We start from the raw sequence: 144,179 nt of genomic DNA, 5'->3' as shown, positions 1-144,179 counted from the left end.
CTAGGTTACTAGTAATAGTGATGAAAGGTTGCTAGTGATGGGGGCTACAAACCGACCACAGGAGTTAGATGATGCTGTACTCAGAAGATTTCCTAAAAGAGTTTACGTCACAATGCCAACCCTAGAGGTAAGAGGATAGACTGTAAATACATACATGATTGTCTAGACTAGTAAATGTACTTTGAATATGTAAGATGCTTGAATTGTGTTGAATTTACAGAGGTTGCCAAGTAAATGGTGGTCTGAATGAGATTTGAATGAATAGAACCTAGTGAAATGTCAAAGAAAAACATCCAAAGCACTCAAGATGTAACTGAAGTATGTATAGTGTATAGGTAGTGAAACATTGTAACTTGTATCAATCATAAAATGAAGTTCACAGCAAACTGTTTGGTATGTCCAATAGGCTCGGAAGAAACTATTATCGCAACTTTTAGCAAACCATGGCAATCCATTGAATGAGAGAGAATTGAATCAATTGGCAAGAATGACAGAAAACTATTCTGGGAGTGATTTAACAGCTCTTGCAAAGGATGCAGCATTAGGACCTATCAGAGGTAGGCATTATAGCATCTATTGACCACATGGTGTAGATGAAGAGGGACATAGAACTGACCATTTTACCAATGATAAAAACTGGTTCTCTGAAAGCAAATCAATTATTTTAAGAGATAGTTGAGAGGTCTATCAATAGCTTATAAATTGATGATTATTGAGGAGGATTGTAAAATTCCTGTACTTCATCCCACTACATAAACAACTTTTTGAAGTATTTTGAAGTCAGATTTGATAAGTTTTATTTAAAGTTATCCTAATGTTAATGTATTGTGTCTTTGTTATGTATAGATCTTGCTCCATCACAAGTCAGGTCAATGGAAGCACATCAGGTTAGTATACATACATTCAACATTCATAATCTTTTCTGCCTGAATGTTAGTTTTGTTGATTTAGGTTTAACAATGGAAAGTGGTCCGACATACTGACTGGTACAATTTAGGTCCAAATAAAACCATGTCCATGCCATAAAGATTATATTTTATTACTTATAATGATAACATCTTATATCTTTTTGTTTCATGCACTTTTAGGATAAAACATATTGACTTAGCTTGAAGTGAAAGTTTGATTGTGCCACATTCCATATTTGGATATATATTGTGCTTAGATTATAAACAGATGGTTATCTTGGTTTAGCAGTTATCTTATCGTGGTTGTGATCTACTTCTAGGAGTGATAATTACTAACATTGATTTGAAAATTAACTTATAGCATGGGATGGGGGGGGGGGGTGTCAGAATTTTAACCATGCTTGTGGCTTGTATCAAATCTGTGATTCCAATTGATTATGTAGTCAACCAGTTGTTATCCCAACTACTGTAACATGTGAATCATTGCTTGTATTTAAATAGCAATCCCAAATGACTCTACATCCGACCAGTTTTCATCCCAACTCTTGTAAATCTTGAGTCACTTCTATTTTCTATGGGATTTCACATTCAGCACAAGCAATTTAATCAGTATCAAACTGATTTCTTTGAATTTTTTCAGGTCAGAGACATTCAACTCAGAGATTTTGAAGATTCTTTACGGAGAATTCGTCGCAGTGTCCCATCGCACACACTTAATGCGTATGATGATTGGAATCAGCAATATGGTGATATGGGTGTCTAATCTTAATAAGCCTTGTTTCTGCCACAAACAAAGAGCACAGCTAATGCACGCTACAAAATAAGTTATTTCATTGTGATTAAAAAATCAATTTTATAGTTTGTGATTTAATAGCTTAAATTTTTTGAATAGTTCAGGAGTTGTGAATGATATGACTGTATTTAGTTTTTTGAAATTTGAGGCCGCAATATGTTTGAAATGGAAGCATAAGTTCTGACTTGCTGTGAACGGTCACAATGACCTGGCATATTGGAATGAATGTAAACCTACATTGCTGTTGTTAGGACCATCCTTTATTTTTCAGTTTGAAGGCTACAACTTTTATGTTGTTTAACAGTGTTCCCCAGGTATTTTACTAAGTGCCCCCCCCCTCCCCCCCCCCCAATATTATGGTACAAGGTATGGAAATATATGCAAATTTTACCAGGTTTCCCCCTCTGTTACCAGAGTTCCTGATGTGAACCCTCAGCAAAAAAAACGTAAAAAGTTTGACTCTTGTATTTTGTATTTATTCATGACAAATGATAGAGAAATTACATTGGATGATTTTTATTTATTAACATATTTTTGAAATGTAAGTTACTGATATATGACAGTATCTTGAATCGTTAAAATGAGTTTGTATCTAAATAGTTGACAATCCATGACATGTGATAAAATTCCGGTTAATGCCAATGGTATGAAAAATGTCATATTATGCAAATAAGTCAAGGAAGTTTCCATATTTATTATGATATGCTAATGAGGCATAGGTCTCAAGGTAGTAACCTTTTGATATGCTAATTTATTGTACCATATCAAGTCCACACAGCTGTTGATATGCAAATGATGCATAAGACATGAATGGTGATACCTTTTGGTATGTTGATTAGTAATACCATATTAGGGTCACACAGCTGTTGGTATGCAAATGAGGAATATGATATATTGTTTCCTGGCTTAACTTTTGCAAGATGTCACCAAAAGAAAGTATTGTAATTTTTTTTTTTTTTTTTTTTTTTTTTTTAAATCTTTGATGAAATAGTTAATTAAGCCTATCTCAGCCATATTCAGTGCCTATGAAAGTGTTTCATTTTGGAGCTTTTGGAAAGTTAAGGAGAATCATTTGTCGTTTGAATGTTTTTTTCAAATTCTGATTTTGGTGTTTGTTGCACTACTTAGCATAGATAGTTTATGTACAAAATTTAACCAACCATGTTTTCAGTACAAGTTCCAGCATTGTTCCAGACAAGTATTAACTAGGAGAAACTAACTATTTATATCATATTTGTCTGTCTTGTAATGTTGTAAATTTTTTTTCAAGTTTTTTTGCAATCTTTAATTCTGGTAAAATCCATGGTCATCCGCAATTCAGTCATGATAGAATATGTACTGCGTTGAGGGCGCTTGCTTTAATAAAGAGCGCCCCCAACGTTCGTCTTTCTGGGTAGGATATGTAGTACTCATGCACCACCCCATGTTGAATGTTGTATCTATGGCAACAATCAATCTCTCAGGTGTAAAAAAATGACATATCTCAAGTAATCTCTTTTTTTTCAATAAAAGATGTTGGTAAATATAGGTAACACACAAGTACAAATGTTCAACTTTTCTGTACCAGAAGCAAATGTTATTGGTGGATTAAAGTGACAATTCGTATTTATTTGCAGAACTTCTGTATCTGTTATGTTGTGATGTGTGGAAGTAGATGAAGTGAAACATCAAATAGAAATAAACGTGACATTTCCCCCAAGTCGTATTGATGTGGGGGGTAAAATTTTTAAAAGGCCTATGTTTCAATCCCAGGTCATCACATTAGTGTTAGCTTTATAATAAGGATTACATTGAATCATTCTTTTGTTCTGAACCAATATAAGACTGCAAACAATTGGTTTTCACATCAAGCTTTTAATCCTAATCTGAAGTGGGCCTTTAGGTTATTTTGATAACACACAAAAGTATGATGTATTCAAACTGTTGAAACACTCCTTAAGAGAATGATTCATTTCACACCCAACATTCAATAAAACACACAGAACTACAGTATTCAGGCACAGCCTTAATATGATATTTAATAGGGATATTGATAACTTAGCAAGAAGTAACATTTATTATAAAAGTGTAAAACATCTCTGTCATTTCCCCTGCTACACCCTACCTATCAATACAGACACAGATATGTCTTTCCCCTGCTACACTCCATCTATCATCAACACAGACACAGCTGTCTTTCCCCTGCTACACCCCACCTTGTTTTGTCAACAGACAAAGAGTTGTCTATCCCCTCCAAAATCCCACCTTCTGTTATCGACACAGACACACAGTGTCATTACAAATTACTCCAGAGGGCCACAAAATGATATGCTAATAAGATGCAATAGCCGCCACCTTAACTTTAGGTCAAAATTAATAAATTTGTAATATATAAGCAGTGTATACATTTTGACATTGTACCAACTATTGGTGCCTGGATGTATTCACCCCCGTAATAACCCACTAATGTAATCAAGTATATCAAAATTGACAATAACATATCACTTTGATACGTAATTAAAAATGAAGATTTAGAGCTCAATTTGCCAATGCATATTATCTAAACACTTAAAGTACAGAGTTCACACCTGTGTCATCCGCAATGGCAAGAAACTGTGTCACATATTCATGTAATTTAATAAGGGTGAATTTATTCTAAGAATGCTGCAGCTAATCCTTATACCAGTCTGTGTATTTACTTGTCTACAAAGGGACAAGCAAGTTAATTAGATATGCAGCAGGATAATTAAACAAAGAACAAAAGGGAAGGATGGTTTCCTACACAAACACTGACACACCTTTCCATTCTTTCTTTTACATTGGAATTTATATATGAAGAAACACCTTAAAGAAAAACCCAAGATTTTGAAGGAAAATCAACATTATGCCATAGTAAGTAATATGACACTGTAAGAGGGTGAACATATCTTTAACGAATAGTTTTTACATGTTTTCTCAGTGCCAATGATAATATGACACCATTACCTTTCAAAAACTATATGGGGGGGGGGGGGTACTTTTACAACGCATTGTATGGCTAAAACAATTAGAGAGAATAGTATGGATTTTTATTGACTAAAATCATCACAAAATAAATGTTTGTCTATATCTACCATCCTGAATATAAACCAAAAAATACTCCCCCATATAAAGAGTACTTGAATTGAAAAATATGTTACCATAAAATTGAAAAATACAACATTACCATAAATTTGTCAATCTTTTGTAATATAACAAGACTCAATAATACAGAAAATGATTGCATAGACAAAAAGTAAACAATAAACAATACTTATATCGTAGAATACCAAAGCAGTACAAAATACATTAAAATATTAACATTGAAAACGTTTAGAATTTGAATCTTACATAAGGTTCATTTGGGTTTTTTTTACAAAATATTTGTCGTTTTAATTTACATTGTGTTCCCAACTTTTTGCGAATTCTTCAGTACGTGTAGGGTTACTTACGACAGTACAATGCAACGAATAGATCTCATAGTCATGACAACGTGTATGGCCATATTGTTGAAATTTTAACTAGACTGTCAAATAGGTTACAGTCACGCCTACGAAAAACAAATGGATGTTGTGATATTTCATTAGCTAAAGTCCACACACCAGTTACCTAAGCCTAGGAATTCGTGTCTTCATTGTAGAGAATACATTTTTACATACATTCCCTTCAAAAATACTAAAATACAGCACCTCAAAAGAAAAAAAATAACCAAATACTAATAGAATTAATCTAAGTCAATACTGTATATCTGCATAACAATAACTTGAAGTACAAGATGTTATGTTTGTATTGTTTACTCTCCCTTTTCGGAATCCCATACTGCAGTAGGAATGGGATTTTCTTTCACTTTTATATTTGGATATCATTATTTGAAAGCGGTTATTTGAGAGTGTACAAATAAATATTATCAAGACAGGTTTCTGGTACATGTCCCTTTTTCAAATATTTTTCCAGTGTGTAGTAATTTGGAGAAAAAAAATCGTAATCTGATTTTAGTACGATGCCGTGTTATCAATTGTTTTTTTTTTAATTTAGGTTTCTTTTTTCCTGCTTAAATCTTTCATCAAATGTTTTGTAAAATCGATCGTAGCTATTATCAAAATGTACAAATAACATTGAAATACTCAGAATACGCTCAGAAATATAACCGCATCAATTGAAAAAAACCAAAACATTAGACATAAACACACCAGATACCCGAAGCACAATTTTACGATGCAGTATATAGTCAATTTATATCCCAAAAAGGAGTTTTATACGTTTAGTAATAGAACCTTCTTTGATGGAACATAAGATGCAAATTTTACTGGTGTTAAAAACTTTCTTATCTGTTTCATTTCACATTTTTGTATCTATAGAAAAAAATACTTTTGGTAAGACCTTCAAACGACGTCCGACAATGTTACATTTGAGGGAGATAGTCAGGTGCAAATAGTCATACCAGTAATATCTAAGATGTTGTACAGCGATGATGGTAGCAGTAGTTAATTGATTTCCGATACATAGCGGAGAGAAATCAGGGATGTTCTCGGAGATGTGTGAGAGAGAGAGAGAGAGAGAGAGAGAGAGAGAGAGAGAGAGAGAGAGAGAGAGAGAGAGAGAGAGAGAGAGAGAGAGGGGGGACAATCGGAGATAAGACAGAGACAGAGACAAAGACAGAGGAAGGGATAGATCGATATATTGAATAGTCAGAGAGAGAAATGTAAAGTTAGGACGAAAAGAGAAAGAGGCAGAGTAGATAGTCATGCAGAGAGAGATATGTTATGAGGGAGAAGGTAGAGTGAGGGGGACAGTACATGTACATGTAGAGAGAAAGTGGACGAAGACAGAAGAGGAGAGAGAGAGAGAGAGAGAGAGAGAGAGAGAGAGAGAGAGAGAGAGAGAGAGAGAGAGAGAGAGAGAGAGAGAGGGAGGGAGGGAGGGAGGGAGGGAGAGAGAGAGAGAGAGAGAGAGAGAGAGAGAGAGAGAGAGAGAGAGAGAGAGGGAGGGAGGGAGGGAGGGAGGGAGGGAGGGAGGGAGGGAGAGAGAGAGAGAGAGAGAGAGAGAGAGAGAGAGAGAGAGAGAGAGAGAGAGAGAGAGAGAGAGAGAGAGAGAGAGAGAGAGAGAGAGAGAGAGAGAGAGAGAGAGAGAGAGAGAGAGAGAGAGAGAGAGTCAGTAGATAGTAGATGCCTAGCGGATAGAATGAAATGTGTATGGGTGTATACCCTCTCGAATGGAAAAATGAAAAATATTTCCAAAGCGCATCATATTGACTATTAAACAGACTATGCCACGATAAGCTTATATACTAACGTGATGGTAAATATTGAATACAAGAAAAGTCAAGTCGTATCATTGTTGCACAATGAAGGTAAAGGTACAGGTAATTTAGTTTGTTGAAATTGAGATGAACGTTTAGTCCCCTATATATATAGTCATTGCGACATCAAAATAACAACACAATGTAAAGTAAATTATAATATTTCATCTGTATGACCATTTAAAAACTAATAATATCAATAAGTTAATTTGATACGTTTGAGATATTGCAACCCGCCTTAAAATGGGTAAAACAAAAATTTCTTCTAAGCACCACTGATGGCGCAATTCAAATCCTTACATATATCTTACTGATTGTTAAATTTTGGCGGATACATTGCATAGCATTACACAAAAATTCGAGATTAATTGATCGAGAGCTGACTTGTATATAATTATTGTTCCTCAGTCCGTCACCTGGTTTTCGATGAAATCGAGTTCCCGAGCCATTTGACAGGCAGCGCATGGTCCACAGCAAGTAGAGTAAAAGACGTCCTTGAAGACATCACCCTGGTAGAAGGAAAATGTCAGGAATGTGTTTTTAAAACGGTATGAAAGACAATTAAGTCATCCACACATGTATATGTATACACGCACACACGTATGCACAGATACAGGCAGGCTCACACAGACACTCAGACACAGACACACCTCCCTGCCTGTCTGCATGCATCTATGTGTGCATGCATGCATGCATGCATGCATGCATCCATCCATGTATGCATTATTCACATACATACATACATACGTACATACATGTACATACATATACATACATACATACATACATACATACATACATACATACATACATACATACATACATGTACATACATACATACATACATACATACATACATACATACATACATACATACATACATACATACATTCATACATACATTTTGTACATACATTTTGTACATACATACATACATACATACATACATACATACATACATACATACATACATACATACATACATACATGCATACACATATATTATACAAATTTAATTTCATCAACAAATTATTGTGACGTGAATTTATAGGAACTAGAAATTCGAAACGTGTTGTCATAGTTACCGTCATCGTCATGTAACGGAGCGTACATAAATAGACACTAGGAGGATAAGCTAACATCATAAATATCGTGTCAAACGATTTATTAATATTCATAATTACCTCTATTTTATGCTTTAACCTCATCTTAGTTCGAAGTCCTGTAAGTCCACATGGCCACCAGAAGCCAGCACAGAATGGTTCGTTTAACCGTCCCGACACCTCACATAGGAAACATGGTAAGAAACAACAACCACACAAACCTGTAAGAGACAAGACGAAAAATCTTGAACAGAATAGAACAGAACAAATTAAAACAGACGACACAAATGACAAATAAAAGAGCCATCTTTAAGCACTGAATAGAATCGTTTCTGACGTGGATTACTTTCTGTCGTCAAAACGCCATGGATGTCATGAGCGTATTAAAGAACGAGTCACTGGTTCGAGAAATTGCAGTCTCCATGACGACGGAATAGTTGTGCCCTTAAGCTTGCAGAAGAAGTGATGCGACAAAGGGAGTTTTACCATACATACATACGATGATTGGAATAAGAAATTTTCTATATATGGAAGTTATAGAATGCCATTACTAGTAATTTAGTCAATGTTAAGGTTATCTGTAATTTAACTCGTTGGTAGTTTTATATTCGCCGTAAAACATACATTCCTACGACTGTCAGGGTGACAAAAGGGGGATTTAAATACACCCATATTTAGTCTGGTTTATCATCACTGCAACCTTTGCATATCGACATAAACAATTGGATCCGGATTTGATCATTTGAATTCGAATTTTTTCCAATGCAATATTCCGAGAGTGATGTTGTCTGTCACTGTAAATTTTTTTTTTTAGATGAGAGTCCTATTATGAATTATGATTAATTAAAATCCAGCGTTCATTGTGTGACAGATACACCCAGGGGTAATGAGTCATCATTGGCATCAAGTCTCCTTTCTCAACACACAGCAACCAATTTGAACTATCATTTGTATGAAACTATCATAAATGCTCACAACTTCTGGGCTCCCCCGCACAATGCCAGATGTCCGTCGTCCACTCCCGTGGGTGCTTATGTGGCTGTGGAATAGATAGGAGGGAAAAAACATCACAAAATAAGCATCATCAGTAAGATAGGGTGTACATTATCTGACAACATCGATGACATCACAAACAGTGATATGAAGCAAGCTATGGTGGAATGATGACAACATAAATGCGTCTTACAAAACTTGGCCGCAGCGAGCTAGACTGAACAAAAAACAACAACATAATATTACTATGAGATTTTGGTGGCTAAATAATAACGCTGAAAGAAATCAAAAAGAAAGGTTATCACGAAGATTTCACTTTCGCATTATGGACGATCGCAAAATTTGAAATAGACACAGTAGTATTAGTCCTCAAAGGTAGGGATAAATTGAAGAACCGTTATTTGTCCAAATTGTGTAATATAATAGTGGTTCTGTGAAACGAACGCAAAACAGGAGCTCCTAGAATATGTGCTTGCTCGAACAATTTCTGTTCTTTTTAAAGTTGTGATCATCGACACAATTTTCTTCCTTCAAAAAACACCCAGATGTCAGTTTTTATAGTATCGTTGTCATTTTTACGGAGCTGAGGCGTCTTCAATTTGGAACTACACCGACCGTACGTCAAGACGATCGCACAGTTAATGAAATAATGTCCGATTTTACAGAGTCGCTTACTGAACAGAATTCGCCAATGTGGTACGTGAGTTCTAAATTTCAAATAAAAACTAAGCACTCCTGCGACACACAAAAGTCACACAACTGACCAACAAACCTAAGCAAGACAAATGCAAAAGTTAGAACTACTTATATAGAGGTCTAAGTCACTGATACACCAAAACAATTCTATTGTTAGAACACATGTTAATCTAAAATATCTACCAATACTCCGAAAATGTTAAAATGATAAAAGTTTTAAATTACTGACCACCGCTTTCAGGTTACTGTAGTCTCAATGTCTCGCCACGAATCAAGTATTAAAACCATACAATCTTCAAATCATCATCATGCAAATATACCAACAGCAACGAATCTACGTCGACATGCAATTATGGACCTAAAGGGTGCATGGAGGTGAAACCATACACACAGACTGAAAACACTAGTATCATGCAAATGACATCGTCTCAGCGAATCAATGAAAAAAAGGCAAAGGAAAGAAATTGGAACAGGGTGATGATTTATATTCACGAATAAAACAAGTCAACCACTAAAGGTACAAACGAGCTATACATTTTCATGATCATTATGTTAAATGATAGTAGATGATAACTGACTGAACGAAATTGACAACTACTAACGTGCAAGTAAAGTCAAACCAATTTGAATACAAATGTCAAAAATTATAAATGAAATGAAAAGTACAAATGGTGCTTGTTAATAAACACAACATCAACACTAAGCTATCTTTACTGGTGTCTGTATTGCATTAATTTGTCACATGTCATAATCATCATCATCATCATCATCAAACAAAACAAAACCTACACATTCTAATTTTCTTTCCTTTGCATTTTTCTTCCCGTTTGCAAGTTTGCCAAATTTTCTTGAGTCACCTTCAAACTTCAGCAGCAGCTGGAATTGGTTAAAAAAAGAAACGAAAAAGGAAACGCCATCACCGTTCAAATGCATTTAGTGACTTGATTGTGAGTGTGTGATTCGTACCTATTTACAACACACGGAACTGACAATAATTTATGCATGACGTCATTTTATGTATAACAAATGACGGCAGGTCTTGTAAATAAGTATGAATAAATAAATAAATACAGGCGAGTGTGGATGTTTATGATTGATCCTTTCACCTGCCCTTTTAAGTCGAGAATTACAAGCACGTACGTAGAGTGCGCCACAACAACGATAGAAGACAGACAGACCGTTAACTACAGCCAGCATACACGTGATCAACCATGTTTATCTACACTAGTTATGTGGTAATGTGGATTCATAGAATTAAGATTAGATGCCACATATGTGAAGTTTGCCACAGCACTATGACAGCTAAACAGCAAAGACACCTCCAAAATGCTACCGACAACCTTTATACAACAAATCTGAGTCCACAGAAATGAAATTAAAAGCGAAAATGTGAGAAGTGATTTGTGATGTATTTTACAGAAATTTACGTAATACACAAGTCATCATACACAAAACATCGTGCTGATCATAAAAGCAGTTGCATATACACAAAACCATGCGATGCATGTCATGACAGTGAAGAGAGTGTCAGATGGAAATATTGATGAAGGAATATACAAAATGAATTGAATGAGTATATATGATATAGACATGTGATATTTCAGCATTATTAGAATTCTAGTCATTAATGTTGTCATGAAAAGAATAACTACAGCTTAGTATGATATAAGTTGTAATTTGTCTTCATACAGTAAAACATTCAAATAACATAAAATATAGGCCTACGAATGTTCCACAGTAATCCCATCATACTGGCGAACTCTCCGTTTCTTTTAATTTTCACACAGGTATCCCACTTTACCTTACCTTACAGTCTGTTTCAGTACTCAGACATATTTTGTTTTCTGGAGAGCAGTACGAGTTCTCGTTCTTCCTGTCATTTTTCATTCATAGCATCGTTCTAAATCCCCTACAGAGTCACGCCATTTCAGATCCGTGACTTTATTAAGAATTCAACATGCATAGGTATGGCGTATAAGGAATTACACAATACTGGTGAATGACCACTAAACCCGATAACTGATTTTTATGTATTCTCAAATACAAAGTATGAATTTGGTCAATGGAATGTATATTGTATTCACGTCACCAACGCCACTTATATATCAAATATATCGAATACAGACAGTTCCTTTATTTATTTCTTTTGAACACTCATTACGATTTCTATGCGGCTTCAATTATTTTGATATTCAAATAGTGACCGTGTCTTTCCTCATACGCTTTTATGTCATTTTGTTAAATCGAATTTTAAACATATTAGCCGCTGGTGCAAAATATCTAACGTCGTTTCTTCCTTGTTTTGTACACTCTGCGGAGTACAGAATTCAATCCGTTGTATCGATAAACACATTTAAGTGATTTCTTCTTAAAAATTTAAGAAATCCATCATTCTTAATAATTGGATCTGATTTTTTTCAAATTAAGCTACAATTATAATAACAGATTTGAAAAAAATCAGAGTTGCGGCCCTATATCGCAATAACCTTTGGTTTTTAGCATGCATTACGATGGGTATTACGACTGGAAATTGAAAATGTGATTCCAATTTCCGATGAACCGCCAATATTGCTTAGTGGTGAATTTTCTCCTTGCAGTAGAATCCAATTTCGTCTTATAGCACAAAAAACTTGGATTCAACGTAACGTAGACATATCGAGTCAGAATTGGGTACGTGTGGAACTAACCTCTGCTTCACTGCCTCCCGGACTTTCCGGAATAGGGCTCTGGCTTGCTCGTCTAGGCTGTTCCGTCGTCGGACTAGGTTTGTCCTTGTAGGGCTCCATTTTGGTGAATTGATTGGACGACATCTAGTAAACACTCCGATTCTTTACAGCTACACTAATGACTATGTTGAAACTGCTACGCGATCTGCAGGAAACATAATGCAACGCAATGTGAATATTGAATCTAGCAAATGGAAAGAGTCGGGCATTACACATTGCCATAGAGGGGTATCAGCTATGTAACACATCGTCATCGCATGGATAATGGAGTTTGGATAGGATGTTCTCCTGAGAATTATTCACACCTTGAATGCATAAATCACCATAAATACTAAATTCATATGTCACATCATAGACCCTCCACCAAGTGGAGGGTCTATGGTCACATTTATAAATTTAGACCCATTTCTTAACGATTAAATTGTTCTACATTCCTACCACAAACAAGCGTTATGTTCAGGCCGAGTAAAAATACTGAAAAGGGTGTTCTAATAGTTGAACAAGCGATATAATTGGTTGAACATTTACCTTTCTTCAGGATTTGTGTCTGTCTGTCTGTCTGTCTGTCTGTCTGTCTGTCTGTCTGTCTGTCTGTCTGTCTGTCTGTCTGTCTGTCTGTCTGTCTGTCTGTCTGTCTATATATATATATATATATATATATATATATATATATATATATATATATATATATATATATATATATATAGATGTGTGTGTGTGTGTATTTCATTTATACATTATTTGGGTTAAGTTTCGTCTGTATATAGGTATGTATTTGGTGTGTTTATTACATATTTCTGTAAATAGATGCTAATAATGCACTTAATAGGTATTAGTTAAGAAATAATAATTCCATTTTTAAAAATAAAATGATTATTTTGTAGGTACTGATTACAAATTGTGGCGATGTTTGGACAGGATGGATAAATACATCGTTGTTCAAGTTCAAATAATTATAAAATGTTAATTAATTAGGTATGTGGTGATTATCAAATCAATATAGTTTCTTTTTGTATTTTACTTGCCATCTGTGTTTCACCAACTTGATATTGATTGTTAGCAGATAACCAACACAAGATTTTCTAACAATTGAGCCGTCTAATCTTGTCCAGAAATATATGCACAATAATCACTGGCTTTTAAAATCATTCGCATTATTTGGATAGTGCATTGCTAATATATGTATATGGTATTTCACTATCTACGGTATCAGTTATTTGTGCTGTCCTAGGTGGGGGCAATAAACAAAGTACATGCACTGAGAATATGATAGAGAAGGCAAACACGGAAGTCGTGATATAGACAAATTAAGTGAACCGAGTCCTCTCCTTCATCAGAATTTAATCAGATGGTGTATGATTTCTACCTCCTTCGATCTTGAAATATACTGAAGTAGGCACTGAAGGCGTTTGCATGATGAACTCAACTCAACCATGTCTATTCTGTCGGCTATTTACATCAAATGGAAAATGTGATGTCGACTTTAATATATTTCAGTATCGATCTGAACGTCAGCTGTGTAGGTGAGATAGGAAGTACAACTGAAGTCCATCCTATCCAGACATTAAGCCTAACGATGGACGAAAAACTGATGAAGTGTAATCGTATCGTACATTGTCAGTCCACCTCTTGGCCTTCACAGGCAATTGAATATACATCCATCATGTAAATTGAGTGCATTGAACTGGGTTTGTAATAGCCTGATATTGAATATGTAATGTCTGTTTCACGGTTGTGTAAAATCTCCGAAAAGGACATGACATAATTATTAATTAGGAGGACATAATCACACAATGTTTTATTCGTCTCCACACTCATCGTTATTGTCAGTTACTATAGTATCATACAGAGTATTGTTGTACGGTGTACATTGACATACGACAGAGTGATAGAACTCCTGAAGAGAATTCAAAAATGAAGATCTGTAGAGGGAGATACAAGTACGCTAAAAGTGGACAGCAGCCATTCGTCTGCAAATACAATTTCTAGTCATGAAGAACCTAGTTTTGACTTTTTGACTCATAGATTTGTTTTTGGTGGTGAATAGGGTATGCTTGGATAATATATGAACAATTCATTGTAAGATACATGTATATTATTGACAATATATGGTCAGTGTCTGATGTAAGAATGTATATTCCTTGTTGTGGATTAATTGTTTAAGAATCACACGGTGAATTAGTAAGAATTACTGTTTTTTCTTTGTCAATTCTCCATTCCCTCCCTCCTCCCTCCCTCCCTCCCTCCACCCGATCTCTCCCTTCCTTTACATTCTCTCCCCCTCCCTCTATCCATCCATCCATTCGTCAACGATGGTGATGGCATTGTCTTCATCCTAGTGTACCCTGAAGGAAACACTAATTATAAAAATGACCTTAGGATTTTAGATCTACGAAGTAAAATCTACCCTTCCTGACTACGTCGAGATCACAGAGATAGAATTCGAAGGAGACAGCTTCATCATAGCATAAACAGATACAAAATATCTAATAAAAAAATCAATATGACATGACTGTCCAACTTCACACTTGGGATGTTCTGTTTACCTTTAGCTCCACCACGTCATCAAAATATTGCTAGACATTGTTGAAGTACTAGTAAACATACATCGAAATAAAACAGTATGTCAATATGAGGGTAGCTGATCGAGGAATCATAAATTAATATGTTAGCATCTAAATATAGCAAGTTTTACAAGCACGATGGCATCATGTATGTTCGAAGGCCTGTATGTGACAGCTTAGCCTTGTTCAGTTTGATAAATATTCAGTATGCATCTTAACATTCGTATATGGAACGACCGCGTATTATTTTGAATTATTTATGAGTTCAAATATTATGCAACGAGATATAAGATATATGTACAATAACGAATGGGTTCGACTAAAGAGACACATATTATTTAGTATATTTTAATTTTGGATATAGAACTGGTGGCCAATTATTCCCCGCTGTTACGCTAACACGACAAACATATAAAAAACAAAATAGTGCACGAGTGATTGATAGAACAGCTATTAGCGTTATATTAGTTCATTATATATTTCTAGGACGCCGCCGTCGACGCCCCATCCAGTACGTTATACAAGCACGACGTCCGGATCCATTATACTATTAGCATGATTAGTGATTGCAAAGTTTAAATGACTAAAAGCGACTAGAAATCAGTATTTGTTCGTTTCATTTACAGATCAACCCAAGAGTTAGTGACGTCATTAGTTTGATCCGTTTAAATATTTCTATGGCAATTTCCACTGATAATTGGTTAGAACATTGATTGGTTATTACTGTAGCTGTTTGACACGACAGCTCGTCGATTCTCGCTGTCGTCATCGAAAATGGATTACAGGTTACGAAAGGATTGACATTTGATGGAGCAAGACTCTCGTTTGAAATTGCTAAGCTTGTTCGTGCTATGTCCATCTCTTATATGATGATTTCTGTGTTCACGCGGCAAACATTGGATATCACTGTGAATGACGTGAATTCATCATGCGAGATCGACGGTGAGATAGCTAAAAAGCTCGCAATCTTGCACAGACCATCACCGCCAAGCTCTTAGGCAGTAAAGAGACTTAAATATACTACTAGTACTATAGTACATGACTCAGATAAGGTTGAAACACCATCTAGTGGATCAATTCATAATTTGTCATAGCGACTATATCATGTATTGCTGCACATCACGGTTACGAATGCTCTGCTTTCACAACGGACAATTTACAAATTACAGTAACGTCAAAATCCAAGTTATTTACCAACAACCACGTTAAAGTCAATACAACAAGACGTAAGCAACACGATGACACTCCAAATATTAACATACAAATGAAAGCAAGGAGTTGGCAATTTGCCAGGTTAATATTAATACATTGAGGCCCCGTACTAGTGCGAGTGTTTCAGCTACCCTGTTTGCTATTTTTTCTTAAAATGGACATTCTCTGTATCAATTGTCTAACTAAGCCAGGTCATTTTCAATATAATAATTGAGAGAATATGATTTAGACCGTGGCCACCGTTTAAAAATTAGCACCACGTGATAACCATACAACGACTCGGAACAATAGGTGTTACATCTCCAGTTGTGAGGTATTAATATTGCGTATTTTATCTAATTATATCGATTTGATGAGTTTCATAATTGATTTTCTTTAAAAACAAATACAAGATGGTCACTGACAACTCATCATCCCGTGTGCTTCAAACATTGATTTGAAAATTACTAGTACAAGTACAATACCAATGTAAACTCATACTTTCAACTGAAACGTTATGATGTTATGACGGCCGCAATGACGGCTGCAAATGAGGCGTGGCGTGTTATACTTTAAACGGAGCAGGTGGTACTTTCATGTCGGATGAACCAAAGTCATTTTCATTTCACCGTATACTGGTAGAATATTCACTGACCAAATAACAATCAATCAATCAATCAATCAATCAATCGCCTTTGTGTGTTTGTGTTTGTATTTATCGTTATTGTATTGCTGGCACTATGCAAAATGACTGTTTAATTCACAATTACTGCAAACTGCATACGCTGACCACGAGTATTTATAATAATAGCTAACCTCGACTGTTAGATTTGAACTCCTCTTAATTGACGTATATTTCGATAAAGTAGTTCCGTACTGTGTCTTATTTGTAGATTGCCTCCCAGTAGTGTAATTTAGATACACGCGGTGTGTGTACATTAACCTTTGAAATGGGCATGAAATTTGATAACATAATGTATAAATATTGGATCAAGTCATTGTCAACAACAGTGAAAAAAAAATGAAATTAAACATGTCACACAATAATAATATTACATCTATATTCGGTTGAACTGTCAAATTTAGGTTGCGTTTGTTATATTAACAACGTTGAATATTAAATGCTAGTTACATTAGAAATAAAAAAATATTACGACACAGACAGAGAAAAACATACTTAGACTAAAAAATTAGATTAAAATTGCAAAATTTGACAAGATTCTTCAAACAGTATTCGAAATAAACATTTGATATAATCCAACAATATGTGCATATATAGTGACCCCTTTATTCATAGTCCCATTGTCTATGTGTAATTTGAACGTTCATTAATGTTTCATTATTTACACCGGATTCACACTTTCGGTTAGGTAAAAGAATAATATTGTCCCGCACACACAGTCGCCATTCATCATCCAGGACATCCTTACATGGACGACCCATCCGTGTCGAAATTTAGACTTTCATATCAGACCTTCAACGCATCCCGGTGACGATAAATGTACTCAGGTCGCTGATATTTCTTTTCAAACATCAAATATATAAGTACAAGTTAATGTCAGGACAAAGTGGGGGAATTAATATAAACGTACCTCTTTGTCGCAGGTGAACCATTTGCCTCCAACTGTGCGGGCTATCCTGATGTAACTGATAATGAGAGAGACGCCTGGCCAACATCTGATGGTTGATTAATATTCATGACATAGCCGAGGTGAATACATGAGTAGTACGAGTTTATTCGATCGATGTAGCGACAGTGTAGATGAGTCCATTAATCTGTGTCAATACTCTTATCAGACAGTGATACTTCAACATTTTTGAGAGCCACAGAAAATATCCTGGCCAATGTGATAGCGTGATATTCAATGCTAAGAGAAACAGTTAACAAGTGTATTGTAGATATTATTTTTTACGATCAGAATTAATAATGCAATAGATGATATAAACGTGGCGAGAGAGCGGTACCCACATAGACGCCACCAACGACAGAAATCACATTCTGACCAGTATATGCAGTTGTGCGAAGCTTGAGACTAGCCGGTGGTACGAAAATATTGATATTATTTCCTTCTATTGGTTTGAAGCGCCGATTGTCAGGAACTACATGACACTAGGAAAGTGCGATCGAATGGTTAATTTGTCTCCGATGACATATAAGCAATTTTTGCAAATATTATACGTAGGCCAAATTATGTATGCACTTACTTTGATGTTAGGTATTATGCCGAGTAAACATATCTTGATATACGCTGATTCAGAAGATGATCGAGAGCTAAGCTGATGGCATTCCTGGAATCAATTTAGACGTAAGGGATCGGTCATTTTCGTCGGCATGGGGGGAGGGCGATGGATTGGTGGTGGTTGTGGTGGTGGTTGTGGTGGTGGTGGTGGTGGTGGTGGTGGTGGGGGTTACCTGTTTTTGAAATTGGCAGTTTCCTCTTTTGAAAATTGTGGATAGGGGGGCCATTGTGTTTTGGATTGTGATGGAGGAAAAAACCCATTTCTTCAATGGCATACAACTTTGTCTGAACTGTGGTATTTGTTCTTGTCCCATGTTTTTTGCATAAATTCTTTAATATTACTTCACGTAAGAGTTCAAACATAACTCTGCATAAAAATATACATGTATTACCTAGCTACCACACTAGTTACAGAACATATGTCATGTAAATACTTGGCTGTTTCACAATCACAACTTATATTGCACTTTGGGACAAAAGTGAACTTGAAGGTTTCGTAATGGCAATCTTCATAGATAGTTTATAAAAGAAGTTAATCTAAACTGTTCTACTCTTCTGTATGAAGGGATTAATACACTTTCTATCTCGACACTACATATCACCACATCTCATCAGGTTCCAGTTTCTATTAACTAAAGTTCTCTAAACATACATGTTTGTGTACCAGTGACTTTACTCTATCTGTAATAGTAATGCCACTATACCAATGTTACGGGCCCATTTTTATGTGACATGGGAAACTCACATTAACGTTAGCTTTTCGAAGCTGTGAAATATTACCTCAAAGGCTATGAATAACCTAAAAATTGCCAAAAAACCTTCCAGATCTGCTAGGAGAGAACTCCTAGGACTCCCTCATCCCCAGAGGTCACTCGTGCATTCTACTAACAATCAGATGAACCAATCTTTTTACTATCATAATGGTATTAAATTCTTCTTAAACATGTTCATCCTACGCTAGTTTTAGATTTATATTGTCTTTTAAATGTGTGAAATTTTTGCCAAGATAGCCTCGGACTTAGTCTAAAAATTGACAAGAAACTCCAAATCTCCCCTACCAATGATACTACCATTAGCGTACGTATAGAGAATAGTTCCTGATACTTGATGGTGCTGTTTTGTAAAGCTTGGAGGTTATTGCCAGAAAGGGTCTGAATAATCTAAAAATTGGCTTAAGCGTAAAAATCTCTTAGAACCCCCCCCCCCCCACAAGAGGTGGACATATCCAAGTTTCAAGCTCTCCCCCTTCCTCTTACTGTCAAGATGCTGTTAAACTTTTCAAAATATTTCAACCCAATGTAGCTGCTAATTACATGTTGGTGCTTTCTTGTAAAGCTTGGAAATTATCGCCTGGAAGTGTCTGAATAGCCTAAAAATTGACTTTAACAGTAAAAAACTCAATGACTTCAAGGGAAAACCCTAGGACCCCCATGAAAGGTGTATATCCCATCTCAAGCTTATTAAACTTCTTTTTGAATATATTTAATCTGTGTAGTCAATAATTTTATGATAGTGCTATCCCGGGATAAGTATTTGCGAGACAGTCAAACAGTCCATGCTGAGTCACGATCAAAATATACCTGTCACGTGAGTATGATATATGGGGGGGGGGGGTCATCGTGTTTTGGAAAAATACATCGCCCCCGCCCCCCAGCTGGAGAAACAGACCTGTCCCTAATGTGGTAGGCTTGCTCAGCCTTGAAGATTAATGTGAAAACAATGTGCTGAGACAAACAACAGATGCTAATGATGTCATGTCATTATATCAAAATAGGAGCTTACGACATTTCGAACGTAAGACTTGCGAGTAGTCAGTCTCAGACCACTAAATATTCTGCTTATGTTGCACAATTTCACCAAAAGAAAAACTGCTTTTCCCAGTTACGGACGAGGGCGTAAAAGATTGTACAGACTACTGGGGAAAAACATTTATACAAAATTTGTCTATACGATTCAATGCGTGAATGGTGATTTAAGTGTTTCATTTGACTGCTAAATTGGTACGCTGCCAAAAAAAGTAGAAAAGTTTGCTTACTCATCAACTGATGGCTTGAGTTTCAGCATGTTGAACTATACACAGATAAACCAACACTCACAGACAAACAGACAAACGCATACTTACGCATACAAACGCATAGACACATTTACTTGTCCGTCACACTCTCTCCCTCACTCTCTCTCTCTCTCTCTCTCTCTCTCTCTCTCTCTCTCTCTCTCTCTCTCTCTCTCTCTGTCTCTGTCTCTGTCTCTCTCTCTCTATAACTAACAACACATATGATATAAAACATGCTTGCTAAATCGAGAATGCTTCTAGAAAAAGATAGCTGTATTACACTACAGCGACTGGATATCAATATAATAATGCAATCCATTGACAATTGTTATCCCGATCAATGTCTGAAATATTGTTATATGTTTATTTGTATGATGACAAGTGATAGTGTCAGCTTGCTGTGACATGATGTATTATACTCTGACAGCTTTGGCATCATCGTTATCATGCGCAGACAGACAGATTAACCATTTGATGATAAGTTATATCAACACAGCTTTATTTTTACGTAGAAACAAAACACATGGCTATGAAACTATATCATGAGTTTAAATTTATGGTAGAGTTTGCTAATGCCATGAGCATCAATGCAAACTACGAAATTACCATTCGTCCATTTATGGTGTAAGTTTATATGAGTTAGAGGAATTACCACAAGACCGACTTTCTATATTATATGTGTTTTTATTAAATCAAATCATGAATCTTGAATTACGCTCGTCAAAAAAGTAAAAAAAAGGAATATAATATATTATAATCCTCGACAAAAAAAAGACAAACAAATGGGCGGTCATCATACCTTGACCTACCTCAGCATCATGTAATTACATACATATGACGAACGAAAAACAAACCATTATGAATTTTTCCATCATTATTACACATTGCTTGATTTTGCCTCTAAACGTGCCGCAATACGAAATACGCCATCTTATTTACCCGTAGGAAGGCATAATGATTAATATCCTACGCGAAATGTTGCGACAAATATGACTATGCTGTAACCAAACTATTTTGAGATATTAGATATTGTGGTTTGTGTATACAACCCGGTCCGTACTATCACTCGCGAGAGTTCGCGACAGATACAATTGACAGTGTTGTGTTTCGATCATCTGGACCTACATTCCCCGATTTGGAGGAACACCACTCGATGACACACACAGTCTTCGTGAGACTCATCCTCGATTACATCAAATCTGTCAGAGAATATCGGGGGTTCTGAGATATAAAACATTGCTACATATATATGCACCACAACACGTTTCCATCTCTGATAACGTCACAATCTTGAACCGTTAAATTCAAATACTGACTTCAAGTCCATTGAGATTACAGAAGACTCTCGCAAAGATCTAAAATACTCCCATGGTACTGTCCTTCCCTATATCTAAACTATACAATTCATGTGAAATCTAAAGAGATCTCGTGGTACTTCTGTATTTAAGCGTAAAACTCTCGTGAGACCTAAAGACTCTCATGGTACTTCTCTGTATCCAAATCGTCTAACTCTCGTGAGATCTGACAGGCGACGCACGGACCACAACACAAGGAACACACCACATCTGTGATGATACTTCCCTAAAAAAATAAAAGAATGTGTTGCATAGAAATGCATAGTTGATCTGTAAGCTTATAGCTTGCAATCATATTTGTCAAATCAAATAGGAAATAATAAGCTTGTAGCACAATTTGAATAACGTGGATGAATATAAATTTTACGACATTTGATATACAGTATATGTTGTTGTTCAATAGGTGCAGTATGGTTGACAACTACATAGACATAGTAACCACGAATCTGACATTGAAATGGAAAATAATAGAGGTCTAGAGGTCTAGAGAGAGGTCTAGAGAGAGGTCTAGAGAGGTCTAGAGAGGTCTAGAGAGAGAGAGAGAGAGAGAGAGAGAGAGAGAGAGAGAGAGAGAGAGAGAGAGAGAGAGAGAGAGAGAGAGAGAGAGAGAGAGAGAGAGAGAGAGAGAGAGAGAGAGAGAGAGAGAGCGAGCTGTTACTGATCGTTACTCACTTCAATATTATGTTCGTATCTTAACTTAGTTCTCATAGAAGAGAGACCACACGGCCAGCAGCATCCAAGTGCTGGCGCCTCATTCATTCTTTGTGCAATCTCACATTGAAAACATGGAAAGAAGAAACAGCCACACAAACCTGAAACACAAATGAGATTATAAGGCGTCGGGAGAAAGTCTGGAGATCTACTGCTACGAACTAACCATAACTTCCAAAACAGCTTACACCTCATCTCAATGCATCTCAACAGTGGTTCCATCATAACGAGTTATAGTGACTCATTGACTCAATACATTATATTCCTTTTTCTTTAAAAAGTTTTACATTTCAAAGATGTTTCATGTCAAGTCCCACAATTTACAACATTCTTCACAGAGTCGCGGCCTTGTGAATCTCTAAGTTTTGCAAAGTACAAAAATCTAAATGATATCAAGAACATTTATACTTACAGCTTCTCATGTCACTAACACAGTTGAAGAGGTCATTACTCCACCATTGCTGTTGTTTGGTCTGAAGACAACCACATATTCAAAGTCAGTGCTTATTCAAAGATTATTCTTGTATTGTAAACCGTTCACGAAAAGAAATGAGTATCAGTTCTACATCCTGAATGAGTAAGCTTATATCCCGTTATATGAGAATGAAAGTTGTCCACTAAAAAATATTTTACTGATTTGTAGTTCTTCGATTAGTTATCTCAGATTTTAATGGAAAAGGTACGAAGTTTATGTGATGAATGCAAACTATTTAGCGACTTGAACTTGGCTTACCTCTCCTTCTAGGTTAGTTTGTCTTCCATATTTGGGTTGTTCAGTGACGGCGCTTTTCTCCATGGTATACAAACTATACCAGAACAGGAATTTTTGGAAGAGGAGAGATAAAATACTTTTAATATGAAAAGAAAACAACACTAACAATTTCTATACTCGACTTGGTATCTAAACTCACGATTTAACTTTGAGAATATGGTTTTATTTATCAGTAATATAACTAAGTGGACAGCTGCCCTTAGTGCTGACATCGAGGATGGCAGGAAACGTAGCTTGGGCATTTCTTTAATATATCACCAAGCATTAAAATCTGTCAGGATCAATTGAATCGTAAGCTATTCGACACGATGATTAAGATGCCGGGGAATGGTCAACGTGAACTACCCCAATGGGAGATTATTTTATAATTTTAGCTAGAAGAAATGGGTTAGGCTGTTTAGTTTCTTACTTTTGGGAGCAAAGAAGAACATATGCTATCCTTTTGTTAAGGAATACAACTTTTTGGAAAAACGTTATGTATCCTCCCCCCCCCCACACACATCAAAAACGTGATTATTTACTTTAATATGGATTATTACAGGTTTCCTATTTACCTCTAAGGGGGCCTTCAGTAATTACAAGAGGGAGGGCCGGGGGAATGGGGGCCACTTTTTACAAATCGGTCCTCGGGAGAGGGCCATATTTTAGAAAATGGAAATTAGGCGAGGGTCACGTTCTACTTTGACTCATTTTTTATGTAACTTTTCATTATTTTGTGATTTTGGCATGATCCCACCCACTGCCACCAGTTCCAAATCCTACTACTACCACTTCGTACCACTACCATCATAAAATAATATCATAACATATCAGTGAAATGCACTGAATTGACTGTTACTTGTGGTGTCAGGAAAGGAGCGGGTACAGCCTTTATCTAAGTGTGCGTCACAGCTATCCGTCTTAATCATTTACTCTCATTATGCCCAATTCTTTAGATTACCATGATTTACAACCAGTTATGTTAATATTGAATAATCGAAAGTACTGACATCCAGGTTAACCTCGATGCATAACATAAACGAAACCAAGTAATTCCATATGTTGTTTGTTGTATGCGGCCAACCATTATAAATCGACGTAGGGTAATTTTCAGTTTACAATTTACAGTAATATGTCATCTTACCCGACAATTGGAAATATATTATATACCAATATAAAATTTTAAATCGAAATATAGTAAAAACATATTCATCAAAAACTTTCACTTGATAAACAAATGCTAACTTAGATGTCATAAAGACTAATACAGTATATCTAAGTGGGCATGTGGAATGAATAACTTAGACAACAAAGACCATTATACGAAATCAAATGTGTTACACCATATCTCGCTGTGGTCTGAAGCTGATTGTCGGAACTCTGTGAATTACTGATGTATCATAGGATGCATTAATTTAATCAGTCGTCAAGATAGAATGGAGGAATTTAACGCTCTAAGGAGAATTTGTAAACTTTAACGATTCTACTTTTAGTTGTGTCATATCAGTTGTTAACACCATACATTAAAATCTACTCTCTACAATTTGTTGATGACTTACAGATGACTAAACTCTGAGATAGTCCTTGTGTATCTCAATGTCTATGACCATGCCCTTCTTGTTTTTCACTGAGGCTGAGATTATTCAAAACGCATGAACCTGAGCCTGCTTCGGGTTTATAGCGAGTAAAATATGTATACACTGTATTTTAAATTACAAGGGATCTCCAATCCAATGCGCAGTCACAGCTGAGCCAGAGAAGGCATTCCGCTGTATTAGAGGAATGTTGTCGCAAAGAGGGCTAGTGGTTTTACGATAAGTGTTGTACTGTGTCGCAAAGATGTCATGTGGTTTTACGACAGTGCCACTATTCTGAAACCAAGCTGTGAATGAGCAATAAAATCGTGGATTTGATACACTCTTGTTCAAATAGCTGTATTAAAGCTTCTGGTTTTTGAATGGAAAAGACGTAAATATAGTGAATAGACGAAAATAAAGTACGCAATGGATCGATACTATCACATCTTTCAGTCACCACTACATCAGTTATTGCGAATGAAATTGTCGCTTAATAATCTGAGATATTATAAGGAAACTCTTCTTTTCTAAAATCGCTATCACGGAGACGTTATTGATACGTAGAGAATAGTTTACTGGTAAAACATTAAGAGAAGTTGCAGTTACGTATCTAGTGTGAAAACCAATGATTTTATCAGCGACATTGTTTTGTTAAGGTAATATACCCATCGTTAAAATTCATCGGGTCGTATCCTATTTGTAATGTAGTCAGGACGGCATACGTTTAGGATGATGACAACTTTATCGATGATTTATGATTTTCCCTGATTTTGAAATCGTATATTGTACGACGAGAAACTAAAATCTTGATTTATATGTCGTGTTTTATCCTCGTCGTCGGGACCACACCGAATGAACCATTCAAACATAGTTTGATCTCCTGAACGTTTCACGTCAGATATATACTACATTTTTTGTAATTATGTACAATAAAGACAGGTTCACACCAAAGAACAAACTCGACATATCTATCAAAGTACACATGAATACACTACGCGGTGAATGAAACTAAAGACTAAGGGCGCTGGAATCCAATCTACTGTTTACAATCAATCACTATGATTGCAGAATCTATGCCAAGTACGATGTTGTGCCGTGAAATGTTTGAAGCTTTACAACCATCGAGTCGTCTTGTAATCTAAAACCTTCTAGGTATACAGAACTATATAATATTATGACGCTCGGACACTGATGATACCCGTGGTTTATTTGACTTTGTTTCACATTAAACACAATTTTCTCAAGCCAGAGCACATTTTTCCGTTGACACAAGAGAGACCTCAGGCTGTTGTTTTACGACAATGCAAAATAAGAAGTCGTAAATCCAAGAATCCAATGATCGTGGTATCAAAATGACTGCTGATAAATTAGACCAGATATTCTATATCACATTTTTAACATGTTTAAAGTCCATATATCAACCGAGTGAAATCTCACCATTGATTACATGTAGCCCAAATGATCTGTGTAAGGATTGAAGTCAGTTATATGGATCGTCTACTATATGTACAATGTACATAAATCAAACATTTGTCGACAATTAGGCAGACTTGGGTCATCAGTGAAAGGCGAATGAAATATAATATAGTGAATTCTCATCAAGTCGTTCATCGCTGATCATGAGCTGCATACAAATATTTACATTTTTGGTCAATATTCGTTGCTACTCCAAATCAAATACGTGCATTAATTATAATAAGTTGAGATTTTTTCATTATATATATATATTTGTGACATTTGATTTTGACGATGCAGACAAATAGATAACTATGAATGTTTCGGACTTTGCGCAAGTATTATAGAAATATCATTGTCTATAATTACATCCCATTCAGAGAATCTTCCAACAAGTTCACTAAATCTCAAAGTACAGAAAGTCAATGTCTGTACAGACATGTAATCTGTCTAGTTCGAAATAGTAAATTTTGAAGCTCAAAGCATCGTCTAAGCCTTAATGATCCACCCTTGTGTGTTTTTCTGCGATTGGAACAAACACGTAAAAGGTGTACACGATACAGTTTGAAAACTGAATATTGAATGTTACTCCCCAGACTCAAAAAGTAGCCACAGGGTTCGACAAATAAAACAAGAACGTTAACAAAACACCATAATCGTACACCGCAAGAAGTAAAAATGTTCGCATGATGGTTTGATGGAGGAATGCCATTTAGATGTGCTTTACAATATGGTAAATTCATCTGGTCGTTGTGGAGTAGTAAACTGACATATCTTTGCATTGTTTACATTCCAGGGGAGCAATACCGAAATGCTGACAAAACTACAACAAACCAAGTCTGTGATATAGAAGTCGTCGTTGAGAACACAGAAGCACTTTCTAAAGCCAACATTGCATGCTAGCTAGAATGTCCACAAAACAAGCACCCACTTTTACAGCTCGACTCAAATGGAAATACATGCACATGTATATAAATTCATGCTCCTGAACTGAACTGGTGATAATCAAGATGAAATGTGTGAACCTATGTTTTCATATAGGAAAATTATGCGCCACCCTTACCTCAATCCCTAGCTGGAAATGTGTGATTGCGTTTACAGAAATGGCCCACCTATGTTTCTCAACATTTACACTCGTCTGGTGGGTGGAAATTTAATTTGCATACTGATCGAGGATGATGGCCATCGGCTAAATGACGTCAAAATGGTGTCACTGGTTTGATGTGATGTAAGTATTAGTCTGTCGCAAACAAAGACGAAGAAAATGATCTTGGTGGAGGGGAAACTTGAAAATTAGAGTGATATACCGAACCATTGAGCTGAGTGTCATCACATCTCAATGTAGTACTGCCTGAGAAGTGCTGATCCGGGTGACTGTTTCAGTGTCGAAGTTTCCTACGAAATGAAATGTTACCAGCCATACACCGGGGATGCAATCGAATGAATGATTTGTGGGAAAAGAATATTTTTTTATTTGCTGTTGTTTTATGTAAGAGTGTTGTGTTTGTACAGCCATGAACGATGAAATGCATAATTCATTACTCGTTTTAATATCAAGATTTGTTTGTGTGCATTCATTGTAGAAGGTTCAACAGCCGTCAAATGGTTCTGAGGGTATGTTGATTTTAGATCTTTATTCAACATTGTTCAAAGTGTATATGCCTGTTTTCTACATCAATTCAATTGTCAACACGTGATGTGATGTCGTTACCAGATTTGTGAAGACCCGCATGTGTTGTAGTTGAATGTTACTACGTTTTGGACACTTTTTTTGAGGTCATAGTTCGGTACTAGATGAACACAGATGTGATGCCAATGGATACACTCACATAAAATAAAAGAGTAAAAATATCAAACAGATTAAATGTTGACACAAAATATAAATTTTGCAAAAATGCTACCACGTTTTAGCAAAACCTACAATTGTATCTCTATCTAGACTGTAAGATACGTCGTGTCCGTTCCGCCCTCACCGGCCTCCTGATAGAGGTTGACCTATGCGTTAGGGCGACCGTCACGGCGTACCTTACAGACTAATCTTGATCAAATGCTGATACATGTAGAAATCTAAAAAATCATCGACTGGAAAAAAATTAGTCACCAAGGTTTGGTATTGTATGTGTGTTAGCGTAAAACGAAGCAGTAACTAAAAATTACTAACTTAGGAAGTTTTTACAATAAAAGAATTTCAGCTATGAATTACATTTTATTAAAAGTTATAAATGTTGGGAAATGATAAAAATAACACCATCTTCCAGACAACGAAATAGTGCTAACTGCAATGTTTTCTAAGTCTCAGAATGTGAAACGCTAGTCATAAGCATCTTCCAGAAATAAGTGCACCCATCACGGAAATGACTGATATAAAAATATGCCGATATATATTACATCATATCTTCATTAATCTTTTCGTGTCTTAAAAATACACCTCGGTCTCCTGTACCAACACCTTTCTCAGACAGTGAAATGGTGGCATGTGTAGGTTCATTCACCCAGGATTCAGTTTGTCGATATACGCCGTCCACTACCGGTCCAGGTGTGTCTTTTGGCCTTAAATATCAAAATTAGGTAACAAAGACTTCGGTCAGTTATTCAACGTATTTTAATTAAACTAAGGTAGAATTTGAATTTCAACACATACAATGCATCGCTGATCACATCTCGTGCAATTCAAATGCATGGCATTGATAAGCCATGACTCTGGGGTGGAATGTTTTAAGAAGGTTGACAAACGTGGGCAAAATACCTCGTAAAACAACATTGGCAAATACAGAGAGGTACAAACAACCGATAACAATCAAAAACAGAAGAGCCAATCATCAAGTTCACAACTTTCTGACATTAAATGTAAATTCCGATTATATCAGAACTAATTGCAGTGGTCAAATTCGATGGTGACTTTCGAGCAGTGTATACATACCTCAAACACACGAGCAGTAACTTGGGGTCTACCACTTTCTTCCTCTCAGATGGACTGATACATCGAACTATTTCACTGATCACAATACCCAGGATTAAGGTGACAAGCCAAGTCATACACACATACCAAGCAAAGGAAATCTAAATGACGACAAAGTAGTTTACTGCCATCAATTATTATGTTGTAGATAAGCCGCTGTCATAATGTCAATGAGTCTTAGATAGTATTTTCTTCATCCAGTACTTTGCTGCAATGTTTGTTTTCATAATTGTACTAAAATGGACAATTACAATTGCCCTCATAAAGCAAGATCTAATCCCGGTTGGGTACTTCTCTGTACAATGTGTTCGCCACTATATGAATATACCATGACTACTCCAGGGGATACATACAGAATTTATTGCATACGGTCAAGGTCAAGAAAGTGGATTTACCTTGTAGACAGGTAGTGGATAAATACTGCCGTCCTTGATAAGTATTGCACCAATTTCGACCCACAGACCAAATCCTGTGCCCACAATGACCCCAATAAAGGTACCCCTAGACGAAATTCACAGTAAATCACAATTTTAATTGTTTGTTGACAATCAGTCAGTTCACTAAAATATGGTGACCCATACTCAACAAAACACAAATGTTCAACAAAAAAACCCTTAATTTTCGACACAAAATCGTACATAAAATGTATCACAATCAACACATTTCGAGCAAATGTCAAGTCATGTAACTAAACATGGTTTGCAATATGCGTGAACACATCGGTACACAGAAATCTATTCTATGCCGCAATTTTAATATATGAATATCAAAATATTAATATCGATAATATGAATATCAAGATAAGAAGGAACAAACTATTGAAATTAGGTATGGAATACAAAATAGTACGAGATTATGATAAAAAATATTCCACGAACGAAGTTTCACATGAATAAAGGTTTTTAGAAATACATACCAAGTATTTGCCCTGGGGTATGCCATGCCAAGAGTAAAAGCACCGAGGAGAGGGCCACTAGTAATTCCAGTCAGTGCACTCATAATTACAACAAAAGTACCAAAGTGAGGAACACCAAACCCAAGTCCTGTACTAATAAGGCCAAACACAAATGCTGTAAGAAATAGAAGTTACATTGATTGAATAAGGTCTATGTGTCAGTAATGATGTCCGTTTTGATGTTAGCCCATTGAAATGTGGCAATACTTTGATTACATCGGATACTTGCAATACAAGACTCTTTATTACTTTGTTGAGTGAAAACTAGTAAAACAATTGGTGTTAATTCAGAACTTGACTTTGGGAACTTACTTAGTATTTTTGTCAAAATGGTGTCACTTTCATCATTTTCCTCCAGTGTTCTTCCGGTTGACTTTGATCGCCAGCGTCGCCATGGTATTATGATATCTCTCAAAACTACAGCAACCAATGCATTTAAGCCAGACGAAATAGAGCTGGCGAGAAAAAAAGGGGAAAGGGCCTACAGATGACAAAAGATAATTTCCCCCTTCATAGGTTTAGTGGCTATGTTCAAATAACGATATTTGTTCGCTGTTTATCGCATATTAAATTTCAAATGAAGGTGCATTTTGGCTCTCACACCGCAAAAAGAAAGTTCGCTTTCAGAAGATCTTTATACTGTATAGCCTGCAATATGGCGTTCATGCCACACTATCAACTATGATTCACAACACGCAGCGACGCGACGTGTATATCGAGGTTGGAGTGCGCCACCAGCGATAATTATTTTAGATCGTACAAAGTGATACGCACGATACATATAGTAAACACATGGTAATATAAGTAACCAGCAGTTACTGTAGTAGTATAGCTGATGTGAATGATAACTGGTTTGTCTAGCTTACCTTAGCGCTCCTGCAAAGAGACAAGATACAAAAAGTCCCTGCAAACCCGGAATATGGCCAAGTTTGTCACTGACAAAATATACCAATATCTGAAGTTTGGAAAAGAAAAATGGATTATCATAACCTATGTTAGGAGGCAGGTAAGCGGCTTGGTCTTCCCAACCTCTGACCACTTTAGTGGTCTGAACTCCAACCATTGTTTGACGGTGAATTCACTACTTGTCTGATTTCATAGTATCACCCACAGTGACCCATCCACTGTAAAAAAGAAACCCAAACATACTAATGATGCACAGGCTAATGTTCGAAAGTTTATGAATTTCAAAGAGTTGTACTTTATTTATGAAGCAAACAGTATCTAGTCATTACAGAAACTATTTGAAGATGCGATTCCTTAGCAACATTAATAAATTGATTACCTACATCGGGAGGCATGATCAATAATTAATAACGAGCAACGTTATTATGCAAATTCAGAGACTAGTAACTGTACCTGATCAGGTCTAGCGAATTGAGGTGCGTAATGTGGTTGCCTAGATCCACCAAGCATCAAGGTCATATCTATAAAAAAAAATGAAATTTACATTAGGAATAAAAATTCCTACGAGTGAAACATCAAATGACATACTACACTTTTTGTCATATAACCTTAGCATTTGGGTGTTTGAGACACACACAATTCTTGTTCGAAACACACACAATCCTTGTTCGAAACACACACAATCCTGGTCAAAAGACCTTAGCATTTGCCGTTTTGTGCAACAATTTACTCTAAAACAGGACACATCAAAAGATGCGTCAGTTCCAGGCGACAAAACAAACACTCCAGTCGAAACCACACCAACTTGTGTCTGCATCAACTCTCATTGACGGAACCCTTGATGTCTTCTGTTTTAGAGTAAATTGTTGCAGAAAACAACCAAATGCTAAGGTCTTATGACCAGAATTGAGGTGTTCGAAACACACTGAATCCTGGTCATAAGAGTTTAGCATTTGGGCATTTTCTGCAACAATTTACTCTAAAACAGCACATATCAAAGGGCCGTCAACACGGATTGACAGTTCGGGTAGTCTACAGGACGGGTGTTTTCGGTGACCACCACCCCGTACAATTCTGACTCTCCGACGCGTCGCGACGCCCCGGCAGTGGCAGTCGTTCGATCATGGATTGGTGGGTACCCCGGCTTGTTAGCGAAATTTCATATGTACCCTTTTTCCAGTTAATATTTCAATGAAAAAGAACCCCCCCCTTTTTTTTTATATAGTGAATCTGGGAGAAAATCACTTCAAAAACCACAGAGAGAGAGAGAGAGAGAGAGAGAGAGAGAGAGAGAGAGAGAGAGAGAGAGAGAGAGAGAGAGAGAGAGAGAGAGAGAGAGAGAGAGAGAGAGAGAGAGAGAGAGAGAGAGAGAGAGAGAGAAATGGGGCATCGTACCCATATTCTCGGAGGGTGATCTGATAAAGGATCCCCTTTTTACGATTCCATGGACCTAGATGGCCGAAGAGATGCGAAACATCCATTGGACCGCGACCAAGAAAATTGTGATATTGCGATTCTGAAGAGTCACTTTCACGGTAGTCATGCTCGCAGACGGTGTACGCGTTTCGCTCAAGGGACGATTTACTCCGTATGCAAGCAGGACTGCTATCACGGCAGAGTCGAGTACCATCTAATTTGGATGAAGAATTATTTAAGTTTGAGCGTATCATACACCACTTTTTAAAATTTGATGTAGACACTGGACGTACGTACTCTACGAAAAGACACAGCGAGAGAGGGGTGAAAAAGGAGACACGAGAAACATCAGTGGAAAGCGGGATGGTCACCGAAAACACTGGACACCGCGTAGTAGACGTCTACTGACTGCTCGAGCGCTCTCTTCAACGTTGAAAGCGGAGTTAATGTCAACAATTTACTCTGTTCGACAGACCAGAAGTTAGTGTGTCTTAGACACCACACGAAATTGTAACAGTGTGTAAAGCAGGATGCTTTGAAGAAGTCACCTCCGACTAACGCATCTTTTGATGTGTTCTGTGTTAGAGTAAATTGTAGCATAAAACGTCAAATGCTAAGGTCTTATGACCAGGATTCAGTGTGTCTCAAACACGGATTGTGTGTGTCTCAAACAAGAATTGTGTGTGTCTCAAACACCCAAATGCTAAGGTTATATGACAAAAAGTGTACTATGTTTTTCAACACTGTTCAGAACCATTCCATCACATATACATCGTCTTATCAAACCTACTATATGAAAGTGAGAATGAGACTAAACGTTGTCGCACAATACACACAAACCAACCAACCAACCAACCAACCAACCAACCAACCAACCAACAAACAAACAAACAAACAAACAAACAAACAACCAAACGAGCAAGCAAGCGAGCAAACATTCTTTAGAAATATGATAGAAACTTTGAATGTAAACTTTATAAGGAAAGAAATACCCTTGCCCGGGCCGAAAAATAAAGTGTTGAAATCACCATACTTTAAATAGCATGGCTAAAGCTTGCATCTGACCCATCCATACACATAACAACAAACTAACTAACGGTTACTAACAAAGACTATTTGATGAAAATTAAACATCGAAACAAACTCAGACAAGATTCTGTTGAATATGTCTGATATAATGTTGTTTGTTAAAATCAAATACTTCTCATTTCATAAATTGTTCATGGAACTGAACTACCGAACTTAATTGTAAACTTACTTGGTGGAAATGTTGCATTGATTGCCGGTACAAGGGGCATCATACCATCTGTAAATTACGGAAAATCGTTAATTATGGTATAATTACGGCATCTTAACGTGAAATGCGCCTCGGAAATAAACTGTTTATCAAGAAAAACTCAGGAGTCACCTTAAAAGTGTTTTGAAAATATAGAGATTAATGTTATCAAAATTAAACCATTTTAGAATCCAATATGGCCACCAAATACAGTGAGTTTACTCAATGGGAAAATAAAATAAAGTTTGTCAATTTCATTGAAAACAAGACGGTGAACCCCAAAATGTATTTATTATTTCAAACGGACCAGAAGCGAGCTTCCACATGGTGAAGTTTGGATAGATTTTAAGAACTTTGCTTTTTTGGTGAAATTCTACCTTAAATATTTTGACTGTTATAAGAAGAGCAAAATTAAATCATCAGAGAGGCTTACTTTGTTACAGTAAATCCTTTCTTTAAAAAATTAACACCAAAGTAGACAAATATCACATGATTTGTCGCACATAGTTTCAATTCAAGTTAACCGTCGTTTTCCGGAAATCGAACTAGTAGAGAGTTTCTAGATCAAACTTACTATCGTAGTAGGCAAATAGAACCAGTCCAATAAGGAAGAAGAGCGAAAATATCACGACCTTGTATGGTATTGTCAACAGCAATGTCCTAAACAGAGAGAAACCGTCAGTTAACAGTGACGTACCTGGAATCGATTTTGATGACTCTTTTCAACAGTGTCAGAGCTGTGTCAGAGCTGTGTAACACAGTTGTTCTCATATACTTGTGAGAGTGCAGAAATTGTAAAGAAAGTATGACATATGAGTCTGAACACTGACAGGCTTATTGAATCATTGAAAAGTTTCGTTCCATGATGATATGAGAATTGCAATACGTATAGGTAAATTAGATTGTATATCATTCATAATCAACGAGTAATATATTTATAAGCTTTAAGAAAAAACACCAACCGAAGGAATATATTCCATTTGAATACATGATATGGTATTCCTTTGCAGACGGGTAACAAACGTGCAATCATTCTAACAATGTGGAGGTTGTGTCTTGGCGAAAAGTCAAACTTATAAAAAAAAAAAAACTTGCCCCTGTGCCTGTTTGAGAGATTTAGCCGCCAAAATCCGCTGTACAGATCCCTGGTCCACTGTAGTCGCCATTGAATACACTGTTTGACCAATTACCACGGACCAGAATGATAAACGAAGCGTTGGGTCGGGATCAAACCTGTCAAATTAAATTTACAAAGTGTTTCGACCTTAAAATATTAGAACTACTACAGACAAAACGTGTACGAGATTAAATTAGTCTCTTCACAAACCTCCAATCTAACGTTACTAGTACTGTGTGGTATGGAAACTTAAAGGGCATTTTTACAGTACATTTTTTGATTATCCAGAATTGGTTTCTTGAAAATACTGATGTGATAGCCTGTCTGAAAATGTATGTTTTGAAAAAAAATTGTGAAAGTTAAAATCCACTGAATTACACAAGGTATCTATATACACAGTGCACACTCACTTGTGAGCTAATATTCCATTCCGGGATGATCATAATACAAAATAGTGACGGTATTAGATACTTACGAATATTAAAAAAAACGTCATAGATATTTACGACTATGACGGTATTTTTTGAATATTCGTAAATGCCTAATAGTGGACAGTGACACGGTGAAATGTACCATATTACGTGTAGCGCATGCTCAGGTTAGTACATACTATATGTAAATTGATGTGACGTCAGCTGTTATACACACTTACTCGAAGACATCAAGTTTTCCATGTCTTTTGTTATATTCCCATACTTGTGACATACCACCAGCTTCAATGGTACCAAGGACCAAAACAGCCACAACGGAGATTACCATCACAATACATTGAAACACATCGGACCATATGACAGCTCGCATTCCACCCTAGAAGTGGAAAAAATGTTCAATGTTTTCAGGAAGATAGATTATCACCTATCTACTTGCAAACGTTTATGTGAAAATTTGTGTTACAGAAACTTTTTTCTTTAAATATTCTGTGTCAGGATATAGAGATTAATGAATTCGAAGTTGGTGCCGACGACCTTTGACCTCAACAACCGTGTGGTTTGCGGTGATAACTTGTTGTATTTTTTTTTAATACATCAAGGTACTAAAAGATCTTAAAGGTATGAATTGTGCTGCAGTGAAAATAGATCTAGAGTTCATGTTATCTTGCCTGACAGCCTGTAGTGTTTGAATATGAATTTCTCTCATTTAATTAGAATTGGTAATGTCGAGCTTGTATATGTGTCTTGTAACCGTAAGGGGCGGGCTTCGATATCACCACACACCCACTCAGTTGATGTAGGAGTTGAAATGGATGAATCATTCCTTGACAAGTAAACATGGCATATACGTAGGATATGGTATGTTGATAGTACTTACCATGGTAGTGTAGAACGTGCACACTGTCCCGACTATGATGATAGTGATCCAGTAATCTATACCTTGAACTTGACATTGGAAGAAAAGAATAAATATGTCAAACCTGCAGATAGTCGGTTCTACATTCTACATTTTCACAAACCAATCTCTATTTCACATCGTTATGATTTCTTTCATTTCACGTGTGGGGGATAAATCAATACAATAATTGTGTCAACTTGGTATGGACCCTCGCCTCAATTTTAAAAAAAAATTCATACCGAGCAAACTAAATTGTGTGGTTCTGATCACAGAACAGATGAGTCGGCATTGAACTTTTTAGATTTCTATTTTTGCGGGGAGGGCTGATGACATGAGCTTATTATTTTCTTTTAGTTGTTCTATCAAACTTTGCGATTTTTGCAACATTTTTTAAATACACTTCTCAAAAATAAATATATGTAATACATTTTATAGTCGGGAGGAAAAATACACTGGATATGATCATGTATTTTATTGTTACTGGGTCAAGCCTTTATAATATTGCAAATAAACCATTAGCCATACCCTGGAATGCAATGGCTGGTCCGATCATCGTTGTACCCATATATAAAGTGATCAACACGATGAACAGTAAAGCCGCGGTGATTCGTAGGATGAAGTGGAATCGTAAACTCATGTACTGTGAAGGAGAAGAAACGATAACTTGATTATTGGGTCGGAATCTTGTGACAGGACGCACTGTTACAGTATTAGCAAAATTTCCTACAAATATACATTACTGTCATGAGTTCATTTCACGTTCAATTCACCCAAAAAGTTTTGTTATTGGATTTTGAAAATCGAGAATACAAAGTTTCAATTAATATGACTGAAAAGCAGTGTATGCATTTTAGTCAGCCGAATTCTATTTATCAGAACTGCATGTTTTGTCGTTTTAGATATTTGTACAGCTTAACTTCCAAAGTCGATCACTAAGTAATGCGAACGTCAGCGGCAAGCTTAGAAATGAATTCTTATATGCACAACGAGCTGTGACGATACACAGGTGAATTGAAGGACAAGGTCGTGTTATTCATTGTAACAGTAACAGTGGTATGTAAAGAGTTTGATTTACTCATAGAGAGTGATTTACTCACCTCATAAACACTAATTATTTCTAGCCCACGAATTACAGGGATAAAAGTCCATACCATAATAGATACACCGATAACAATTCCTATCAGACCAAGTGCAAACTGCATACCAAAGATGTAAACCTCCGTTGGAAATCCCAACACAGCTATTGCCGATACGAATGACACAAAGTATGATGTGGCTATGGGTACACACCCCATGCTACGATCCGCCACTAAATATCTACAAAGCGATAAAAGGAACAATATTCAAGGATTTTGAGAGTGTAAAATGCTGTGTTCAATTTAGTTTGCTAATCCTCCGCTCAAAAAATTTATCTGTTATATCGTAACTACGGTATGCCCCATCCACTTATTTTCTCTCATACACATGTACACACTCATACAAATGTAACACATACTACAATTTACCACGTGGGCTATATTTTTGCCTCACTACTATATTTTTACCACATGGCTACATGGGCTATTACCTCACTTCAATATTTTACCACATGGCTACATGGGCTATGTTTTTACCTCACCACAATATTTTTACCACATGGCTACATGGGCTATATTATTACCTCACTACTATATTTTTACCGCATGGCTACGGTTTTACTTCTCCACTGTATTACCCCTTGGCTATGTTTTAAACCTCACTACTGGGGTTTTTACCTCACGGCTAGTTTACATTCAGTGTATATGATACTGGCGTCGAAAACGCACAATAGAAAATACGTGCGCAAGAAAACAATGAAACTATAAAAAAAAAACAATGCTACGAAAATATGAAAATATACTAGAATAAATAAAGACTAATATACAAATTCTTTTTCCTGGAAGTATTTTTAAAGGTGGTAAAAAAGTAGAACACTGTAGAACCAACTATAGTATGGTGATACTATTACTATAAAACGTTAATATCTGAAATACTAGAATTGCATGAGTAACTTTGAAACGAAAATCTCTTGTGCACAGTTGACTTTTTCATTTCGTTTCGCTTTTTTGTTTCTCATGCTGAATTATACGTATACTAAATTCAGGTACACTTACTGAGCTGTTGTCTTCTGACCACCTTTATGTATGCCATGATATATCCCAGTCAATGCAGAGATGACCAGCATAGCAGCAAACAAGACCCAGTCAACTACCCCAAACGTCAATTCCCTACCATTCGAAGACATGTTGTACACCTTCTAGTTCACACTGTTTACCTGGCCAACTATAAAAATGCGACCGCTGCTGATGGAATGTGAATGGAATGCACTTGTTTTATCGGCATTTAGAAATCAATATATAAGTGAGATTTACTGTACCACCGAATTATGTTACTGGGTCAACGCTTTTAATCAGAGAAATACAACTATGATTCGGTGAAAAGTAAACAAACAAATAAACAATAAATCACCAGTTGCACCCCTGTATATTCAGTGCAGTGTAATGCTTAGATTTTAGGTGCAAGTGTTCAGTATGTGCACGTGTAAACGATAAGCATTGTTATGTGAACTAAAATCGTAGTGCGGTCTCGACGTTACATTTCGATGATACTTGTGTCTTGTTCAATATTTGTCAATTGCTGTGCGTTCCATTGAAATGTTAATCTTCTCAAGATGTAGGCGACAGCATAGAAAGATCATATATAGAATTTTCACCAGGTGATAAACACAGACACACAGACACACAGACACACGCGTTGTGGCAACAAAGTCTTAACTATATGTACTTATAGCTCAGTGTAATTACAACCACTTTAGACGCTATGTCACCACTTTAGTTAATTATAAACAAGAAATCCACCAACGGGCGGGCAAATACTTTACTTTTTCCACCAGGACTCAATCCTCATACGTACCCACCAATAGTTGATGTATAAAAGTCCTGTTTTATCGCTTGAGATATTCGATGGTATTTTACGTGTCTCATGTCGCAGCAGAATAAAAAAAAACCGTGTTCATATTAAAACTTACCCTTAGAACTTGAATCTACACTGCTGAGATTCGTATCCGCAACTATTACATACGAGTAAGTGCCAATATAACAAACCTTGCTTCTAAATTTACAACCTGTATAGTGGAGCTAAGTTGCAGAGGTCATTAAATGTGCTATATATAGCTGGTCCTGGGTTATTATCCTCAAAGAAATGTAAATCTGAGGTTCGCAAACAGGGCATGAATTCGATCATCTATCAGCCTTGTTAACATCAAGAAAGGCGTGATCAACAAGTCGTTGTCTGCAGTACAATCGATGTCCTCCATCTTGTACCTTATATAAGTTGTTGACTGGGTTCATATTCAAGTGTTCCTGTAATAACAAAGTCCACTATCGATACTTTCATTTTTACATGTTAAAGTTGTTGGGGTTTCTTCATCCATGAAATGACTATATTTAGAGGTGTCACACGGAAAAAAAACGCTGGAAGTAAACGTGGTGCTTAGTTCGTTTGGAAAGACATTTACGGGTCAAAATTAGTGAATGCTTGATCGGTTTTAGCATGGGCTGTCTGTGGTTTTAGTCAGGTCGATTGAAAGGTCATACACGGACATGCAAATCATTGATAAGTTGTTGACATAAAGTTTGGGTGAATTATCCTCGCCACGTTGTAAAATATTATACAGCTTGTGGTTTCTAGATTAGTTAGAAATGTTGACCAAAAACACACAGAAAAACAAAGTCTATGTCAAATATTTTTGTTATATTAAAGCCGTGTATAACATACATTTGTTGTCTGTACGGCCTGACTAGAAACATTCGTTTGTACAAAAATCATTTATCAAACACCCGACATTTTCTATAAAGTATGAACATTTCTAATATGACTGTTCCAACGTCATTACAGTACCATAAAGAAGTCTTCAATTACTGCCAAATCTTTGTTAAAATTATACAATCAAGGATTGTACGAACTTTGATTGTACAATTCGTAAAGAAATACCTGATATTGTGTTAGCTATCGCCACTGTGACGTAATAAAATGATCACGTGGGAATACCTGTTCGGTCAACCAATTGGATGGCGCATTCATTCATTCATTCATTGAAGTGTAATGGTCACGTGAGAATGATGCACAGTGATTAGGAGGAATGGGGCTTTATAATATCCTCACACAAAGTTACATGTTCACATCACCATGCTAAATGTGTCACTGTCGTTTGATAACCGCCGATTATAGTGAGAAAATCCATGTATACCTGTAACGTCAACATCCATATGACAGATATTGAGACGATTATTGAACTTTATATTTTTATTCTCAAATGTATACATGTAATGTTTTTATTACAATTAATTAGAATTGTCTAAAAATCTAAAGAAAGTGTGAGCGCCCTATAACCCTCATATCAACATAATATAGTCGTGTTTCCTCTCAATAAACGGTAACGTTGAGAGTTGTTAGTTTTCTTGACCCAGTTCTTATGATACGTTACCGTACTTGTATGCTCCCCAGGGAGTTGAGGAAGTGTAAAGGGTCGTTGGGCCGCTATAGATCCGTGCCAGGGGTAATAATTGTAAAGCTCTTTGAGCATGGAGTGGGAAAGCGCTATATAAGAAACCAACATTATTATTATAATTATTATTACTCTATTCAGGTCCTGTATCGTGAATTTCTAAGTTTTTGCTGACAGTTCTTTTCTCTCACTTGTCAAATAAAACACATACAGTGTTACAGTGCAATCGAGGCTACCTTTATGAGCATGAAGTTACAGTTGGGCTTCGACCACCATCAAACGAAAAACGTCTGGTTTGGCCGATTAGACTATCAGCAAAACACTACTGGAAAGACCCCCCCCCCCCCCCCGGTTGATACCAATAATATATATTAAACTAAACCTTTGTTTGCCGTTCGGTCATCACTTAATGATTTGGCGAATCAATGATACTAGCAAGGTTTAATTCGAATCGGCAACAACAATTAAAAAAATTTATGTTTATATGAAATATTTGTAGTACTGATATTTAAAATATGATACTGTAAAATCTATCCCTAGAATGATATGGCGTTTCAAAACATTCAATATAAAAGCGTTAAAACCGAGAATGTAGAAATAGTTATTTGCAAATTAACATTGGACTATCGAATCATTATAACATATTATTTACAGTCCAGGAATACCGAGGTACATGTAGCGTCAACAACACCAATTTCAGAAGATGACATATCACTTGATGAGTTTTCAATCGTCCAATGTCGACTGTCGACATTTCAAATATTCGTCTCTATTAATATTCATCTCAGTCATGATAACTTCTCTTTCGTGTGTATCCTGCCCTTCATTCGGCGAATACGAGTATTTTGGCCTACGGAATAAGCAGACAGTGTTTAGACGACTGATTATTGAGACAAACACAACGAGACAGCGAAGTATCTATTCTACCAAAATCAAAGTGACCGTAAATACTTCTAATAGAGGGCGCACTGATCACGAAAATGGCCGGTCAGAAATTATTGGCGTGACATTACATTACTTTTCCTCCTTGTCTGTGCTTTTAGTCACTTCCTCTAAGCATATGACGTTATTCAATTGGTGAAAAAGTTCTAGGCTCTGAAATATATATAATACGACGCCTAAATTATGAATGCTTCGAAAAAAAATATAAATAGAGTGTACGGTAAATAAGTTCTTGTTCTTCCTAAGTAAAAAGCAGTTCTGTAATCCAGTTATTGATATGTTCAGCGAGTTTGCAATCATCAATTCTCTCACCTTAGGCAGCGTATCAGTAGTTTTGGGTCGACTTTGTGGCCTCTTTCTGAGGGCGCTATACACCTCCGAATCTCACTAATCAGGATGCCCAGCACGACTGTTATAAACCAATTCATAAAAGGGTACCACATGAACGACATCTACGAGAACAAACATTAATGTGATTGTATTATTGAAAATAAACTTTCATACGGGTTTTACTCGAAGTTTCTAAAGATATAAATTAGTCGAAAGAAAAAGCTAATAGATAATCTATGCAAAGGGCACTCAGGCTTAGTTATGTTTAAGAAAACAAACAAATAAAAACAAACAAAAAATAGATGAATAAATAAACAAACCAGCAAACAACAAATAAATAATACATATACTAACAAGCATCAACAAGAGAGTAATTACAAATCATTATCAACTACAAGAATTACTATATGTTTTCATATATGCGAAATGAACACAATTGTACTTACTCGGTTTGCGACGGTGTGTTTGTTAATGCTTGTCAGTATGTATGTATGTATGTATGTATGTATTTATTTATTTATTTATTTATTTATTTATTTATTTATTTATTTATTTATTTATTCATTCGTTTGCTGGTTTATTTATTTATTTATTTGTTTGTTTGTTTGCTTTCGTAAAACATAATTAACTAAGCCTGGGTGCCCTGTGATCTATGTAGCAAATGACTTGTTTTGAAAAATAATGTTTTTAAACCGAGTTTCCAGTCGATCGCGATTTTCAGTTATTGTTGAGTTGGTGAGCTCAGCTTATTTCGTGAATTGAGTGATTGAGAAATAACTACTATAATGATGAATAAAACCCACCTTGTAAAATGGTAGAGGTGTTACAAGTCCATATCTAGTCAATGTAGCTCCAAGGGCGACCCATATACCCCAACCAGTTCCAATCATGACTGCTATGAAGACACCCCTGGAGTATAGAAAAGGAAATTCAAACGCTTTGACTTGACATTTATGCTAAACGTGTCAAACATGTAGATATTCTCTAAAGTCTGTGTGATCTTTTATAATGACACAAATTGACAAAAATGTCATCACATTTAAGTACAGAGAAGTGACGTTGTGGGATTTTAGCCAATCAGATATTCAAAGTTTCCAATGGTATGGTACATTCATATCTTATCAATCAATCAGAAATACAAACATAATATAGAGAACTAACCATGTGTTGGCCCTTGGATAGCACATGCCAAGAGTGAAAGCACCAAGAACTGGGGCAGCAAATACGCCTTGTACAGCAGTCGTTATCACGATGAAAGTACCCATATAGGGTACACCTAAACCAAGGGCAGTGAAAACAATCCCGAACATCACAGCTAATGGAAAGAGAAAAAAATCGTGAATTAGGTAACAAAATCAAGCACAAGTTCCCCAACATACCATTTCACCTACGTGTGACTTTAATATAGGTGAAACGGGTTTTTAAAATGCAGTTGACCCACAAAGTCACGGTCAAACATAAAAACACTAGCAGAAAAGTCATATCTGATAATTGGTCATATCATATGTATGGCGCCTTTGGACGCCATCATAACATACCTTGTTGTATTGTTTATTGTATTTTATTGTTTGCGTTATTATTATATGATAATATGGTATCAAGTAATATAAACCTACTTAGTCCTTTCGATATGGTAGTATCTCTTGCGTCATTATGCACCACAGGCCGGTAATTCCGTTTGGAGCGCCACTGTCGCCATGGTAATATCATGTCTTTCAAGATGACGGCAACTAAACCATTTAGGCCAGAGGAGATGGAGCTGCGAAAACATGAGTCAGTGATGTACGTTTATCAATGTGCAGGACACGTCAAACAGGACAAACACATTATTAGATAGAAAATATTAAAGAAGTAAGTGTGGTGCTAAAAAAAGAGACCCGCTTTAATTATAACACATACCATATCATTGTTGTCTAACGTGATATATATATATTCTAATAATTGGCCTATTACTTATAAAAGACAGTTTTGTTCGGATTTGAATATGTCACCATCACAAAACTATACTAGTTGTAACTGGAGTTTAAGACAAACACAATTTATTCACTGAAAGTTGTTAAAATACCAATAATTAGACATTGTACATGTAAATCAGTGGTTGATATTATCATAAGCTGTACAAACACAGGTTGAAATCATGACGGTAGTTGAGGGCGCTGATTTTTGGATGCGGACCCAAAAACGATTTGATTCGATTTTTGTGTATATACAGCTACAAAGAATACGTTTACCCACAGGTGATGCAATGCTGTTCTCGGTGTACGATATTATGAGTAAGTTATTGTACCTAACAAAATATTTGATTAAAAAAAAACCTTTCCGTTACAGCTTTAAGTAGAAAACAATTCTTCATATAAAAACAAAAAATGACAAAGAAAAAACGGGCGTTCAGACCGCACACATGTAATCATATTTAATAATAATAAAAATATTTCTAATGCGCCTAATCTCTGTAAGCAAAGCTCTATATCAGCGCAGATGTGAGGGGGTTATACACACTGCCCGGATACATGGCAAATGGAGAGGTTTGACCTTACTGATGTCTTGAGAGAGTGATGGAAGGATGTCAATGATTGTAATGGTTGATTGAAAGGAAGATTGTTCCAAGATGTTGCACAAATGTCAGAGAAATATCTCTCACCAGTAAAACGAGATGCAATTATGATAATGATCGTACCTCAAAGCTCCAGCAAACAAACAGGATATGAATAAACCTTGCAGACCTGGTATCTGTCCCAATCTTGAACTCACAAAGTAGATAAGAATCTGTATGTTGAGTTGTTAGTGCATGAATTCAAGATTTGGATTAAAAGTTAAACATGATATGCAATGTACTACTTGTTCATCAATGTAGTAACCACAAACATATCTGATCATACGTCGACGTAGTAACCACAAACATATCTGATCATAATATATACGTCGACGTAGTAACCACAAAAACATCTGAACATACATCGACGTAGTAACCACAAACACATCTGATCATACATCGACGTAATATTAAACCACAAACACATCTGATCATACATCGACGTAGTATTAAACCACAAACACATCTGATCATACATCGACGTAGTAACCAAAAACACATCTGATCATACATGACAAAACAAAAGAAGGAAGAATTGCATGTATATTTTTCATCATATCAAGTATCTATTTTATGTCTCCATATTTCGACCAAGACGTAGGTTTTGAGCTGGCAATGGGTTTTGGGTTTTGAGCTGGCAACGATGGAAGCGCTAGCTCGTTGGAGGGCGCTAGAGTCAAGACTGCATATGTCAAATTGTATAGGTTTTAAGATATATTATATGTTTTATAATATAATATAATATAATATAATATAATATAATATAATATAATATAATATAATACAATATAATATCATATCATATCATATCTATCATAACATTACTCTTCACTGAAACAAAAACGATAAAGAGAACTTTTGAGAACTAGAAATATTTCTAATTATAGGATAATTTCCACCGAAACGGACGCTTCTAGACTCAGTCCTTGTCTAATACTTATCAAATAGTTTCGACTGTGATGTCCGAGAAAAGAACTGATCATCATATAAGACCACTTTACCTGATCTGGAGTGCTGTAATTGGGCTCGTAATTAGGTTCTCTCCAGTCTTGTGAAGGCATGGTTACATCTGTGAATGATTAGAAGAAAGGTAGTTAACTTTCACCTAGAGACACTGTGCCATATATCTCAGTTCTGTATCAGGCATTTATCTTTATTTTTATTCCCTATCAGTTATGTCCTTCTTAATACAGAAGATCGGTACTTTTTTCGTATAACTGTAGATTTTCTAGAGTCTGATGTGACCATAGTAGCGATGAAAGGATTGATTGATTTTGGTAAACTTTTGTTATTTGGAGAAGCACTGCTAGTGTTACTATCCAGAAATATCATATTTTTACATATAATTTTGGCATATTTTACCAAATTAACATATAATTTACCTTTGTGCTATTTACTTACAGACAGGCTCTAACAACAGCGTGATCTACCAATATGTTGAGTTATCTACTAACCCTGTATTAATTATAAGTGTTTTGATTAGACACCATACTATTTGATTAATACTTGTAAACAAGATAACTTGTTGATTGGCGAATTCAGATTAATACCTAATTTTTCAATAGCATGATCAACACTTGTCTTACACGTGGAACATTTACATATGGCATGATCTTAAATCTCAATCTTAAATATTCTGGTAGAAAGTTCACCATGTCTTCTAGAAAAATGAATCTACATGAGACATCATTTATTTATAGCAAATTATTTAGAATAATGACATCACTATAATTTCAAGGTGACAACTAGAACTTATATGTTAGGGACATAGAGAAATAAAGCTACTTTAGATTTACAACGTAACTGTTGGTGTGCAGTGTCTCTGTAAGTGACTATACCTGTGTGGCTAATTCCTAACTTAGACAAGCTCGTTAGATCCTGGTACCCTAGAAAGATAGTTAGAGTGGAGAATCGTTTACGTTCTGTCGATCTATCTAATTAGGCACCGAAACATAAAATTAGGCAATTATTAAATAAATAGTGGTGGTTTATATCATATATAATGTTTATCATATCATATCATATCATATCATATCATATCATATCATATCATATCATATCATATCATATCATATCATATCATATCATATCATATATCATATCATATCGTATCATATCATATATCATATCATATCGTATCATATCATACCATATCATATCATATATCATATCATATGATATCATCGGATTTCAATGTAATTTGATGTAATAAGTTGTTAGTTGCTTACTGTAAAGTGGAGAAAAGGTGCTGTTGATTGCAGGCAACAATGGCATCAAGTTGTCTACATGGGAAAGAATACACGAATAAATAAGCATGAATACATGAAAACAATGAATAAATGAAATGAAAAGCTAAATGAATAAATAATTATACATTTTTTTAAAAATTATAACGATCACACTGTAAACCTAAGTTTAAGAGTCAATGTTTTCCTTGCTGCGTTTTTCACTCGAATTCATGATGAGTGTTTCTGTCATAGTGGTTGAAGTGAATGATCTATACTTACTATCATAGTAGGCATACAATGAGAGACCGGTCAAGAACAGCAAAGCTATAAATACCTCCAATATGCATAACGATAACATTATAGTCCTTCAAAGAAAATTGTAGAATTTATTTGTAAAAAAAATACATCTGATGTACAGTTGCTAGTCTCCACAAAAAGAACAAATTACCATCCCACTGCAATTACTGAATTTTGAATTTTGAATTTAAAATTTAGAATTTTTGGATTTAAAATGGAAATGGATTATATTATAAATGTGACAAATGCTGTAAGCCACTACCCGTTTTGTGATGTCCCTACAATTGAAAGTTGACTTTGTAATCTTAGTTGATATGCCGAAACTTATGTACGGTCCTTGCATATATCTGTATGTATGTATGTATGTATGTATGTATGTATGTATGTATGTATGTATGTATGTATGTATGTATGTATGTATGTATGTATGTATGTATGTATGTATGTATGTATGTATGTATGTATGTATGTGTGTGTGTGTGTGTGTGCGTGTGTGTGTGTGTGTGTGTGTGTGTGTGTATGTATGTATGTATGTATGTATGTATAAAAGGGATGAACGACCATTGAAATGGAAATAACAGACAGACGTGCTCAGAAACAGACAAGCCGAGACAGACACATAACAAAAATACACACACACACATATATGATGTATTTAAAGTATCATAAGATAATCACGCATACACACGTACACACAAACACACACATATTATGTATTCATTCATATAAATCTCACTGGACGAAATTAAGGAAGAAAAGTATAAGTATATATATATATATATATATATATATATATATATATATATATATATATATATATATATATATATATATATATATATATATATATATATATATATACAATGATCTATTTCGATCTATTTGTATGTATCATAAATTAATCCCAATTACCCTTGGGCTTGACGTATAGATTTTGCCGCTAGTACTCGCTGGGCCGAGCCCTGGTTAACCGATAATGTCAAAGAAAATATCGTCTGACCAATGATTATGCTCCAGACCGTTATTCGGATGGTTGGGTCAGGACTCACCCTGTGTGTTGAATAATAGACACAAAGTGTAATGAGAGATGTGGACAGTTAGACAAGTCATATATATATACCTTCTTGAGAAAGGTGGATTCTTGAGTAAGTTGAATATATATATATATATATATATATATATATATATAGAAAGTCAGTGGTAAGATTTGTCCGTGGTACAGTGCTCGATACGTCTGCACGCAGAGCGGAGTATATGTTGAGGGTAGAAGAAAATCAAGTCGGGTTTTTCGTCTCTACAAGCCTGTTTCGTGAGTAAATCACTCGTCAGGAGATGTTGATGTACATATATATATATATATATATATATATATATATATATATATATATATATATATATATATATATATATATATATATATATATATATATATATATATATATATATATACTTGGACCAGAACATAAAACACATCAAGTTAATTTTGTTATCAATATTAAAAAGTAATATATTCACCGCCTTTGTATAAACCTATTTAATACCTTCTTTTCTTCCGATAAAATGGTGTCTGTAGTTTCGGAAAAGCCATTTACAGCATGTGGGAGATTGCACGACCGGTTGATAGCGGTAGTCATGCGATATCTCACCCTGTGAATCAAGACAGTATACGCACTGAATGGGGTCAAATATTCGGTCATTTGAGGAAAACTTGCTATATGAGACTAATAGTGGAATAACATATAAACACCGAATTGATATCTTCCATTAATTTCTCCCTACCTTAGTTTGGCCATAGTTTGATATCCTTGTAGTGGTATATTGATCGTAGTGGAATCAAAACACTCTGACAGATGATAATCGTGATTGACACAATTCAGTCGACAAAGCCATAAGAGGAATCCAACTTACTCAAGAAGGTTAAGTCTTCCATTGATCTTGTTGTGTTCATACACTGCAGTGGCACCCCCGGCGTCTACAGTGGCCATTGCCATCACTACAATAACTGACGTCATCATAACTATGGATTGGAACACATCGGACCATACAACTGCTTTAAGTCCACCCTGTGTGATAAAATCAAAGAAGAGCCTGGATCACAAACGAATTTTTTAGTAGAATAACATAATCATTCATATACATCAAAGAGAAAGAATGTCTCGCTGGCCACAGTAAATAACCAGTAAATGTTCATAAAATGTTCAGCTAAGCTTGGGGATCAAGTTTTTGAACAAATGATTGATATAACAATACTGCAGTGCACTACATTCAAGCAAGCCTCATTGAAATCGGCCAGTCCTCTCTTTTATATTTTTAAATAAATATGAAGTAAATAAATAAACAAATAGACAGACACACACAGACAGACAGACATGTAAATAGCTAGATATATAAATAGACAGATATATATATATATATATATATATATATATATATATATATATATATATATATATAGATAGATAGATAGATATAGATATATAGATAGATAGGTAGATAGATAGAGATAAATAAATACTGATGACGTTACTCTGCGGGTCAAACTTGTGCAAGGCAAAGATATAGTACCACAAGTCTTCAGAAAGTCAAGATAACATATCGCCTCGTATGAAATTTTTTCATTCAGTTTGGTGAATGAAATGGAGAGACTCATGCTGAACTCACCAACGTAGTGTAAAATGTACAAATTGATCCCGTTACCACTATCGTTATCCAATAATCCACGTTCTGTACTGAAAGTTAAGTTGGAGTAAAGAAATATCGGAATATCATAATCAAAGCCACTATCGGTGACATTGCACATACATATATGGACAGACGGAAAAGCAAGCAAACACACACACACACACACACACACACACACACACATACACACACACACACACACACACACATATATATATATATATATTCTTTTTCTTGAAAAATATTTTTTTATTTGAAACGTCGGATTACATCTATTTATTTGGACTGTCTGACAAGTTCCTTATGCAATTATATATGTATATATATATATATATATATATATATATATATATATATATATATATATATATATATATGTGTGCGTGTGTGTATACAGACACGCAAACCCACACGCACGCGCGAGCACATACACACACACACACACACACATACACACACACACACACACACACACGCACGCACACACACATATAGTATATATCCCATGTACCCTATCTGACTATCGTATTGACATATTAGTTCCCAAGCAGACTTTCAGTCTGTACAAATGAACCAGAGATTTGGTGTAGACCTCTAAGATACAAGTAGTTCACAGCTTGCCTACCTGCTTGGAAAGCCAGTGCTGGTCCAACCAGTGTAGTCGCCATGTAGAAATTTATTGAAATGGTGAAAAGGATGGCACTGGCTATCCGTAGAGAATAATGAAATCGGAGATCAATATACTGTTGGAATTCAAAATTAAAAAGAAATGTTTGTTTTTTGAAATTCACACATGATAATATGTATTTGTGTTGACTTCAATGGTGGTAAGGGTTACTATATGGTAAAATTATCCATATTGTATGGTCAGTAAATACGTGATCATGACGTCATTCACTGAAGTCATCTATTTATCTCATTTCCTTTAAAGCTGCACTGGCTTTAAGGCAAACATAAAAAAAATGTTTGTTTCCGATAACACGACTTCAGAAAATAGGGTAGGTTGGTCGGAATTTTATTTTATTTTACTTTAAATTTTAAAAATTACTTGGACCCCAAGATAAGATATTCTTCGGTTACAATTCTTCGGTGAGAGTTTGATGAAGGGTAAAAGAAGTAAATGAAGACAAGTACAGTAAAGTAGACAAACTGTACTGTAACAGTCTAAAAAGACCTGGAATACGATTTTAAAAAAAATGACTACAGATGACACAAAGGCATGGAGGTGTACATGGAAATAGAATTAAATTGTCACTTCTTGTGTACACGGCTAAATGAATAAATAAATAAATAAATAAATAAATAAATAAATAAATAAATAAATAATATGTATGTATGTATGTATGTATGTATGTATGTATGTATGTGTGTGTGTGTGTGTGTATGTATGTATGTATGTATGTATGTATGTATGTATGTATGTATGTATGTATGTACGTACGTACGTACGCACGCCTGTCTGTCTGTCTGTCTGTCTGTGTGTGTGTGTGTGTGTGTGTGTATGTATGTATGTATGTATGTATGTATGTATGTATGTATGTATGTATGTATGTATGTATGTATGTATGTATGTATGTATGTATGTATGTATGTCTCTCTGTCTGCCTGCCTGTCTGTCTGTCTGTTTTGTATGTTTCTAGTACTTACCTCGTAAATACTGACGATGTCAAGTCCCCGGATAACTGGAGCAAACACGTATGCCGATATTCCATACCCCAGTACACAGGACACTAAAATCCATGAAAACATAATGCCATGTACAAATATCTCACTTGGAAATCCCAACACAGCTATAGAAGATACGAAGGTCACAAAATACGATATGGCAAGTGGTACACATCCTAGTTTGCGATTCGCAACAAGATATCTAGAGAGAGAGAGAGAGAGAGAGAGAGAGAGAGAGAGAGAGAGAGAGAGAGAGAGAGAGAGAGAGAGAGAGAGAGAGAGAGAGAGAGAGAGAGAGAGAGAGAGAGAGAGAGAGAGAGAGAGAGGGGGGGGGAGGAGGGGGAGGAGAGAGAGAGAGAGAGAGAGAGAGAGAGAGAGAGAGAGAGAGAGAGAGAGAGAGAGAGAGAGAGAGAGAGAGAGAGAGAGAGAGAGAGAAAGTATTATTATTAGTTCACAAAAAATGCAGTTGGAGTGAAACGAGATAACGTTGAAAATGTAGTTGTTATTGAGGAGGATAGTGGTGATCAACAGGAAAAGAAATGCCATAATAACATTCTTACCCGGCATTGTTACCTATCGCTACATGATCTGTCAGCATTTGATAGTGTATAAAGAATCGTCCAACGCCATTTCCGAACGCAGTTATTGCTACAATTGTAAAACATTCGACTCTCCTTTATCTTGGTATAAGATCTTGTAAATGCTAGGCCCTATAACTTATCAAAATCAATGAATCAAAAGAGGTCGCACTCGCCTTACTTTGATTGACATACGATTCTGTGATACTCACTGTGATGTTGTCTTTTGTCCTCCCTTCACAATGGCATAGTACACTCCAGTGGCGGCAGACACTGCTAGCATACCAATAAATATAGCCCAGTCTGCTACACTGAATGGTGTTACTTCGTTTTTTGACATTTTCGCTTCAAACTAAAAACAAAAACGAACAATAAATCAGTCAATGAAGAAATGAATAAATAAAAAAGAAAGCTTAACTTAGAAATTAATTAATCGTGATTTCGAGAATTAGCTAGCACCTCACAGGTTTGGTTATTTCCAGTGTTGTTTGTAGTTGTTCAATTACTACTACCACGACGAGGTTTGTATGCCGAACTTGTCATCGCTCTTTGCTGTATACATAGTTCATTTGATTTCATGTCAATGGATACAGAAATACAAATATTCAATCGCGACATGTTTATTTGTAAGGTAATTTACTCACCTTTAATATGGATACTTATACATTCAAAGAGGCATCTATGGATATGCGGGATTACATCTAGTAGTTATTGTTATGGTCAGATTCGAATCGACTGTTCATCTGAGGTCACCTTCACTGAAGTCCCAGAATGCAAAACTGCGGGTTTGCATAATAAATTTAGACCTTCACAAACTTTCTAGCACGGAGGCGTCATTTCGAAGGAAAGAAAACACAAGTTACATTTACAGGCGTCGCCATTGAGATCCGCCCGACAGTTGTGTAAGTTACCTCACTGACTAGTTACCAAAACAACAAATTTGTTGAGCGTCTTCTATTGGCAACAAATGAAAATTTACTAGAACGCGTTGATGTTTTGGTAGCTAATCAGTGAGGTAACTTGTAAGGAGGACGTAGATAAAACATGTATACATAAATGTATATCATGATACGCCAAAAAACCCGTCTTCGTAGTTACCTTCTGTAATCTTTATTTTCGTAAAATGGTGTTGTGTCTTCCAGACAACCAAACTCTGCGCTATTGTGCAATCGAGTGTGAATACCTGCCTAGATCTGTACCCTGCCCTGTTTCACCTAATATCCAACAATGCTCTTTATGTATCTCTCTATTCAACATATAACAACCGAAACATAGACAGTTCGTGTTTTACTACATTTTCTGCCTGCCGTATTGACATTTCTACATATGATAAAGTGCAAGTAAAGGTGTACATGGTGGCGGTAAGGATAGAAAAAGAGTTGACGATACTTTGGAAGTGAGTGCAAGTAATGAAAGCTAAATGTCGAGTATTTGACCTATCCGTATGACCTGGTTTTCAGCCCAGTCATGCGTATAAACTTATATGCAAATTATAAGAATAGTGAAAGGTTTTAGCAGAGACACTTGGCACCAAGGGTGATATTACATGTAAATCATGCAAGATACATGACGCGTTTAAAACATATTTGAGACGATTCCTTATGACATAATTCAAATTATCGTGACAGAGGAGACGTGTCTTGTTACATAACCGACCGTTCTAAGCAACAACTCAAGTACTTGACAAATCCTAACGAAAAACGAAGGGAAGTCATGACACCCGTGGCAACAGCGGCCAGCACAACAACATGTACAGTGCACAGACCCTGTTACCCCTTGGGTTTCTGTTCACGCGACATTGACATGTGTTTTTTTCGAGCTACTTGCCCTAAATGGCTAACATACGAATTGCAATACATTGTATGGCGAAGTCCACCTGGTACTGACCACTTACTATATTGCAACGTCACCACTGATTGGACATACCGATCCATTGTTATGTTGATCATGATTCATTTCGACCAATCAGTATACTCTATTTTTCTAATTATCAAATGTGGCAATTTTCGCTAATGTTGACATGATACATAAATACAGACCATGGAATGAAATATAACAATAAATTATCACAACCATGTTGACATATATTACCCTAGAGGTGGATGTGTCATCAGTACTTTCCGTCTATCCATACGTTTTGACACTCATCCAAAACGCTCTGGGACCAATTCAACAAAATTTTGAAAACCATCTAGTGTTTGTCTTGTCAAACAAATAACGAGAGTATCTGAATATTCAAATTTATTCAAATCTAGCCTCGTCATCATTACTACTTACCCTATGATTCGTCGAAACTAGCAAATCACACAGGTGTGTATCAAAATTGTACCAATGACAATGTCTTCCACTGGATAGGCAGGTTTTCATGAGGTATATAAGAGAATTCGTTTCAGCTCTTCTTCATTTTATTTTAGTTCTTCGTTATCCTTGGTTTCTTTATATATTTTATTTCGCCGGGAAGTCATTTGCAGGTTCTGTACTTGAATAGTATCCATTAGCATGCTTTCGACCACGGCTGTCTTCACGGTAGTGGCGGCATGGTTTCTGGTCGCGGATTGCCAGGAAGCCACGCCAAATACCGACAGATTGCTCAGCAAACTGATGAACCTCACAAGTGATATCAATATTATCCATACAAGTATGAGACGTCTGAACGATACACTGACTGGCAATTTCAACGAAGATCTATATTTCGTCATTCCGAAACTGAAGGGAACTCGGCAAGAATTATCAGACATTGACACTACATTAAACCTTTTGACAAAAGTACCCAGTCTAACGACTGTGAACGAAGTATTACAGAAAACGAGGGATTTCGCTGGCCAGGTAAGAGTTTTCTGTCTTTCAAGACGTTTATTACTCCACCGTACAGGGTGCAACTTATGGCGACTGCAAACTTAAGCAGTAAAGAATGCATTAGTGGAATTGAAAAAAACCCAACAGAATGTATAAAAAAAACCCACCTGTTAAAGCTCCACGTCACCTGCATGTTTGAAAAATGTCGGTCCTTGAGGTTTTTTTTCACACCAGCTTGAATTTCGTCCTATATTCCTCGCACGTGGCGAGTTCCCAATTTTACACAATTGTCGCTGTATCCATTTGTACTTTTTCTGCATCAGTTTTGCGGTGGTTGCCTTTATCAATTCGAGCATCACAGTGTTACAGTAGCTCAACAATAAAACGGTAAACGTATTGCTCACCGAATATAATGTGAGAAATTGAAAGTGTGGATACTTGATATTTTTTTCCATTTGCGTTGCTGACACTCGTTCATGTTCCCATTTTCTTGCAGTTGCGAACAGTTGAAACCAACAAAGAATTTGAACTAGAGTCTTGGGCGAAGGGTCTTACTATCATCGATTCTATTGTGAAAGAATTACAGCAGGTTGAAAATAGTTTATTTGGAGGTATGTGTAACTTTACGACATCTTCCACTTTTTTAAATGGCGGCCATTTCGCTATGTTTGTTTCAGAGTTTGTTTCAAAGTTGATGACTCGCTCCCTGACGTACAGAAGATCCCGAGGCCAGACAAATCTCACCACTAGTGTAGGTGGTTTTGTGAAAACATTTTTGGCTTCAAAATACATGACTTGATAAAGTATTTCGTGCTCTTTTCTTACAGATCTTAGAATTTTAAAGGAAACGAAAGCGAAGGGAGAAAAGGCAAATCTTCTAGAAACTGTAGCCTTGGATACAACAGCAGTCATAGGACACGCCCCTTTACCCATTGATGTAACAGTTATCAATCATTTGAGAGACCAGCTACTCCTCGCCAAGGATGCTGAAGGTTAGTCGCAATTTTTACCCACCATAGTATTTGTAATTGTCTGAACTCAAAAGTGTAGCTAATAAAAGATTAGCATTGCTGTCATTCTTTTAGTATGTAAACATAGGTGTTGTAAAGTGACGAGAATGGACTATTTTTACCGTCCGTAAGTCCTTACGGACATAACAAGTAATGTTCTAGTTTAATTTAATTTATGTTTAAATTGAACGTGTCGTATAACATTTATTATTGTAGCTTTTGATTTTAATGAATCGTTTTTCATAAGTAATATTTTCTGTATAATTAAGCCCGATGTCTAGCATTAGCTGCAATTGTACATTATTTGAAACCGTTTTTGCTATAGACATGTAAAGAACTACTCGTATCGTACAACCATTACAGTAGTTGAATCACTTGTAGATAAAGCGCGTGTGAAGCTGTACACCTCAGATGGTAAAATACATCCAATCAAATTGATTTTTGTAACCGGACCCTAAAATCAATTCCCAACGCAATCAGGATTTCAACCTATTGCTGTACTACTTATGGATAAAAATAGACTTGTAATTAGTGTGTACAAATGTCAAATTATTGGTATTTAACAATTTTCACTGAAAATATAGGTCTGATCGAATTCGGCTCCTGCTAAGCTACTGTGGGTTTAAGAATGCGTGGTTGAAATTTCATAGTTTCGTACTGATAACGAAACGCATAGGTCCCGTATCCTCGAAATCACAGCAAACGTTACAATTATTGCAGCCAGGCAGATTGCAACAGCAATTATTTTTAGTGCATCTTGGTCACAATTTTACGCTGAACACAAGTCAAGAGTCCAGGAAAATCTAAGTGGTAGAACATGGGTAGAGTTTTTTCAATAATTAGCTAATTAGCATATTCACGAAATACGATATTGAGAGGGATAACACTTGTACACCTGTCTTTCATCAGGATTATATATTAACACAACATGGTAGTCAAATATGACTATGAGTAAATATCGTGAATAACATGAATATTATGAACAGCATATATTTATAATAAGAATTAAATACTTTGTTATATTACATATTTTGAAGGAAATTAATCTAACTATTTTCACCACCAAACCATTCCTATGTCAAGTAAAAATTGCCAATGGTGAATTAATTGAGCTATATTGATAACATATACATATGGTATACATCTTTTTCATGGACAAGTAATGTCTTTGGATAGGGTCTTGCTGTGAGAAACTACACGAGTACTATTTCTACCTTCTTGAACCTGATCAACTTGGTTTTCAGATTTATTTAATTTTTCCATTCTCTAACGTATTAGATGTTGCATAAAGCCAGAAATTCCCGTTAGTGTTATATTGCATGGCACAATGGTTTTACCTTTTATACTACGCTCTTTAAAAACAATTTGATAAGAGAATCAGCTACTTGTAGAGTAAAGTGTAGCTTTTTGATTAGGATGTGTTTGTAACATTAAGTAGACATTTGAATCTTAAATCTGTGGATTCACCAATTTCGTAAATATTGTGACCCGAGTTCTGTTTCTATGACTACAAAAGATGTGCAGTCTTGGAACTGATACAACTAGCAAAGGTGTATATCAATGTGTTGCATATTTCCAGCCTTAGAAAACGTTCAATTTAATATATGAAATACGTTAAAAATCATTTACTGTGTAGAATCCTCAACAGAAGTTAAATTCCATCAATCGAAAGCGCAATATAAAATATCAGATTTCCGATATTTTGAGAGTCGTGGTCTTATTCCCTAATGAAGATGACAGTCAGTCGTCAAAATATCAGAAGTCTCTGACATTCTATTTCACTGTTGATTGATGAAATTAAAGTTTGATGAAATGTAAGGGGAACGTTTGGACATGGGTTCACAAAGCCACACGTATCTATAGGAAATGTCGTGATTTGACTTTGAAGAGCCAAGTTAATTAAGGTAACGATAGGTTAAAATAAAATCTCATTTTTCTGGGATAAAAAAGTACTGTTATTCCTACTGCACATGCAAGGTTACATCCTCGTTAATGAGGACAGTTAGGTTGACATCTTTGCGTTACTTTACAGACTTTCTTATATAACAATATTATTTAAATAAGGAAAGACCTGCAGGACCCCTAATTCTTAGGGGAGGGGTGTTAAAAGAACTATTTCAGTCCACATTTATATATCATTTTTTTCATTGAATATAAAATTGGCAGTGGTAACAAAATGTGAATATCTTATATCTATAATTGAAATAATTAACAAATTTGTCCTTTTATTTGTAATTTATTCCATATTCCCCACTTCGACACATAACGTAGGACTGGGTGTATATAAACTTATTCCACATATCGTCCATGTGTGACTTGCTGTATTATATCATTAATTATACCAATCAAACGTTAATGACCATTTTCATATTACAACAAAGTTCCTAGATGCTCTCAATACCTGCCAATAAACATCTTGAAACTTAGTTCATGGCTATGTGCTACACGTTATTTACATTAATTAACATATTTGCTAAAATATTGAGCTCATTTACGTTACATAGGATGGTTTCATGATCACAAGATGGTATTAGAGTAATTATCCATCCTCAGAGCTATCCATAGACATTACACTAATATTTCACGAATAAGCTGATTAGCTAATTACTAGAAACTCATTTTAGCCATGTTCCACCACTTACATTTTCCTATACTTTGGACGTGTTCGTCAACATAAAAATTAAAATTCTAAACAAGACGCACTAAAAAATAATTTGTTGCAATTAGTTCAAGCTTAAACCTGGCGGTGGGAAGCATGCAGCAGCATGTTAAAACAGTGCTTTAGACGTCCATTGGGATCATATGGTTTCCAATACTTGTGAACGCTTAAAAGATGAAAACAATGCACTTGTAACTGACTTATTTAGGCTGTGTAACATTCTACGAGTTGTAACAAATTGCATTTTGATATAGTTTGAGGTACTCTTCTGCAAAGAAAAAAAAAACTCGCCTGTAGAATATATATCGAGTCACCAAGTCTTTTTTTTTACATTTTAAATTTAGGACGAAACAATCTAGATATACCGGCTGGATTGATCCTCTACACTCGCCTGACAGCAAATATCCTGAACACAATACACTGTTCGACATCAGGATATGAAAGAGACAGATCAAAGAGAGACACCACACACAAAATATATAAGCTTACCGAAAGGGGCAGGTGTTCAGATTGTTTCAGAGCTGTAGCAAAGACTGGATTTTGTCGTCTTCTTAATAAGGGTAGAAATTGTGAGGAGATCAGGTCTCTTTGTCAACAGGTTAATTGTGATGTAGAAGACGCATTGCTTGAGATATTGGAAGATGTGAACAACAACCGAATTGGTTCTGGAGCTTTATCGAACACTGACATTGATAACGAAGGAACGAATAACAATGGTGGGCAACGGTTAACCACAGAGAGCACTAGACTATCGGAAGAATTAGATCTGGTGGGTAGGGGCATATGTTCCGATTGTTTCAGAGCTGTAGCAAAGACTAGTTTTTGTCGTCGTCTTAATAAGGGTAGAAATTGTGAGGAGACCAGGTCTCTTTGTCAACAGGTTAATTGTGATGTAGAAGACGCATTGCTTGAGATACTGGAAGATGTGAACACCAATCGAATCGGTTCTGGAGCTTTATCGAACACCGACATTGATAACGATGAAGGAACGAATAACAATGGTGGGCAACGGTTAACCACAGAGAGCACTAGACTATCAGAAGAATTATATCTTGCGGGTAGGGGCATATGTTCCGATTGTTTCAGAGCTGTAGCAAAGACTAGTTTTTGTCGTCGTCTTAATAAGGGTAGAAATTGTGAGGAGATCAGGTCTCTTTGTCAACAGGTTAATTGTGATGTAGAAGACGCATTGCTTGAGATATTGGAAGATGTGAACAACAATCGACTTGGTTCTGGAGCTTTATCGAACACCGATATTGATAACGAAGGAACGAATAACAACGGTGGGCAACGGTTAACCACAGAGAGTTCTAGACTATCAGAAGAATTATATCTTGCGGGTAGGGGCATATGTTCCGATTGTTTCAGAGCTGTAGCAAAGACTAGTTTTTGTCGTCGTTTTAATAAGGGTAGAAATTGTGAGGAGATCAGGTCTCTTTGTCAACAGGTTAATTGTAATGTAGAAGACGCATTGCTTGAGATACTGGAAGATGTGAACAACAATCGAATTGGTTCTGGAGCTTTATCGAACACCGATATTGATAACGATGAAGGAACGAATAACAACGGTGGACAACGGTTAACCACAGAGAGCACTAGACTATCAGAAGAATTATATCTTGCGGGTAGGGGCATATGTTCCGATTGTTTCAGAGCTGTAGCAAAGACTAGTTTTTGTCGTCGTCTTAATAAGGGTAGAAATTGTGAGGAGATCAGGTCTCTTTGTCAACAGGTTAATTGTAATGTAGAAGACGCATTGCTTGAGATACTGGAAGATGTGAACAACAATCGAATTGGTTCTGGAGCTTTATCGAACACCGATATTGATAACGATGAAGGAACGAATAACAACGGTGGACAACGGTTAACCACAGAGAGCACTAGACTATCGGAAGCATTGGAACTTGCGGGTAGGAGCAGATCAGCAGAAAATGGCGAAGATCTCCTGAAAAGAAGGCACTTGCTGGCATCAAGAATAGCCCGGCTAAGGTTTGTGATTGCATAACTGGACGTTTGTCGTATGTAAAAAGATTATGGAACTTGATAAAGAATGTCGTGCTGGGAAATGGCTCCGAGCGATTTTCTTTTTATGCAGACATACACATAATCACGTATCATTAGACTGGGGTTTTGGGATTGGGACTGTTTAGTAAGAGGGCTATGTTCCATGCTGTATATCACATTGCTGTGGAAGTGGCCAGGCTTTCCCCAGTCTATTCCCAAGCTATCTCGGAGTCACCCAGGCAGGGCAAACGTAGCACCTGCTGGTTCCGCGCGAGTAATCCTCCCCGACTGATAGTCATTACTAGGTTCTGGAACTCCTGCTTAATTGGTGAAATGGGTTTGTACTAATTGTGTGCTTGTGCCTTCATATATGTATTACATTCTTTATTTTATCGTGACTGCAAATGTCAAAACCTTGAACAACCAGAACTCTACACCTTTTTAGTCATTGCAAGTTTGGTGCCAATTGTACATAAATTTCATCTTCTGAAATACAATTTATCTTGGTGCTTGCACGTTTCCTTGTGAACCTTGGCAAGTTTGCTTCGCTTTGTAAAATTTGTTTATATTGAACACATGTTCAATGTCACATTTACAATTCACTCTTTTAAGATATTTCGTTGGTTTAAAAATTGCGTGTTAAGTCGGAATCGAAAATTTCAAATTTCGACCTTTACATTGTCGCTCTAGAATTGGTCTTATAGAAACTTTTGCAAGTGATTGGTCAATCAAGTTTGAAGTCTTGGACAAACTATTTTGTCGCACGAGTGCCTAAAGTACTCAACGGAGGAATGCCAATGCCCTTTTTTCAATTTGTTTTTCGGTCGGAAAATTGAATGTCTGCTGAACAGAAGTTTAGGTTTAGGAACCGAGATTTCGCCAGCGTTTTTATCGCCCATCGTCGCCCATAACATAGTAACTAGTTCGAGCCGTATCGTGTGTATAGTTTCGGTTACGGTTTGTTTTTGTATAGAACTGTATAACCCCATGTACTTAATTTCGCTTTATCCTATCTATCCAAAGGTACCATCTTGGACGACAGAAAAGAACGACTGTAAAATGTTACTCGGCAGCTTCATATCTCGAGCCCAATGACGGTATGCCAAGCGAAGTAGCGGCTGATATCAAAGATAGTCTTGAACTCCTTGACGAACCACCTCTCGTGCACTTCCCAGAAATCCCAGAGACAAACAAACTTGCCAGCTCGCACATCTTACCTTTATCTCTCCTCAAGCTACAGAAGAACTTCAATAATTGGTGGATCACTTTACATGAAAACTTGCATTTCGAAAAATTGCATGAATGGTATGTAGTCTGTTAGACACAGCATTTTTTTGTTAAGCTTGCAACTTTACTTTTTAAAGAAAAAAAACCCCTGACATGCCTTCTTTGCATTTCAAGTCTTCAACAAAGGTTGTTAGTATTTGATCACATGAAGATTGCAAAAGTCTTGTAGTTAATGTTAGGCCGCCTAAACCTGTATAGCAAGGCAAACCACAGGGGCTTGAAATTGGCCATATTTGTTTACAAATAGTTGTTTGTTTATTGTTTACGTTCTTTCTTTACAAAAAATAGTTTTTGTTTGTTTACTTTTTTTTGCTCTTTTCCCTACAAGGTGCCATGTAATAAAGTGATGATTTGACTAGTCTTTTCCCATGGTGAGTGGGGACGAGGGGTCACCAGTTGAGGGAGCTCAGTATAACTAACTCCCAGGCTAAATAATTAAGGTCGTCAGTCATCGTATAGTAAAAGATGGTTTATAAAACCAACAAAAGAACAAGTTTAAATCGATTTAGCAAAAAAACACACCAGATCTTCAAATCATCACTTTATTACATGGCACCTTGTAGGTAAAAGATATTTTTAAAAGAGCAAAAAAAAGTAAACAAATAAAAACTAATTTGTAAAGAAAGATCGTAAACAATAAACAAAAACAACTATTTGTGAACAAATATGGCCAATTTCAAGCCCCAGTAGGCAAACACGCAATGTCAGGAGACTGCACCCTCAACTGTGGGGTAAAATCAATATGCGAGCTGGATGGATGAATTAGTCTTAACTATTCGAACTACTTTTATAAAATGCAAGATTTGACTTAGAGCTGCGCTAGTATTTTCTCAAATTGGTACAATACTACTTGCTTGCACATTTCATGCTGGTGTACTTTAACAGGCAAGCTTTGTTTCTTTTCAGATTTTGTTACAATGAAAAAAGGACTAGGAAACACAAACGCTGAACTGATTCACAATGAACCAAAAGCAGATAAAAGGTCTGCTTTAAAAACATGCATTCGTCTTCCTGGCTAATTTAGGGTATTATGTATAATTTTCTGATTTATATATATATGTAATTTATATATAATTTATATTGAATATTTATTTCCCCTTTCATTTAAAGATTCACCCTTTTTCATTTGTATTTGAGTTAATCAGATGTAATTTTCAAGAGTTCGAATTAGGATTCAAAATTTTGTTTGTCATGGATGGTAAAATGTCGGCAGAAACGTAACAGTATTAAATGGTCAGTATTTTTCACTGATTATGAGCGTCGTACGTTCATGTTTTGTAGTCAAATGTATAAATGAGCAAAGTACTTGTCCATGTTGACAGACAAAATTTTGAATCCTACTTGTAAATTTTCTGTTGTATTAAAGTTAATTTCTAGGGTATGCCTTTTGCAGCTTTCAATTATTTCAATGACCCGCTCCCCCGAAATGAATTATTCGGAGTTAACTTTTGACAGTCTTCCAGATATGACTACTAGTACTAGTAGGTTCGTTAACACTGATCTGTAAATGACTTGTCATATACTGAAACTTGGTAATAACCACAGTGACTGTACTTGGTCTGCTCCTGCCAAACGCATTGAAAGATGGCAAATTGCTAGAGTATATATGCATTAGGTCTGCAGTGTTGCAAACTGTTCGCCTGGAAGCTGCAGCGCATGTACAAGTTTGTTCAATTCGGCGTACGGGGCGAGATGGATTGTTCAACGCAAGATAAAAAACTAAATTTTAATTTAGTTGGACCTCGCCTCCTTCAACTTCTAACGTAATCGGCCAAAATTGATAATTATTTCAGCCAGTACAAGCAATTTCAGATCAGTTGTGCTATGAATACAAAGCCAGTATGTACTGATAAAATGTTTTTATTGACACTTGAATGTATTGCCATGCATACACTATAGCGAAAATTCTTCCATTTCTCGATTTGAAATTATTTAATGAAGTATTTATATTTTGGGGGTATAAACAGATTGAATCAAAAGTAACATCGTTTTTGTCGGTTGAGAACAAAAATGGTTTCACACACTCCCATCCCAAACTAAAAAAATTGCATTTTTATCCTAGATCACTAGTGATCTTGCCCCCAAGTGCGTGCCATGTTCGCACCCCAATGGCGTAAATTCATTAATTCTGTTACTTTCCGGTGACCATACTCGTTGCAATCTTCTAACTTTTGGGAAGTTAATTACCGTTATAATTCCAACCCGCTTAGACCAGCATTTTCACATTAAGAAAACAATCATTTTTTTCTTGAATTATGCAGGTATCTACTTGATTTAAACGGGGAGTCCCTAAGTAACTAATAGAAAGTCCAAGTCATCAAAATTGGTCAAAATTTAGTCTGCAAGTTATTTCACTGATCAATTTAGACGGTGTGCAACTAGGAATTTGGATAATTTTAAATAACTATTTCGATAAAGTGGTTTTTCTATTCTTTACTGACCTTTACTGACGAGGATATAGCTTGTGGAAGGGGAAACGCTCAACTTGGCAGCTCGAGGTACACAGATTCGTAACTTGGCACACGCTGGATAAATTCACTTGGTCAGGGTTTTGAGGTTCCGTTGATCATTTAATGCCCAAGGAGAAAATACCTTAATACATCTGAGGATATAAAACTACTCTAATCCTAAGTCCTACCCAAGTTATATATAATTGCAGTATCTGGTTGAATAGTTCTACAGCACGCCAGCACTCCATGATAACAAAGGGGCTGCATTCAAAGAAAGAAATCCAGAACAGAACAAAATGTCCACCAGTTTTTATGGTACAAGAAATGTTTATACAGCACACTAAAGTCTAACGCTTATAGTTTACACTTTATATAACTCTTGCTGCTATGCTAAATATGGTTTGAAAGGTTTACTAAATGAAGATTAATCACAGCTACCAGTTACTTGCCACTATATGTGCATTGATCAATCAGTTTTGCCAGAGAAAGTATGGGAGTAATTGCATATGATCGCTGTATTCATTTCTACGCGGCTCATTTTAAGTTCTTCGTCATACTTGGCCTGGTAATATGGTCTGTGGAGATAAGAGTACCAGATATCTGGTATTTTAAATCTGCAGATGTAAAAGTTTTGAGTTAAATTATGCAAATAATGCTTGAAAGGCATTCAAATTTGTCAGGCGTGGATTTATTTTACTACTTGGCTGTTCAAGAAGTTCATATCGGAAGGTTCGAGAAAAGAATAATTCCCCAGTTAATTATAGCGAATTTCAGTAACATTGTGGAATCAAAGATACCCTTGTTTTGCTTTTGTCTTGGACAACAGTTCGGTTTGGTACACCGTAATCTCAAACCAGAGGTAAACACTTGACATCGCCTTATAGTATTCCTAATGAAGATTATTCGAATTTTGATCTTGCATGCACTTAATACTTCTACTAATGTTCTCTGGGGCTGGATAAAAATGACATGTTAGGAGCAATTCAGATTTCATAACTTGTGCTTTCAGGGTGAAAAGGTCGAATACATCCCAACATTTTCTGGTGATTGAAACCGAGCAGGAAACAAGTAAATCTAAACAATACCTGAGTTGCATAACCAATAGGGACGGGTCTACGGTCTTTCTTTCCGATGGCTTCACACATCTAACAATTTCACTTACTATGACGCCAACCAGTACAGTGACAGATAAATTAATAGTAGAATACCACAGAAAGGACACCTGCAATTGGTGAAATCAATTGTGAATTTGACTTCAAACAGAATAAAGAACAGGATCCACCCTATCGACATACTTATTGTTGTCGATGAACTAGTAGGAACTTTGATACTCAGTACTTTTGGATGAAGAAATTACTTTTATTTCACTATTCAACCAACTACCAAGTGTATGGTCATTGGAGTAACTAAAAATCAACACCAATGGATGATAGATCACAGGTTGCCTTAATATATGCTGAACCTGATTTCAGATTTCAAAAAAAAAACTTGGACATTTTCAACTTCTGACAGTACATGTGCGTAAAGGCGCACGTAGCATGTTAGGGTTAATTGTGAAAATCTTGCTCTATTAAATCGGATTTTTCTTGATCTTTGAACTTCGTTTTTACTCAACGTTAAGTAGTCAGAAATACGTTACCTTCCGAGTCCAGATTTCGTTCAAAGGTCAAGTATACTGCAGTGTATTGTGATTGGTTGTGACGTTTTATCACGAATAGTGCATTTTCATTAACTGAGGTATGTTTGTCATCAATTTGAATTTTTTCTCTTTTTCATAAAATTGTCGGTAGTTCCTTGTGGTTTACACATTTGGTGTCGCGTCAATAAGAACACTTATTTTCTGAAATGTCAATGTAAAACCAACGAAATTCTACAAATCTTGTGCAGTGTCTTACTTTATTTATGGTCAATGGTTCTGTCCCCAACTGCTCTGCAACTATCGATCCTCCACTGATGAACACCCCTACAGCGAATCCAGACAACAATCCCGATATAGCGCCCCTAACGATTGAAATATTAGCGTAACAGAAATTACAATTGTGAAGACTTCGTTGATTCTCATAAGCCTAAATGTAAAAAAATACCGTGATGGATTGGCAATGATATTCTTAAAAAATCGAAATAATCGGTAGCTTAATATCTGTGATGTGATGTGAATAATATACTTGTGTAGTTAACACATTCATAGTCTTGCTGTGTACGAAACGCTTGAATTTGTATTACCAACTTCGAAATAGTTATGGAAGTATGTTGATCATAGAGCACATACATCCTAAGGCCCTTCCGCAATGTTGTTTATAGCCCCCCCCCCCCGGTACGGCTACGTTCCCACAGGAACTTTCCTTTTTTCGGAACTGTAAAAGTGTCCATAGTATCACAATTAAGATGACAAAACGCGATCTATCTGTCTGTATGTCTGTCTGTCGGTGGGGGGGGGGGGGGTTACTATACTATATTTTCTACTTGCCAAGTATTCGTTCTAGGTAAAAGCATTCCGAGAACGAACGTCCCAAGCATCGGCCCTCCAAACACACCACCAAGTATATTAGAAATCTGCATGAACGATCCAAGAAATGGTACTAAGAAACCAAATAGCGTTGCCATGATGCCGAATCCGCAATCTGAAAAAAATGAACAGAGTATCAGTTATTATTACGGTAATATAAGCTTTGTCCGTCGGGGTATGTTTAATAAATGGAACACCCTCTTTCTTATCATAACTGTAAGGGTGGTAGAATCCAAATACCCTGTATGAAATGGTCATACTTACTGAGCATTTTGGATAGTTTTGTATCCCAAGCATCGTCTTCCATGACGACACTGTTAGTTTTCCCAGCCCGCCATTTCCTCCATGGCTTAATAACGTCTTGTAAGGTGCATGCCGTGGCAGCGCTTAACCCAGATGAAACAGAACTGTAGAAGAAATATGGTTGATGTATAGTAAGGTTTCTTAGAAAGCTGACAACTATCTTACATTCTATCTTAAAATACCCGGAAATTTTGTTCTTCCCACCTGTCCAGTGGAGTAACTGTAAACGGAACATTAATATTTCAATTCTATATTTTAGTGACCGGAAGAAGTCTTTCACTACGAGATATGATTGGTGATACATATTGTGTTTCTCTTGTATCCCATAATATGTAAGTGACTTCACAATGCATGCCAGTTTCCTTTGTATACAATCACCAATGTGACTGGTCACTGTGCTAAGGATAGTGATTTTGTGTTCAGCTTTTGTTTATCTACCTGTGCATTGCACTTTTAGATTAAGTTTGACAAATCGCACATTCTATTTGTTAGCTGGCAACGGAAAGGGTAGCAGTGTGAATGTTGGTAATTGCAAACGACAAATTCTATCGCGCATCTCCCCCATCTTACACTTGCAACGTCGTAGCGTCAACAGCTTAAAGTTGGATGTTTAGATCTAGAAACAGGTTTTTCGACTGTAGAGGACAAGATGCAAGGCACATATATACATGCCTATACAATGTGCATCAGTCACAAATGTAAAGTTTAGTCTGTGTTAACATATTGAACATACATGAATGATCTCTAGATTGTCAAATATAGATTCAAGTCACACAAACGAAGAAAAAAATGGATTTGAATGTAATGATTCTCAATGTAGATTGAATCTCACAAACCTAAGAGCCCCTGCCAGAAGACAAGCAACTAGCATACCCTGCAATCCTGGAACTTTACCAAACGTGGAACTCACAAAGAACATTAAAATCTAAGTAGAAAAAAAGGGAAAGGTTGCGAAAGCAATGTTTCATAGACACACTTTTTACAATGTTTTTTATATCAGACATCATGTAGTTGGTCACTATATGATGTCTTCAATATTCACGAAAAGAATTGTAACCGTAATATGTCTTGAATAGCTTTTATTGGTATATTAATTATATACATCAGGAAGTTATTTATAGTCGACCTGGAAAACAACCATACGGGAACACACTCAAATAAAAATGTCACAAATGTCACAATTGGTATATATATTGAAAGACCCGTCGTTGTTCGTCTACAAGTGGAAAAAAAAGAATCATGTAATAGTCTTAAACCTTCTCTATCTGCAACTGGGGCTTCTTTTTTAAATCAAATAACCAAAGGTATATTTACTAAAATTTATAAATTACTTATACGTACTCGTAATATTTTATCACACACCCTGAACAGTATTTATTCATATGTCGGTAAATGTATTTGACTGTCATTGAATCGCCTGTGGGTACTTGTATTTTTGTAGCTGTCGGTCCGCATCCAAAAATCAACTTCCCCAATGCGACCATAATGTCATCCTGTTGCTGTATCTTGTGGATACAATTGACCTCTAAGTAACATGTAGAGTGTCTAATTATTTTTATTTTAACAAGTTTCGTTTATATGATAAACTGTTGGTTGTCTTATCTAAAAACCAGTTACAGCTAGTGTAGCTTGTAGTAAAATAAACCAAAGACGCAGTGCAAACTCTTGAGTTGTGCAAAGACTCACCTGGTCCGCCGTACTATAATTTGGTTCGTACCTAGGGGAGTCTTCATTTCCTGGTAGCAACATCGCGGTATCTGACATCAACAATAAAATAGAGTCATTGTGAGGTCATTGAGTGAAAAACGAGAACATTGAGCACTGTCGATATGCGACGAAGGTCGCTTTGCAACTGAAGGGTGCAATCGAGGGTGGGTCTTTTTCGCACCAGCCTACGTCATTGTGTACCTGTATGACGACATCTATCAATGATTGGTCTCCAAGTAAACATCACACACACACACACACACACACACACACACACACACACACACACACACACACACACACACACACACACACACACACACACACGTATACCAAAACACCAATGAGTACCATTTTTCCGTTTCTTGCCGAACAGAATGTGACAATTTCTGGTATTTTTTTTTTACAATACTTCGAGTTAACATTTTATGATTTCAGTGTTCTTAAAGAAGCAACTCCGTTAAAATAATACAAAGTGCCTTTTGGCGACGATTTCTTCCACGAACAATATTCGAGCTGATGATTTGCAGATACATGTATAATTGTAAATTGGAGGGGGGGGGGGGAAGGGGGCAATACAATCGTCAGCCAGCATTACCTGGAGCAAATGTTGAGTTGGTTGGTGGCCGTAGTGGTGTCAACTGATCTATTGATTAAAAAAAGAGAATATACATGAAGACCATGAATAATAAAACATTATGCCACTTGCCTTCTGTAAGTAATATTAATTTCAAAGTTGTCGGATACTGTCCTTAAAGGATGACGTGGCCTCTTTTTTAACTTCTTAACTGCAGTATATATGTTCTTAAATCTTTTCGTTCAAAATTACACGTTTAAGTTGACTTTATTGTTATTTTAAAAAAAATTTAAACACGGACTGGGTCTATGTTTCACATTTTTCCGCCGGTAACTACATAGTTGTTCACCTTGACTTTTGTCGGGTAGAAAAACCACGGAAGTATATGGAAAAACATAGTAAGTTGCTTCGAAATCCGAAACATAAAGTACTTATTACTCATCCAAAAGTATAATTTTAGCCAACGAATGAAGCCAATACTAGGGGGTAAATTTGGCAATCCAAAGATACTTACTGTTGTAAAAGGCATATAGTACCAATCCGTTGAAGAACGTAATGGAATATACGATCCACATGCAAGGAATGTTGAGTAGCAATGACCTGTAGAATACAAATTATTTGTTCAGCAGTCAGTAAGAAGTGTCATCACAAAAGGTTAAGTCACTGGACTGGTTGGTCAACAGTTACCCAGGTGTACGCGTAAAACGTCATTGGCGTTTTTATTCCCTTTGTGTACAAGGGAAAAGATTATGTGAATGATTATTACATTATCATCTTAGATTTTAGTTCAGTGTCAGACAATTATAGAAAAAATAGATAAACGCTTAGTCATGTCATTAACAACAACAACAACAACAACAACAACAACAACAACAACAACAACAACAACGACAACGACGACGACGACGGCGACGGCGGCGGCGGCGGCGACGGTGGCGGCGACGACGGCGACGACGACGACGACGACGACAACAACAACGTGAAACCTTACCCTTGAGCATGACGAAGGGACTTTGCAGCTTGCACACGTTGAACAGCAGACTGCCATGTTGTGATTGCAAGAGAATTCAGCCCAAAGCCAAACACCAATCCAAAGAAGGATATTCGTTCTGTTAGTTGAAAATCAAATCTAAAAAAAAATATGAAAACAGCAAAATTGATTTTGTAAAGTGTCGTGTATTACCAGTATCGAACATACAAAGTAAATTCTCAGTCTGGTTTGTAATTAACAAAGTGAAGGAGAATGAAATATGTGGTCAAAGAAAGATGTAAAAGATGCAGCTCGATGTACTCACAGCATTCGAAATGTAGTGGTAGAAATAATAACTCTGGTTTGCGAGAATGGCTCACAGGTCCTGATACAGCTGTTGTACATTGAACATATTATGCTGTTGCTAAGTTCAACCTGTAAGACCTCGAGCAGTGGTATCGGCTCATCTTATGGTGTGTCGTATTTTAGGGTAAATTGTTGCATGCAACCCTTATGCTAATTACTTTTGACAAGGCTCCTGTCGTTGTACAACGCCCAAATGCTAAGCATTTATGACAAAGAGTGTAAACTAGTGAATACAATTATCGGTCACACTTAGTATAGGTTCTGTGATGTTTATTACTATTGTAACTCTCTTTTCCTGGGTTATTTTCTGTATCTTTATTGTCATAGCTGCATAATTTGGCAACTGGTCTACAAAACAAAATCTAAACTAAGCCTATTTGCAGGGTTGTTAATACGATACACGCATTAGTAAAGCAACATTTTTGTGTACTTACTCAAAAAAATTTAACTTTCCGTTTTCTTTTGCGATGTTCCAGACATAATCAAGTCCTCCAACCTCTATTGATCCCAGTATACACACCGCCAGGATAGAACCGAACATGACAACAAATTGAAAAACGTCAGCCCAGACAACAGCTTTCATCCCTCCCTATAGACGACAGTTCATAAGTATCCATAAGAATGGGTTTTAGGAGCCTTCGATAATAACAAAGGGAGGGCCGGGAAAAATCAGGCCCGGGGTGTTGCGTGAAACTTGACCCTTTCCCGACTCTGTCGTGCTAAAAAGTGACCCTCCCTCAATTTCTTTTCTGTAAAACATGATCCTCCCCTGATAAAATATTTCAAAAACATGGTTTAAATGCTACCAGACATTGAAAAGGACACTAATACAAGAACCAATGGCTTAAAGGACTTATTCTCACCGCTACCACCACATTGAAAGTTTTAAAGGCATTTCCCAACTACTATCACTATAGTAAATTTGTGTGAAGTTGGCACTGTATTAATCAATACCTGTGTTTTGATCTCGTTCGCTGAACTGAAGGCCACAACATTAACGCCCAAAAACTAGATGGGCACATTCCCGATATTGTCAGGACTGGGGTCTGCATTTCCACAACATTATCCCTAATATCGTACCCAGCTGTTCCCGTTTTAGTCCTGTGGGTCTCACTGTGACTTATTTCTCTCCTCACATCATGCCTGACAATTTTATTCTCTACATGACTGTCAGCAGCGATTTGATTGACGTGGTCTGATATTTTGGTACCTATCCCCAACCCTTCCCCTAACTGATACGTCAGCAGTGGGATGCCAAATTCCCCCAAAATGCAAAATTAGACAATGGAATGAGTCAAAGTAAAATGGGACCCTATGTATCCCATTTTCTAAAATATGGCCCTCCCAAGAACCGATTCGTAAAAAGTGACACCCTCATGGCCCTCCCTCATTTGTAATTACTGAAGGCTCCCTTAGTTGACATCATGCGAATAGGTTTAAACAATACCTCGTACTATTTTCCGCGGTCCGGAAGGTTGCCGGACAAATTAGCCGGATGACAATGAGCCTGTTCCGTCAAGCCTGCGTCATCTCAATTTATTCTTACTAGACCCTTTAGCTGCGATAATTTTTGACGACAGTAGAATGGACAGTGAAGAAAAACAAGAGATTTACTGTAAACATATATTTTTCTTAAAAATCCCAAGTGGAAGAAGGGAACCGGTGTATTAAATCTAACAAAGTTGTGAAAAACAGATGTGAAAATGTGTCTTTAGTATTATAGTGAGTGTAATATAAAGAGTTGTATTATAGTGGGTGTGGTGTAAAGAGTTGTATTAAAACGGGAAAACGAATCGAAAGACACTGTCAAAATTTTCCATTCTCAGACTTCAAGACACATTTTTTGGAACTTCCCATTATATTGACAAATATGTACTTACCAATGTACAGTAGAAAGTGCATACAACGCCAGTTATGAGAATGGTCTTCCACATCTCAAATCCTTGAACTAAATGAAGGAGAAAATTGCAAAGAAACGCATGAAATGGGAACGACAACGGGCGTAATAGGTCAGATGTGCGTTATGGCCAACGGTGTGATCATGGTTACGAACTGAAAAATCATGCATTGAATGTACAATACCATTGCATAGACCGACCATAGACTCAGGGAGGGATGGAGCTAAACCAAAAGCAAACAAACAAACAAACAAACAAACAAACAAACAAACAAACAAACAAACAAACAAAAACATAGCAACTTAACTCATGTACAAAATACATTCAAAATAATTTAGTTACCCTCGAGAACACAAAATAATTGAACGAAAGACACTTTATAACAATTGCTCAACTTACCAGCTTCAAAGGCAAGTGCTGGGCCTAACATAGTGGTTGCCATGTAAACCATATTTGATAAAATAAACAGAATAGTGCAGCATATTCGAAGACCCAAGTTAAATCGTTTACCCATGTACTAAAAAAATGAAAATATTAAAAAAGTCAAGGCGGGTGATATATGCTTAATAACTGAAGAATAGAAACCACTTTACGATGGCTTCTCATTTGCAATGGTAATGTATTTGTCTCGCTATGGTCGATCGATCGATCCGTCAGTCATCAGTCAGTCAGTCAGTCAGTTAGTAAGTCAGTCATTTGAGTCAGGTCAGTTTAGTCGGTTCAAGTCATGTCATTTCAATTCAGATCGAGTCAGACAGAAATACATCTTGACCCGGTCAATCACTGTCCATACTTCGATTGGATTACAAACCATGTTGGAGTTATACATGTAAGATGCATTGCGCATACCTCTCCATACAATGCCATGTATAATGTGTACGCGCTACTCATGGGGATAGTTGTCACCTGACCGTACCCTAGGTTCACCCGTAAAATCGCTATCTTTGTTCCATAAAATCACTCATAATCAAAGAGGTCAACATGTCTTCTCCTGATGAAGATGTTATTTCAAACGTAATAAAGACAAAACAAGACTGAAATGTAACAACACAAGCGACGTCCTCTCGCGCAATGCATCTTGGAACCAGAAATCGACTAATTACAAACGATATGAAGCCCAAGTCACATTTAACAGGTGGTGTATGCATATTTGAAATTTATAACTCCACTGCATGTATATCACAAACTTCTTACCTCATACACGCTTGTAAATCCTAGCCCACGGAAAACAGGGGTAAAAAGATAAGCCGAGAGAGGGTAACTCCATATATAACACAAAATCATTAGACTGTATTCAATCCCATAGACAAAGACTTCTGCTGGGAAACCCAAGACAGCAATAGATGACGTAAATGTAACAAAATATGACATTCCAAGTGGTATACAACCCATACTACGGTCAGCAACTAAATATCTAAAAGAAAATATGGACAGAGAAAACCATGGGGATGTACGATTTGAACCTTTGCTAGTGTTAAGATTTTACTGACTGCTAGTATTATAAAAGAAAATTCTTGCATTGATGCACTGTTTAAGTGAAATATACTAAGTATACAAGTTGGTGAAATATCCCAAATACACATGTTTGAGGTAAAATATCCCAAATTTACGAGTTTATGAAATATCCCAAATATACGTTAGTGAAATATCTCAAATACACGAGTTGGTGAAATATCCCAAATACAAGAAGTACTTGAATATCCCCAATACACATACATGTTAGTGAAATATCCCTATTACACGAGTTGGTGAAATATTCCAAACACACGAGCTGGTGAAATATCCCAAATACACGAGCTGGTGAAATATCCCAAATACACTATTTAAGGTATCATAGGTTTGACATGTAAAGGTTAATAAGGACAGTTACTTCGATGTGGACTTCTGTCCGCCTCCTGCAATACAATGGTAGATCCCAGTAGACGCCGAAATCGCCAGCATAACAGCGATGACCACATAGTCGACGACACCAAAAGGAATTGGGTCTGTTGACATTTTCCCTGAAAATAGTGTTTTAATACATTATTATACTGCAAAGATAAAACAGTGTGGACAAAAAAATGGGCGTAGTGCTAATGTCTTTGCGCTGTCATAAAATGATGAATTGGTAACGCGAATCACTTGCCTGTAGATTAGAATTTCAGCGTTGATAGTTGGTATGGGAGTATTTGATTGATTACACAGCTGATGACAATTTCTTTAGACTACCCTACCCGCGGCCACATAGATGCTACCTTCCTTTCCCATTCTTGTCATATATTTATGATTGTCTCAACGATAAAATACAATTCTCTCTATCTGTATCTCAGATATTTCATTTATAAACCGAAATCGTTGTTATATGTCATCTCGTACATTCTTATTAATAATAAACTCTCAAACTGTTAGTTCATCAAACTCTCAACTTTTATTTCATTTCCATTCCCTTCTGCTATACGTACTATATGTACTATTAGCTGATGGTACTGTTTATCGAGAACGCCACCATATAACTTTCTCTAGCAATGCTATGAACTATAAGAAGTGAACATGCAACCTTTGGACCAAAGAAAGAATTGTACATAAATTTCACACGTCCACAGAGACGAGATTAAAGTTAAATGAGCTATATACTCAGAAATTAGAAAATTAAATGTTATACACAAATAGATAAGGAACCAGACTAACAGAAAACAATAACGATGCCAAAATAACAAGGACATCCACCTGTAAATTTTACTGACCTGACTTCTTGTAGCAGAAGGTGGTGTAAGGTGTGATTTTACGAGTATGACTCTAGGCACGAGTAAATGCTAAAATGGACCTACTTTAACCGAGACGAAAATGATTATAGCGCTTTAGACAGAAACGTCGACAGAACGAAGTTTAAAAGCATGTTCTGTCAATTTTTTGTTTATTTTATGTTGGACAGAGTGTCACTAAATAAAAACTCTGTTGTTGTCTTGACATGGCACAGTGTCAAACTCTACGGTCAAAAGTTGTACATGTATGTCATATTAAATGTACAGTGTGTCTGTAAATTTTATCTGACTGCTTATCAGGGGAACAATATAGTAAAGTCATGGCACATTTAGTCTCTTTAACAACAACAACAATAACAACTACAGACCACCGGAGGGAGATTTATTTCACGAATAGATGAATCTGCATTTGATTTGTTGCCAGATAAAAAGAAAAATAAAGTATTTAGCTAGTCAAACGTACGCAAACAGTGGTTGTTTGATAATTTGATAACGTCATATCAAACGTGATATGAAGCATATGCCATGATATGGTATCAATGTAATATTTTCACATGCAAATAAAAGTGGGACGGTCATATTAACCCCAAAAATCAGTGAATTCAAGGTCATGACGATTTGTTTACTTTAGAACACATTAGTTCTTGTTTACCACTTCAGAACAATGACTGTACACTACCGCTCTACAACATTTACTGTTAATTGTTTCGCTTTGTAGTTTGGGTTTCCTGGCTGAAAACAATGTCGGTGCGCCCTTTCACATCACTGTCCAATGTATAAAATGTTTTATAAATCATACCTCATGCTATAATTGATAACAAAGTGAATATAATGTATAAATAAAATGCAAAAAGAAACAGAAATGTAACAATAAATAATAGCATAATATTGACATCTTAAGATTGCCATGTGATAGATTTCTGACTGATAAATTGACGTTCCAACAACCAAGATATACAGTGCGTGCAACGGGTCCCTCAAGGATACCACAAGTTTAGTGAGTTCAAATTGTAATTTTTACACTCCAATCCTGACAAACAACATTTTGTGGTTGAATCTCTTGATATTTTAAAGCGATTATGAATTCAGTGCCATTTCCTGGGAACCTAGTTTCAGTGATTCAAAACCTTCATGCACTGGGAATAGCCACAACTCAGTATTGATGTCTTGATCGAAAAAACTCACTATGACGTTTTTAACCAATTTTCCTCATTTTTAACTGCAGTGTCGTCAAACATCAAATCGAACATGGCTTCTGATGACGTCATACCGTTCGGTGTTGTCGACTACATTGTTTTCAGTGGCCTGTTGATAGTATCAGTTTTGATTGGAATTTATCACAGTATTTCGAAAGGTGGGCAACGGTCAACTTCAACGTAAGTATCTAGACTTTAAACAACCCTGGGTGTCACTGCATGCGATTTCTTTCTGTCCAATTCAATGAGACTGCTACATGAGATAATAAACATTACAGCACCATCATCATCGCCAAAGCATAAAGTCACATCTGAACTGATGTGTGTTTTCCCAAAGTGATCATTTCTTAGCAAGCTGTTATTTTTATTTTAAGTTATTTTTGCCAAAATTCTCACGAACGCAGGAATACAAAGTACAACTTTTAATAATTTATTTTTATTTTCAAATTTCATTTATTTATTTATACATTATCGTTAGTTTGATTATTGTTATTTGTTGTTTTTTTGGGTGGGGGTGGGGGTGGCCAGGGTGTAAAGTATTGTACACCATACAGTTCTGCGACTGATAACGTTATCATAAATACATGTATCAAGTCATATGCGGTACCCTAGTCGAAATTTAACATTGTCGACTCCCCCGTCCCTGCATTCTGTTTAAAGTTTTCATTTTTCTTGTCTGGTAAGTTTTTTGGTAGCTGATCGAAGTATGACGTTTTTACCAATCGCAATGTCTATATTGGTATCATTTACAACACCTATTACTATTCTTGGATTTCCCGCTGAAGTGTTTATATTTGGACTTCAATATTCAGTCAGCATGTTTTCCAAAGTTTGGTCATATCCTCTGATAGCCTATTTTTGTATCCCGGTGTTCCATGGGTTGAAGTTTACCAGTGCGTATGAGGTAAGCTACAGTCACCATACACATTTCTTTGGGACAGCATTAGTGCGTTTTATGTGCTATCAAATCTAAGGCGCAATCTTTCGCATGTATGGTCCACCGTACTTTACCTTTATTTATCAATATGTAATTGGTTCGCTCACAAAACTAGGATTAGACCTGAAAATCGACATAAAACTAATATGCATCCATTGCAGGTGGCGTCGCTATTGTTAAGTTGATGGTAAATAGAGATACAGACTAAAATGGAAGGAAAGGAGTATAGAGGAATATAATTAAACAACAACGTTGATTAAAATTGTATTCATTTACATATTACTGATAAATATTTACCCTACACTTTCAGTAGTTTAAGGACTCGGCTCTTGAAGGGTATTTCCCGAAACGTAGTTATTTTTAACTTTTAATTACTAGACCAAAGACATTTTTTGTAGCGAAACATGCACGTACTGGGTGACATGAGTGTAAATTTCCAACTCGGATTTCTGTCACGTGATACATACATGCTTACGTCACTACTTTCTTTCAGTAAGCTTAAAATTGTTGAAGTTGCGTTGTTTTTGGTTGTTTCTTGTGATGATATATTTTACCTTTCAGTATATGAGCATGCGCTTTCACTTCAGTATACGGATATTTTCGTCATTCATGTTTACAATCCAAACTCTGTTTTTCATGGCGGTTGTGTTGATCGGCCCAGCTTTGGCAATTAAAGCAGGTAGGCAGGCTATGAGTTTTTTGAACTTTTCTGCAACGGTTCCTCTATACTCAGAAGTACTGTTTGTCCGAATCGATGTGGTATATTATAGTAGCACCCCCACCCCCATCCTTTCAAATTCCATTCTTAATTTTGTATGACCATCTTAGTATCATCTTATAGGTGTAGTTGTCTTCTCTTACAGTGTTAGGAGTTGATATATGGATAACTATTATCATATCTGGAGTAGTTTGTACAGTGTACACTACGTTGGTAAGTTTCTTATCGTGACATAAATGACAGATAATAGCTGAAAATCGAAATTGAACTCTGTGACAGTGTAGTCATGGTATTATGAACGCTAAGAAATGAACAAAGAACTGTCATGTATGTATGTATGTATGTATGTATGTATGTATGTATGTATGTATGTATGTATGTATGTATGTATGTATGTATGTGTGTGTGTGTGCGTGCGTGCGTGCGTGCGTGAGTGAGTGAGTGAGTGAGTGAGTTACAATTATTATTTATGATCAGATTACATAGTAATATATACCCCTCTCTCCCCAGGGTGGTATGCGTGCCGTCATTTGGACAGACGTCTTTCAGTTTCTGGTCATATTTGGTACAATACTGGTTGTCTTCATTGTTGGTTCCATGAGAGCAGGAGGTTTCGATCACGTCTGGAATTACAATGCACAGAATGATAGAATTAATTTGTTTGAGTAAGAAGACGATATATGTATATCATATTGGTAAACTCAATTGCCTTGTCACATAGCCAACCCAATGATGTTAATCAAGATAATTGTAAACTAGAAACATACATTATACATTATGAAGAAAAATAACGGTGTGATATGGAATGACAGTATTGTGTGTTGGAACGAGACAATCCTTTAAAACAGTGTCTGTTTTACGTCAACGTTTTTTTAACCTAGAGTTCATGGCATTGTGAATATTTCGACATATTACACGTGAGACATATACACATTTACAATGCAATCATCAGGATGTAGTTTGAAAACATTATCAAGTATTATACTAGTATAGTTTCTTAGATTTATGTCACCTGTACTTAGAGTATTGTCTTCATTGAGTATTAAAGTTTTTATTTTGAATTAAATCTGTGCAACTATCAAAAACAGTTATATAAATCATACAACTTCATTCTAAGCGTAGGAGATATTAAACCACACATAGAAAAAACATAATTATTTATATTTCAGTATGGGTTATAGCAAGTTTATCATTTTTGTAGGTTTCCATGGGATGTCACTGTTCGTTTATCATTTTTCAATCTCGTTATTGGGTTTGGTTTTCTGGACTTCAATATATTGCTGAATCAGACCAGTATTCAGAGATACGCCACAGCCAAAACAGTTGGACATGCGCAGAAGTAAGTTATATGTCATAAAATCTATTCACAATACCATTAATTGTAAATGAAAATGTATCAATCTGTTGTATGTGTGAGATAAAAAAAATATTGAAGTTTCACGAAAGGCTAAAGGAACTCTACTAAATGACGTATCACAAGTTGATGGCAATATAGTTAATCAATTTCTGAGTGACTCTAAACATAGTCTATTATATGTTTTATTTCAGGGCGGTACTAGTGAATATTCTGTTTACACTCACTTTATTACCAATGGTTTATTTCACCGGTTTGGTTCTGTTTGCTTTCTACAACAGTATGTCAATTTCAACTTTAATAATCATGTTCTTTGTAATAGTGTAAAACTATTTATAAATTTTAATAAAAGCAGCAACGATAATAATCGTAAAAACATAATTTTGATCAACAAAGATCTATTTGTAATGCTCGCAATACTAAAAGTCATATGGAGGTTAACTATGTACACTAATGGTTAATGTAAAACTAGATTTTGTTTATAAAAAACCATATCTAAATAATGCACAGACTAGTAAACTCAATATAGGGTGCTATTTACACATCAAGTTGATGTAACTCGCATCAAAATCAAAATCATGTATGCTTGGTCAGAGACTCGCAACATATATAATTATGTATTACTATGTTAGTGGAAATTTTCGCGCATTAGAATGGCAACCATTACTCATGTAGATATGATTCATATACATATATTCATGGTACTGCCATGTAAGACCACGTGACTACTATGGCTGCCTCGCTACTTGGGTAATGAGTATAACGAGTACATTTTGTTGTTCACCTTAATTCTTCTGAAGAATGTTTGCAGTAAAGTAAAGAATAAAATAGCCACAAGAATAGTTTAATCGTTTTGTCCCATATTCTTTTCTCTAGATGCTCTGACACCACTATCACCTGCAATAAATGCCACATTTCCACCAGGTGAGCAACGTTCTCGATCTAGAAATCATTTTGACAAGCCACAATAAGGCCGTGCAATATGTACAAATATCTTTATCTTGGTTTTCAAGTTATATATGTATAAAACACAACCCATAGCACACATGTAAGGATACATATTACCAGACAATTGTGCAAACGGTTAGACACACACATTCACACACACACACACACACACAGACGGACGGAATACACACAGACGGATGGACGGGTGGACGGACGGACAGACAGACAGACACACAGACATCGGTATTACATAAACTTCCCCACACAGGATCAGACTAATTTCATTCATTTCAAATTACTTCTGCTATAATACTTGAATACAGGAACAGTTCTGAAACTCGACCAAATATACACACACACACACACACACACACACACACACACACACACACACACACACACGGACGGACGGAATACACACAGACGGATGGACGGGTGGACGGGTGGACGGACGGACAGACAGACAGACACACAGACATCGGTATTACATAAACTTCCCCACACAGGATCAGACTAATTTCATTCATTTCAAATTACTTCTGCTATAATACTTGAATACAGGAACAATTCTGAAACTCGACCAAATTTATCACTATCTACGTCGACGTCTGACCAGGTGTCACAAAATGAACAATTGGGTGTTACTTTGTCACCCAGCAATGGCCATTTTTTGACAAAATATCTGAACGTTTCTCAGTTTTTTCTTCTACTTATTTTTAAACAGATATCATTGTGGATATTGGAGGAGAGCCTCATTATACACCAAACTACACAACTCCTGACCAGGTTTTAAAACTTCCATTTTTCTTTTACTGTTGACAAAACATTTGTCAATTTCTAAAAAGTACTATTAGGCAATAATCTTGCTGCTTCCGAGTGCTGATAATCACACGTGGCCGAGGTTGAGTTGATGACTACATCATGTGGACGAAATGTGGTTCTGTATGCTCGGAGCTCTTATTTTGAGAGTATGTCTAACATTATTAGTTATCTTCAAAGACATACTAGTAATGTACTTTTGCCTTTGGCCATTCTTGTTTTCTTCCCCAAAATAGATGATTATGTATTTCATAAGCTCACAGTTCGGGAATATCTCCGGATTCCAGGGACTTTTCATTGCCTGTGTGTATGCTGGAACTCTAAGGTATTGGATAGCGTATTTGATTTCTGAATCATTAAAACACGTGGAAAGCAAAATCAAAACAACAAATGAATCAAAAATAGTAAAGCCATCGACTACAAAATTTAAAGCAAGCATAGAATGCGTTTACGAATACGTTTATAATAAACAGCTACTGGGCAAAATGGCAAAATATATAACAACACATATAACAACTCAATAATGCTATTTCTCAGGAGTCGCTGCCTGGTATGAAGAACTAATTCAAGAAACTACTGTTAGAGTTCAATCTAGAACGGTAACTTCTGAGGAATACCGAAAACATAGTTACCTACACCTTCCAACCAATTTATGCATGCCTTGAAAACAAATGAAAATCACGAATATTGAATATGGTATTAGGTTAACATGATCCCTAAAAAAATCTAGAGTTGATTGTCTTAATGTATTTATCTTGATGTTCACCGTGACAGCACTGTTTCATCTGGGCTCAGTTCAGTGATTGCCATGACACTCGAAGATATCATTAAACCATGGAGAAGATTTCGATCCCGTCAGACCGGACAACCTGTTGTAGAAAACGACTTTAGAGATACAGTCATTTCAAAGATTCTAAGTAAGTACAATCTTATAGCTTAATTTACCCGGGTCAATGCCTCTTGCATATAGATACATACATTATGTCTGGGGTTGGTAACTTTATAGACCCTGAATTGGACTTCAATCAGCTGATTATTACAACGAAATATATCACAACTATTTCTGTGTTATACACGGCATGGCGATATGTCGTTTAATAGTTTGAATGGTCGATATTTTGTGGATAACCTTGATTGGTTTGAAAACTACAACTGTTTTATAAAATTTCAGGTCGTATACTAATATTGTGATACTGGAACGTCTGTTTCTTTGTATGTTAACTTACATGTATCTGTTCAAAACTATTTAATGTTTATTTATTTATTTATTCATTCATTCATTCGTTCGTTCGTTCGTTCGTTCATTCATTCATTCATTCATTCATTCATTCATTCATTCATTCATTCATTCATTCATTCATTCATTCATTCATTCATTCATTGGAATAACCTGGTCTACTATATGCATAGTGAAATAGTAACATACAACAATAAAACATTTCATATACTTGTACAATTGCAATAGACTATCATAGACCTACACAAATGTATAATTTCGCCTTTTATCATCTGTCATTGTCCAGCTGGTATATACGGGCTAACTGCGATTGGTTTAGCGTTTGTGGCTTCGCTTCTCGGTTCACTGATAGAAATGGTATTGACGATATCTGGAGTATTCACCAGTCCAATTTCGGCCGTCTTCTTGCTGGGCTTATTCTACAAAAGAGCCAATTCCATGTATGTTAGTCTGTCTATTAATTACACATGCAAAGATTATAATATCTGCTAGTAGAATTTCACCAAGCTTTGACACAGACTTTCTTTGACTAACCAGTCAGGATTACCGTCTTCAATTAAAGCAGGAATTCCGGCGTAGACTCTAGCTAGAAAACACAGAATTATAAATAATGCTGAAGGTATGTTCTCCATTCAAAGTTTTCTCAGAGACGCAACTGAGAGACTGCAATACAATGCTGGCATGGGTTAAGAAAAGTTGGAGAATGACCTACCATAGTATACTTTTGGTGAAAGAGACATGGGTGTGTAAATATGAGTCTGTCCCTATCCAAAGTAACTTTTTTTTCAGAGGCAGCTTCATTGGACTGGTTGCTGGACTCACATTCGGTCTATGGATTGTTATTGGAAGTATGATATATCAAGACAGCGACGTAGTTCCTCTACCTGTATACCAGGTATTTCGTGTTTACATTTTAAAAGACTTATTTCTGCTAAACTCAGTACACTGGTACTTGCATTGATGACTGCAATTAACTTACATATGGTATTGGGTGATATTATAACACCTCGGTAATTTACTCAACATTGAATTCTTGTAAAGAAGCACTACTGCACATGACACGTGTTCAGTTATGTTTGGTTTCCTGCAAGGATTTATGGGAAAATTTCTGGTGATGAAATTATAATTACCCTATCTCTTTGCATGTGTCAATATACCATATTATTTTAAATCAAGTTGATTACCAGTAATCAGTGCAAATGTACTAAAGGCAGAAATAAGACTTGCATGCCTGTGCCTTTAATATAATTCATCAAATCTCAATGACTCCCCATCTCAAATTGTTGCTCTAATATATCAATTTATGACTTACAACCAAATTCTAAAATATTTGCCGTGTATATTTTCGTGAAATCATGCAACAGTGACATGGTTACATGTTTAAGGTTTTTTTTAAAAATCCAATTTCATAGTTACTCAGTACCTAAAATCGTTTTAGATTTGATGTAGTACTGTAAAGTAACACCTTGAAGTTATCATATTATTTTTTCCACTTCAGATATCCTTTATGTGGTACTCAATTGTTTGATAACGTTCATAATTGGGATCCTTGCAAGTGAACTTGTGCGCTGTCTATCCAAGACGCAAAGAGAGCAGAAAGTTGACCCCAAATTACTCATCGCGTATCTTAGGTGAGTCCATACGAACATAAAGGTATAATGATTTGAATTATGGAGGTATTCAGACACCACTCAATAACGTTACCTCATGTCAAATACCCGATATGTTTTCAACACAAATTTTAAATATTGGCAACACCATGAATGATAACGAGTATTAATTCTCCTCTGGGGTAAATATGATTTATAATTTATTAATACATCCTATTTTTATCATGCATATGTTCATTGATATGATATATGTTTATATTTCCGATCTAGGCCATCTGAAGATGCAAATTCGCAGACTTCTGTTAATAATTTAAATGTCCACGAGGATAAAGATGGGAAACTTGGGCATTATAATGAAGCAGTTACGTCGGATACAGCATTGTAACGTTTGAATAGACGCTGATATCAGTGATATCCTGGGATAGCACACACACACACACACACACACACACACACACTCACCATAATAAACAGAGGAAAACTAAGGATCACTGAAAACGAATCATGCTACTATCATAAATATATCTTTTCTATGCCACTGATATGAAGTCATTTTCTCTCATATTGTATTTAGACCCTAAAGTACGACACTTGTTCAAGCGTGTTCTCACCTGAACAAGTCAGTCATAATTTAGGGTCTAGTACTAGTAAAATAGAAAATCGGGGAAATGACTTCATACCAGTGGAATGGAAAAGACAGATTTACAATACTACTTTGAATAGTGAAATCACGTCAAACACTCTTACAAATATTAAAAGCTAATAAAATTTAGAAAGTTAGAGTTGTATGAATGTATACCAATGTTTCCGGTGTTCTTTTATCAGTATTTAAAACCTGCCATACATACACAAATCAAGAACTTAACAACTCTATTCTTCAGTGTGCAGGGATATTGTCTTCTTTACAATGGTCACATGATTTGCATGTGATGTATGGGCCAAAAGTAGGTATACTGAGGGAATTTATTATCAAATTCATTTCCAGAGCACACAACCAGAGCCCCCCCCCCCTCTTCTTTGGAAGAGGGTTGATGTGTCTACACCCCCTCCACCCATGGAATGCTTCTACATGTGTAGATGTGTATGTGTATTCCAAGACCTGGTGAACCAACTGACATCCCCTTTGTTATAGCTGATTTTAGTAGCTGTTCCTATTGACTCATTTCTGTAAACACCCCCCCCCCCCCCATTGGAATACATGTACGAGTGTAGATCTGTACAATATACTCCAAGACCTGAAGTCCCTTTGATGTACAGCTGATTTTAGTGGCCGTCTATTGACATTTCTATATTACATCCTGGGCTTGTCATGTCAAAGATCATACTAGTAAATATATACTTTCAGTGAATGCACTCAAGTACGTCCATACATTTACATTCCACCACCATTATACATGTATTACACAACACAGACTATGAATTCTATACTTATTATTGTTTATTGGAAAACTTTATGTACAAATATTGTCTATACCATATGCACCATAATAAATCATTTTCATTTTCCATCATAAATCACTTGAATCCCATTGTTGATTGCACTTTTAAATATTACATTGCGTCTATCTATAAAAATTAAAACCTGTAAATTATCTATACATTTGATAAAAATCCTCATATAATTTCATAATCAATCATACAGTTCACACTTAAAATTACCGAATCATTTGTAAGTGTTCTTGGATCACCATTATAAATAGAGTTGAACTACAAAATTGTTAAATAAATTATCCCTACTTTTGGCAAATAAGTGTCTTTTAAAATCAGTTGTCTATGACATAGCTATGGTATTAATAACAAGCAGAAAACAAAACAAATATAGACTAAGAGATACACTGTCACTAATATTACTTCATTATTTCATCATTCTTAAATGTTTAGTCAAAATCAGAATCATATGACATATATAAGTTTTGATAGGATTCATTATATTAATGGACATCACTCATAATGACTTTCAATATGTAAGATTACTATCTGCCTGACCAACTCAGCCATACATATTTTTGTCACAATTTACTAAAATGACAAAGTTACTGTATAGACATAAAATGCAGTTAAAAATTGAATAGAATACTTACTGCATTTAGTGTAAAGTTAGTCATTAATGTGCTCAATATTGTAGATGTTAAATTATCACTGAATTACTGCAAATAATTTTACTGTTACCAAATATAAGTATTTATCGATGTGCTGATGAACAAGAGTCAATAATCACCTGAATTACTTTCACTTTGCATCTATATGTGCCTAATTACAGCATGTTTTTGAGTGCAGTAAACACATTCATACATAGCTACATTTTACTAGTAATTTCACCATTTTGTTGTCAGTTGTTTATACGTGTATATTTTTACAATAAAGATGCACTGAGAGATGTCTATACTTTATATTCTTTGCACTGTGAATGGAAATGCCAGGCAAGTACAACGGCAGATATGCTATTTGTAAAACAAGTCTGAGTGCTAATGTATGTACAACAATGTACAAGGCACAGTGGTACGGATTATACATGTACTTCAAATTATTGTCTACTTACTGGAATACTCACATTATAAATTAGATAAAAAATATTCCAAAGCACCACTAGACTTAAATCGTGTTGTGAAAATGATAGAACTTCAACTAATTCATATCTCTTAAATTGTTACAAAATTAGCTAAAGTGCTAAACAAAAATGATCTCCTTTGTATCACATATAATGTTGTCAAAGCAGGTATTTCATTAACTTTTTTAAAATCACACTTTCAACAGATATATCAACACTTGAGTTACAAGGTACAGGATCATGTCTGATTTAGAAAACAAACACATAGAATCCATCTTGAGTAGGCCAGTGTGACATTAAATCACAGAGATCAAGCATAGTCTTGTAACGTTTATATAAGCACAGGTCAACCCGTAAGATTCATGATGATCACTGAGGATGGACTCTGAATTAGGCTTTGTGTCTGGTGGCTACAACGTACATTAGGTTGTTATTCATGGTGTGAAATACTGTATTGATTCATTCAAAATGCTTCATCTGAAACTCCAATGGAACTGATACTAACTGATTTGAATTCACTGCTTTCTCTGGACAAATACATCGGATTATCACCCCTCTCAGCTTCTGTTTGAGTTCTTGGTGTTGAGCCAATTGGTTCAAATGCCGATGCTCCTTTCACAGTAATGATTTTAGTAGCTTGCATTGGCGACTCGGCAGAAGGTTTAGGTGCAACATCCTCAAGTACACTGGGGTAGTACCCACCAATACCTAGATCACTATTGTCATCATCATCATCTTCATATGATTCAGATTCTTCAGATCCTGTTGAATGTGAATGGTCAGTTGATCGACCACTTCCACTGGATGAATAGTAATATTGTTGAGAGTGGGTCGATGCTGGGGAATGGTGAGACCCTTGAGATGCAGGAGAACGGTGAGATCCTTGGGATGCAGCAGAACGATGAGATCCTTGGGATGCAGGAGAACGGTGAGACCCTTGGGATGACATATGTGATTTTTGAGATGCTGGGGAATGGTGTGATGCATCTTGTGAGTGATGACTTCTCTCTGATCTATCAGATCTGTAGCTCTTCTCTGATACATCTGTAACTGGTTGAGAATCTTTGGATCTGTGACTTTCTTCCGATGTATATGGCTCTGACTCTTCGTCTGATGCTTGTGAATCCTCAAAATCTTCATCATAGCTGTCATAATCCTTTTCCTGGTGGTGATCATCAGGAAATCCAGGAAAGTTTCTTGTAGGCTTGTGTTCCTCTTCTGATTCATATGCACTATTATCACTGTCTTGTTCTGTAGGCATGGGTGGTATACGAACTTCAATACTTTTACCACTGCGTGTGCTGCAGCTACCATTTTGTTCACTTTCCATCTCCTTAGCAACTGAAGACACAAAGTGCAAAACATTCACCATACATGTTAAAAATAGTGTTCAAACATTCCACAAGACAGTGTATTACAGATATTGTTTGAAGAGAAAATCTGAGTATTGACAAAAAATAATTCTTGTTTTTATTATTTTTGCTATACTGATCGCTATAACTATACAAAATGCAGTAATTGTTTATGTACAAACTTTAAAACCTTAGCACCTGAACAAAGATTTCCGTAAATTTTGTAAATCTATAGCTGATAACTGAATTACTGTACTATGTACATGTAAATGACCACGTGTTTTACATTTTCAGCCAAGGGAAAGCTAACATATTTTGAGGCTTCATTGCTTAAGTCATGATTATCTATCATTCTTCTTCGTTAACTGTTATGCTCATGAAACTATGTTGCTTAAAAATATACTAAGCAGTTGTTAGAAACATGGCAATATTAAAATACCACTAAATTTTATAAACCTGTATACTTACTGCTTACTAAGCTGTTCAAGTTCAATCGTTCAACAGGTGCACCTTTAAGTTTTCTTGTTTCAGGTTCTTTACTAACACTTCGTTTATTTGTTTGTTGAACAGCATCAGGACTTATAGTACCCTTGGATTTTCTGGGTGTTGGAACTGGTTTCCTCCTTGGAGATGATGGTGGCTCTGAGCCAAGTGTTCTTGTCCCACCTGTAATCCAAAGAAATTCATTTTTCAACAACATGCGTGCATAGTCAAATGTTTTAAATTTATATTACATTTGTATAATTTAACTTTAGTTTCATGGGACATCATCATCATCACTAAGATTCATTAAATCCAATCTTAGAATTGTGTCAAATTTGTTTGATGTTCATTGTTGTACAGAAACTGAGAGAAGCACTACACAATGACATTTCAAAAAGAAGCCTTTGTGGCAGAATATAATAGACATTGTACTGCAGTGCTAATCTCTTTGGAACATGTCTTTACCTATAAATGCAACTACCATGTAAATGTTATCAAGTCCCCCCCCCAACACTCCACAAAGATTAAACTTTGAGAAAAATAAAGGGTACAGTATCCTTAAGTTTAGTACCTATCATACTTAGATATCAAAGTGATTATGTCCTGATTTTAACCAAACCAAACTTCATCCTATCACAGAATTAAACAAGTGTAAACCTTGCAGCCTGTTATTGCTACAATTTCACAACTCTCCAGTACAAACTTACTTGTCACAATATTTCCAACACTTACCGAAAAAGCCTGGACCCCCTTCTTCACCTCCATCAAGTCTTCTTAAATTCATGGAATTATCTAAATCTGATGCACCATACTCTTCTCTCTGTCTTGCTTCTTGTTCTTCAAGTTCAAGTTGTCGGAGCAGTTCTGGGTTGTTTTGTTGTAATCTGAGACGTTGTGTGTTTGTCATTCCATAACTCAGTTTTGTCTTCTTTTTCCCATATACTGGTTCTTGTCGTAGCCAGCCAATGCTTGGAGGAACTCTGCTTGTTGCTTGTGCACATGTCCTGTGCTTCTTTTCAGTTTTTGGTGGTTGCTTTGGTGATATCTTCATTGGAAGCTTGATGTTTTCTTTGCCTTTAGATGGTGTTCTAACAGCATTTATGGGTGTCTTTGGCTTTCTTTGTGGGGTGACTGGTTCATGCATCTGTACTTGTAATGGCATGCCTTGGATTTGTGCCAATTCTCCTAATAAAGCATTAAGGATAGGAAGATTCTGTGGGAGGAGAGCAGGCTGTGATGTTTGACGTGGTGTCAGTCTGACTGGCTGTCTTGGAGTTGAATAGGCTGGGTATAATTTTTTCTGAGGAGTTGCAGGCTTCCTAGTTGTCTTCCTGATTGAGAATGGTGTTGTCTGTGTTTGTGCAAACTTATAATGTGATTCAATATATCCAATACCAGAAATGTCACTGGCAATACTATCTGTTTCTGATCCTTCATCTTGGTACCATAATGGTGTACTTGTAGTTAGTGCTGCTGTTGGCTGAGATGATGGTTTTGTTGGATATACTAAATCCTCAGCCATTGAATTGAAAAACAAGGGAGGTGGACATACAGTATCACTCACATGGATGTCACTATCTTCCTCTGGGAGAAACTTAACTTGTTTTGCTTTCTTTGACTTAGTTTCAGTTTGTGTCATAGCTGGCTTGGCATGTGGTTTCTTCACTATGTCATCTCTAGCCTTTGATATCACAACTGCAGTTTTCTTCATGGGTGTCTCAATATCTTCAAGTACGATGTCCGCAGCTTGCTGAATCTTGTGAACTTGCGGACTAATGTTTTCCATCTTTTGACCAGCCTTAGAAATGGCATGATCAGGAATATGCTGAATGAGCCCAGGTCCAAGACTAAGAAGTCTGTACCCTAATGTTATATATCCAATTTCAGATGACATTAAGTTGAACAGTTTATATCGACCCTTTTCGCCATGCACAGATGGTACGTTGACACCACAATCTTCTATATCAAGGCAAATGCTGTTCATTGACGAATCCAACGGAATGGTACTATTTCCAACCAATTTTGGGATGTTGGGCCACATGTCAATCAACATCACGTACAGTGGTGTGTTCTTCAGATGGACGCGCAATGTTTCAACGTCCATTTTGAACAAGCACGACTTGCCCTTGTTTATGTTGAAAATACCAAACCTGTCCTTCAGCTCGTGCAATTGGGGAGGTACATCAATTGATGGATCCATGGTCAACTTTGTCTTGATCTTCTCCGCCATCTCTTGCTCAATGTGATGAATGACAAGGGTCGGAAAATCGAGCATTCTGAACGCCACGGCTGGTAAACGACAAGGTACGGTTGACGACAGAACACAAACTTCCTCAACAACCACCTCCAATGAAAATAGTGTTTCTTTCTCCATGATGGCAGTTATTATTGCAATCTCTACACTGAGTTATTCAAATACTTAAGAATGTTATATAGAGTGATTTCTATACCTTCGGTTGGTTGGAAAGAACTGTCTGCTGTCCCAAACAAAACATCACCAACTGATATCGGTTGCTGACTTCAACATTCCGCCATTTTGGTTTTCCCGCTATGGAATTTGGCACGCAAGGGATTGTGGGTTAACCAGGTAATCGATATAGCGTTACGACAATTTTATCACGAATGTGTGTCACATTGAACCAACGTTTTATGAAAAATTTTATGGAAATCTTGTAAAAGATACTTTAAACCAACAATCAAGTAAAAAGGAAATGTCGATTTGAGCGCGCTATTTCACAGAGTACTTTGGTATATATTTTAACTTGCCAAAGATTTTCGCAGCGGGGTCTGTGGCGCAACGGATAACGCGTCTGACTACGGATCAGAAGATTCCAGGTTCGAATCCTGGCAGGCTCGGCCCCAATCTTTTTATTTTTTTAAAAATCTATATTGCAATGGGTCATCAATGCTAACAGGAAATTACTGATTTTCCTTGCAAAGACCATATGCATTTTTAAAAAAACGTTGCCAACTGCTCATAGATAAACTTGCCTATGAAAATGTTTGTAAAGTTTGACTGTGTAGATGCAACTTGATGTCATGTGAGGAACGAGAATGCACACCAATGTGTAATAAATCTATTTTACTTTTGATTCTATGCCTGTATTAAAGGGGCACGAGCTGAATGTATACGTATTTGAGCGAGGGTCACATGCTGCCTACAGTATGCTATACTTACTGACACATAAGAACCTGGTATTAGGGCCTAATATATGATATATGAACGATCTAATGACGTAATTTGTATACGTATAAACATGTCGAGGAATCCACCGTTCTAACTTGAATGCCAGAAGTCAATTGTTATGTCAATCATAGAAGGCATGTTTTGACATTAATATTATAATACATGCAGTTTAATAATTTTGTGCAAGTATTTTCACTTGAGTAAACAGTTTCAACATGGTTTATAAACTCAGTTTGTGCGCGCCACAGTAATATCAAATAGGCGTATTTTAAATTTTATGACAACTGAACTCAACCAGAATGATAGGTCTGCTCAGGACGTGTAAAGATCACCATAATGGTTATTTTAATGTGCAGTGGTCTGGGCTAAATGCAGATTATTATAAAGTACAGCGGTCTGGGCTAAATGCAGATTATTTTAATGTGCAGTGGTCTGGACTAAATGCAGATTATTGCAATGTACAGTGGTCAGTGCAATGTATGTATGTATGTATGTATGTATGTATGTATGTATGTATGTATGTATGTATGTATGTATGTATGTATGTATGTATGTATGTATGTATGTATGTATGTATGTATGTATGTATGTATGTATGTATGTATGTATGTATGTGTGTGTGTGTGTGTGTGTGTGCGTGCGTGCGTGCGTGCGTGCATGTATGTGCGCGCGCACGTACATACATGTTTGTGTGTAGGTAGGTAGGTAGGTAGGTAGGTAGGTAGGTAGGTAGGTAAGTAGGTAGGTAGGTACATAGGTATGTATGCGTATTACCTGGATATAAGCTTATGTATCTTTGTTACACACCGCATGGGTCAGGGTGATGCTTTTTAATAATATTTTTATTTTCATCAATGATCTATGACCCTCCATCTATGTATGTTATTGTCTTCAACAATATAAAATTCATCAAAGTATACCTTTATAGCCTGACGTCATAATTACAACCAAATCCAAGTAGTATACATACCCGCACGTTAGCCCCCCCCCCCAAAAAAAATGTTTCTGGTCAGGACATTTTGTCTAAACTGGTACGACGACGCGATTTTTTTTATTCTCAACAAACTTGTCACTAAATCCACTATATATGACAATTACTGATTTTTTTATTTTAACTTTAGAGCAAGTGTGCATGTGGGGCGCGTAGATGTCATTTGCTTAGCTTGTTCGTGATTGGCTCTGCTGTTGTCTTCATTGAAGTAGGGATGGTTATTACTGTGTTTCCCCACAGATCTCGAGACTGTATGGACTAGCACGAAAAAAAGACCGTCCGACGCTAGGGTATATATTTAAGTGATGCGCTCGCTGACCAAAAACAATTATCTGGCTTTTTTGGCCTTAACAATCACTAACTTGAAATTAATAGCATACATGTTATATGTCGAATGCTTCATTTCATCAGAATACTGATTGCATGAACGATATAAAATGTAATATCCCTATTTCGTTTTCTCGTGTACAATACGCTTATCTAAAGATGGTAATACAAACATCTTTAATATTTGTTGCATATCCATTGAATTGTTTGTGACAACAGTTTTCATGACTTTTGATGAGAACGGAAAATCGGTAAAGCACCAAATAACCCCACTCTAAATCACCTGAGCGTTACTGCAGTGCAGTCATCTAGGTGATATCGTCACCAATGTAGTGTTCTTTGATACCGTCAAAGTTGAAGTTTTAGTCTCTGATTCTCACCTGGAATGATTTAACAACTATAATGAGTAATCTCATCCCAGCATCCGTCGCTATAATTAATTCAACATTGATTAAATGAATTTGATCTACCTGGTAATGCGATAGTCTGCATAGCTTGATTTAACATGGTAATAAGTACACAAAGCACCCATTGGAGAAAATTTGAAATAGTAAATGGACAACGTCATGGTCTCCTGTTTGATTCACAATCTTGTATATCAATATTAATGTAAAAACTGTAACACCCTTTCATGATATCATGAAATATATTATTACGATTTTAACATATAAGTTAAGAGATCACGGTTGCAAAATAAATCTTCACCCTATTCGTGTGTCAAATAATTGCGTCAAAGGACACAGTTTAGGAACATTGTGTGTTCCAACCAAACTTAGCTGTGACATGTATCATAACTTGAAACGTAGCCAAACAACCGATAGCTATGTCATGAGTGATTAAGCAAAACAAGATGTAAACACGACACAATACATACATAGAAAATAACTTGATAAACTTGAAATTACTATAAACATTACAATTGGATAATATATCAACATTACTGAATGTATGCATACATATCACCGGCTATTAAATCAAATCGACTTGTAATTCTATACAAAAACGTTGACAGAAGAGACATGAACTGACATGAAACAGAATCGTGCAAGTGAGTTTAGGCTGTACATTTTAATGTGTCACCAACACGAAGTCGCTGTTGGTGGTCGTGAAGCACTCTCTGTGTCGTTGTTATCGTCGTCGAAAGTATGTGAAGTTACTGTCACTCTTGGCAGTCGTGATCTCATAATACTTGGTCTCCGAAGGCCAGAACCCGTTACAGGTGCGCTTTTGATGTATCTTTTCCGGATTGCTTTTTTCTTTGCCGTTTCATCGTCAATATTGTCGCTATCACTATCGTAAACTCGGACACTATCAGCGAATCTAGTGTGCTTGGGCACTCTTCTTTGCGACGGTGGTATCCATCCATTTCCGGGGGGACATGTCTGAGGGCGTGCTTGCATTTTAAAGTTGCTGTCTCCGTCATCATCTTCTTCGCCATCTTCTTGATCTGACACTCGAACTGGCTTGTTTCCGAATAAAATCGAGCGCTTTCTTGTAAGCTTTATCTGGCGTATTCTATCCCCATACATGATAAGCCTTGGCCTCGTCCTTTCCTCTTCTGTTTCCTTGTACCAAGGGGGTCTGCCTTCAGGACTCTTTCCACTGGAAATCCGCATTTTTGCGAGCGACATTTTCAGAAGTCGAACGTCATTATTGAAACAACGAGTCGTGTGTACACGTTCGTTATCCAGAATTCTTATCCGCAGTCGTAGTCTGACGGTTTCAGCCCGATTGGCTCTTTGAGCCTGCTGCACTCGATCCGAGTAACAGTTCGGTTTTTCGTGTTTTCCTACCACAATCATTTTACAAATCCGTTGGTAAGTACATCACGGCAAGCTTACACGAACATTCTCAGCTCAATCTCAGTAACTAGCAGTAGCACGGACTTCGCGTCGCGTTGATACGTAACAAAATCTTAAAGTTAACAGAACAGTTCACTAGTGCTTTGTTTTCGCTGCCTGCTAGGACTACACTATCCACTCTGATGTATCAGTTAACACCGTAGCAATTGTAAAGGCAACTGGTTAAGGTTACAGGTGGAACAAGTCAATATGAATACTCTCCATCCGTTACTTTGAAACAAATCATTTCTTTAAACCCAGATCCGATAACATCGCTCAACACTTGCCACTATTTACACTCAAGTTACACTTCTGAATCAAACATGATCGCAGCATTGTTCCGAGTGGTACTGAGCATCTCGAATAAACTGAAGCTACACCAGTCGTCTGGCTATTTCCGGAATGTATATTTCGCCTTATCATGTGTGCCTCTATAAATTGGTTTAGAAACCTTGAAATACCTATAAGGCAGTTATGTTTGTTGATGAACGTAACATAGTGGTTGAATAACTTGACATAGACCACAACTTTGTGTACATGTTTGTTCAAACAAAAAAATGGTATTCTGCCAGTTGAAAAATGTTTAATGTGCATGTTGTGGCACATACATGGATCAAAGAGTTGGTGAAACATCATTAGTTGTTCTGTTTGACATTCCGATGTACTCTCAGAAGTAAACGACATTGATTACTTAGAGATGGAGATGCTACAACATGAAGATGCTACAACATGGTTAACTCTAAGTGAGTCTACACTGTATTGATATTGTATAAAAGCCAAGTTTTGAAAATTTCGCAAAGAATCCCGCAGCTTGCTTGTACATTACTACAGTACCTGTACAGTTCGATGAGCAGTTTGACTTCTCACATAATCTGACAAATTGGGTGAGGAGAAAACGCAGAAGTTGCTGCACATTTTTAGTTTTAGGAAAGTTTTTACATCAAACGTACAGATTAACGTTTCTTTATAATTATAACAGAAATTGTAATGGTGGTATTTGAAGATTCTTTAGTGGTATTGAAAAGCGGGTCATGTGGTTGAACCATTTATCATGTGACACATTTTGCACATGACGTCGACCAATCAAAATGAGTGATCTATTAAAATGTACGTACACAACCAAAGAGTAACACGGCCGTCATGAGCCAATCAAGTCTATGTTTTGGGCAAAGTAGATCCATGGGCCGTCCTTCGCAGGATGTGTATAGCAAACATTTAATTCCCAGGCCCCATGCATGCTAATGTTATCGCCGATACATCACAAAGAAACCAGGCTTAGTGTGTTGTTTTGTTTACAGAAAACAAGCAAAGCCAAAACTACGAACATGCACATATACATATATAATATGGATAATACAATATACATTCCCGTTTCTATGCAAGTACTAGCTACTGAAGTAAGTTTTTCCTATGTAATAGTCACTCAGAGTGTTGTATCATACAAGCAAGGGGAGAGAATCCAATAGTTGATTGTTCGGGATGATTTCCCCAACGTGTAGGTAGGGTAATTGTGACGTTGTAATCCAGATCTAAACGTCAACTTATATCAACTCATGTTTTGTATGTCTTTATTACAATTACACAAATCAACAACGAAAGAGCATTGGCAAACGCCCTCATCGATACAAAGAGAACATCTTATAACCTTGCACCCTGATCACAATAGCTAGCCTTGCAAGATAACGAACAGTCATACGTCGTTATCAAATACTGTGATGGTGGTTAGTTAGGAGGCAAAATGTGACATGTTCTCAATGTTAGCATAAAAGGGAATATCGGGATACAAAATAAATGAATGCATAAATACGTACACTGAATATACATGTATGCATCGACACAAACAAACATATTTCACGGGACTGGATAAGTTTCCTGTCGCTTGTGGTCATTTTGTAGGTAAATTAATCGAATATATTGTTATTTCACGCCAGTACAGAGGTACTACCAACATAATGCATATACTTGTCTCCTCTGCTTTTGTTGTTTGTTAATCTTTTGTCTTTTTGAGTGGACTTATCTATGATCTCTGTTAATATCTACCGCAAGAGGAGGGGGGGAGTATTTATTGCCTCTTCTGTGGACCTAAAAAGAGTAAATTTCATTATTCAATAAAATTTCTTTAATCGTCTAAAAATAAAACAGACGACCTTAGAAAAATTGAATGTTTCTTGTTTTATCTATAACATCCCATTTAATACTGTACTCTGCAAAGATGGCCAACAATGGCGTCATGAAAATGTAGTAGAATGGTACACAATATCAAGATGAACCAATACAATTGATAACAAAGTATCCACTTATCGAAAGTACCACCCATTATTAGATATGTACCAAGTTTAACTTATCATATCCGAAAAAAGATGGCCATTTCAGTTTGGATTTTTCTAACATAGGGATGATTGGCTGTAACAATAATGAACTTCACTAAATCGAACATAAACAAACGTCATATACTAGTAATACATATAAGTGTGAATAAATTGATAAGCTTACTTCTATTTTCAAACTTAGTACTTGATACTCACTGACAATGGCTTTACTCACCTAGTACACAAAACATAAAATAATCATATCGAACTACAGTTAAAACCTCACTGGAGTCTATTTCTCCATAATTCATCTGATTTTGTTTCATCTGTGTACTTCATGTAGACAGAACACTGCGTGTGAACTGGTGGGTCTACCACTTTATAGCTGGGGGGGGGGGGCTTTGTAAAAAAAAGAAGAACAAATACCATATACCTCAACCCCCTCCCCAACGTAACTTCATCTCGCTCCCTTATGTTGAAATAAAACAGTAGCCAAGTTCATCGATAGTTGACGGTTCAAGTTTATTTCACAATTATTACACCCTAAAAGTGTTTTAAAATACCGTGACGTGATTGTGTGTGCGCACATAAAACTTACAAGAATAAAATGTTTCTGATAACAAATATAAAGCTGAAACTCGAGTTGATATTGTTTGTAGATGAAAGCGTGAAACACTTCGACTGCTTCTCATCAAGGTGGAGTTTGTTAATATGACGTGCAGGTCACGTGACTACGTGACCAAACAAAAAGGCAAAAAGAATACAAAGGCCAATATCATATCGAATGAGTACATTACAAAAATATATATTGTACAATCAAGAAAACATTTTCACATGGCTTAAAGGGACACAAGCTGAGTTTATACAATCTGCTGTTCTAGCAATGCCAGAAGACAATTGTAATGTTATACAAGCCATGCATCAACATTAAGATGATACTTGAATACTTTAATCTAGGTTTCATTTAATTTACTTGAGTGAAAATCTTATAACTCAGTTTGTGCCACTTGAACTATTTGTCATGTCTCCTACAAAGTTGACGTTTAAGATATCACTATTACACTGTACATTTCTTATTGCTTATGACAGATAAATAATCATGCGTCGAGGTAAATTATCAAGAAATGTATGGCCTCTATAAAACTCAGTATCCGTTTCATACTTTACAATTGAATATAACAAAAGAATAACACAACAAAAATAAAGTAAATAAACGGTTTTGTCACGGAAGTTTGTCATATGTGTTTGGCACATAATGTCCTGAGAGTGCATGGTGCATCAAACGTTCGTCAGTGGACGGAGAAATTGTATAAAAGGTCAATATGTTGGATCACCAATCTTTTATTTTAATTGTGACTCTGGTGTAAAATAGTATGGCGTTTTGGAGATCAAGCAAGATAGACTTTTATATGAAGAGCCTGACAACTTTCTGTTTATAAGCAAAAACTAATTCAATATTTGGATTAAAATAAACATTATCAATAATGCAAACATACTTTGTCATCGTATGCTTCAAAAATTATGTTTTGTCCAAACTTTTATTAAAGTTGGCCTTTGTTTTCCTGTTCAATATACTGGTTCAATCAAAATGTCTATATACGTTGAATATCAAAACTCAATACATTTTACAACGAGATGTGTGTGCCTGAAGCACATATTTTGTAATATTCGCGCGTAACATATTTGAACTATTCTGTATGTATAATTAACTGAATATCATACATTCACTATGTAAAGATTTAGGAAGTAGACGAGACTGCCTACCAGTGTACGATCCCATTAAACGACCACCTGTTTGATTATCCTTCTTTCGCGACAGTGTCGTCATCATTGGTCTTGGTTGTCTTCTCTGACGTAGTACTTCCTCCGACAACAAAATTAACGAGATAGTCCAACTTTTCTTTATCTTTGACAAACTCCGTGGCAGCTTTTAATGTCATCAGACGACCTCGATTTCGAAATTTTTCGTGGACTTCTTCGGATGTAGGAAGTTGATTTCTGACTCGTCCGCTAGCGCTGGACCCACTTTTCCTCGGACTGAATTTATCATATTTGACCGGGCTGACCAGTCCACTTAGTTCTAGCTTGGATAAATTTATATATTTTGGTGGATTTCGTGGAGTTTTCCCATTAATCAGGTGACTCGCTCCAGTAGAGCCAGATAGATTGTGAGGGGGCTTTAAGTCAGACCCACCTTCACCAAGTTGTTGCACGGTTTCGGAGAAAGATACTGTTTTATGTGGCCTCAATGCATGTGGAGTACTTTGAGATCGTACCCGAGGTGGCGCTGTGTTTGGCTTATTTTCAAGATCAACTTTAGGACTGGTAAGATGTCCGGTTTCTAACTGTGAAGCCGATAGACGTCTTTCCAGTTTGCGAACACGTTTTCCTGACGCAGAGACAGAATTTCGACGGGCTGCTGACAGTAAAGAAGATGGCACAGTGTCTTGTGATAGTCTAACGGCCTCAATGGCATCATTGATCGATTCAATTTCTTTTTCTAGAAGGTCCCTTGCCTTCTGATTTCCATTATCTCTGAGCACACGGGGTCCAACCACAACACTGGAATGTCCTCGTATGTGGGGAAATCTGGCTTGAACTCGACCGTGTCTGATTCCAACACATGTTTCTGAGCGCTTCATGAAATCCTTGTGGCGTTTCAGAAACTCTCTCCTTTCCATTTTCATACTGTGGTTCTGTCTGCTCAAAGTTATGTGTCTCTCTATATTCAAACTATCCATTCGTTGAATCTCTTCAATAATTTCCCTCCTTGCTTTATGAGCAAGAAAACTTTCCTGTAGGAGATGCGATGGAATTCCCAATTCACGAAATTTCATTGCTGGAGTAGGTCTCGAACTAACATTCGGCTGTAATGGTCGAACTTTGTGATCTGTCAAGTATACGTCTTCTTGTACGAGTTGCCTGAAGCTGGGATGACAATTGTAATCCCATCTTCCTTCTTCTGAATCCTTAGCTTCTGACATCATGGCATCACTTTTAGCGAAACAGCTCCGTCATTTCCGACCTTTGCTCCTGTAAAACGGGAAATGACAAAGTTTGAGAGTCCTTATTCATTTGTTGAGTTGTGAAGAGAGTGACACTAAAAAAAACTGGTAACAACGGGGTCGGAGGTCACGGAATCGATCGTCAAGCCCGCGAGATTACGGCACGAGATAGCTACTGCCAACTTTTAATTGGTTTAGTATTGACTCCGTCGATTACACTGGTCAATAACAGTACAATGGGGAATAGCAGGGGACTGCTAACAACTAACAGCAGATCAATAATTACTTGACACATCAAACTACACACATCTTATAATGACCATGTACAAACACTAAGAAAAGGCGATGCAGCCCAATGTACTTGAAAAAAAAATCGAGAGTAGATTTACCAGTCAAATGCCACGATAGCGAAAAGTACACCGACTAATTACCATCGCAGGTGTTTTCTGTCCGCTAGCAGCCCGACGGTGTTTTTTTTGTAAAATTTAAGTAGTGCATAAAACACATACTTGAAATCCCGTTTTGTTTACGTAGTTAATCACTGGACATAGCGAAATGTTTACCGTGAGATCGAATGTATTGTCGTCAAAGTTACGAGTAACTAAAATCCACCGAGTCAACTGCGGTTAATTTTGTAAACACAGTGGTTGTACAAGATTAGAGTCAAACTGACTTTTAGCAAAGTGAATATTTACCTTTACTTGTAAATTGTAAAGTAGGTCTGTAAAAATTTCAGTGATATCGATTTTAACGCGCAACTATTTACTTTTGATCATCGATAAATCTAAACTGATTTTATTTGTATATATGATGACAATGTATGAAATATTATTTATCAAAAATATCATATAATTATGATAATATATTCTTATATGCGTCCACAACTACCATGTAGTACTTGTACTACTCAGATTTTCTCGGAAACTTTAGTAAAATTTGAGTATATATCTGTGCAAATATATGGAGTATGGTTTTCTGACTGACCTCGTTAGATCACTAAGAGGAGATTTTAAAAGTCGATTGCTTTCCTGTTTTACAAAGCGTTTCGATCGATCCCATGAATTTCAATGGTCCATGATCAAATTTATGCTGACAATAGCGTTCTTAAAATATTACTAAGATCGATTAGAAATATATTCAAAGTACGTACATGAAGCAATGATCAAATTTGTTGTAAATCATGATTGCCATGTGTGAATTACTAGGAGTCAGCTTAGAGTGGAAATAAAAACCGTGTTTGGTTTTACAAAGCGATGAAATTTGTCAATACAACAATGTTATCACAAGAATTATGTGTCTTATTTATGTACTGTATATATATATGGTATGATACTTGGCAGCGGAAAGCTTAGTACAGAAAACACGACGGAATTACCAGGATATCCTGGTAGCTTTAATATGAAAGACTGTAAATTATTACTTTTGGATAGTTGGACAGGTGTTAACAGGTTATTATCAAAAGGTAGACAACATATGATTATGAAGTCACGTAGAGCTCTTAAACTACCTGTTCGTTCAATTGATGAACTCATCAACAATCCATAAAATATGGACTCCAATGGTGTTTTTTTTTAAATTTACAACTAAACCATTTACCTGGATGTATTCTTCCACTAAAATGATCGCAGATTTATCGTATCAAACGTTTACGAGTTGGTCAGCCATTTGAATACAGTTCAACATCGATATCGATAAAACAAGATGGTCTACAAATACACGACAGACGAAAAATCACTAGTAGCACTCTTCTGACGCATGGAACTATGTGAAACCCATTCGACAACTCTTACGTACGAGCCTCAGACCGACACAGATTTTAAACGATGCATTTTTCTCCAATTACTATCAAAGGAAAGTTCAAACGTTTGGCCTTCTTTACAATTTCAATATTTCAATTGATAAATGCAAGTAGAAAAGGCCACCTGCTGTTAATTATTGTCTGGATAGAAAGATTGGAACATTACCTGTAGTTCTGGTATTGTCACATCCATCGTTCCACTATACAGACAGGGTACAAAAGATCCTCTCTTCGACAGACAGTGCTGTCCCCAAAAATAGCAGTGATACTGAATCCAAATATCCAAAGAGTGGGTGAGCTCCTGAGGTGCAAACCTTGGTTCGACTGAACTCAATCAAACAAGTTTGTCAAATGTAACTTTTCTATCGAGTAACGACAATGCATAGAAGTCCTATGGAGACAATTGGCAGGTGTTTGACGATCTCTGTTGACCGTAACGCCACCAATAAACCAATATTTGCACCATGCATACCTCCACACCATCAAAATGATCGGGATATAATGTACTCACAACCCGACCACGCAAAACACTTGTAAGGACAACAGTGGTATTTCTAAATACCGATGTATGCTAATCCAATATGTGTTTCAGACGCACTACAGTTGCTTAGCAACCAACTTATCCCACCCTTGTAATTTGTGGCCGGATTACTTCTTTATTCAGCAATCGAAACAGAGATGATAAAGGGATGACCACAAGAAATAAATGATTAAAAAAAAGTGCACTGCACCGACTTAATTGTTTCATCTGACCTTTGGACTGTTATTATTCTTTCCGATAGCCATAGAACCCATTTTTTTCAGAGTTGAATAATGCTAACTGTATTAGCGTAATGTATGGCGTATTATACCTTAATATTGGCCAGGAGACAATTTATTGTACAAAAAGATTTTAGCATTGACGACGTTACCGTGTAAGTGAAATAGCGTTTTTTTTTGTTCTTGTACCCGAGGACGTAGATATTCTTTCTTTCATTCTTTTTATCGTTTCTAGGCACCCGATATAGTTACACTAAAGGCATTTGCTGCTTGGAAACGTGAGATGGATATCGTCGCATTGAAAAGATTGCCAATGTGTGAAATTAATCATAAAGTAAGCGTATCTCGGTTTGAATGTTTGATCAGCCAGAAATAAACAAACAGTAACAAAGGACACTCGATACTTTAATATGAGATATTGCTGCGATTATAAACCTGTTATATGTATATTTAATCACATACATACTGTAGGTAAAAGTATACAATTTTATACAATGCTACTACTACTACTACTACTACTACTACTACTACTACATTTGTACTACTACTACTGTTTTGTTTGTTTTACTCCAACGCAGACATATTAAAGCACAGCACAAGACTAAGAAGGCCGCTGCTATTCTTTCAAATGTCATTGGGTCTTATAACTTTGGTAAATGATGTATTTTGTTTTACTTTCTGGAAAGTTTTTTTGAATGCGGCCTATGTCTATTGCTGTTTGTAATTGTAAACAGTGTAACAAAACGACACTTATTGCCCATCCCCCTTAGGCAACAAACAAACAGACAAACAAACAAACAAACAAACAAACACTAAGTTGGAGAGAGAAAGAGAAAGACTGAATATGCATCTCTCACTCTCATACTGAAATAAATTTCCTCTACCACTGCAACTTTGAGATGTTCTTCATTTTCATTCACATTTTTATTGCTGACAAATAAGTGTAAATTCTGTACTTTCTGGAAGACATGGCAGAATACTGTTTACATCATTTACATATGACAATTTCATACTGGAGCCACTGTGTCAATGTTGCAGAAACAATCACTCCAAAAAAGCTTGCAAACACCACATTTCCCTAATGTAATACCCTGTTTTGAGCACCAGATCCCTATCAGCACTCCATCCCCAAATCACCAGACACCCCAGTACTGAAATTAGATGAATGTATGGGGGAAATGATAACTTTTAGTATATGAAAAAAAAGACACATAGCATTATCTAGCTGACCTTAGATATCACAAAATAAGAAATTCATGACATAGCATATTCTTGTAATAATGTAACCCCATAGATGACTGGATGGTTGACTTAAGCAATTGTTCTTGCCACTCAGCCTGCAAACTCTGTAATTAGAATTTGGTATAAACGATGAGAATAAAATTAGCATATAAAGTGTTGACATTCTAGGTTAATTGCACAAAGGTCACATAAACATTTCCATATTTGGCCAACTTGATCACATCCAGGGGAGCATTCGATTTGCCCAAACATGATTGTGATTAATCTGACGTCATTTCTCGAAACGCGGTTGTAAACAAAACGCTCAATCACGATCATGGTTACTTACATGTACATTTTTTTCAAAAGTTTCGCATATTTCCGATAAATTAAATGATTTTACATCATCAAAATGATTACAATGATAACAAATTACCAATCAGACCAAACACAATTTATGTACATAATGTTTTCCGTCATTTCTAACTTGCCGTCAGCCACCGGCGCGCAATCCCCCTGTATGATTACGTTGTCCACCATCTTGTAATCATGGCAATCATGGTTCGGGGCATGATTACTATGATTACCAATCATGATTGTGATTGGTATTTATCAAATGCAAAATCATGATTGTGATTGATAAATCATGATCATGATTGTGCAAATCGAACGCGCCCCAGGTGATTTGACCAAATATAGGCATCAAGTTACTTTTCAACCAATCATACGCTATGTATAGTTTCCAAGAAAGACCGAGTTTGAATGACCAAGTTTGTAGGCTGAGTGGAAAGAATCCTTACCATGTCAACCATCAAGCTTACTATGGAGACTACTACTAAATAATGGTTGTGTTGGCATGAAGGTTTCAGCCTGTATTGTGATAAACAAGACATTGTTTTATATAAATCCAAAGAATAACATTTCTAAAGAAATTATACAAAAATACAACTAACATACAAAATATCTACATTGAAATGCTCTCCTTTAAAAACAAGTACTGGTACTACCTTAACTCTAGTTGTTGGAGAGACCAATGTCTGTCCTTAACCTTTACATATATAGTTATATTTAGTTAGAAACCCTCACATTTCTTGCACTTTACTACCAAACCAGAGTGACTATAGAGTTTCAATTAGGCAGCATGATGCATTTACATCTCACACAATGTGTTTTGTTACAAATTACATAAAACAGAAATATACATACACTGATAACACGCAATCATATAAACTGATACATTTGATCTCACTGTGAACACAAATCAATACAACTGACAGTCGAATGAAGAAGATTCAAACACAAAACTTTACTTGTGTTCACAGTGAGACAAAATGTATCATTGTATATGATTGCGTGTTATCAGTATATGTATTTTGTTTTAATGTCACTTTGTAACAAAACACATTGTGTGAGATGTAAAAAAGCATTGCGCCCTTAATTGAAATTCTATAGTCTTTCTCTGCTTTGGTAGTAATATTGATATGAATCAAATCCAGGAGTTAAATATGTTAATATGATGGCAAGATATTTGCTGAAATCAGTTTACAGGACTATACCCAAGACTATACCTACAAAGACAATCATTAAAGTACAGATTTAGTTTGAAATCAACAACCAAATTTAGCTAGTAAGTTAGTCATTTATGTCACTTTCATATCGTTTTTATTCACAGTGATGATATAAAGGAAGTGAAACCAATGACAACTTATAAACATACAAATAACAAACATATTGTATTGCACTATAAAACGATACACTAAATAACATTTCTTTACTTTTCATAAAGAAAGTACTTAATATATCCTACAACACTGCACCATTGGATAAATTATATTTTTAAAACAATTGTGGTATAATTTTTCTCTTCATGGATTCCGATTTGAACACATAAAAATCTGTACACAGACAAAAATTAAGCAGCTAACAATTGATAGAAGTATTTTTATGCATTCAACTGATTAAAACATAGTTTTATGTACTTTTATATTCTAAGTCAGCCTGTGTTCAGTGTTGTACTCTGAAAATAAAGCAGTTCTGTCAAAATGACAGTGGATACTTGAATAACGAAATGCCTACTTGATAAAATGAATTCACAAATATATCTTTAACTTAACTTAACAGGGCCAATCTTCAATGACTTTACGAGTGTACTAAAAACAAGCATCAAATATCACACATGGATTGTAATAAACAGCTCATTTCATCAGGTTTAATGGATAACTATTCAATTCTTGTACAAACTGTGCCATGTACAATGCAAGTTTGTATTTGAAATCAAATTGCAACCATTCACTACAGCCTGAGCACCACTGAATGTACATTTATGATTTCTTCCTTCCTACTTCCAAACTGTGCACTGTGACAACATGCCTATGTACGTAAATGTACTTTGGCCCTGAGGCTGTGCAGTTGTAAGATATGTTATTGATATTTTTGTATATACAATTACACATGTTGTTATATCTAAACATTCTGACATCACTGTCTAAGTCTTCGTATATGTAGATAACCCTATGTACATACATAGAGGTTCTCCCAACAGATTACATCTTGCATGCAGAACAAATGACCCCTACCTATGTATAGGAGCTGGGAGGCTATTTCTGTGCCTGGGTTAATATTTTTTCAAACATGCTTTGCTCAATGCTATTTTACAAGCACTGGTACTAGTATAGTATACTCTTACACTCACTAACTGCCTATATTTACTCATAGCAAAAGCAAAACTTGGATTGTCAATACTGTGGGTAACTCGTTAATATATTCTTGGATGTACTAAATATGATTTGTTGAATACTACTACTTAATTAGCAACTCTCAAAAGTGAAATTGTTACTTTCACTAAATGTGTTGTATGTACACAGAATCCCTAACTTTAACAGTATTTCATTTGTTGATACATGTAGGACTGCTTTTGTGAATAAATATCAACCACAGTCTGTTCATGAATTATCATTTTATCAGACAATGGAATACGGAAATCACACCCCACAAGAAAATTTTATGAAAAATGAGTTGTTCTCGTCCATAATGATATGACTGACATAGATAAAGATTAAAATGTTATAACCCAAGAGTCTATGAATATTTCCATGAATTGATATGGTATTTTAAGAGCATATATTTACAAAGTTTGCCTTTTCTTCTTTCATTCTATTTTATTTTATTTTAATTTATTGTTTATTATTTTTTTGTGTTTGAGACTTTAATGGCACTATTAACTTGAAATGCCCTTTGATAAATGTTAGTCAAATGCTCCTCACTCTATTTAAATATACACAAAATTGTAAATGTTAATTTTTTGTTGAATACTATACTAACAAGCTGCCTTGTGTTATCCAGACTTATAGCCTTTGTATACATCATGGCAGGCCTGACTGTAAATACTGCCGCAGATATGCAATGCTCAGTGGAAGCCTCTTAGACAGAAAGTTAAAGAAACTGGCTGGAACATCTTTTCCACCAATGTCAATCTGAAATATGACAAGACAAGTTATTATAAATTCATTAGAAGTGATTTAAAAATTTGAAACTGATTTGTGATTTCATAAATGGGAACAAGTCTAGAAATCATTGTCAAGTATTTAAAATGCCCTGACAAAATTGCTTTTACTTTTGGAAGGACACTGTCTACTTTCACAAAAGAAGTTTTGTACTTCTGTGCATCTTCCTATGATCTATGTATCACTATTTAATATAGTAATACTCTACAGTTACAGTTCAGAGAAGAAACACTTGTAGACAGGGAGAAATAAACATAAATTGTCAAATCTCAACAGTTGTTAGAGGGAACAACAGTGAACTCAGATGTAAATGAGATTTAATGTGTTTGCAGACATGACATAGTAAGTAAAGTAGGACTTTATTAGAGAAATAGTAGACTTGCCACAATATGTACTTTGACATGTACACAGCACTATGTACACAACAAAACATGTCACTTAATTGCATTTCACATCTTTGTGATATTGACAATGATGTACAACAATCAAGGAAAGGTAAACTTTGATAGCTGTTATCAGGCTTCACATAACTTTATACAATGGCATGTTGATATGGTGTCATAGCAACATAAACTTACCTGAACCTGTTCAATATAAATGATAATAGGGTGTTCATGATATGTTGTCATAGCAACACTTACATGTACCTGAACCTGTCTGACATAACTGACAATGGGATATTGTTGTCATAGCAACACAGACTTAATTGAACCTGTTTTATATAACAGATAATGGGATGTTGTATGCTGTTATGACAACAGACTTACCTGAACCATATAAGTTACCATGGATTGTACTTTTCTGTTCCTGAAAGCAGGTTCTATAACCCAACCGCTGGGTAGAATAGTAGCTCTTGTTGCATTCTCTGGTGTCTGACAATCTGGCCAGTCTACCGATGTCATGCCAACGATGTACAAATCACCCTACATATAGTCAGAACAGTAAAAATGATTATCATCCTCTCATCAAATCAAAATTATCATGGAGTGTTACGATGTCAATTTCACATGTCAACTGGTTCTATTACTTGGATGGTTACTTGATTTCTACCCTGTCCATTCTACGAAATGGAATGGCAAAATTTATCAATTTTGTGGTGTGTCATTATAGTATTGAAAGGCACAAAAAAACATACAATATTCTTCAAATTTCATAAAAATTGTGAAGGTTTGGGTAAATGTGTAGCAAAGAGGGGAAATATGTAAGGTAAATCTTACATTTCCATACTTGCATCATAAATTTTATAAAAAAAAACTCTAATAAAATATCAGAGAAACTGAGGTAGATTTTACCTACTAACTACACTTTTAACAAAAGCATTGTATCCATGACAGAACAGTCACTAAGGATTTCAAATTTTGGAAACAAAGACTTTTTCATCTGTTAGCATTTCACACTATTTGTATTTGGTATGGGATAAATTAGCAAGTGAATGACAAAATATCACTTACGTCAATTCTACTACTTTGTAGAATACAGAAATCTCTTGAATCTTTACGAAATATTTGAGTTATTTCATGTGCCATGTGTACTGTAAGACAAACAAAGTGATAAAAAGAAAGAAGTAAATCATACCCAATGATCTATATCCAAATGAACAAACTATATACTCTTACTATCTCAACATAAACATGCCATTTTTCATTCAGCAAAAAGCAAAGAGATATCGATAGTCTGAGTATTCATGATTTCAAGTAATTTGTAGGATGCTCACATTTTGTTAGGATCTAACCTGTGCAATGAATTTTCACTGACTTCTGTCATCTACAAGTGGCGGACACAACTCGAGCAAAAATCATCCAACAACATGGTATTAGTAGATTCTAAACTAACATTTTGTAACTGTACTTGAGACAAGTCACACAAACTAGAAACAATAAACCAGTAGTCAAACAATCTAATAGGTGAAGACACCATTACAATAACACAATGTAAACATAGACTTCTAAATATACAATGGCTTCCTGTTATAATGACATAACAAACACAATACACAAACACACACTGAAACAATTTTCCTTGTCTGTGACTGAACCTACACAATGAAGAAAACATTTTGCATAATTACTAGCACAGTAAGGTTGCATGAATAAAAAGACTTTGATGATATAGAAAGTTTAGTGAATGTATTAAAATGTTTTTGTTTTTTTAATGTCGGTGACAGTTATATGTAAATTATGTTATCATGTAACAGTTTTCTGTTGTACCTATCTCCAACAAATATATAAAAGCCTCAACATGCAATATAACAAATAACACCAACATGTCAATACAGGAATAATTGCAATATGAATATGTCTGAAGGCTATATCAATCAGCTTCTGTAATTGTGGAAAAGGCTTCTTTAATGTGTTTGCAGTTAGTGTTTCAAATGTACAAGATTACTGTAAGTACCGTAATTGAAGTGGCTATAACTCTTACTTTCATGTACAAAATGCCAACACTGTAGAAACTGTGCAAGGGAAGTATTATATATCAATCAAATCTAGCTGACATAATATTCTTAGTATTGTAAGTAATTGAAATGCATACTACAATTCAAACAATTTTTAAAAAAATGTCTGATAGGCAATTTATATTAAAAAATATTTTGTTTGTAAAATCTTATTAATCTACAATACATTTATTTTAAAGGGTTATCTCCTTTAATAATTGTGAATATTTTGTAAGTGATGTGAAATCATTTGGATCAAGCATGGAAGTGGAAAAGTAACAACACATGGTGTGTAATGTTCCTTGTTATTGAGATTAGTATGCAAGTCAATCAATACATGTAGAACAATACAAGTGTTAATTACCAAGGTAGTATCATTGATTTACTTACTACCCCGTTTTGGTCTGATCAAAGTGCTTTACAGTGTATTTAAATATTTAAGGACAAGTTTATTAATATTTAAAATACCACCCTGAGAGTCTTGATCTACACTACAGGCTATTGTTTTAACAAAATACAAAATAGTGTAGTCGGAATTCTTAGGGAAGAATGTCTTTGTCCTATAAAGGTGAGATATGGTTCTATGTACTTGATCTGTTCAAGGGGGAGTTACTTCATTAGATGCCCAATTATTGTAAAACAAAAAGAATTCTATTTTTAGCAGTTAGCACAAATCCCTTTTATACTTCTTCAACTCACTGGGGAGCATACAATTCATTGAAGCCTCGGTATGTAGGATTAAAGCATTCACATTGCAATGTCTATCCTACCAAAGTCCCCAGTTATACATATGGGTAATTGGATCACAATTCTCAGTGCCTGAAATAGCTTTTTATTTCATGCTAGAGGGTCAAAATAGATCAAGAAGGCTGATTTATTCTCAGTACCTGCAATAGCATTTCACCTCATGTTAGAGGCTCAAAATAGATCAAGAAGGCCAGCTTATTCTGACATGCGCCTATAGTAAAGCACATATGGCACTTTGAGTGAAAGTTATGGTTCAACCATGAAAGTGAATAGTTGTTATTTTTATGGCATACCAAGGTGGTAGAATTCAATTGCAGGTACTGAGCATCGTGATTCAAATCTTGTCCAAGGACTTTAACACTTTAGAAAAAAATAGCAATGGCGAAGCTTGAACCTGCAATGGCAAAGCTTGAACCTGCAGACCTGCAGATTCCAAGCTGGTAGTAAGGGGGTTGGATGTGATAACAATGATTTATCATGTCAGAAGTCTGAAGTACGTATACCAATAAAGCATGTACCTATAACTGAACCCTAAGTTATTGACCAAGTTAGTGATGACATCATTTACATAATTTCTTGTTACATAAAACTTACATTGTAGCAAATTCATGTTGACAAGTGTTTTGATGTAACAATACATGTAAAAGTACTTACGTATCTGTACTCCTGTTCCCAAATTAGCTATCACATCCAATTTCTGAAAATAATGATGGAATATGAAAGGATATATTATATTACTAAAGAATATATATTATTTTACAGTTGATAAACTGATTAAGGGTTCTATTGAAAAAACTATGATTTGAGCTACTGTAAGAGTTGACGAATGTGGAAAATCTTTGATTTTGATATCATCTAACAAAGTATAAATGGTGTTTGCAATCATTGTCATTGTCACCCTTACCACCACCATCACCACTGTTGTCATCACCACCGCCCTCATCATCATCATCCACATCATCATCATCATCCACATCATCATCATCATCATCATCATCATCATCATCATCATCATCATCACAACCATCCTCTTACTCCTCCTCATCCTTATCATCCTCATCCTCCTCCTCCTCCTCCTCCTCCTCCTCCTCCTCCTCATCATCATCATCATCATCATCATCATCATCATCATCATCATCATCATCATCATCATCATCATCATCACCACCACCACCACCACCACCACCACCACCACCACCACCACCACCACCACCCCCCCCTCCTCCTCCTCCTCCTCCTCCTCCTCCTCCTCCTCCTCCTCATCATCATCATCATCATCATCATCATCATCATCATCATCATCATCATCATTTTTATACCAATCTTCATAGTCAGCTTACCTTCACCATGTTGTCATAGGTGAATCTGGTCAATGGATTCTTTACAGCTTCATAGACTGCTTTGGGTGGTGCTTTAATAAGACCTTTGCCAAGAAACCTGCAAATAAAGCAATTAATGATCGAGATACTGATGAATTTGAGATCTGACTGCTAGCACTAGTAGACTGTAAGATACATTGTGACGTTTTGCCCTCACCGGCCTCCTCTCTGTTAGGGGTTGGCCGATGTGTGAGGGCGCCCCATCACAGCGTACCTTACAGACTAATAGCGCTAGTAGCATGGTGTAATTTGAGATCCAATTGTTAGCACTAGTAGCATGGTGTAATTTGAGATGCAATTGTTAGCACTTGTAGCAAGGTGTAATTTGAGATCTGACTACTAGCACTAGTAGCATGGTGTAATTGCTTCACTGATCTACCAAATACCTTGACTATGGTGAAATTCCAAAATGTGTGACAGAAACGTCAAATTTGTGGTAATGGAACTTACGAGTGATATCCTGTGCTATCTGTTTGCTTCCTCAAAATGACCACCTCTTTCTCTAAACCTTGAAAGCTGAAATATAAAAAATAATCAAAGTCAGAAACAAAATTGTCATCGTATTTGAGTATCTTTCTGCACTTTCAATATACATTTTATATTTCATTTTCAGATCCCTGAAGAAAGTCTGTTTTGTGAGACTGAACTTTGGTGTAATTTCTAATAAAGAATATATTTTTTTGGAAACTAGAGCTTGTTCTCTTTCATACCCACTACCATATTTCCCCCTCAAGTCCTGTTTCTGTATATAACAACTGGTGTTTGTCTGTAGTTGTTCTGCTTATAAATCTATATATTTTACACAGAACGCAATCTTCGAATTTGCTCTCATTTTCTCATCACATTTCAATCCCTACTCCACATACTTAGTGATCAAACTCTGAGACTTACTACTCTGAAAGTTGTAAGTCTGAAATCTGATCCTTTATTTGGTTGTTGTATAGATGTCATCCTCCAGTTTGTATTTACATATTACAGGACTAATTTGCATAATTAACATGATTTTTTCAACTGGGGATATATCATCAATAATTAATCAAACTTACCATGGCTCCCAAAGATATGATTAGTGTAACTTGTATATTAAATATGCGACTCATTTGCACTTTTTGTGATGTTCACCAATTTGGAGATATATCATCAATGGTAGCTTTTAATTTCAGTACATCATACATTCCATATGATAATTCCCTGTACTTGGTTTCAGAGTGGATTGATGTCTTACTTGCAAAGATGTCTACAATCCTATATAACCTGTTTTGGGTTTTTTTTCTATGCATTTGTAGTATATGCATGTAATATGTAATATCAAGTATCCCTGAAATCTCAGGTCTGTGAAGTGTTCTCTGTCTTAGTTACACATGTACAGATGTTATAGATTTACTTACTGCCAACCTCCAGTCTGCTTTCTCTGATCAGCTTCACTAGCTGATACATCTATGGAGGCTGCTCTTAAAGCTTCTGCTAAGACTTCAGCTGCCGACTGATTGGCCAATATTCTATACTGTTTCATTTCTATATCTGTATGACAAAATTTTCAAAATTTCCATTAATTATCAATAATATGCTTAGTAATATCTCATTGGCTGAAAAAAACTGACCAAGTTCAAAGGTTTAATTCATTAGTATGCGTGAAGTCAGAATCAATCAGGTGTTTCATGTTTACTGCTTTGTGCTATGCATTCAATTCATATTTGATTTACCTTGTATAAGAAATAATCAAAACACACCGAGTTGGTGAAAGTTTCAAGTGGAAACATTCTGTTACACTCAAAGATTCAGTGTTATGGCTGAAAATTGAATATAGATATTACAACACAGTTGTAGTTCTTACTGGATGGTGGAGTCGGTGTAACTTTATTGGTGTGTTTTGTTGGAGTACTTTGTCCTGTACTTGATACGGATCCCTCAGAGCTGCTAGTAGTTGGTTTTCTCTCAACAACATCTCTTGTATCATCAACTTGCACAGTGCTGGAAGTCTGTGAATCTGTGTCAGATTTATCAAACGATGTCTTCCTTGCTGCTGATCTGCTCTCTGCTAAATCTTTCAGTTTTTGTGTTAATGTTCTCTTTGTGTCTTCAACATCACTCTCTGACCTGCTCTTTCTCATGGGAGTTGTATCTCTTGCACTTTGAAAATCATTTTGTCTTCTTGGTAAACTTGCCCTTGTTTCTAATTCTTCAGGAATGACAGGAGTTGTAGCACTACCACAGGTACTATCAAAGCTACTGCTTGGGCTACGTGTACACGGACTATCTGGTTCCGTCAAAATTTCTGCTGCTTTATTTGCCACTTTTTCTGGGGATGTATTTTTGTAAAAATCAAAGCTTAGTCGTCTTCCCAATTTCCATTCCGTTTTTTTCTCTTTTGGAGACTTCTTTTGTTTTTCTGCAGCTTTTTCTTCTTCTCCAGAAGCCTTCAGTTCATTTTGAATAGCCTGTGCATCTGCACTGTCCAACTGTTGTGAGTCTTTCTTGAAACTAAAAGTCTGAGCTCTCTTCTTCAGCTGTCCAGCAAACGCTTTCAGTTTAAATCCTATGTTGTCTTCCTGAGACAGTTGTAGTTTCACTTTTTGTAACAGGAAGTAGTCCTTGAGAGAGGCAAGCTGTGTCACTACCATTTTTTCAATATGTGTATCTTGATACTCTGGGCAGACAGCTATTGTCAAGAGAGAACCAGAACTGTCTTGTAACGGTCTAGCTTGGATATATGTCCACACAACATCATGTATATTGGTGTCTGGGGGTTCCAGAAACATCCAGGTGGACTCATCTGCGTCTGTTTGCCAACATCTGTACAGATAAAATAGTGTGTACAAAGAGTGACTGATTAGAGCAATGCAGCTGTGGTGTTATATGATGTCAAGAAATCTGATCAGAAACTTTCATTCAAGTTGAAGTTCAACTATTGTGTATTGGAAATCGAGAACAATTTACTTATATTAGAGTTTAGTATTGTCTGTAAGGAACTCTGTTTCAGTAACTTTTTCATGTGTTAATGGTTATAAGCCTTGGTGACAGTTAATTTGCTTTATAAGGATATATTTCTTTATAATAAATTAAGTTGTTTTCATATATTTCACAACTGTGTAAATTTAATATCAGTATTTTTTTTTGAATGGGGCCAAAATCGATCAATCTTGAATCATAAATTGGTGTATTGTTGTGGGCGGGATTAAATAGATTTCGCTTTCAAAATACACGCTTCTTTTCAGTTTTCTAAAGCATCGGTGATGAGCTGGCACAAAGGGGGTTGTGTACTTCAAACTGTTCAATTCAATTGGTGTTTAGAATTCACAAATGCAGACCAACAGAGATTGGGAAGTTTCATAATAATTGAACCTTCTTACTGTTTAACAAATTTACTCATGCATCTCACACAAAATATGCAGTAGTTTAACCATGGTGCAAAAGAATGACACCCCACCCTCCCAAGGAAAACACAAAACAAAATATGTTTGATCTAGATAAGAACCATGTGAACTTTGCATGACCTCTGCATATTGACCTCTATGTGATCCTGTATGTAGGTCATGATTTGGTATCCCACAGGAAATGAAGTAAAGAGAATTAAGCCATTACAAATACAAAATGTCTCTCCACTGTGTATAGTTTATAGTGAACAGGTGGTCTATTTCATTATCAAGTTAACAAAATATCAAAGCATTAGCAATAAACAACAATATGGCAAACCTCACATACAACATCATATATTCTACACAATTATGTATTTTATCATTAACAAATATATGGTAGTTTGGATATTTCATTTTGTTTTTAGGAAAAAAACAGACTCGTTAAATTTGACAACACAGTAAATGACATTGTCAGTAATTAGAAAGGGAAGGGAAATTACTATCATTTGAAAACTTGAATTAGTTTTCCAAGTAAAGTCATGAGGTCTGGAGATGGTAGAGGTGGGGGTGGGTGTGTGTGTGTGGGGGGGGGGGAATGTGGTCCTTTATGTACCAGGAGTAGTCTAAGGGAATACATTATACATGTACATAATACTAGTATTAATGGTAGTCTAGGCATGTCCCTGGTAAACAATCGCTGTGTACTGTATTCATATTTACATGTTTCTATTTATGGAAATCACACAATACAATGTGATTCCAACATGAATTCTGGCCTAGTTCCAAAAACTTTGTAATTGCTAAATGGGATGAAGAGATAAAATAACCAGTAATACTGAGACACATCTAATGCAATTTCCTCTAAATTATTGGTTGACAGATAAATTGGATCAAATTGAGCACTTATGGTAATTTATGTACTACAGTGGTCCAAAGACACTTTATTTATATTTCCTGTATCACCAATGAAATATCCTTAGACAAAGTGAAGTTGTGACCTCCAGGAAGTGCTGGTATGAATTTAACATGATGGAAATCATGAAACTGTACAGAAATGGTAGAAAGCCTTGCTCTTTTTATGTATAACGTTTACCATAGATGGCAATGAGAATCATGAGATATGTGTATGCATGTCAAAGAATAATGAAATGGAATCAATAACATAGAACACTATATCTAATTAAGAATTGATTTGTTTTGAGCAAGCTATTCCATTAGCCATTTTTAGCACTTTTCATCTGATACAAGTAAAATTCCCCTGTGGCCTACGATATTTTTCCACTACTAATTATAGATATGAGCAACCATATTTGTAAAAGCCAAAGAAAGACTTGTGCTCAGTTCAGGTAACTAACTAACTAAATAAATAAATAAATAAATAAATAAATAAATATATAAATAAATAAATAAATAAATAAATAAATAAAATAAAACTATTTTACAGTCATATTTATCAATATATTTCTTACTGACTGAAATTACAGGATTATGTTCAGAGTCCTGATTGTCTGATAATGAGATAGGAAAAAATAAGAGAAGAGGTGTTTTAATAACTTAATTACTGTCATTAATTTTTATTTTGAATGTTTTAATTAATCGGACATGTACTAGTGGATCAATGGCATGTAGTCTTTGTTGGTTTCCATGTAAACATTAACCATGGTTACAAATCTGTGATGATGGAGAATAAATCATGAATTATTTCTCACCTTGTGATATTGATAGCCAGATTCTCATGTTCAACTACTGTAATACCAGGAATGTAATTTGATAGTTTGACCAGAAACTTCCTACACTGGTGTGCTGTGGTGTTGTATTTAGGTACTGAGCTTACTGTATCAAATGTAAGGATCTGATGTGGTAGTAACTGCTGTTGCTGCTGCTGCTGCTGCTGCTGCTGTTGTTGTTGTTGCTGCTGCTGGTTAGTGCCACCACTGCAGTTGTCTAAGTTGTCAATTTTACCATTACTACTACATGGTTCACGCACTACTACACTGTATTCTGTGTATGTGTCCCATTCTTTATTCTTGTTGACATCTTTCAGAGTATTTAACACTTCCTGAAACAGCAAAGAGAAGTAGAACTCTTAGAAAAGAACTCAAAAGAAGATTCTGTCTCTAGGTGCTACAAGTCGTAAAAACTTCAGGATTGAAGTATCTATGATATCATCTGATACATAATGAAAACTTCCTACACAATAGTGGAGCCGTAGAATTCTATTAAATATTATCAAGAAGGTAGAGACTTCTTTGAAAAAATGTTCAAATTTACATTTTAATAATAACAAACAGAATATCACATTGTTCATAAACTAATTAGTAAGTTAATTTTTCTTAATCAGAAATAAAGTGATTTAAAAAATTTTAACGTGAAACTTTACAAAATATATTCAAGGATTTTATTGTAAATAAGATAATTGAACAGTGAATGGCTGCCAAGGTTTACCAGGTAAAAGTGTCTACAACCATGTATCATGATGTCTGTAACACTTTTACCCACTTCTGGCATTGCGATCTCATAATATCACATCAGTAATTAATTAATTTTAGTTATTTGTTGATGCAAGCTGCAGGGTCAATAACCATTCTTTTTCTTTTTTCCAAGGTCTGCCCCATACAAATTGTGTCCTCTATTAAATATTAACCCTTTAATGACTTGGTTTCTGTAATTACACCCTAAATATAGGGTGTCAGGCATTGGTTTCTGTAACTCTATGTAATTACACCCTATATCTAGGGTGTCAGACTCTGGTTTCTGTAACTATGTAATTACACCCCATACATAGGGTATCAGGCTTCAATGACTTGGTTTCTGTAACTATACGTAATTACACCCTATATATATATTACGGTGTCAGGTTTTAAAGTAGATTATTAATTTAAAAAATCATGGCTTCCTACCTGAAGAAATTAATGTGAAACAACATATGCTAAGTCCTTCGATAAATTGCAAAAACATAATAAATGTGTAAAATCTTTGTTATTGTATGTACAATAACAAACTTTTTACACATTTTTTAGCATTTTTCAATGCATTGAGTTTCAAACACAGACTTTGTCAATATTATTTCATGTTGATTTTTCAGGTAGGAGGCCATGGTAAAATTGTTTTATAAATTAAAACTCCAAAATAAATACCCAATCCTCATCCATATGGCCACTTTAATTAAGAGAGTTAATGTACAAAAGGCTTACCATCCCTTAATTATTATTACAGGTTTTTGATCAGACAAATTGTTAGTTAGTGTTAAGGTGAATGACCTTATCAGTCACACTGTATGATTGACCATCATTGACAAACAAACAGCCTTTTACTTTTAAAGATTACGCTGCTAACTTGTCAGAACATGACCTTTTACACAGGTTGTTAAAGAGAGTATTGATCTGCAGTCAAAATGATAGACAACAGTTCTTCTATATACACTTATACATGTCAAACTATAAGGCTTTCAAATTGATTCATTAAAGCTTCCTTGCGCCACAAGAAGAGATAACACTATTTCTGACCAGAGATAACACCATTTCTGACCAGAGATAACACCATTTCTGACCAGCCACTTGCTAACTTGAAGAAGTCACTTCAACATGGGGTTGAAAGAATAACGATTGACTTTCAAACAGTAGACTTAAGGATTGACTTATCAAAATCCATTAAAGCGTGGGTTATTGTTTCCCATGGGCAAGGTTCTAAAATATAGCTTGCATTTATAGTGAACGTGTTTGTATCAGTATGTGTGTGTATCAGTATGAGTATATGCACTTTTAAAGTAGATTGGAGATACACTCACTTGTATCTAGTACTGTTAACACACTTCTCTTTTGTTCTTTCACTATGAAATAACTCTCATCTGTCCATAAGTACAGACAACAGAAGTGGCCTCTATCTTCAATGGCCAGTCTACCCTAACAACATCTCCAAATTGCTTTTCAAAATACATGACTAGTACATTACATAAGTTATTTTCGACAACAACCTTCAGTTTCGACATGCTACCATTCTAATTACTAAACATTCTTGTTTTAGTCCATAATTAGTATTTCCACCATATGTTTGAAATTCTATACATTTTTGTTACATATGGTACACACATGATTAATTTCTCATCAAACTGACAAAAGAAATTAAAATGTGAAAATGTCAAGTTATGTAACTGTCTACCGTACAAGTAAATTATATATCTATTGTTGGTGTTTGTTAGAATAGGATGAAGAGATGGAAGGCCCGTTAATTGTCACCTTGGAATAACAGAAGTATCAGTAACAATGGCTTATGAGTAGATATCATATTAGCCAGTACATGAATATATAATACATATCCTTTTTTCTACATTCAACATTTAAGAATATCAAGATTTCGTGATGATCTAACTTATATTTTTTTGGTCTGTTCAATTATAATGATTAATTGAATAAATGACTGCATCTACCAATTGATATATACTCAAGCCCTATATGTACCTCAATAAGCAGAGTTGACAGAACTATAGTATACATACCTGGGGTGTAGCATTAACAACTGTATTGCAACCATAGATGAGGTGATCCAGAGATGAGATGACAAATTTGTGTTTCCATAACCTTACTCCATGATAAAAACCGCTCAGTTCCCAACCACTTTCAGAATTAATTGGGAAAACCTGGACAATCAGACAAAATGAAGACAAACAAACACATAAACACACACAATCAAACACACAAAAAACAAACAAACAAACAAACAAACAAACAAACAAACAAACAATGAGTTGATATGTTGAACAGATTTTTGAATGACTCTCTAATAAATGATCAGTAAAACTTAAAGAGTACAAAATCACTGTCACTAGGTTTGATTGTGTCAAATTTAAATTGTTTTCATAACTTCCATTGGCTTCCTTTTTAACTTGAAAGTCAGTACAGTGCATCAATGCTTCAAAAGGACAACCATTGACTTTTCAACATACCTCAGTCCTGGTAATACAATTTAAAACACAATTATGTTGCTACTGTTGTCACATAAAGTGAAACATTTACTTAGGTTGGTATATATTCTACATGTCAGGGAATTAAACTGTGTATACATAGAATTCCTAATACATACCTTATCTTGCTGTAAGACTTGATGTAGAGCTGAGCCCGACGTCCTGCCTTTCTTTTTCTGTCAAAAATAAAATGATAAAAATGAATATAGTTAAAATATACAATTTGTGTGTAAATTTGAAACAGAATAATATTTCCCCAGTGCCATGTTAAATTACATAATTTGGAACTCATAAATACTGAAAAATGTTTTATTATCCAAAAGAATTAACAAATGTGATAATCAATATTCTTTCTGCATATGGACTACTAGTATGGTTTAATTTTTAATCATTTGTACAATAATTCAATCAAAGTCTTTCTCACTTATTTCACATGTAAGCTTTATAATAAAAAAATTCACTGAACACTGATAGCTATACATGTACGTCTGATAGGACTGACAGATGGACTTTTTGTATCAGCACCTAAGGCCTAACAAAAAAATTGTGGTTGTGATTACGCTCAATTTTATAATAGGTGTGGTAGGTAGATTTTTTACTTTATGTTTTTAATATATATTTTTTTTCAAATGTGAGTGTCTAATTCAGGTAGTTATGTTTTCCGTTGTTTTCCATATGGTCTCTGTGTTATTGGTTTCTTCTCATCAGATACAGCCATTACAGATGGGGAGAACAGTTTTATATTGTCTTTTTTAAATTGATGTCAGTTTCCAACATCCACTATTTCTTGTGAGACTTCACAATTTTCGCCATTTTATTATTTTTTTCTTGAATATGTCAAAAATATGTTTAGGGTTGGCGTGAAAAAGTAGGTGGAGTTGGGTATCCGGAGCCAAACACTTTTTTTAATAGGCCCAAGGGAAAATACTAAACAAGATAAAATTTAACCATTTCAGGAAAGAGTAAATATTCTATGATTTGTGTGACACATGGCAGTACAATAACAGTGTTCTACATATTCCACATGTCCGATTTGTTGATATTTGTATTTGTTCTTACATGATTGATATGAAATGATGGCTTTAATTCTAGTCTCGATGGACTTCAGCAACCCTGGGACTTTTCAGTTATGTTAAACAACACAGACTGCCTGTACTTCATATTTCTAAATTCATCATGTTGTATTTTTGTTTTCTTTTGTGTTGGTTTTCTTTTTTTGTAATATGATACATATAATGTCAATATTAACATTACATTGAAATTTACATGTACTCACTTTAGATATAACATTTAATCACTGACCATGATGGCATGTACACCAAGGAAAAAACACAAAACATTGCACTATCATTTAAAATCAAGGTTGTTAAATAATTTCAAATTGTTTTCCTTCAACAACAAATGTACAGATTCTAATCCTATTTAATGTAACATCTGTGCACACATATTTTGGTTTCATTATTTTATAGAGGGATGAGCACATTGATATGAACTATAAGTTTTCAATGTCATCTGATAATGTATGTTTGAGAGAACTTAAGTTTAAAGGCCAAGGATTCAATCCCTGGTTTTCATTATAGTACTGTATCACCACAAGGAATACATAGGACCATTTTTTTGTTCTGTACAAACATTTTCTAAATCTCCGACAGACAAATGTTTTTTACACCTAAATTCAAACTCAAATCATAACAAAACTGAGCCTTGTAGGCAGTTACAACATCTCTATTCTCTGCAAATTTGTCCTTATAATAATACATTAATCCTTGACAACAGTCTTTGTTATCATTTTTTGCATATTTATGCAAACTTTATCACAAGGATTCTGCATAGAGGACTTACAGAAGGGAAAGGTTAAAGGTCAAATCATTCAGATACTCAAGTTTTAGTACCAATTTTGACATTAACCAAATATGTATTTCCTTTAGAAACATTTTGGATGAATAAATCGGAATGTAAATGCAGTAAGTGGTCAGTTTCCAAACTTACAAACATAACACAAATTACCTGAGTCAGACATTTTGAAACGAACTAAACACAACAATTTTTGTTTTTGTAGAACATTATTTTACAACACCTGCAAAAACATTACAACTGACAACTGATCAACAGTGGACAAGCATCTCATTTATGCAGCAACATAGTGAAACAATAAAAACAACAGACTGAATGAATCATATGGTGACCTTTCCACCTACAGGTTTATTTAGAGTGGACAGTCTATTCACTATACCAGTAACTTTCACAATGTGCTCTTTGAAATTCATATTTGCCTTCCCCCAGGCCTTCTCATGCAGTAAATGTAGTAACTAGGAATGAAAATATATGGCTAAATTATTTACCACACATTTTCATAGCTAGTATGACACAAACTGAATTGCAAAAAAGTACCATAAATTAATTTGCAAACTTGGTTTATGCAAGGCTTGCAATTTTGTTTTTTGTTTTTATATTATAAACCTACAAATTACAATGTATTTGTTAAAATATCACTAATTACTTGGCTTCAACAATAGAAACTTAAATCCCTCTGAATTGTCTCATATTAGACAATAAAGACAACCCTAGTATGGAGTGTGATATTTTGTTTTTTTAGCAATAAGTCAAAAAGCAATATCTCAAATAAGCTTGACACTGTCAGGATTACTGTCTTTTTTTTCCTGTGATGCTGACAGTGATGAGATTAAATTCACAGCAACATGCAATGTAACAATTTTTAGATAATGACAGGTAATATGAATTGACATCATAACCTTATTTTAATTATATGATAAACCATAACTGTCATTCAACTAATATTATAATTAAATTATGATATTTGAGAAAACTTGTCAAAATCGATATCCTGAATAAAGGTATCTGATAGCTTCAATGCCTCTTTAAACTAAGACATTCTTACAACAAAATGTCACAAAGTAAATCAAGCATTCATTGATCAAATTTCATGAAATTGCACTGTTTTAATAGTTGGGCAGAGTCTGTCATGCACCCATATTGGATGGAAGTGAGTATACAAAAAAAAACATTTAAAAAATCATGTAAATGTATGCTAAAACTTATTTTTAATTTTTTAAAAAACCTGTGTTGATGAAGAGATGGTTTGATATGCATGTTAGGCTTTGAAACCAAGATTGTAGTGTTTCTAATATAGTGATACCCAATGAATTGTTTCATTCCTGGTAATTTGCGCCATCATACTCAACATGAATAAACATGTACATTGGAAATTAGAACTATACCAGTCAGAATATCACTGCACATTTCTTACTTGTCTGTGATCACAGTAGTGGGTGTGATAGTGTTAAATATATATGGTAATAACTATCATAATTTGTAAGGTATGCCGTATTGCTCACTATGCTCACTAGATGCATTTTAAAAATAATTGTTGAAAAAGATGGTATGTATAGAAAATTATTATTTCGAAACAATTTTGATATTGGCTAGGAGAAAAAGAAAGAAAAAGAAACACAATACAGTATACAGATAGATATGTAGATAGATGTGTGTATGATTCTATGAATAATAAAAATGAATGTATGAATGAAAAAATCTGAAAATGAAGAAAAAGAATTGAATATTTAAAGTATATGACATGTTTGTGGTATCATCCTCAGATAAAGTCATGTTACTATAAATGGCAATCAACCAATAAATGTATTAAACCAGGAAGTCCACAGACGCTTCCGTGAATGATGTATGACATTGTTGTACACATACATATATATAATAATATAAACAATAACTTACTTTTCCACGCAATAAATCTGTGAAATAGCATACAGCTGAGAGTGCAGTGAGACATAGAAACCAAAAAAAAGACCAGAAATACGACATGGCTAAACTTCTGCCTTGTCTTCTTCTAGTTAGCATGTGACATACTGGCGTTAAAAAAGTGTTAGAAATCCATTCGGTATTTTTGTTCCCCGTCTTCGGTGTTTTGTCTCACTTCCGGGCTCCCGTTGATCACACGATACTTTCGCGTGTGAATCGTTTGTGCTAATGGGGTTAACAAAAGCAACGTCACAGTAACATATGGTAAATTATTACTATCTCCTGGATATTATATATGCAAATTAGGAAAATGTTCATATTGGCAGAAATGAAAGTACCCGCTACCAGTAATAAACATGATAAAGAGGGCACTAAAAGTCAGGTGATACTTCGTTATTTTCATTGGTGGGAGGTCAGGGGTCATAAGGCGAAGTTTATCTAAATAAAAATTATCACGAAGATTGAAAAATTACCCTTGATCAATAAAGCTTATATATTTCAAAGGATTTTAGTCATATTCTAGCGAGATATGAGGTATATGGTGAAAAGGAAAACTTACCTAGCAAGGTATCATTTTCCCATCATGCTGTGCGATCTTAAACATGGCGCCGCTCTGAGCCGAAAACCATATCCTTCGGTTTGTCAATATTGTCCGAATTTTGAGCAATGTTGTCGTTTTACTCAGATACACGAAGGTAAGTAGCATCTATAAGTACTATGAACTCATAAAAATTGTAAATGTTTATATTGCAAAGAGTTTTTTTAATAAGAAATTTACATCATTGGAAATGATGACAATAACAAGCATGTCTCACATGTGGATCATTATTATAGCTTTGACACTGTAACACATCTCAGACCACGAAACAATGTCTGAGAATATATACATGAGCGTCTCATAATAAAACTTCACAAAATAGCCTTTTTGATTGTGAAGTAAAGTGGTTATTTCTTCTGATTTATAACTGGTCATTACAAAAATACAAACATTTGAAAGAACTGGAACTTGGAAGCAGACACCCTGGGGCCCTGGTCATGTTATGATGATACTTTAAGTATAATGTCCCAATTTCAAATATTTGTAAACATGAAATTTTGTGTTAAAAATATACTACTATTAAATCTGACGTACTCTTTTCTACTGTAGGTGAACATAAACAGTTGGTAAATTTGTATGTGATCTAGAAACATGACATCTATCATCAAGCTGACAGCCCTGTCAGGTGCACACGATGAAGGCCCACTGTGCTATCTATTACAAGTGGATGAGTTCAAGTTTCTCTTGGACTGTGGATGGGATGAAAACTTCACCATGAATAAATATATGGAGACATTAAAAAGGTGAGTGAAACCATAGACAATAGCGATATAAACTAACTATAGGCAATAGCGATAAACTAACTATAGACATTGGGTGATCTCCTTCTGATCATTAGATACATTTTAACCACATAGAAGTTTTAAACTTAATATTTCCATGGTTTAACATAGAGTAAATTATTAGATCAGATCACCGAACTTCATTACACAAACAAAACAGACATTCCAGGAATTAGGAAAATTATGCTGTAGTAGTCATCTGCCTATTTTAAAATGTTACTGTAAACATGTACGTGTGTGTGTGTGTGTGTGTGTGTGTGTGTGTGTGTGTGTGTGTGTGTTTCAGAGAAACTGATACAAGTGCTGGTGGCAAAAACATCTGAGAGATCTAGATAAAGTAATATTATTTAATGAAAGTAAATTTTGAAGGTTAATTTGCAACACAAGTATGTAGTTCTTTAATTTTATACTTGAAGTAAATGCAAGCAATTTTATTTTCAGATGTGTTCATCAGATAGATGCAGTGTTACTTTCCTTTCCTGATGGCCTTCATCTTGGTGCATTACCATACATAGTTGGTAAATGTGGTTTGAACTGTCCCATTTATGCCACTGTACCTGTATATAAAATGGGGCAGATGTTTATGTATGATTTGTTTCAGGTGAGTTTATGATTCATGTTCAAATTGATTAAGGCCGAAATCATTCTGAGTCCACCAAATTTACTCTATGGGATTTCCTTGCTAATTAAGTAGTGACCGACTGGTCAGTCGTCTCAGCAGTTGGTACCAGCATTCCTAAAGTGAAAAGGAATTTACCTTCTGATATAATCAATGTCTCCATCAGTCAGTTTGATATTATTTGACATTGAGTGGTTTGTTTCTTTACAGTCCAGACACAATACAGAAGACTTTGATCTGTTTACGCTGGATGATGTAGATGCCGCATTTGATAAGATAATCCAACTGAAGTACTCCCAAATTATAGAAATGAAAGGTGTGTAGTTTTGTCATATAATGTATACCTTATATCAATGATTAAACAAACAGTATACAAATACCAAAGTAGGAATACAGCGCAATTCACAACAGACACGTTACAGCTCTTTGTTGATCTGATTTATTTGATGGTGTTTTAAGTGTCTGTCAAATAAGGAAATATCTGGCACTGTTCCAGTCATACATTCAGTGGATAAGTAAGTCCAAGTACCATATTGTAATATATGTAGAACTCAAAGACTGGTATTTAGTTGAAGATTCAAGAACTGACAAAACTGTTATAACTGTATCATTCTGTATAAAAGTAACAGCAATGAAATGGCACATGCTGTGGTTTATTTCACCAGGTAAAGGTCATGGCCTGACAATCATGCCAGTACCAGCTGGTCACATGATTGGTGGTACAGTATGGAAGATTTTGAAAGAAGGGGAGGAAGATATTTTATATGCGGTTGACTATAATCACAAGAAAGAAAGGCATTTGAATGGCGGTATCTTAGAATCTATCAGTAAACCTGCATTACTGATCACCGATGCATATAACAGTACATACTATCAGGCCAAGAGAAAAACAAGGGATGAACAACTTATGAGTAAGTAGTCAGTAGTTGTTTACTTCCTGAAATGAACATTATCTAGCGACAATCAACAGCATTTTACTGACCTATCTTTTCCAGTCCTATGTTTGAATAAACAATATTCAGTGAATCTCAAGATTGGGACTGTCGTTTCAAGTTGTTGAAGTGAGTGGCATTGTAAAGAATTGCACCATTGAAATTATCAAAGTTTAAAGATACTCAAATGGAAAAATACAATGAAGTAAATAGAGGGAGTAACCTTTAACATTTGTTACAAATAGTATTTTACAAGTAATTTATAAACTATGCAAAGTGTGCATATTTTTAGATGCCAGCTGACATGTTCTTGTTCATTTTATTTTTTCTCTGCAGCTAATATTTTACACACAATGAGAAACAATGGTAATGTACTTGTAGCTGTAGATACTGCTGGCAGAGTTTTAGAGTTGTGTCAACTTTTGGTAAGTTAGTTTTGTTAGGATGAGTCAATGTTAATACACAGCATATATATATATATATATATATATATATATATATATATATATATATATAATACAAGTGATGGACATTATGAAAGAAAGCTTTCCGTGGAAAGGACTTCATACTTTGTATCTTCTTATCAGTGTGTAAAACAATACCAACTTTAATGTAATAATTTCAGAACAGAAGTTATAATGCACTGCTATCTTGAAAATTCAGAGAGGGAGCAAAAACTAATAAAAATTGTCCATTGCACAAAATAAATCTCAATGTTTGAAAAATGTATGAAATTGACAGTGAAATCATTTATATTTTAGAAGCATTACATAATCAAATAACAAAAATGAATAGTTTGATGTGATCTAATTTGAATACAGTAACGCTTTTTATTTATGGTTTTTACAGGACCAAATGTGGAGAACTCAGGAGTCAGGACTAGGGACATATTCCTTAGCACTGTTAAACAATGTTAGTTATAATGTAGTAGAATTTGCCAAATCACAAGTGGAATGGATGAGTGATAAAATTATGAGATCTTTTGAAGACAGGAGAAACAACCCCTTCCAGTTTAAACACTTGCAGCTTTGTCATAGCCTGTCAGAACTAAGGAAAATACCAGAACCCAAGGTAAGATTACTGCTACATATGTAAGCTGTGTTAGTATGTTTAGTATGATAAACACCTGTGTGTTTTCTCTGCTAGCCAGCCATCTATTCCAGTCACTTTACTGGAGTTCCCAAACAAAACTATCGTACCATTTATGAGGAACTTTAAAGCTTTAACGCAGTGCTCTGGTTTCCCTCTTTTTGGTTACCTGATTCACAGAACTTCACAAAAACACTGTCTAATAATAAGATATTTTTAAATCAACAGACTGTTCTTGCAAGTGTACCAGACTTGGAATGGGGCTTCTCAAGAGATTTATTTTTAGATTGGTGTGGAAATCCAAACAATTGCATTATATTGACCAGTAGGACATCACCAGGTACTCTAGCTAGGAATCTGATAGACCAGCCAAATCAAAAAACACTACCACTCACAGTAAGTTATATTGTACTTATCACCATATCAAGTTATATTGTCACTACCACTCACAGTAAGTTATATTGTACTCTTATTACATTTATTACCGTATCAAGTTATATTGTCATGTTTCACATAAGTAAAAAGGATGAAAAAACAAACCATACAATACAATTGTATGGAAAAGGTATAGGTCAGTGCCAACAGAGGGACAATTGCAAAAACTCCAAAGTTGTGTCAGAATTTGCAGTGGTTACTGTATGTTTTGTCAAGTGTTTCTAACTGTTCAGAACTTTCTATCCATTGATGACATTTTATCAGCTGAAAAAAACTTCTTCATGACAATCATTACTTGTTTTAGATCAGAGACTACCAGATTCCACAACCAGGCTAGAAGTGATGGAAATTATGCAAGACATTCATATTACTATCTCAGTCACCATATTACTATCTCAGTCACCATATTACTATCTCAGTCACCATATTACTATCTCAGTCACCATATTACTGTCTCAGTCACCATATTACTGTCTCAGTCACCATATTACTAGCTCAGTCACCATATTACTATCTCAGTCACCATATATAAGTGGTTTATTTACCCAATCGTATAAAATGATTACAAAATAATGGTAACAAAAATCAAAAGAGAGAAGGGTAAATGGGGAGTCAAGAAATAGCTTACAGCTAGTCTAGCCTGATCCCCGACATTGTATATTGCGAATGAAAACAATAAGAGGGTTCAGTCATTAAGATGACTGAAAACATAACTGGGAGAAGAAAATATATCACATATACATATACATATACATATGCATATACATATACATGTACACACAAAAAACATTTTTACTACATGAAAAAGTCTAATACAATAAACGAAAAGTCAATACATCTGTAAGTTTACAATTTAATCACCTGTACTGCTCTACTAAATATTGTTTAAGAGATTTCCTAAAAATATGTTGGGAATTTTTCGATCTGATTTGGATAGGAATATCATTCCAAATTTTTGCACCTACGAATGAAATAGCAAACTGACCAGAATTTGTTCTCGCATGGTACGGGTAAAGATTTTGACGATGGCAGAGTCTCGTGTCATATTCATGTTTTTTGTCACTAAAATAATCGGACAAGATATGTGGTGAGTTCAAGTGAACCAGGCTGTAAATAAAAGAACCTATTAAGAGTTTGTGAAGCTTGTAAATATCTAGAATATTTAGCTGTATAAATAAAGGAGCCGAGTGTTCCATGTGAGATTTGAACAGCATCGTGCGAACAATCATTTTTTGGGCAGTTAGAATGCAATTCAGATATGTTGGGTAAGTACTGCCCCAAACCTCTAGGCCATAAGAAATATGGGGAAGTATAAAGGCATTGTACAAAAGTATTAAAATACTTAGTGGTAAAATGTGTCTTAGTCTATACAGAATTCCACATTTCTTCCTTATGAGTATATTTATTCTGTTAATATGGTCAGACCAGGTGAGGTGTTTATCTAATGAAATTCCAACAAAAGAAACAACATATTACTATCTCAGTCACCATATTACTGTCTCAGTCACCATATTACTGTCTCAGTCACCATATTACTAGCTCAGTCACCATATTACTATCTCAGTCACCATATTACTATCTCAGTCACCATATTACTATCTCAGTCACCATATTACTGTCTCAGTCACCATATTACTGTCTCAGTCACCATATTACTGTCTTCATTTCATTTCATTTCAGATCAGGAAGAGGGTTAGATTAGAAGGTGCAGAACTTGATGAATATTTAAAGAAAGAGAAGGAGAAAGAACAGGAAGAAAGGCAGAAAGCTCAAGAGAAAGGGTAAGTTCAAATGAAATACAGAAGTATGCTTTGGGTAATGTAAAACTGACAAAAGAATTACAGTTATATGAACACTTGATAATGGTAAGCCCTCACTTTAACTGAGTTAATGAGATTGGTGACAGTATGGTGTCCAACAATTTGATACTCCTATCAGCCTTAGCTACTTGTATATGGGGTATTTTTAGTCCCCGCCGGACGAAGTCCGGATCGGGGACTTATGGATTGGGTTCCGTCTGTCCGTGCGTCCGTGTGTCCGTCCGTCCGTCCGTCCGTCCGTCCGTCCGCAGCTGTTTCTTGGAGATGCCTGGACCGATTTTTTTCAAACTTGGTACAGGGGCAACATACAATGGCATACATATGCACGTCAATTTGTTTCATGATACGATCCAATATGGCTGCCTAGCAGCCATTTTGTTTGCAAATTTTCCCTGTCTAAAGCCATAACTCAGACATGCTTGAACAGATCTCATTCAAAGTTGGTATTAGGACAGTGTTCTATGACATACATATGCATATCCATTTTCATTGTGATATGATCCAATATGGCTGCCTGGCAGCCATTTTGTTTGCGAATTTTCCATGTCCAAAGCCATAACTCAGACATGCTTGAACAGATCTCATTCAAAGTTGGTATTAGGACAGTGTTCTATGACATACATTTGCATATCCATTTTCGTCGTGATACGATCCAATATGGCTGCCTTGCAGCCATTTTGTTTGTGAATTTTCCATGTCCAAAGCCATAACTCAGACATGCTTGTACAGATCTCATTCAAAGTTGGTATTAGGACAGTGTTCTATGACATACATGTGCATATCCATTTTCATCGTGATATGATCCCCCATACCCGACCAATCCTTTATTGTTGTAGGCATGTCCAACAAGCAGACACAACATATATAAGTCTGTTTGATTTAGGTTCACAAGTGTTGTTGCGTGATCAGAGTAGTGATAATTCCTTAAAACCCAATCATAGCGGGGACTATGTCATTCTCAATGACTTGTTACATAATGGTAAGCCCTCACTTTAACTGAGTTAATGAGACTGGTGACAGTAGGGTGTCCAACAAGTTGATACTCCTATCAGGCTACTTGTATATGGGGTATTTTTACGTAATGGTAAACCCTCGGTTAGCTGATTTGATGAGGTTGGGTATTTTTACGTAAGTTCTCAAACCTGTGTACATCAAGGAAGGAATGTGGTAATTAAAACCTATATAAGTTTGTGTAACTTCCCAAATTCTATGTGCAATACCAGTAAATAGATTCAAGGTTGTTTCATTTATTTGTTTATAGACTATTCAGCCCTAATCAGTCCTCTGTGTTCTGGACATCATGACATGTCATATCTTACAGACTAAGATGTTTACTGTACTGCCATAAATTGAAGTGATCGATTGCTAAATTGATTCTCGATATGAATGAGTGAGATTTGTATGAATAATTACCGGACTGTATATTTGACTGATAAACATTGATTTCTATTGTTAGCATGTTGTCTGGAGAGTCAAGTGATGAAAGTGAAGATGAAATGGAAGTAGACCATGGAGTTGGATACATGGGCAAAGCTAGGCACGATCTGATGATGAAAAGTGAGGTAGGTATAATGCAAACCACGAAGTAGGGTATATTGAAATATATTATGTAGTCTCAACTTTCATGTCAAGACATTTATATTACCTTGGCAGAAATAGAACACAACTGAAGACGCCCAATAGAGCACATACCTTTACCAATGATTAGCAGTTTCATAATAAGCCTGTTACTAGAGACAAAACAAAAATGGAGAAGAGCGCCCTCAAGGGTTGGAGTTTGATAACTAATGCTCATAATGCTGTGGCTTCACTAATCTTCACTGAAATCCACACCAGGAATCAGTTCTCCACCACAATCAGATTACTTGGGTCTTGTGTTATAGGCAGTCGTTTCATCCACACTCATCCACAACATATTGAGATATCCTCTGGGAAAAATAGTCAGATAGGTATAAACTGAACCTCTGTCCAACCTCATTGACCAAGATAATAAGATATATATATATATACTTTGACAGTAGAACAACATAATAAGTATTTGTTGTACAAGAGAGAAATACTGGAAGAAATGACAACACTTATAATATATCCTGTTTAATTAATTAATTAATTAATTACGGATTTTTTTTTTTTTTTTTTTTGCAACAAAGGGAAGTAGAAAGAGTGGTGGATTTTTCAAACAGGCAAAGAAGTCATATCCTATGTTTCCTTCTCATGAAGAAAGGATAAGATGGGATGACTATGGTGAAATCATCAAAGCTGAAGATTTTATCATCTCTGATCTTGCAGCAGGAGATGATGATAAAAAGCTGGTAGGTGTCACACTTTTCTATACAGTGAAAAATATGTACATTGTAATTATACTGTTGTTAAAGGTAGTACTGTATGATGATAAAAAAACAACTGGTAGGTGTTACAATTTTCTGTACCATGAAAAATATGTATGCTGCTGTCAAGTAGTACTGTATGATGATTAAAAAAGTGGATAGTTGTTACACTTTTCTTTATAGGGAATACTTTGTGAGTAGACTTTGTGAGTAAAAGACAGCATGTATTTTTGGAAGCAAAACTACATCAACAGTTTCTGTGATGTGCTGGTAAGAAAGGCAGACTTGTTGAAGTTAAGTTTTCATTTGAATTTAACTGATCTAGTACATTTTATAAATGGCACTAATGTAGGGCTTGATTTTATGATATCTGTGTTTATTATATATGAAAACTATCAGCATTCATCAATTGCATGTAAACATATGATAAAGCAGTTTCCATTCATAACTTAAGGTTAATGGTATGTTTGTATTTCAGGATAAAGAGCTTGGTCTAGATGGTGATGCTGAGATGGAGCAAGGTGTGTAGTCATCCTTCATAGTGTTCATTATTCTAGCAGTGCCTACGACTGCATTGTACCATAGATTTTTGAATTTCTAATATCTATACTTGATACACATTCTTAGGGTTGGTTCACAATAATGGCTTAATTAAACTACAAGACTTGATGACGTCATATCATGTTTTAATGCTTTGTTATCGTCACTACGTCAGCGTCATATATGCTATTTTTATTGTATTTTTATTTGAAATGTACTATATTAACTCTCATTTAGATAGTTGTTGATGAATCAGAGAAAGCCATGCTTTCATGCAATGTCAGTGTTATAAAGTTGGACCCAGACCTGTTGATGGTTTATTTGTTTCTTTCTAGATATGAGTAATGTACCTACAAAGTGTGTTGCCAAAGACACTATGGTGGACATCAAGTAAGTCACCTGGTTTTATGCTCAGCTTTTCCTGTTATTTGCATAAACAAGGGGTTAAAGATATATTTATAATTGACAATTGTTAAATGAAGAAATCTCAAGACAGTCTGATTTCAGTTGTGATATTCAAATACAGAATGCATTGTTGGCAGGAAAAATATCACCAGTGCATTTGAACTAAGTCGGCAACAAACTATAAGTGTAATTCAAATGTGAGTTGGCTGATGCTTCATTGAAGTGACATTGAAAGCGTAATTGTAGGCTGTGAGTTGTGGGTAATAGCCCAAATCAAGTACATGCCTAGAGTCTAAGCTAGAGAGATTAGTAAACAATTATCACATTCAAAATCACATTATTTGCTGTAGTTATACTGTAAAGTAAACACTTTCATACATATACTGATGACTACATTCAAAGATTTGCATAAATTGCTCACTATAAACACATTTTGTTATTTATTAGCTTTATATATATATTTTGTATTTCTTATGTATGCAGTTGTCCAGTGATTTTCATCGACTTTGAAGGAAGATCTGATGGTGAATCTATGAGGAAGATTATTTCAATTATGAAACCAAAACAACTTGTAAGTAGAAATATGTAGGTAACAAGCATTGTGACTTGAATCGACAGTAGGTAAATATTAGTCTTTAAGGTACGCTGTGATAGGGCACCCTCACACATCAGTCAACTCTTCAGAGGGGAGGCTGGTGAATGGCAGAATGACACAACGCATCTTACAGTCTAGACAAATATCTGTCTCACTCTGGTAGAATTTTAGGCATGCATTTGAAATGTAGTGACACTATTGTTTGTTAGGGAGGAAAAATATCTTGAAGTACAATCATACATATGCATGCATGCATGCATTGAAAATATGATTCACCGTTGTTTGCTCACATTAGACAATTATGATTGGAACTATTTTTCTGAGCACCTTACACATTTCGTCTAAAACCTAAATGAAGAATTTGAAAGACCTTCACCAATTAGCACCTGAAATTGTTCTCAAGTTCTTTATGTAGTGGTTGTATCTTTCTCATTCCAGATTTTAGTACATGGTACAGCAGAAGCCACATCATCCTTTGCAGATTACTGTAAATCTATCACAGGAATTAACAAAGTCCTGTTACCACAAACTCATGAAACAGTTGATGCTACCATGGAGAGTCATATATTCCAGGTAATAGACACTTGTGAATTCACTGATAATAGTAAATAGATGTAGTGTGTTTAGTGTGCATCTTTGCTCTTTGCAACTTGTACTTAATTGTTGTATAGTACTGACCTGTTACTACCAAACCAGAAAGACTGTAAAGTTTCAATTAGGCGACATGATGTGTATTTCATCTCATGTAACTTTTTTGTTGTGAATAATACAAACACAATATAGGCACTGATAGAGTACAAGTGCGTGAAATGTTATATTTTACCTCACTGCAACCACAAAGTAACAGTCTTGTGTTTGAAGCTTCCGTGTTTTATCCAACAGTGATGTTGATTTGTGTTCATAGTGAGATCAAATGTATTATTTTATATGCTTGTACGCTATCAGTGCCTGTATTTTGTTTTCTGTAATTAATAACAGAAACCTTTTTTTTGTGAGATGTGAAAAACATTGAGCCAAATTAAAACTCTATAGTCACTCTGTTTTGGTTTTATATTGTTTGATTTTCAGCCTTAGTACTAAAGTATAATGATTGTAATATATCTTACTCTTCTAGGTCAAATTAACAGATGCATTGGTCAGTTCTTTAGAGTTCTCTAAAGCCAAAGATGCAGAATTGGCCTGGATAGATGGACAGCTAGAACTCACTGCCAATGTTGTAGACACTGGTGTCATTCTTGAAGAAGGTGAACTTGCTGAAGAGGGTGAAGATGGTGATGAACCCAAACAGCCAGGTTTGTTTACAACAGAGATTAAAGTCAGTGTTTGTAATGCCAATGAAACTGAAGTCAAGGATTTTCATCTCAACTTGTTACATTTGCCTCTCCACACATGTCAGCTACCTTTCATTTGTGGGAAAGGAAATTTCATCAAGCTGCCACAATCTCTGTCAAGACAAGGGGATTGTGGTAACTATGATGTCATTTCCTGCAATGTTCCCCCACAATCCCTTGCAGGGAATCCCCAAAATGGCAGAACACATATAAGTACAGCATGGTTTCTTTACAAGATTCCAATGTTGAATAAGTTACTAGGGCGCTATTTCATCACTCAAAATCATATGTAAGTTGATAGCAGTAAGCAATACAAATATCATAAAGGCAGAAATAAGTCTGATTGGACTATTCCTTTAAAATACTCTTAAAAGAATGTTGTAAAGGCTTGCACCCTGAATTCCAACACTTCTTTTTGTCAAGTTCAAGAATGGATTGCTATCAGATTTTCAGATTCTTTTGTACAAAATACCAATCAACTTTTTTCCAATTTTCTTTCTTTTAAAGAAACAAATAGCAAGAAGAAAGAGTCCAAGAGTGTGGATGGTGTGCCCACACTGGAGGGATTACCGCCAACTGAAGTAAGAGCAGATTTAATGTTCTGTATAACTTTTCATACTATCCATTGAAGTGAAATAAGAAATAAAAAAGTGTGATCTGCTGGTGACAGTTTAGCTACCTACTAGTATAACCCACTACTGTTTTGACACGCATGTTTATTACTTGCACACAAACATACATAAAAGATAAGCCATTGGATTTTACATTGATTAAATGCAATTTTTCCTATCTTACTAGTGAAGTGCAAATAGTACTAGTATATCATGACTTGTTATATGGCATGCACTCATACAAGTGACATACAACCAGTGACAGGCAAGCATTAACAAGTCAAACTGATTACAAACAGGCAAAGTAAACATGTGAATTGGATTAAAAACACTTGACACAGCATGTTGAAAGTATGGATATGACTATTACATGTGATCCTTTGATAAGGACAGTTTTATGTCCTCTTTATGTGTACATTGAATGCCAGAGGAACTTTACATTTATTTGTGACTGTGAACTGTCACGTAAAGAGACCATAAAACTGTTCTTATCAAATGATGGAATGTAATAAATGTCTCTGTACCTCCAACATGCTGTGCCTAGTGTTATTAATCAAATTCAGTTGTTTATTTTCTGTTTGTAACAAGTTTCACATTGTAAATGCTATGTCTGTTGCTGGTTATACTTGGTGAAGGTGGTGCTGGTGATGATGGTAAAACAAACTTAAGATACCTTAATATAACAGACTTTAATACTTCAAACCAACAGTGGATTTACCTTATTTCTCACTATGTCCCATACTTCACAAAGACTTTGTTGATTCTTTGCAGACACCTGGACACCAGGAAGTATTTATCAATGAGCCAAGACTGATGGAATTCAAACAGATACTACTGAGACAGGGCATACAGGCAGAGTTTGTCGGTGGTGTCATTGTATGTAACAACATGGTTGCAATCAAAAGGGTTAGTTTACTATCATAAATCCTTTTATTCTCAACACAGTTTTTTGAAAATGACATAGTTACAAAATGTAGATAGAACAAATCAAAATACAAAGAAATGCGCTATGTATGAATTGCAGAAGTGCATTACAAGGGTATCAAAGTCTAGCTAGAACTCATAGATTTACTAAAAGGTTATTATAAAAGTCTGGAAAATGTTGTCTTGAGCTTATGACATTTTGAAAAGTACTTGCTTTGTCTTTTCTTTGAATTGAGAAGTTAATTTGGTTTTATGGCATAGGACATTCACTGGAGCCTTATGAGTTAGCACTTCAGTTGTAAATGTGTTGGCTTTGATGTTGTGTCATAAATAAAGATATGCTGGTACAACTCTAGAAAAAGCCAAAGGAGGAAAAAACATGACAAGACACCATATATGTAATTGTAAATGAAGTGTCATATACTAAAAAAGCTTGAATCATTTATCTTTTTTCCAGAAAAATGTAATCAGATATCAAAATATTTCCATCTAGTTCTCCCTTACAGCCCAATTAGATGTTGTTATGATGTAGTATCATGAACCTTATATACATGTATATTTGAAAGTCGTCTAGATGAACTGATGAATTGTGGGGAAACCAACCGTTGTATTATGATTATAAGGAAAAACTATTGACACTCTAGGGAGACTGTATGAGACTTAGAGCACAAAGCTGACAATAGAGGCCAGAGATTCCTATTATAGACTAGGAATCTATGAAGGAGTTGGGAAATATATAATAATATGCACAAGAATCTTTGAAATAACCAGTTTTAACATTTAACACTTTGTAATGAAATCAGTATCATTTGTTCAGTTTACAATGGTTTTATTTGGTCTCTCCTATACTTTTCAGAGTGAAGCTGGATTGCTATCCCTGGAAGGCTGTCTATGTGAAGATTACTTCAAAATACGAGAATTGTTATATGAACAATATGCTGTTGTGTAAAACTGGCTTTACATGTGTAATAACAGTATCTAGACTCTTGATATTCAAAGTTGGAGATATCTGCTATGAGTACATTGCTGACAAGGAGGTCTGCGTAGGAAGGCTTGTTTTCAAGAACAAGCTATGAACATTTGTGTCTTGTATTTCATTATGTTTCTGTTTTTAGTTTTACTCCAGAGTATTTTGTGAATACCTGTTTCAAGTTCTGTTTATTCTCAGTAAATTCAGAAGTATTTTACAGAAGATGAACAAGTTGTATTGTTTTTCTCATTTGTGGAGGTGAGAGAGTGATAACTACACCAGTGTTGATTTGATAAGAGAATACAAGATGAATCTGAAAACAATATTCCAATGTTCACTTTACATACAAATTTTATTATTGACATAAAATCTAACAATGTAAATAAAGAACAATAGTATAAAGGTGACCCCAAAAAAATTTGTGCAAATTACTGTGAATTTGGAAATGATTTAGCAATCTTATTTTACAGAATTTGTGTCCATACAAATGTATAAAACATTTATAGAAAATGATTAGTTAGTGGATAATACACATGGTAACTTGAAGACAAGATGTGGTGTTGAGGAGAAGTACAATTGGTTACTGGTTAACATTTTTCATTTTAACATTTATTCATTTCTAAAGAACTTACCATTGGTTGCCGGTGGCCCAGACATGACACAATTTTGTATTGCCAACTACCATTGGTCCACTATATTACAGGTGCCCCAGACATGACCCAACTTTGTATTGCCAACTACCATTGGTCCACTATATTACATGTGACCAGACATGACCCAATTTTGTATTGCCAACTACCATTGTCCACTATATTACAGGTGCCCCAGACATATGACCCAATTTTGTATTGCCAACTACCATTGGTCCACTATATTACAGATGGCCCAGACATGACCCAACTTTGTATTGCCAACTACCAATGCTCCACTACATTACAGGTGCCCCAGACATGACTCAACTTTGTATTGCCAACTACCATTGGTCCACTATATTACAGATGCCCCAGACATGACCCAATTTTGTATTGCCAACTACCATTGGTCCATCATATTACAGGTGCCCCAGACATGACTCAACTTTGTATTGCCAAATACCATTGGTCCACTATATTACAGATGCCCCAGACATGACCCAATTTTGTATTGCCAACTACCATTGGTTCATCATATTACATGTGCCCCAGACATGACTCAACTTTGTATTGCCAACTACCATTGGACCACTATATTACAGGTGGCACATAACATGAACCAACTTTGTATTACTGGCTACCATTGGTCCACTGTATACCATAAAGGCATTGGTTGACCATATTACAAGTGGCATCCAACAAACTAACCCTATATCACTGCCAACCATTGGTCAACCGTATTACAAGTGGCCCCCAATAACCAATTTTGTAGCAATCACTGACTACCATTGGCCCACTACAGGTCATCCTCAACACATTTTAAAGAGACAATACCCCTGAATTCAATAATGGAATTTGGCAATTGTTGATGCAGATAGTCTTGTACCCAATTGTAACTTCTCCTCTCTTCAAATGCCCTGCATTCCTTGTAACTCAACCGTTGTAAATCTTGTGAAGACAGTTCACATGTTGACTTTAGTATACAAATGCATTCACACTTGACTTCTTCATCTTCTTCTATAGTAATCTTGTTGTCTATCATGTCAAAGGCTATCCATGTGTTATGGTCTTCAGCGAAGACTTTTGCAATAGATAAATACTGAAAACATACATGTGGTATGTGGCCCAAATAAGGTATAGAATCAAGAAGTGCCTGGTTAGCGAGTGCTTTCTGTAAACAAAGAAAATCAAGTTTACTAACTTATGTACTTCCCATGATGCCTCAAACCCAGTGTACATACACCAAGCCACTTCTGAGCCAGAATTGCTAAGTTTGCCAAGGGCGTGATGCAGGGTTCGTAGAAATGACTTCTGTATTGTGTGCCCAATGGACAGGGAACCTTATTGTCCAAAACTTTGATAAATTCAGAATGCAAGTAAGCAAATCATAAATATGTTGATTTTAAAACTTCCCTTCGTTACTCTGCATCGTCAAATACAATGACAACTTTGAAGACACAGGAAACCATCTGTGCCAAATAAAAAATACTTAAAGTTAAATGTTTGCATTAGTTAAGTTTCCTGGAATGCCACATAGTGTTCCATATATTGGCAACGTTGTTGCCTGATAGTTTTGTCTCTGAACCTGGTCATGCTACATACTTATCCAAATTAAAAATGCATTCTCTCAAGGTATTGACGATACAGACATATAACAGACAGACAGACAGATGCCCAAGATCTCGTAAGTTCCCCATTCTGAAGCTAAAAACTGGGGTCAAGATTACTTTACATTTGTACATACATACCAAAGGGACCCTTTCCACCATATCAACTATAATAGACAATGTTTGAAGATTTGTCGACTTCTGCAAAGCACGGCCAACCTTTCCACCACGTAAAAAGAAGAAATCAGTCAATTCCAGAAATCTTAACCTGTTATAAAGAAATGAATATAGCAATAATTATTAATATCAGAAGCCAGGTATTAATTCTACCAAAAGGTGAAACTTTGCAAACATACTACATAATAAGTTCATGAATTTAACTTCGTTTTGCACCAAATTTTCAAGGAGCTCATCAAAGCTTTCACCAGATATCCACCATGCCTTCGTCAGTGTTTTCTGCAGTTTATGAGAGGGAATAAGGAAGTGACTCTTATCAGACTTTACAACCATCTATGAATCGTGAAGGGGACGTTACCAACTTCCAAGAATTTGGGATAATTGTCCGAAGTCATGCATGCGCTGTGACTTCAGAAAACACTGATGAAGCCATGGTGGATACCTGGCGAAAACTTTGGTGAGCTTGTTTGGTACAAAATGAAGTTAAATTCAGGAACTTAGACTGAACATTTGCACAGGTAAGCTTTCATCATATCACATAATAGTAGTTTGGTATTTTCAATCTGTAGATTCATATCATGATATTGATATCAAATCAATATTACATAGTTTGATACTTCCAATCTAGATATATATCATGATGATATCAAATGATTAAAAGTACTTACTGTGTAAGTTTTTCGAAAGCTTCAGCTTGACCTACATCTAAGTACAAACAAGGGATGAACAATCTTAGTGTCGTCAAGTTGGTCAACTTTCCCAAAGCTTCAAAATTCTATGAAGAAAATAGAAATCAGTAACTGAGAGGAGTATAACATGGTAAAACTCGTAGTCACTTCACCAAATTTTAGAACTCTTGTTTGTGTTTGATAAGCTGGAGGTAAGAAGAGTATCATTCAGTTTGACTCTAATAAACAGAACAATACTGGTTTACTGGAGTGAATTTACGGAATGGGATTCATTTTCATTGGTCATTGTTGAAATGAAGTACAGCAAAATTTCTGTACATGATTGTACAAAGTTACTGTTAGGAGACTGAACTGAGTTTGAGATAAATACATACAAGCTTGTAAAATATACCTCTTTGTTCCATTCACTCTCCAATGAAATATCTAATTCTTGAAGTTGATGTAGCTTTCCCAGTTTGGTTAATTCATGGTTGTGACACCAAAGCTCAGATAGGCTCTGTAGAAGTAACAACAAAATAGCATTTACAGTAAACATGCATTCTGAGCATATTTTGAAGCTAATTAGTATTCAATAGGTTGTATGAAGCAAGCCCTCTGATTGGATCAGAGACAACATGTACAACAGGTAAATCTGCCCATTGATAGTCCCATAGGCTGAAATAAACCACACCCTCTTCAGGGAATGAATATGGGATCGGATAACATTGCCATAAAGAGGACAGTGGTAACCATTTATGACCATGTCATTTTGTACTGTGTTAACCAAAATTCCTCATTAAATTGTAATTCATTCAAATTCAAAACTATATTTCTTGAACTACACAAGGAAAATGACTGATTTCTATTGACTTTTCTTCATTTCATGTAATTTCATTCATTGACCTCTCTTTACAAAGACAACCATTAAAAGTCTCTTCAATGTTCCTACAAATCAGTGATCAGTGCAACTGTTGATGACTGATTACTGAAGTTTCTTCCTCTAATTTTCCCAGAAAAGTCCAGTCAGACTTATTTCTATTTTTAGTATACTTGTATTTGTAACCACTTCTTTAAAACAACTACTGGGGGTAACCAAAAATATGTGTAGTCAAAAGTGTATGGCATCTATAATGGTCCTTCAATGTCCCTACAAATCAGTGATCCAGTGCAACGGTTTATGCTGACCGATTACTGAAAGTTCCTCTAAGTTTCCTTCATTTACACCCATTTACTACCAAACTAGAGAGACTATAGAATTTGAATTAGGTGGAATGATGAGTTTTCATATCACACATGGGTTTTTGTTACAAATTACACAAATAAAAATTTAGACTCTGATAGTATCTGTATTTTGTGTAATTCATAACAAAAAACATTATGTGAGACATAAAAATCAGTGTGCCACCTAATTAAAAGTCTCCACTCTCTCTAGTGTGGAAGTAACACCTACATTTAGGACTGAAATTCAAGTCTCAACTTAGTGTGTGAAAGAAAATCTCACTTACTAGAATCTTGAGGTTCTTCAAATTAGCCAGTGATGACAAGCCATTATATACTTTGCATTGTAGTGTTCTTTGTCCACTGAGTCGTAATTCACTTAGATTTGTCAGCTTGGTTAGTTGTTTAATATCAAGAGTATATATAGTAGACCTGTAAATAGATAGGATCATGTGAAATTATACCATTCGTTCAAGATACAGTACAGGTTTGATACTAGTAATTGAAATTCATGACCACACCAAAGTGTGTAAACAGCATTGATCTATACAGATAGCTCTGCTGAATAGTTGAACATCAGATTGTGAAATGCATCCTATGCAAGAGTATGACATTATATGGTGTGGCAGTAATGTGAAGATTGTAAAAACTTGAAAGTGTTCTTCTGATCAGCATCATTCCATCTACTGTATGGCTGTATGACCCTCTTGGCTAAGTAATTTTCCCCTGCTATCCAAGGACCATCCATTCAAATTTGAAGAAACAATTATTGTGCCTGATTTGAATGCACATTATGCCTTCTTTCTGGAGACAGTGGCAGGAATTGGGTTGACAAAGGTGATAGTTGCAGTGTGTTGGGATAGTGAAAAGACTCATATGGACCCAGAAGACCCTCACTGCCATGATAATATGTTTGCTACAATATGGCATTCTTAAAAGATTTTGATAAGTGTTCAAGTTCTTGCTTCATTAGTTGTCTTTTGGAATATTACATGTAAATGGCCAGAATTATACAAAGCAAATGCTAATCAAAATTTGGTCTATAATTTTGGATGGTGGATGAATGCTCAAATAGATGCAGTTTAGATTCTAAGCTAAGAGTATGATATATTCTTACCATAGTATGCTATCTTCATCAGAACCAACTATCCTACTTGCTCGTAGCACTGTCAAGTCATGAAGATTATCAGCTATGGCATACAGTAAATCAGCAGACACTGGTCCAATGCATAAGTATCTCAAACTGTTCAATTTGACTAAGTCAGCAACATTATTTTGTATGTAACTGTTGTCTCCTGGTAATATGCTTCTTCTGAAGTCCTATCAAAAATGAAAAAAAAAATTAAATTTGTTTTGTAAGTGTAACCTTCAACCAGAGACTGCAAAATTGTCACCTGTCAACAAACCTGACACCTGACAGAGTCCCTTTATAATAAAGCAGTTTATTTGTGTGTGTCAAGGAAATGGTCAATTTATAGCTGCCTAGTACTAAACAGCTGGCATAGTAGTTCAATGGGTTATGCTGTAAGAACACTTACCAATGATGTGATACCACACTCTGAGAACCACTGTGCAGCTCTTGACCAGTCCACAATATGGCTATTGGATAAGGATACTTCCGT

The 144,179-nt window shown here is 35.7% G+C and overlaps 10 protein-coding genes and 1 non-coding gene across 13 annotated transcripts in view; 4 read left to right on the top strand and 7 right to left on the bottom strand.

Annotated features, from left to right (window-relative positions):
- The window catches only part of LOC144447943 (spastin-like), a 14,983-nt gene extending 12,383 nt beyond the window's left edge, over nucleotides 1-2,600 (top strand). For both annotated transcript variants that reach the window (XM_078138067.1, XM_078138058.1), the window contains 4 exons: nucleotides 5-127; nucleotides 407-557; nucleotides 847-887; nucleotides 1,549-2,600. In XM_078138067.1, coding sequence (XP_077994193.1) covers nucleotides 5-127; nucleotides 407-557; nucleotides 847-887; nucleotides 1,549-1,671 — 438 coding nt within the window. In that variant the 3' untranslated portion in view covers nucleotides 1,672-2,600. The remainder of the gene's footprint in view (nucleotides 1-4; nucleotides 128-406; nucleotides 558-846; nucleotides 888-1,548) is intronic.
- A 4,230-nt stretch (nucleotides 2,601-6,830) lies between these two features.
- LOC144453557 (cornifelin homolog A-like) lies at nucleotides 6,831-17,929 on the bottom strand. 2 transcript variants are annotated; one of them, XM_078144875.1, is made up of 6 exons: nucleotides 17,863-17,929; nucleotides 12,477-12,660; nucleotides 10,579-10,665; nucleotides 9,076-9,139; nucleotides 8,182-8,321; nucleotides 6,831-7,506 (listed from the first exon to the last, which is right to left on the bottom strand). In XM_078144875.1, the coding sequence occupies exons 2-6, from the start codon at nucleotides 12,597-12,599 to the stop codon at nucleotides 7,402-7,404; spliced, it is 519 nt and encodes a 172-aa protein (XP_078001001.1). In that variant the 5' UTR covers nucleotides 12,600-12,660; nucleotides 17,863-17,929; the 3' UTR covers nucleotides 6,831-7,401. The 2 variants fall into 2 exon arrangements, with proteins under 2 accessions (XP_078001001.1, XP_078001002.1); XM_078144876.1 differs by lacking the exon at nucleotides 10,579-10,665.
- A 3,131-nt stretch (nucleotides 17,930-21,060) lies between these two features.
- Nucleotides 21,061-27,516, bottom strand: LOC144453472 (cornifelin homolog A-like). Its single transcript, XM_078144780.1, has 5 exons — nucleotides 27,476-27,516; nucleotides 23,363-23,435; nucleotides 23,042-23,102; nucleotides 22,591-22,730; nucleotides 21,061-22,144 (listed from the first exon to the last, which is right to left on the bottom strand). Exons 2-5 carry the CDS (start codon nucleotides 23,423-23,425, stop codon nucleotides 22,031-22,033), a joined length of 378 nt encoding a protein of 125 aa, XP_078000906.1. The 5' UTR covers nucleotides 23,426-23,435; nucleotides 27,476-27,516; the 3' UTR covers nucleotides 21,061-22,030.
- Nucleotides 27,517-28,762: 1,246 nt separating this feature from the next.
- LOC144453573 (sodium-dependent multivitamin transporter-like) lies at nucleotides 28,763-39,537 on the bottom strand. The gene is made up of 16 exons (XM_078144893.1): nucleotides 39,417-39,537; nucleotides 38,503-38,688; nucleotides 37,468-37,687; nucleotides 36,896-37,010; nucleotides 36,350-36,417; nucleotides 35,694-35,848; nucleotides 35,020-35,157; nucleotides 34,499-34,584; nucleotides 33,907-33,954; nucleotides 31,686-31,753; nucleotides 31,193-31,281; nucleotides 30,639-30,781; nucleotides 30,288-30,441; nucleotides 29,767-29,872; nucleotides 29,333-29,472; nucleotides 28,763-28,962 (listed from the first exon to the last, which is right to left on the bottom strand). Exons 2-16 carry the CDS (start codon nucleotides 38,631-38,633, stop codon nucleotides 28,797-28,799), a joined length of 1,827 nt encoding a protein of 608 aa, XP_078001019.1. The 5' UTR covers nucleotides 38,634-38,688; nucleotides 39,417-39,537; the 3' UTR covers nucleotides 28,763-28,796.
- A 2,084-nt stretch (nucleotides 39,538-41,621) lies between these two features.
- LOC144445697 (sodium-dependent multivitamin transporter-like) lies at nucleotides 41,622-52,550 on the bottom strand. The gene is made up of 15 exons (XM_078135344.1): nucleotides 52,423-52,550; nucleotides 51,615-51,834; nucleotides 50,593-50,710; nucleotides 49,947-50,014; nucleotides 49,194-49,348; nucleotides 48,198-48,335; nucleotides 47,268-47,353; nucleotides 46,989-47,042; nucleotides 45,762-45,829; nucleotides 44,845-44,933; nucleotides 43,784-43,926; nucleotides 43,329-43,482; nucleotides 42,971-43,076; nucleotides 42,150-42,289; nucleotides 41,622-41,745 (listed from the first exon to the last, which is right to left on the bottom strand). Exons 1-15 carry the CDS (start codon nucleotides 52,548-52,550, stop codon nucleotides 41,622-41,624), a joined length of 1,791 nt encoding a protein of 596 aa, XP_077991470.1.
- Nucleotides 52,551-64,882: 12,332 nt separating this feature from the next.
- On the bottom strand, nucleotides 64,883-74,738 carry LOC144445687 (sodium-dependent multivitamin transporter-like). The gene is made up of 15 exons (XM_078135333.1): nucleotides 74,614-74,738; nucleotides 73,938-74,157; nucleotides 73,143-73,260; nucleotides 72,726-72,793; nucleotides 71,280-71,434; nucleotides 70,501-70,638; nucleotides 70,024-70,109; nucleotides 69,531-69,578; nucleotides 68,912-68,982; nucleotides 68,062-68,150; nucleotides 67,187-67,329; nucleotides 66,884-67,037; nucleotides 66,312-66,417; nucleotides 65,502-65,638; nucleotides 64,883-65,030 (listed from the first exon to the last, which is right to left on the bottom strand). The coding sequence occupies exons 1-15, from the start codon at nucleotides 74,736-74,738 to the stop codon at nucleotides 64,883-64,885; spliced, it is 1,806 nt and encodes a 601-aa protein (XP_077991459.1).
- A 1,994-nt stretch (nucleotides 74,739-76,732) lies between these two features.
- On the top strand, nucleotides 76,733-84,688 carry LOC144445679 (sodium-dependent multivitamin transporter-like). The gene is made up of 9 exons (XM_078135320.1): nucleotides 76,733-76,860; nucleotides 77,365-77,584; nucleotides 78,179-78,296; nucleotides 78,481-78,548; nucleotides 78,846-79,000; nucleotides 79,537-79,674; nucleotides 82,231-82,373; nucleotides 84,192-84,324; nucleotides 84,574-84,688. Exons 1-9 carry the CDS (start codon nucleotides 76,733-76,735, stop codon nucleotides 84,686-84,688), a joined length of 1,218 nt encoding a protein of 405 aa, XP_077991446.1.
- A 2,626-nt stretch (nucleotides 84,689-87,314) lies between these two features.
- On the bottom strand, nucleotides 87,315-91,060 carry LOC144445671 (uncharacterized). Its single transcript, XM_078135309.1, has 3 exons — nucleotides 89,419-91,060; nucleotides 88,672-88,869; nucleotides 87,315-88,192 (listed from the first exon to the last, which is right to left on the bottom strand). The coding sequence occupies exons 1-3, from the start codon at nucleotides 91,058-91,060 to the stop codon at nucleotides 87,315-87,317; spliced, it is 2,718 nt and encodes a 905-aa protein (XP_077991435.1).
- Nucleotides 91,061-91,469: 409 nt separating this feature from the next.
- Trnar-acg (transfer RNA arginine (anticodon ACG)) lies at nucleotides 91,470-91,542 on the top strand. Its single transcript has one exon. It is a non-coding gene; the product is annotated as a tRNA-Arg (tRNA).
- A 13,783-nt stretch (nucleotides 91,543-105,325) lies between these two features.
- Nucleotides 105,326-124,610, bottom strand: LOC144445664 (uncharacterized). Its single transcript, XM_078135299.1, has 12 exons — nucleotides 124,254-124,610; nucleotides 120,623-120,679; nucleotides 120,039-120,179; nucleotides 117,253-117,602; nucleotides 114,022-114,980; nucleotides 113,576-113,708; nucleotides 112,638-112,703; nucleotides 112,149-112,245; nucleotides 111,463-111,505; nucleotides 109,079-109,158; nucleotides 108,395-108,550; nucleotides 105,326-107,597 (listed from the first exon to the last, which is right to left on the bottom strand). The coding sequence occupies exons 1-12, from the start codon at nucleotides 124,374-124,376 to the stop codon at nucleotides 107,487-107,489; spliced, it is 2,316 nt and encodes a 771-aa protein (XP_077991425.1). The 5' UTR covers nucleotides 124,377-124,610; the 3' UTR covers nucleotides 105,326-107,486.
- Nucleotides 124,611-124,877: 267 nt separating this feature from the next.
- Nucleotides 124,878-138,543, top strand: LOC144448685 (cleavage and polyadenylation specificity factor subunit 2-like). Its single transcript, XM_078138974.1, has 19 exons — nucleotides 124,878-124,972; nucleotides 125,425-125,618; nucleotides 126,099-126,258; nucleotides 126,487-126,592; nucleotides 126,942-127,187; nucleotides 127,545-127,633; nucleotides 128,058-128,279; nucleotides 128,526-128,693; nucleotides 130,413-130,513; nucleotides 132,009-132,114; nucleotides 132,703-132,864; nucleotides 133,358-133,400; nucleotides 133,755-133,809; nucleotides 134,308-134,395; nucleotides 134,858-134,992; nucleotides 135,534-135,711; nucleotides 136,258-136,331; nucleotides 137,133-137,267; nucleotides 138,142-138,543. The coding sequence occupies exons 2-19, from the start codon at nucleotides 125,467-125,469 to the stop codon at nucleotides 138,232-138,234; spliced, it is 2,313 nt and encodes a 770-aa protein (XP_077995100.1). The 5' UTR covers nucleotides 124,878-124,972; nucleotides 125,425-125,466; the 3' UTR covers nucleotides 138,235-138,543.
- Nucleotides 138,544-144,179: the final 5,636 nt, after the last annotated feature.

Source organism: Glandiceps talaboti, chromosome 2 (genome assembly GCF_964340395.1).
Source record: "Glandiceps talaboti chromosome 2, keGlaTala1.1, whole genome shotgun sequence".
NCBI classification, from domain to species: Eukaryota; Metazoa; Hemichordata; class Enteropneusta; family Spengelidae; genus Glandiceps; species Glandiceps talaboti.
The sequence above is the reverse complement of the archived record's forward strand: the minus strand, read 5'-3'. Positions and strand labels throughout refer to the sequence as shown.

Excerpts from the sequence above, each read along its gene's own strand:
- LOC144453557 (XM_078144875.1), bottom strand. The coding sequence starts at position 12,599 with ATGTCGTCCAATCAATTCACCAAAATGGAGCCCTACAAGGACAAACCT. Across the intron at positions 8,322-9,075 it reads TGCGGGGGAGCCCAGAAGTT|GTTTGTGTGGTTGTTGTTTC; the intron begins GTGAGCATTTAT and ends TGTCTCTTACAG. Across the intron at positions 7,507-8,181 it reads GGTTAAAGCATAAAATAGAG|GGTGATGTCTTCAAGGACGT; the intron begins GTAATTATGAAT and ends TCCTTCTACCAG.
- LOC144453472 (XM_078144780.1), bottom strand. The coding sequence starts at position 23,425 with ATGGAGAAAAGCGCCGTCACTGAACAACCCAAATATGGAAGACAAACT. Across the intron at positions 23,103-23,362 it reads AAACTAACCTAGAAGGAGAG|ACCAAACAACAGCAATGGTG; the intron begins GTAAGCCAAGTT and ends GGTTGTCTTCAG. Across the intron at positions 22,145-22,590 it reads GATACGAACATAATATTGAA|GGAAGTATCATCACAGATGT; the intron begins GTGAGTAACGAT and ends TTATTTTTTTAG.
- LOC144453573 (XM_078144893.1), bottom strand. The coding sequence starts at position 38,633 with ATGTCTTCGAATGGTAGGGAATTGACGTTTGGGGTAGTTGACTGGGTC. Across the intron at positions 29,873-30,287 it reads TACCCCAGGGCAAATACTTG|GGGTACCTTTATTGGGGTCA; the intron begins GTATGTATTTCT and ends AATTTCGTCTAG. Across the intron at positions 29,473-29,766 it reads ATCCACTACCTGTCTACAAG|ATTTCCTTTGCTTGGTATGT; the intron begins GTAAATCCACTT and ends GTCGTCATTTAG.
- LOC144445697 (XM_078135344.1), bottom strand. The coding sequence starts at position 52,550 with ATGTCAAAAAACGAAGTAACACCATTCAGTGTAGCAGACTGGGCTATA. Across the intron at positions 51,835-52,422 it reads GGACAAAAGACAACATCACA|ATATCTTGTTGCGAATCGCA; the intron begins GTGAGTATCACA and ends CTCTCTCTCTAG. Across the intron at positions 45,830-46,988 it reads CACCTTTTCTCCACTTTACA|ATGTAACCATGCCTTCACAA; the intron begins GTAAGCAACTAA and ends AATCATTCACAG.
- LOC144445687 (XM_078135333.1), bottom strand. The coding sequence starts at position 74,738 with ATGTCAACAGACCCAATTCCTTTTGGTGTCGTCGACTATGTGGTCATC. Across the intron at positions 70,639-71,279 it reads GGAAAGTTAAATTTTTTTGA|ATTTGATTTTCAACTAACAG; the intron begins GTAAGTACACAA and ends ATTTTTTTTTAG. Across the intron at positions 65,639-66,311 it reads AACCATTGACCATAAATAAA|GTGTCCTTTCTGTGGTATTC; the intron begins GTAAGACACTGC and ends CACCAATTGCAG.
- LOC144445679 (XM_078135320.1), top strand. The coding sequence starts at position 76,733 with ATGGCTTCTGATGACGTCATACCGTTCGGTGTTGTCGACTACATTGTT. Across the intron at positions 82,374-84,191 it reads AGTCATTTCAAAGATTCTAA|ATATCCTTTATGTGGTACTC; the intron begins GTAAGTACAATC and ends TTTCCACTTCAG. Across the intron at positions 84,325-84,573 it reads TTACTCATCGCGTATCTTAG|GCCATCTGAAGATGCAAATT; the intron begins GTGAGTCCATAC and ends TTTCCGATCTAG.
- LOC144445671 (XM_078135309.1), bottom strand. The coding sequence starts at position 91,060 with ATGGAGAAAGAAACACTATTTTCATTGGAGGTGGTTGTTGAGGAAGTT. Across the intron at positions 88,870-89,418 it reads AGGGGGTCCAGGCTTTTTCG|GTGGGACAAGAACACTTGGC; the intron begins GTAAGTGTTGGA and ends TTTGGATTACAG. Across the intron at positions 88,193-88,671 it reads CTTGAACAGCTTAGTAAGCA|TTGCTAAGGAGATGGAAAGT; the intron begins GTAAGTATACAG and ends TTGTGTCTTCAG.
- LOC144445664 (XM_078135299.1), bottom strand. The coding sequence starts at position 124,376 with ATGCTAACTAGAAGAAGACAAGGCAGAAGTTTAGCCATGTCGTATTTC. Across the intron at positions 117,603-120,038 it reads TTGTTAATGCTACACCCCAG|GAAGTGTTAAATACTCTGAA; the intron begins GTATGTATACTA and ends TTGCTGTTTCAG. Across the intron at positions 108,551-109,078 it reads TACAAAGTAGTAGAATTGAC|GGTGATTTGTACATCGTTGG; the intron begins GTAAGTGATATT and ends GACTATATGTAG.
- LOC144448685 (XM_078138974.1), top strand. The coding sequence starts at position 125,467 with ATGACATCTATCATCAAGCTGACAGCCCTGTCAGGTGCACACGATGAA. Across the intron at positions 133,810-134,307 it reads GACACTATGGTGGACATCAA|TTGTCCAGTGATTTTCATCG; the intron begins GTAAGTCACCTG and ends TTATGTATGCAG. Across the intron at positions 136,332-137,132 it reads AGGGATTACCGCCAACTGAA|ACACCTGGACACCAGGAAGT; the intron begins GTAAGAGCAGAT and ends GATTCTTTGCAG.